General features: G+C 36.6%; 1 protein-coding gene across 1 annotated transcript; it reads left to right on the top strand.

Moving 5' to 3' along the window:
- Positions 1–30,658: 30,658 nt before the first annotated feature.
- Positions 30,659–112,034, top strand: LOC149828421 (protein cornichon homolog 4-like). Its single transcript, XM_090016841.1, has 4 exons — positions 30,659–30,928; positions 82,609–82,790; positions 110,830–110,952; positions 111,034–112,034. The coding sequence occupies exons 1-4, from the start codon at positions 30,854–30,856 to the stop codon at positions 111,086–111,088; spliced, it is 435 nt and encodes a 144-aa protein (XP_089872967.1). The 5' UTR covers positions 30,659–30,853; the 3' UTR covers positions 111,089–112,034.
- Positions 112,035–144,179: the final 32,145 nt, after the last annotated feature.

Here is a 144,179-nt window from a genome sequence, read left to right as displayed (position 1 = left end):
ATCCAATTTTTTGTCGCTTCAGAGTTGAATTTTTTAGTAAAAGCGAGAATTCGTATCCATAAACCTCTTATACGAAGTTTATCTCATCGCTAGTGGCACGGATGCCGAGCGATCTTGTGCAAGCTGTTGGAGGCTGTCTCTCATAGCTCGCATAGCTTCAACTTGTTGTTCTACAAACCCGGCTAGGTTGGTTAGTGTGTCCATGATCCTTTTACGTCTTCTTTGCCACATCATTTATGCAAGAAAGTGCTATATTAAGTAAGTTTGGTTTTTATCTTTGTATCGTATGTTTGATAAAGTTGCATGTATCATAGTCAGCCAGTCACACCAGATATAAGCAAAAGTAAATATATTACTAAGCCAATGTGGAGTAGTTCAAAACAGCACAAAGAAAAAAACACTGAGGTACCCAGCAGTGTTGGCAAACACTATGCCCACAAAATTTAGGAATTGTTAACTCCTACAAAAGGTTGGATGCTCTTACATCCTAAGGACGGCTAGTGTAATGCCTACGATACTCCAGCTTGTTCCCAGTGTGCCTTCTCTTGGGCACAAAAGCATGAGGTGGTGATGTTGGCATATACTACGGAGCAGTGTGACAAATATCACAAGATTTGTGAAAATCGTGCGATAATATTGCAAGAATTGCCTAGAAGTTTAAAACGACAATTTCTCACGAGATTTATAAAAAAACATAAATATCACGATTTAAACAAGATATTTACATTTTAAACCGCTATTTATTGCAAAAAAATCATGTATTTTTTGTTTTTAAATAATTTTTATTAATATTTTCTTATAAAAAATATTTTTTAATTATTTTTTTATTGCCAAGATTTTTCCAAAAAAGCGAGATTTATGATTTTTTTTCAATTTCTTGCGAGTTTTTGAAAAATGAGAAATTGCCGATAAAAAAAGTTTGTCACTATGCTACAGAGACTCAGGGGGTGTGTTGAATGCCCAAGGAGTGTACTCAAAGGATGCCCATGTGTAGATCGACGAATTTGACTCTGGTTCCCATACCATTAGGTTTGGATCTTCCACGATCAGTTGGATTGGTACTGGGCTAGTCTGAGAGAGTACGTCCACTTGCATCTTTACATTCTCTTGCCATTTTCTGTGTTCCTTCTTCAACTGACACTCGTCTATGATGTGCCCCCTCATACCATAGTAAATGTAGCCACACAACTCATGCGAACAAATCTGCCCTGCGTGGTTCATGTTGCACCTCTTACAGGTTTGTGCTTCTTGTAAGAGCATCTATCGCCTTTAGAAAACTGTTGAAATGGTTTGATTCAGGTGATCGGCTCCTTGAGCCAAGTCGTGCAATGCCCCTATCATTATTTGGCATCTATATTCCCACATCTAAACATAAATGAGCCACCGAGTTTGTTATCAATAAAATCACAGTCATTTGACAAATAACAAAGTAATAACTTAGAACTTAGTGATACTTACAGTGCAATTGCCAATGTCGATGAGCCTCGAACCATTTTTTCTAACTTTGCTCTGATACTAATGTTGTAATGCCTCAAAATTTCCAACTTGAAAATGTATAATTTTAACCCCCATTTTTTAAAAAAAAATAGCACAAAAAAAATAGTTTGGGTTTAAGCAATTGGACAATTCTGACGGGTTATAGAAATGAGTTATGTATTTGAAATTGAGATTTATCTCATAAACCAAAGGAAGTAAATATCATTCCATGTGTCTCAGATAGTTTCAAATGTTATACAATCTCAAATGTTTAATAAAATAACTCATTAAAATGAGGCACTTGATAGCTAGTTCCAAGATCGGCAATGTCATTAGGAAAGGTTGGATTAGGGTCTCGCCACATATCGAGCTCTAACACTGCATCATTGTTCGTCACCTTCATCCCATGAAACAGGGTCAAAACTCTTGCGAGCCGGTAAGTGAACTTAAGCATCATGCATTATGATAAGTAATCAAAACATTTATCATATCATTATATAGCTTTGACATCATATCATGGGATATCAAGTAATCAATATGAATAACATGATCATAGTCTCAATTATGTAATATCAATATAATTAACATGATCATAGTCTCAATTATGCAATAACAATATTAATAACATAATCACAATCTCAATTATAAAATAACAACATGAATAGCATGATCATAATCTCAAATAAATCACAAATAAGTATGTTAGTAAGTTAGCAAGGTTGGTATTATTATGTTTCGATAGTCTTACTCCTCTGGGTATGCAAAGGTATTTGTCATCGTGTCAGCAAGAGTATACTGTGGTGTTCATTATGCAAATTATATATTTGTCATAGTACATACTGACCGGATAAACCAACCCAAACCTACGACCTCCAAAGGACCGAGAGATATTTGACGCAAGGAAAAAACCTGCATTGTAATCCCTATTGTTGCAGTAACTAAGGCCTACCGTTTGTCTGGTGACCTAGACCTCCCTGACTTCGAGTGACAGAGGTCTAAGGACACCTTTGCTCCTTAATTTTTCAAGTCGGTATGACATGTAGCTAAAACCTACATATGACATTTGTCACTCGGGGTTGTACCGAACCACCCTCTCTTAGGTGAGATCAAAGTATGAATAGGTGATATGGGCGTCTCCATATTCATTATGGGTAGTTAGTAGTCATACGCTCATTTCATGAGGCAATTAGGCCCAATAGCCTCCATACTCCATGCAGGGCAGTATGACATGACAAGGTCTTTTTCAACCCAAATCATGTGCTCCTCAAATGAGCACTTTGCCTGTGAAGGCGATAACCATGATCTTAAATGTATGGTTTGTATATTTAGTGAGACTTCCTCTCACGGTGTGGGGTTGCAGTCCACCCAAGCTCTCATTAGTGCACTAATGCATTCTGCAATTAGTTCATACTACAGATAAGTCAAGAGATGTTTATCATGCCTTAATGCATCATGTCATAGCATAACAATATAGATGTAAATAAATGTACTTCTTTCAAGTACTATGCATATCATTTTGTAAAGGTACCATAGTCAATTTAAGAGGTAATAATCTCATATGAAGAATATGAACATCATGATCATAGGCTTTTATGCAACATATGCTATTTATGCATATTCATGTCATATGCATTTTTTTTTTGCATGACATTACTTTTTCATAAGCAATTTAACAAACTATAATACAAGTGTTATCATATGGCACTCGGCCCATGCATAGACATTATGACTCAATGTATCGATGCCAAGCATAAGTATATTGTTCTGTGTCAATGTGTATTCGGCGAGCATATATATGATTCCCGTGAGTGTTTGTCATATAGCAAATCTCATAGGCATAGTTAGCGCAATATCACCTAGCTTTTGTCATAAGCATTGTAAGAGTATTGGTCATGCATCTTTCACACGCATAGACCTGCAAGTTCTTTCAAGTTGCATTGTCTCAAGTCTATGTATAGACGTATTTAAACCTTTCTATGTGCAACATCATTATGCATATTTGATTTTTGAACAATGCACCATTGTTTTAATCACACCCAAACATGTATTCAATGAGAGATCCTCTTTTTGTATTGCATCGCCCTTTAACACTTAATTTCAAAATTGTATGGGCATCTAGTGATGCTATTCTTATGTCTTGGAAGATTCAAGCTTTCACAAAGTAATTTGTTGTATAAGACCATTGATATCGATTTGAAAACCGTATTTGTAAACCTTTCCTTTCTTCTTCATTTTCTTTTCTCTTTCTTCTCTATTTTTTTTCCTTTATTCTGGTTTTTCAAAGGATGACTGTTGGTTGCTGGTCTGTCCAGTCAACATTGGGCTGATATGCATAAGACAGCACCAAGGTTGAACCTTGGCTGGACCAAACCACTTGATCCAATCAGTTCAAGCCGGCTCAGTGCAGATCGGCCGAACTCAGTTCGGTTGGGTCTGTGCCAACCAAAATGACCCAGGTCTGAACCCATGGTTGGTTCAGACCTGCATGGTCTATGGTGTATACCTGGTCTGGACTATGATGGAGTCCAGATTAGGTCTGGCCAACTTTTATTCACGCATGTGAGGGTTTTTCAAAACCCGTGTATATCAAAATGCATTTGTTGTTTTGTTTTCAAAAAAAAAATCTCAACAAGGTGAGTAGCATAGTGATGATTATACAATTTACTTTTGAAACAATTTACTACCAATTTAAGCAGCTCATTTTCATTAACAAAGTTAGGAATTCGAATAGCTATCTTTCAAGAAATCACTTTCCACTTTGTGAATTTTATCACATTCACACAAATATTTCAAAATTTATTTCCATTTTGTGAACTCTATCACCTTCATATGGATTTTCAAGAAAGCATTTCTCTTTATGTGAATTACTAGAATTTTCAAGAAATCCATTTCAATTTGTGAATCCTATCACATTCTTATTGATCTTCAAGAATAAACTTTTATTTAGTGAATTCTATCACATTCATATGGGTATTTGAGAAACCAATGCTAATTAGTGAATCCCATCTCATTCACACGAATTTTCAAGAAATCAAATTTCAATTTGTGAATCCTTTCATATTTACATGAGTTTTCAACAAATCATTTTCCCCTTTGTGAATTCTATCACATTCACACAAATTTTGAGAGCCCAATTTCAATTTTCACTTTCACATGATTTTTTTAAGAAAGCATTTTCTATTTGTGAATCTTATCACCTTCACACGGATTTCTGTGAAATCAAGTTCTAATTTTCAAGAATTACTTTTAGTAAGGAATATAATGATTCCTTAAGTATGCTTAGAAAGAAATTAGAATTCATGAGATGCTTGATTTTTCAAGAATGAAGACTTCATAAAAACCTAATTAATTTTTATGATTGATCATGGTTCTTAAAATAAGAAAACACCATTAGAATTGGTGCTCCTTCATTTCAACCATGAACTTTGCCAAAATTGTGTGGGGTTCAAGAAGTATATATATGAGGAAAAAGAGATAATAACATATAAATTCCTTTGCCATATTCATATGTATTATGAAACATATGTTTATATGGCTTGAGGAGAGAAAGCGGACAAGAGAGAGAGTTTGAATAATTATCAACATTTATAAAACATAAAGTCACTTACCTTGACTTGTGATTGCAATTAGGCTTGATCCACTTCACCTTGGAACTTTTAACTCACTATTGGTGTAGGGTAGAATTTCTTAATGACACCCTACACTACACTAAAGTAGAGAAAGATGAGAAAAATGTAAAACTGTGAGAGAGAAAGAAAACAAGAGAGAATAGCTTATGAACTCTTAGATGCCTCTCTTTCACAATTTGGTGGGGTATTTTTAGGCTTAAGGTAATGATTACATCAAAGATGTGTGGCTTAGATCTTTTAGAAAGAATAGAGGGTTGAGATCTATTCAACTTAATTCTCAAAAATTTTCTTTCATGCATAACCCTTGACCTCCATATCACATGTAGAGTTTTTCTAATATGAAAACCTACATCAAACTAAAGATTCTAGCTTCTCTACTTCTTTTGTTCTACCTAGGATATTTTTTATATTCTTCTTGTGATTTAGTGAATCTCACTTACATTTCAAATCCCAATGCCATCATTAGCAAAAATTACCCCCCCTGTTTGTACTTTATTTAGTTTTAATCCAACTATCTTAACTACCTAGTTATCTTTTCTTCTTATTTTATTATTTTATTATTTTATTATTTTATTATTTTATTATTTATTAATATCCATTTAACAACCTCAATTTATGATAATTCCACATTAGATCTTTTTTTTAATTTCATATTGAGCCTTTATTTTTCGGAAATTCTATATTGAGTCTTTATTTTTCTGAAATTCTATTTTACTACTTTCTTTTTACTTTGGATCTTCTAGTTGTCAAAATTCTACTTTAATGTATTTTTTTTAAGTGAAATCATAGCTTATAAGGCATAATTCAAAAATAATTAGCTACTCTAAGATTTAATTAAACCTTGCTTTTAAATCAGTTAAGGCTATTTAGCAAATAATTATTGGTTTAATCTTTTTGGTTAATTAATACAAAAATTCTACATTCTAAAAATATAAACAACATTGATTAGCTAAGTTAAATATAGAAATCAATATTTTTATTTTTTGGTCAGTGGGGACCTCACCAGCAAATCGCCGATAGCCACTCAAGACCGGCGAAGCTTCTGCCCACCGGCCAGTGGTGGGTGGAAACCAAAACCCTAACCCACCACCTTCTCCTTCCTGTAACGTTGGTGAGAGGCCACCTCATGATGGAGGTTGAATTGGGGTTCAGTGCATAGCATCCCTCTCACATTTCCTTTGAGCCACTTTAACAACCTGGTTCTTGTTATCTAAACCTGTTTCAACCTATTTTAAGTCCACCTAACCCTCTTTTAGACCTAAATCCACCCCAAAACCCATTACATTCTATCCAAATCAACCCAAAGCCCCCATCTAACACCCCTAAACCTACCTTGAACACAGTCCAACCTCAAAATCCATCAAAACCCACCCCAAATTGATGTAAACTCTTTCTCAATTCTTAACCCAATTCAAGATCCAATCTGAGACCCTTATCCAGATCCACATGAAGCTTATGCTATCAATTTGGACTTTCCCAAGTTCACAGTTAAAGTAGATGTTGATACCTTCTTTGGTCGGATCCTCAACCATCGCAAAGACATCTTGGCATCAGCTTGACTTCATGAAATGACTAAAGTTTGGTGTATGATGATCACTTGTGAAGGTCATGCATAAGAAAGAATTCTAACATGGAATGAGTTCAATCAAATAATAAAGACCAGGTTTGTTGATGATCCATTGTATGCTCTAATTGTGAAGCTTATCCCGATTTAATTAGATACGACCATGTAGAAACCTAACCTATGTATATCTCATTTGGAACCTTTACCAAATCCCCTTAGGTGCCCAAAACCTGATCCCAACCCCCAATAGAACCTTAAGATGTATCCTACTTTGACCCAAAACCCACTTAAACCTTGTGAATCCTCTGTTATATAACCCAAACCAGTTGAGCCCCTATTTGAACCTGTCTCAGAGCCAATTCTATACCCAACTAAAGAACATCTAGACTCAATCTCACCTAATTGGATCCAGAGACATTCCCAATGGACCTCTCGGTTTTGACCCAAATTTTATATAAAGATCCATTTGCCACTATCTTAAATCAACCACCACAGGATCATATTATCTTACTCTTCAAACTCTGGTGCTACTATGGATCGTATCTCATAATTAGCAAGTCATCTAGACCTATTCTTAGTGGGACTGCATGTGCATGAAGTTGTATCAGATCAATGGTTTGTAGCAGTTGCACAAAACTGAAAGAAACAAAAGCGAGCTACACTCGAGGTGTGTCTTCTTTAACTCGGGGAGAATGATACAGGGCTGAAGGATTAGGTCCAGGATCTATTTGTGGGTCCATTTTATTTTTTGATTTTTTATAATATGTTTGAATTATGGTTAGGGTTTGGATCCATATTAGATTAAGGTTTTTCTGTTCTGGTATAAATATGTTATTACGAAGGGTTTGGATTCAGTTGATGGATTGAAATATTCTTGATTTAGATAAATTTATTCTTATTTTTTTTATTGTTTTTGGAGTTTTCTTCGTAGTTGGTAGCAGTGTTGTGAGAGGCGTACGCCTCAATACCTGAAGTGTATGCCTCAGAGGCGAAGCGCACGCTCAAGGTATTGAGGCGTTGCAGTGAAGCGTTTCAAACTTGAAATGCACGCTTCACTCATGTGAAGCGCACGCCTCAAGTTGAAACGCGCTTCGCTTCTAAGGCGTACGCATCATGTTTGAAGTCGCTCAAATCGGACCTTGACGGGCTGCTTGGACTGAGACAGAGGACGCCGACGGCGGTGGAAGAGGAGCTGGCACCACCGGAGCTGTTGGATCGCTTGGCCGAAGGGTTGCCGACAGTGGAGCACTCGCGCTTGAGGGTGGAGTTCCAGTGGTTCTTGATGGCGTTGTTTGTGCGGCCAGAGAGGATGCGGGCGATGGTGGTCCACTTATTGCCGTAGCGAGAGTGGGCTCGTATGATGGTGGCATCCTCCTCAAAGGGAAAGCAAGAATGAAAGAGAGGAGGAGGGAATGAAAACCTCGCCTATGACGTCGGAGATGCCTCCGACGAGGGCTTTGTGGAGAGGGGAATCCCTGAGGCACTCGTAGGTGACGATCCGGATGGGCATGTAGAGGAGGTGGCGAACCACGGCGGGGGACCACCCCCGGTAGAGGCCGAGGGGACCCTCCAGCCTCTCGGCCGGATCCGATCATCATTCCACAGCCAATTCGAGCCGCTTCTGCACCGGAATTTTCTTCTTGTCGGCGTGGTTGCGAGGAGGAAGGTTCGTTGGTTCTTGCAAGAGAATCAATTTCTACTTTTCTGCGCTTCCTCTTGTTGCTCCTGTGTCTCTGTTCTCTTTTGCTGGTTCCCGTACCAGACTCGGAGCACAACCACTGGCGTGGGCGGAGGCTGCTGATCGTGGACGTTGAAGGATTCCCGATGGACGGTTGTGGTCAGATGGTAGCGCACGGCATAACATGGGAAGCAGATCAGGTCATGCTGAACATGAGGGTTTTTTCTCATGCCGACATCGTGGCCCAAGGGTGTAGCTAGGGGGGGCAGGACTGGGCTGTAGCCCAGTCCTGCCTCCCGAAATAGTTAATTTTTTTTTGTTTTTTTTTTTAAAAGCCCAGTCCTAGCCCAGCCCTGATTCCATATGAAATAAATTTTTATCCATTTTTGTAGCCCAGTCCAGTCCTAGCCCAGCTCTGACTGCAGCAAATAGTTTGATTTGTCCATATGAAATAGATTTTTATTAATAATTGTAGCCATTTTTTTATTTTATCTCAAAAAAAAATTTCCCGGGGGCGTTGCCCCCGAACCCCCGACTATCGCATAAATACATTTTTTTTTGCTACACCCTTGTTTAACCCCTCTCACATGAATCCTAGCTACGCCCCTGTCGTGGCTGTCTGTTTGCATTTTGGATGAATGCCACGTGGTTTTTGTTGACTTTGAAGCTTTTTTAAACGCCACGATGTTGGCATGAGAAAAAACGCTCATGTGACCTGATCTGCAGTCCATAGGGCAATGGTAGCGAGGCCTGACCAGAGGAAGAGGTGGTGGTGATAGGTCGGCGGAAACCAGACCCGTTCAGCATATGACAAGCACGAGAGAGAGAGAGGTTGGTGCCCAACCCATTCACATGCATTGGTTGGACCATGGCATTGCTCCACCAACTTTGGCTCAGCAAGAAGTGGGGTGGTCTGGGATGTGTATGGACCGAGCTGAGCTCCTAACTATGTTGATAATTGATTGAGTTGTGCTCCAGCATCGAGTCTCTTTCCTAATCTTTAGCTAGGTACAAAATGTTTTACAGAATAAAAAGATCATATTTCTGGCTTTCTTCAAGTTATACCCACAAGCGAGCACAACTTTGAGGTGCCCACAAGGGCTTCCCTCATCTGGTTGGAGAGACTTAAAACAGTTGTTACAGAACCAATGCTCTGTTCTGTTCTTTTTGTTCATTTTGTTCAACCTTGGACAAGCCATCAAACATACCCTAATTGATCTTGTGAGGACACAATTTATTTTATACTGTCGTTTATTAGTAGTTTTTATTTAAAATTTTCATTATTTTATTAATATTATATATTTTATTAATATTATATATTTTATTATTTTGATCATGAAGCTTACGCTTCAACGCCTCGAGGCTTACGCCTCGCTTCATAACAGGCTCAACGCCTCGCTTCGCCTCATCGCATTTAACAACCTTGGTTGGTAGTATAGGTGTAGATCATAGCCTGTAGTTTCATAGATGGTAGATTTTCTTGCGAATTGAGCAACCAATTTGCATCATCCCAACCTTGATTACCTGAAGATAACAATGTAGGTGCACTTATATAGCTGATAAATTGGCAACCTTTCTATCAACTAATATTTTGAAAAAGTCATTTGATTTTATCATGACATTTTAAAAAAGATAAAAGGTTAAAAGATTGTAATATCTGAAAAAGCATATCTTATTTTGAAAAGACTTCACATTATAAGTAGCATCGTTACATGCTGGGCATGCAGCGAACCTACCAAACAATCATTCATCTTGGCATTTCTCGAGATGGGTGCGATGTCCATCTTGAAAAATGTCTGAGACGAATGGTTGGCAGCAGTGTAGCTGTTCGATAAGCATGCAAAGACGTTAAAAGATATCACATATGCAATAAAATAGATTTTGTAATCAACGGGGACGTTGCAAGTTCAAAACCCAATGGTACATTGTATAACTGGTGGGATTCTGGCTAGCCCCAGATTGCCTATAAAAAAAAAGAAGATTTTTGTAACATGTTCCAAGCATTTAGTTTCTTTTTACGGGCTAATCATGGGATTTAGAAGAGACAAATAAAGTGGCTGGCTTTTAAAAGCACGAAATTTTACTTTATAGTTGGCTTCTTTTTTAGTGCGTATCACGCCATGGTGAGATTTGAAGGATTGTCGTCGCTCTGACCTGATAGGCATTCTTTTTCCTTATTGAGCACCTTAGGATGAGATGTTTTCCCTGTTATAGTAGATTCTTTGGATCTCTCTATGGGTGGAGTTTAGGGTTGGAAAAGAGTTCATGATGAGGTTTTCGAAAATTTTGGAAGTTTCATATATGATTTGTGCTGATGAGGGTCATGGTAGTCCCTCACATGAATAGGAAGTTTCAATGGGATGCCCAAGAAACTTACATGAAGAGAGGGAAACTCATATCGATTAGGAGTGCAATTTTGTAGTCTCTCATATGAAGAGATGCCCAAGAAGCTTACATGAAGAGGGAGTGCCATATAGTCTCCTATACGAAGAGAGAGCTTCAATGAGACATCCAAGAGGCATAGGTGAAGAGAGAGTCCAGAAGATATGACCAGCTCACCAGCCATCCAAGAGTCCTATAAGTCTATGTTCTTTGAGTCCCAGCATAAGATGTAATTTACGAGAAGTCTCCCCTAAGAAGGAGAGTCCTATTGAGCTTATATGATGTTGATTATATAAGAAACCTCTCTCTTCTTTTGAATATATATATATATATATATATATATATATATATATATATATATATATATATATATATATAGAGAGAGAGAGAGAGAGAGAGAGAGAGAGCAGTTCACCGTGAATGTAGGTTCACCCCAAACCACGTAAAATCATGAGTCGTGTAGTGTGTGTATGCATGTGTTTGAGAGTTTCTGGTTCTTACATGGTATCAGGACCATCGTGCCCTAGGGGGTGAGATCTCGTGAGAAAGTTCATGTTTTGTTCAATACCAATTGGATGTGGTTCTTTTAACGTAGTTGTTGCTATGACATCTTTATCCATTGTGAATCCTTTATGTGTTCCCAGTGTTGCCATCCAGTTGAACACCTTCTTCGGCCTTGTTTATGTCAAGTTGGACAACAACAATTATCTATTATGGAGGACACATCGACTATGTGATGTACAATCAAGACCTAATCAAGTTTGTGGATGGCACGTATGTTGCTCTTCCTCAGTATATTTAGGGCTCAAAGGAATGTGAGCCTCTCACCGTGAATCATGAGTTTCTTGTGTGAAAGAGATCATACTGAACTAGCTTGCATTAAATTGGACCAAAGCCATTGTGACTGAGTTTGTACTTAGCCAGATTATGCACATCGTTGCAGCTAGAGAAGCATGAGTTTCCCTTGAGTGTGCATATGCTTCTTAATCAAGCCTTCAAATAATGAAGTTGCAAAAGAAGATTCAAGATGTCAAGGACGATAAGTCCATGGTTGATTATCTAAACCATGTTAAATTTTTAGCTGATTTCCTACAAGCTGTAAAAAGACCTGGTGTAGTACATGCTTAATGGGCTCTCTCATGAGTATGAGAGCTTTGTCACCAAAGTCACCACCCTGAAGAGTCTTCCATCATTTTATGAAATATTTGATATGCCATTAAACTAGGAGAAACACATCCAACTTATGAATCAGAGGTCAGCAGTTAGTGAAAATGAAACCACAACCTTTTTCACCCATCAAGGTTGTGGTAGAGGTGGTGGCTTCCCTAGAGCGTATTTGAGGTAGTCGTGGTAGAGGTGGTTGGAATGGTGGGTGTTTTTAGGGTAGTGATAATAGTCATTCACCACCTAATAACCAATGCAGTAATCAAAGTTTTATCTACTAGTTTTGTGGGCAAAAGAATCACAATGCCAAGAATTGTTGAGACATACCAAAGGCTTTTATGATAGCACTTAACATGAATTCAAGAGACCCAAATTGGTATCTTGACATAGGAGCTACCCATCATATAGCATCATTTGATGCTAGCATATAAAATAAGGTTGCGAGTAAGTGCTCAATGTTGTGGTCAACAATGGGGCAAGTATGCGAGTGCTCAATACAGGTAATATGGTTTTGACGTCTGATGGTAAGTTGTTTTCTTTAAAGAATGTCTTGCATTTTTCACATATAAAGAAAACTTATGTTTGTTGGTCGATTTACCAAGGATAATCAATGCATGTTTAAGTTTTATCCTTTCGGTTTTTGTGTTAAGGATTTGAAGAAAAGAACAATGCTCTTAAGGAGAAGTAAGAAAGGTAGTCTATATACGTGGCCGGTCATTGACAAGAAAGTGGGAGCTAACATGGCATGGCATGGAGCTTAGGACTCTTCTGAAAAGTGGCACTCTCATTGTAAGATCTGCAAAATTTTAGAATTTTAATATAGAAAATATTGTGAGCAATGAAAAAAAATATTCATTCCCTATGTTATTTACCTATATGATTAATTGTATTGAACTGCTACGTTTTCAGCTTAACTTTGACATAGTGACAATTCAGAGCTAACTGATAAATAAACTAAGGAAGTTGATTAGTTAGCAACTAAACTAAGCTATTAATTTATTTGATTGAATTAATTAACTCAGTGACTAATTTCCTTGATAAATCATAACTAGCTAAGTGAATTGATAAAAACTTAGTCAGAGAGAATTTTACCCAAGCATGGAATAAATAAAAAATATTAATTACTCTTTTGGACGACAAATTAGATTGGTACCTAGCTAACAATATTAACTTAGTAATTGTTTTTGCTAATTAGGATTTATTAGCATATAATTGTTAGACATTAAGCATTTATTCACTAAATTGTGAGTAATTAGTGATGGTTTGCTAATTAACAATTATATAATGTAAATTATGCTAAGGTATTAAGTGAATTTCTAATTTTGATTTATGAACAAAATTATATTAAAAATGTGACCTAAGATGTAGATGATTAACAAAAAATAAAAATAAAAATATTAATATCCTTGTGGATTTGGACCCACATCGCTTTTGGTTTTGGACCAAACCGGGCTGAGATCCAAATGTTTGGGCCATGAAAGTTCAAAGTTTTGGTGGGAAGGAGTGAGGCCCACACGATGGGGACAGCCCCTCTTTCCCCTTCCCAAGCCTTTGGTCCTATTGGAGGGTACATGAGGGGTTTACCTTTTTCCTCTTCTTTCCATTTTTGTGAAAGTAGAAAAAGGTTCTTAGAAGAGAAAAAAGTAGGTTGGTGATAACTCTTGTGAACCCTCTATCTCCCTTGAACCTCTCCCAACCCTCCATCCTCATCTACCCTTCTCTCTCTCTCCAAATATCTATAAGAACATGATTTGAGGAAGAAGCTCAAATCACTATTCACGATTTTCCTTGGGTGTATCTTCTCCATCTTCCTCCTCTTCTCTTTAATATCCATTTTTGTTTTTGAGGAGTTTAACCTAATCAAAATCCAAGTAGAGAGAGATGCATTCAAACTCCTCTCTACACGAGTTAAGGAAAGGATCTACTCGACCAACCCATGCATTTTTGTTTCAAAAGACTAAGGTAAGGAAATCCAATATATCTCTTATACATTCTAGAGTTTGGTTTACCCCTCCTACATCCATGCATTTTAGTAATACATGGAAGTAAGATCATGGATACGTATGGGAAAAAAATCCATGCATATGTTTAATGTTGTCATTTTTGGTAAGATATATGTTTTTCATGGTTAAACTCCATTCATATACATTTCTAACAATGATTTTTGAATTTCTAGTTCATGTTCATGTTTGTTTTAATTTGTATGCATTCTAAGGTGTTCTTCATGTTCTATATTGGGTTTTGGTATAAATGCATTGTTATTTGTAATAAAAATAAATTTTGTGCATGACCAACTATTAGAAAAGAAAATTATAAGCATCTTTTGTTTTGTTAAGTGCGTGTTTCGATGAGTTGTATATTTGTTGGCTTTCAAAACATAGATTCAATGATGAATCTTGCTTAGGTTCTGAATCTGAAACTAAGCAACGATTCTAGAATTAGGTTAATAATGAATTGATTTTTTTATGTTCAGTTGGTCTGTCCAGACCAAGGTTTGAACCCACGTGAGTTCAGACCATAGCCTAGATAGAAGTGGTAATGCATGTGCCAGCCAGTGCCATATACAGGTTGCATCTCATACGCGGACTATATAGGCACTGATATGCCCTATAAAAAAAAATAACTATATCAGTGTGTGTGTGTGTGTGTGTGTGTGTGTGTGTGTGTGTGTGTGTGTGTCAATGTGCAGTGATTTTCATCGCAAATGTGCACTCATAAAAAAAAAGTTTACGGACCCTGGCCTGAACCCAGTTGGGTCAGACCAAGGTCTAGACCTGCGGCCGATCAGACCCATGGTCTGACCCGGGTAATGGCTAGACTAGGTCTGAACGCTAAGCATTCAGACCCTGGTCAATCATGGGCTGGTGAAATTGCAATTTTAGAAAGGTTAACCTCAAAAAATATAAATAAATGATAAATTTTTAACTCTGGTGAGATTTAGACAATCTAATAAGGGTTAACATCAAAAAAAATATATCGGATCAGTCGATTGAGGACTAATATAGTTGTTTATCATTTTTTTAAAAAAAAGAATATATTAGCGTGCATGTGTGCAATAATTTCCATCGCTGGTCTGCACCTATCAAAAAAAATATGTATAGTTAATATGTGCAACTTTTTATTGCAGGTGTGCACCTATTGAAAAATAAATGTATATAGTTCATGTATGCAGCAATTTTCATCGCAGGTCTGCACCTATTGAAAAATATATATATTAGTGTGTGTAGCGATTTTTCATCGCAAGTCTACCCTATATATATATATAATATTGTTTTGGAAAAATTATCTATACATATATTTTGAAATTCAAGCGCATACATTTGAGTATGAGGGTAGTGTGCAAGCCAAGAAAGAGCCTATATCTGTATATATATGTCTCGATATGCACATTACACCTCAAAAAATTTTACACTTGCAGGTAAATGTCTATGAATGTTTGGAATTTCATATGTGAGCATGTGTTTGGATTTTCTTGAGCTTGATAATGATGTTGTGAATGAAAAACACATTTTTTGAAAGTCATATGAATGATATGCATGTTTTCATTATCTTGCTTAAGTTTGTGTGAAGGGTTCAAGGGACCTTCACAGTGTGATGCACACATTTGTGTAGATGTTCTTAATGTTAAACTTGATGTATGATTCATGTGAGCCATTGGTTACACATCGTTAGCTCCTGAGTGAGCTAGGGTCAATTAAGAAAGTGTGAAGCATGTAAGGAAGTGCCATAATACATGAATAAATCTACACTTATACTTTTTGACCGTCTTCACTAATGGTATGCTCTTGTGGGCTAAAAGCGCCTAAGCAAAAGCAAAAATAGGTTGAGTTCACATAATGACATTGATGTGATTGTGCCCTAAGAAGATACTTGAGATTCTGGGCTCTGAATGGCCTTAGAGAATGTGGTGCATGATATAATACTATATATCTAATAAAGATAATAGACCCAGTAACCCATCTACGACAAATCTACTTGGAGAAGGTAGAATGTACAACCTCAAGTGACATTGGGTATGTAGGTTCACCTATGGTGTCACTTTGTTATAGGAGCAAGGCGTCCCATTGGTCTCTAGTCACTCGGAGTTAAAGGAGCTAGGGTTTTCAATGTGTCATAGGTGATTACCCTATCTATTGCAGTAGTGTTGGATGCATCCACTTTTAGTTTATGGTTGTCATTATAAGAATTCTCTCGATCATGAGACGCCCATTTTGGAACCCCTGGTCGGGTTGACTATTCAAGTACATCAAATAATACACCCTCGAAGTAGCATTGTTGATGTGGTGAGGATTCGACTACCACGAATCAAGTAATTAAGATGATACAAAGATTTATTTAGACCATTTGAGAATTGTTATCTTTTGTTGATATTTCATCTCGTGTAAATCATATCACAGATACATAGTTCATGAATTATGAAATTTATGCAAATTGTTGCATTATTATCATATCATTTATATGTCGTTGAATGGATCATGATGCCTATATATTATGAATGCTTATTTGACATGTGAAAATGAACTTTAAGATGTACATGTTTTATTTTGTGCTGCATCTTACCAGTTCAAAAGAGACTGACCCCGTTTTATGGGAAATACAAGTAAGGAACACTAGTTGGAGCAATGGAGCGGTGCAGGACCAAGACTGGTAAACCATGACACCGTTAATAGTTGTTCTTAGGATTATTTTTTGGTTCCAGTTAAACGAAAACCATTTTGACAATATACATTAATGTGATACTCTATTGTTAAATTAATTCTATTTTTATTTTGATGAATGAATATCAAAGTTGAATATATAGAATCACTTGGTTTTGAATTGTGATCCAAGTCCTAAGGGGAATGGATCCAATCCTATGTAGTTCTCTTTTAACTCACACAGAATTGTTTAACTTGTATTCGAACATTTTCACTGCTTGAAAGATTTATATTTACAAAAAAAAATCTCAAAATTTTAAGTTGAAAAGTTTGGGGCTTTACAATCATCTTGGACACATTAATAAATATATTTTGAGATTTATGTATGAGAAACATATTTGTTCGAGTTGTATGATTGGCAAAGCTCATAACTTGCCATTTGAAAATTCTTTTTTCATGCTAATTCTCTATTAGAAGTTATACAAGCAGACTTGTGGTCACCTGTAACATTTGCGACTTTGCTTTAGTTTAACTTTTAAAATCTTGTTAAAATTGGTTTTTAATTCAAGCAAAATTCGAGAGTCTAAGTTGACTAAGCAGTGTTTTGGACTCAAAGCAGGGTCCATGAGAGGCTCAGAAGGGTCACGCCCAACCCAGTGGGGTGCCAGGTATGGTTAAGGTGGCTCACAGGGGTTCAGGGGTGACCCAGGTCTATTTGGATCTTGGATGGGTTAGGTTCAGGTCCAAACCTGAGTTTGGATCCAGTGTCATTTTGGATCTTATGTTTGGATATGAGTCTTTAATTTGGTTTTAGATCTTTTTGTTTGGTTCCTAGATCCAACTCAACTGAGAATTGAATCTTGATTAGGGTTTTGGATCTAGATCAAGTTTTTAGATTTGAATCATTTTTGGATTTGGACTCAAGTGGGATCCACTCCAGGTTCTAGAGACCTCATTAGGAGGCTCTTTAAACCCTAGATAACTCTAGAAAGGATGGGACACCCTTTAGTAGACCCCATAACTAATCAGAATAATTAGTGGTTAATTAAGATTAAAAATAATAGTTAATTAAATTAATTACTTAATTCATTTAATAAGTTAGTTAGAATATCTTTTGAATAGGGCTCTTAGGGATCACCCTAGCTGGGATAATATTTTGATTGGACTCTAAGGAAGGGACGACCCCCCTTGGTGGGTTTCCTAATATATAAGAAAAAAAGAGAAGTCTCTCTTATTCCTATTCTCTTTTCCTGTTTTTTTTCTTCTTCCTCTTCTTTCTTTCTTCCCTTTTGAAGATTTTCCAGTAGACATTGAATCTCCTCTAAGGTTTTAAGATGAAAGATAAAGGTTGATCTACGTTTGAGAACTCGATTACGGTAGGTATATCAATCACATAGGCATAGATTTTTTCAAACGCATGGAATATGCGTGGGATGATTTTCAGATATGAACCAATAATGGATCAAACCTTGAAACACCCCTCTAAGATTGAGTTTCAATATGGAGAATACATTTTTATAGATCTACGTTATCATAGGATAAAAAATAAAATTGGTTTTTGAAACAAGATAATTTCCAGGCTTTTAATGAGAAAAATGATTTAGGGAAAGTTTATTTCTTGTTATTTGCTAGATCTTATTTGTTCTAGCATGTTTAATATGTTAATATTAGGTTATACTAATAAAATATAAGTTTTATAAGTTCTAAAAAATCAATATATGCATGAATCCATGTTCTTGTATGCAAAATTTTGTTTTAAAGAAGGTTTTGGCAAAAAAGTTTTTAAGGTTTGGATGTTTTGTTAAATAAAGATGATCTGAGCATATAGGGTAAAGTATTTCATGTTTAACATGATTAAACAACATGTTATTGCATAAAAAACTCATGTTTTCATGATTGTTTATAGTTTCTTATGAGTCTTGCATATATGTAATCATATTTGAGATATTTTTTGAAGGCTTTATGATTCTTGGATGATGTATGTTATTATTTTAGCAAGATTAGCATGAATCTGAGCAAATATGTGTTATATGATGATGTAACTATGGTTAGAGCATAAAAAATTGTGATTGTATGCATTTTTACCTTGAATCTTGTTCTTGCTCAATGGATCTTGTATAAGTTTGAATCTTAGTTATTCTGTCCTCATTTTTTATCCCTATTAATTTCAAAAGAAAATCAATATCTCAATGAAAACAAAGCCAATAAAAAAATAAAAATATTAAAGTATTCTACACATTCAACACTTGAATTTAGAATCTTGTTTTTCTTTGTTTGAATCAGTTTTGAGGCCAAAACGTCTGTTGCAACAGTGCATAGGTTTTCTGCCATGTTTGCAGGATTATTCCAACCAACAATTTTGATGGTTCTAAAGACCTAACCAAGAGTGATCAAAATAAAATTGAAAAAATATGGGTAAAAGGTAACATGTACAAGATGATTCAGTAAAAAGGGTTTTGTTAGAAGATTTATCTGTAAGTCTGGAGAAATTCTCCAAACCGGGATGAATTTTTGCAGTTGCCAGAATTTGTCTTATATTTTTCCTAAATAGGGTTTAGTTCAAGTTTTTTTTATTTTATTACATCAAAATTTTCAGTTCTGTTTCTTGGATTGCGTTCCTAAGATATGAGGGTTGTTCTAGTAAAATTGGAAAAGTATAATTCAGTTTCTGTGATTTTTTGTGGGTTTTCCAAAAATAGGTTAATAGGAATTCAAATTTACATATTATGACATGTATGGATGCTTAATTGTACTTTACATTATGCAACATGGTGTGAATATTTATCTTAAAATTTGAGCTGATATACAAGCAAACTGAATGTATTTCATGTTATTCTTGATTCATAACCATTTATAAGACATGCATATTAATGAACATTAAATATCATAAGGCATGATCATTGTAAGATAAATTGTTACACTTGTTGTTTGTTTAAGCATGATCATAAATTACATGTAGTTGTAGCCTTTATTCATGCATATGAGCATATGACACAGTAATAATGATGTGTGTGGCTTGGTGTAAGCTTGGGTTCGGTGAAACCTATGAGTGTATGTGGTGCATTAGGGACAAAAAAGATATCCATACACATAATTACATAATTGCCTCGTGGAGGCCGGGCTCACAGTGTGAACTATGGGTATCTAAATGGGTCAAAATAGACTTGCTTATAGAATCTTTAGTGGGGACATAGGGTGAGCCCGGGTGCGTGTGCTGTGAGCACATGTAATTTAAATTTTGAGTTTAACAATTAAATAACACTCATGACCCATTCGGAACAAGTCCTTTGGTCTGGGTTTCACTTTGGAAAGATTTGGGGTACACACAACTGATTGACTATTATTTTGTTGTGGAGGGTAGCGGTGTCTCCTAGTCTCCTGTCTCTAGTTGTAGAGGGCCCGAACTACTAGGTGTCCTAGTTAGTATGTCCAAAAATCTTTGTAGAGTGAGAATCAATTTTGTGCAGGATAATTGGGAGTTTCTTTTAGTTACGAACCACTCCAGTGGAACCTCGGTGTGAGGTTGCAAATTCTTCAGTTCAATGAGGTTAATAAAATACATGGCATAATATACTCCTCATTGGATTGGTTGAATCAAAATTTGGAACCTGTGAGTATACCTTCGGGAGGGAGGAAAAGTAGAACATAAGAAATCAGAATGAAATCATTGTAATATTTTAGTTTATACATAAATTGTTATGTTATCGACATGATGCATTGTAGCATGTTTATCTTGTAATATGAAATGCAAACGTGATTAGTTATGTAGATGTGATTTATACTTAATTCTGATATTGTGATGTTGCATGATTTAGATATTATCTGAAAATAATCCAATGTTTATTTTTGTGATTGAAATATTTATATTCACATATTTTGGTGATTATCTACTGAGGTTGTGGACTTATGTTTGTACTTATAATATTTCAGGTAATGAGTAGGCTGAAGGGTGATGAGAGTTGGCTCGGTGTGGCACCAAGAGGATCAGAGTTCTTTAAAGCTTTGAGAAGACTTAATATTTTTATTATTTGGTTATTTAATAAAGTCCTATAAATTATAATAATATTGATGCTAGTATTTGATTTATTTTTAATGCAAGCTATGGTTTGATTTAATTATTCTAATTTTACTTGTGTATGTGTTGTATCTGTAACACACTAAGGGCTTGAACCATATTTAAAAATGAGTTTATGTTGTGTTCTTGAAAATTGTGTAAAGGGGTTTTAAAAAAAACTCTAAATTTTTTGTTTCAAAAATTGAGGTGTTACATCACCAACCTAACTTTGTCCCATGAGGGATATTGTTATTATTTGCTTCTTTTTATGAATACTCCTGATTTTCTTGGCTTTTTCCTTTGGTGTAAAAGTGTGCCACTTCAAATGTTTTAAAATTGTCAAAAATATTATTGAGAATGACACGTGAGGATTTTTTGTTGCACTTATTACCCCTAACTTGTTGCTTATGATAAACCAAACTTAAACATAAGTCCAAACCTTGTATATTTATTGGTTATGGGGTGAATCATAAAGGATACATGTGATGTTTGCATATCTAGACATATCAAGTTTGATTAATCAAGTTTGATTAATCAAGTTTTATTAATCAAGTTTGATTAATCAAGTTTCCTCTTCATTGGTATTGATACGCCCAACTACGAGAGTCTCAAATTCCTAAACCTCCTCACCTACCAATGGTTTTACCACACTACAAGAAAAACATTAATTAGCGACAAAAATTTATGACAGATTAGCTAGAAAAAACTATCTGTCGCTAACATTCGAATTATTTACAGAATTAGCGACGAAAAAAAATTTGTTGGGAATCTGTCGTGAATTAGCAATGGATTCACAACGGAACAATTCCATCTCAAACTCTGACGCAACTTCACGACAGCTCAGCAGCAAAAAAATTTTGTCTCTACTCCATCGCACATTTGCGATGAAATTTTGCCATCGCAAATCCGTCGCTAAATTTTTTGTAAATCCCTAATGTGTGCTCCTTTTCCCTTTTGTTTCATCAGTCTCCCGCCCGCCGCCCATTGCCCGCCGGCCTCCCGTTGACTTCTCGTCGCCCACCCACCGCCTGGTGGCCGCCCGCCCGACCGCCACCCGTCGACCTCCCATCACCCGCCTGCCACCCATCGACCTCCTGGTGACCTCCTCTCTCTTTCCCCTCCCGTTCTCTCTCTCGTTGCTCCCCCTCTGTGTTTTCCATGAGCCCCGTTTGGTGAGCCCCGTCTCCAGGTAACCCTCCCCCTTTCCCTTATGTTGTAGCCTCCCCCTTTCCCCTATGGTTGTCGGAGGGCCAATAGAGGCCTGGCAGCCTCTGTCGGGCCCTCCCCACTCCTCTGTAGTCGGCAGGGGCTGGCAGAGGCCCTGATCGCCTCTGCTAGGCCCTCCCTTGGCCCTGATCTCCGGCATGACAGGGGGCTTCACACCTGTCCTTTCGAATGCCGACACCCCCCTTGTCCTCTTGACTTCTCTTGCAGTGGGGCTCTGCCCCGCTGTTAGAGAATGATCAGTAGGGAAGAAGCCCCCTACCCTTTTGTTTTCCCTGGCAGGGGGTGGCTTCTCCCCCCTGTTCTCGATAATTTTGATAGGGGGCGGAGCTCTCATGCCCCTTGTCTTTTTTGCTCGATAGGAGGTGGATCCCCCTGTCGAGAAATTTTGCCTTGGCAGAGGGTGAGACCCCCCTGCCTCATGATTGATTCCCGGCAAGGGGCTCAGCCCCTGCCTTTTGATGCTTCCTTTCGAGGGGTCCCACCCTCTGCCTTCTATGAATGTTTTGACAGGGGGTTTCGCTCTCTACCTTGACCTTACTGCCGACAGAGGCAATGCCACTGCCTGTCTCGCTTTCAGCAGAGGGTTGTGTCTCTCTGTTCGGGCTCATTTTCGACAGGGGGCATCACCCTCCTTATCACCGGGTAATAAACTTCATTTTAACACAGTGTTTTTTACAGATTTCTCAATGGATCCTGCTTGTACCCCGCGACCCATGGTAAGTAAGTGACAAAAGTAATGCAAATCAAGTAAATAGCCATGATGATTAAGTGACGCATGTGCATCACAAGTTATTTAATTTCTTAGATGCAACACTTTTCTGTTCACACACTTACTTAGTTGTGGATATCTAGGACTGCTTTGATGGTGTTCGGAGATCAAGCTGAGCACGATTTTAATATATGAAAATAGAAGTGTTCTTATTTTTGGGGTTTGGATTCCATGCTAGTCATTATAGAAGTTACCGGGATATTGGAATGTATTTGCTGTAGGTACATGTTTGACATTGTTTTGATATGAATAATTTGAATGTATTGCAATGTTTGATGTGATTGTATACATGCTTGCATGAAGTTTCTTTCAATTTGATTATGACTTTCATGTAAAATTGTATCATAAAAACATGCTTCAAATGAATGTATCGTGTTATGAATAAGTTTGCACAGGAAAATGAATGATAAGTTATCAATGCTTCAAACATGCTTCAAATGAATGGTTTTTCACATAAAAATATTAAGTTATCAATGTATGCATCATAGTTCTTGTGATTATATGACATTATATATATATATATATATATATATATATATATATATATGTGTGTGTGTGTGTGTGTGTGTGTGTGTGTGAATGAGAGAGAGATATCAAATCATTACATCTACCACGAATGCATAATAGATTTGATATTTTCTTCATCATAGCATTCTGATGATTCTCTTTTAACTGGTTAGGATAATATCCGTAACATCATAGGACAAAATGACTGCAAACCGTGAATGGATGTACCATAAGATAGTTGACAATGAGGTATTGATTGAATATATGGATGGTGTTGACAGTTTTATTGAATTTGCAACGACAAGTGTTAGTATAGTGGATTCCACAGGTTGGATCAGGTGCCCCTGCACCATGTGTAAGAATAATCGATTTGTACAACCTCATGGCGTTAGACATCACCTATACAAGAAGGGTTTTGTGAGTGATTATCATAATTGGATATTTCATGGTGAAGAATTTAGGAACAATTTTGATGTACGGGTGGATGTGGTGCATAATAATCCATATATGGATTTGATATTTGATGCCGCAGGACCAGAATTGGGTTCTGCTGTGGCTTCTAGTAATGTACAAACTGGGGTAGAGGAAGAAGCAACAAACGATACAACTAGTAGATTTTATGATTTACTTAGAGATGCTGACAAGCTACTTTGGAATGGTTGCGAGAGTCACACTATCTTGTTTGCAGTTCTTCAACTACTAAATCTGAAGTCTGAGTTTAATTTGAGTCAATCATGTTTTGACCGTCTGTGCTCTATTGTGAAGAGCATGTTGCCCAAAGATGAAAAATTGTCACAAAATTTATATCGTGCGAAGGTTATGGTCAACGCTCTAGGTATGAGGTCTCAAAAGATAGATGCTATGAATGATTTGAATGTATTGCAATATTTAAATGTATTTCATGAAGTTATTTTTTATTTGATTATGTATCTTCGATAGGTATAGAGTTATGATTTGAATATATTGCAATGATTTAAATGTATTGCAATATTTGAATGTCTTGCATGAAGTTATTTTCGATTTGATTTAAATATCTTATGTTTTAATGTATTACAATATTTAATGTGAATGATTTGAATTATTTGAAAGTATTGAAATGGTTTGAATGATTTGAAGGTATTGCAATGTTTGAATGTATTGCATGATATTTTTTATTCTTTGATTATGTATCTTTGATACATATAGAGTTATGATTTGAATGTATTGTAACGTGTTTGAATGATTTGAATGTATTGCAATATTTGATGTGAATGATTCAAATTATTTGAATGTATTGAAATGTATTGCAATGATTTAAATGATTTGAAGGTATTGCAATGTTTGAATGTATTGTATGACATTTTTTATTTGTTAGAATATGGTTCATGGAGGTTACAGTAGTCGAACACCCAATGGTAACCAGTCTTAACCTTCATCTTCATGGGCTGCTTCGATAGGTATATCATTTAACTAATTGTATACTTGATTAGTTTAAATGCGCATTGTGTAAATTTCTAACTCATTTTTCTATAGATGATGTTTCACCTACACATGACCCACCTACACCAGTTGTTCATACAAGTCACGAGACAATGCTGGATGCAGGGTCTTCTCAGTCTGACACACGATGACTCATTTAAATAGTGTATATCGATAATCGACCGTAAGTATTTCATTTTCACTTATCCTATACTTATCTTATAAATATTGTATATTGATAGTTAATGTATATCAATTCATGTACAACGTGAGGTTCGATCCACAAGAAGTAATACGAGAGATTAGGCATTCACTAGTTCAATATCTACCAGGACCGGTCGCTCAATGAAAAGAGTACCCGAAGGAGGTGTTGGACAGATTATGGTCCTCATTCATGGTATATAATCATTTCTCATAGTTAATGTGTTTCATATTTAATTTTTTTTATAGTCATGTCTACTAACTTTCTGAAATTATTTGCAGGCTTTGAATCGCTTTGCGACTACGATGGAGAAGCAAGATGTGAGGAAGGTGTGGCAGAAGCTGGTTGCCAGTTGATTTGCAGACATGTTGCACAATATGAAGACTGCAGTAAGAAAAACATCTGGCGGGATAGATGACCCACTGCAATGGAAGGGCCATGGCCCTCCTACTATCAAGTCAGATGTTGTGATGTAATGTGCGACAAATGGGCGGGGCATAAATTTTGAGCCCTCCTACTATCAAGTCAGATGTTGTGATGTAATGTGCGACAAATGGGCGGGGCATAAATTTTGAAACCGCTGAGCGAAGGCTGCACAAAATCGAGTGAAGATGCCCGATGTCCATCTATACATAGGTGGATCTAGGACTTTGGGGAGCCACCTGAAGAAAATGACAACTCATTAATATATATATTGTCAATTTTATAAGTATTGTTGCATACCTGTTAAATAATATTTTTATCATTTAACTTCGCAGGAAGCAGAAAAATGAGACATTGTGTCATATAATGATATGTTTATTGAAACACATAAACGTAAGACCACGAGAGAGTTCGTATCAGAGAAGGCGAGAATGACAATGGTATGTACTTATTGTATTAATAAACATTATAATATACAAGTTATCATAAACATTGCAATTCTTAATTATTAATCTACATAGTAATCAATACTTTGTAGGAGTCATACGAGCAACAGATAGTAGAGAGATATGGCAATGACTCCACTCAACATCCGTCTTTTGATCCTGCAGCGTGGGTGACTGCAACAGGTGAACCAAAAAAGGGTTGTGTGTTCAGGTTTGGGAGTAATATGAACACCTCACCAGTCGTTGCCTCCTCCAGTCACAACTCTCAGAGTTCTCCCGCCAGCATCAGCTCCAAGCATCCGACTGACCCGCCTAATTCTTGGGATGGTGTCCACCATCTTGTTAAGGACACAATGCGTGACTATTTACATGAAACAATTTCCGACGTTGTTCGTAATGAGTTGTGCAGCTTTTTTTTGGGACAGGGGAACTTTGTCTGCAGGTGCCTCTCAGGTATGAAATGTTTTATGTCATTTGTTTCATGTCGTTATATTTCAAGCTAGTATATTCATGATTTCATCACATATGAGCTTGATTTTATCATAATGAAAGTTTGACTACCTTATAACACATATATGCATGATTTTATCACTATTAAAGTTTTTTTACTATATTAGAATACATATAAGCATGATTTCATCACTACAAAAGTTTTTTCACTACCTTAGAACACATATATACATGATTGAATCACTATGAGAGTTTTTTGACAACCTTAGAACAATATTTGCATTATTGAATCATTATGAATTTTTTCTGTCAGCCTTAGAACACATCCAAATTCTGTTAATATCCTTCACTTTATTGCTAGCTAGACTATGTGTAATTCACCCATGTTACTTTGATTGCCTTAGCTTAGGTGCATTGCATATAATTTATTTTATTATATTTTGTTTATCAATACTAACCTTTCTTTTCACTTGTAGGATGTTGGAGATAATCAGCGTAGAAGAGTTGATGGAGGCATGGATGAAAGGGCAGATCGTGACAATGAAGAAGATGACACAGAATCTTGGTGATGATTAGATTCATGTGTTAAATTTGTTGTACTTTCTTGTTGTTTCAAAAGAAACTCTTTGTAATTGTTTACTTGTAAATAATTAGAACTTGGTGAGGATTATAGTGGATCGATAAATTGTTTGTAGTTGCTTTGTATATGTAATTTTTATGTGTACTTTATTTTTTATTCACAGGATATATAAATTGTATCACGAGAACTTTTTTCTCGATATTTATATTTTAAATTTTTTTTTGTGACAGATATTATCTGTCGCTAATTAGTATCGGCCTCCAATTTAGCGACAGATATTTATCCATCGCAAAACTAAATTGGCTGATGTTTTTCGCGATGAATTGTAATCCATTATAATTATGTCGCTACAATAGCGACGGAATTAGCGACAGATTCATATCTATTGCAAACTCAAATCTCTACAGATTAACAACGACCTTGCGACGAATCATAGCATTCGCTAATTCATCGCAATTTAGCGACGGAAGTAGCGACAAATACGTTCTGTAGCTAATTAGCAACTAGAAATTTATGATAAAGTTACCCGTCGCTAAACTCTATAGTGATGGATTTGTGATGGATTAGCGACGGAATGTAGCCGTCGCTAATCCACAAGTTTCTTCTAGTGTTTACTATTAGAAGCCTATCTATGAAGTCCATTTATATATCTTCCCATACTTATGTGGAACTAGGCAAGGGTTAGGGTAACTAGTAGGGGATGAGGTCTCATACTTGGTCCCTTGGCACAGTTGGCATTCTTTAACATACTCTTTGTATCTCGCTTTATTCCTTCCCATATGAAGTCCCTTCTATGTTTGAAATTCCTTTGGTTGTGGTTATTTAATCTATTGTCTTTTAAATTGGTTTTTGAAGAGTACTTGATTATTGCTCTCAATGATTTCAATGTTTTCCTTTAAATAATTATTTGAAATTTGTTTGTTGTATATTCTATATATTTTATTTTTGTCTTTTTTTGTGTGCTAGACCACCTCTCTCTCTATATATATGTATAATATTGTAGTAATTACTTATTTTTAATTGGTATTTGTAAAACTTGATTTTTTTTACCTTAAATTGGTTCTATTTAAAACTTAGTTGGGATATCCTTTTCTTATTGTAGTTGTTATTTTTTGCTCTCCCACCGCAAGAGCTATAAAGATGCTGTAAATTGGGCCAAGACATTCTTGAGAATTTGAAGATTAGTGTACTGGGAGACCTAGGTTGAAGTGGAGCTTTTGCAAGCAGCTTGGGGATGGAAGATATTGCAGATCTTTTATACTCCTTTTTTTGCAAACTTTTGGTTCACCATAAGTTTGAGGGGCGTATTAGGAAATATGTAGTATTGATGCACTTGATGTGTTTGTATTAAGTATAGAAGTATACTTATAGGATTTGTTCATTGGATTTATTTCTCTCTCATTTGTCTTGTATTGTAGGTATACTAGTGTATTGTGTATTTAGGTTTGGTATACTCATGGTATATACCTTAGGTTTGGTATACTCATGGTATATACCTTAGTCACAAATATTTGGTATACTCATGTTATATACCATAGTCACAAATATTGGTATCAACTTTTTTTGTGGTCCACAATCCATCTTTATCAGGTCCAAGCTCAATTTGATTGACCGAGAGTTGAGCTTGACGAAGAGTGTTGATGATGACTAGGGCATGGTAGTCTCCCACGTGAAGAGGAAGTGTCAATGAGATGCCTAAGAACTCTACGTGAAGAGGGAGATTCGTATCAATTACGAGTGTAACATGATAGTCTTTCGTTTGAAGATGAAGACTCAATGGGATGCCCAAGAAACCTATATAAAGAGGGAGACCCATATCAATTAAGGGTATAACCTGATAGTCTCCCACATGAAGATAGAGGGACATTCAAGAGGCCTACTTGAAGCAAGACTTAAACATTATGAATTTTAATCAAGCCAAAAAAGATAACAAGTGGGTTAGTGTCATGCAAGAATATAATACTTTAATAAGGAATGACACTCAAGACTCTTATGTCAGCTAATGAAGCTTAAAACCTAGTTGGGTGTAAATGAATATATAAGATAAAGACACATATAGATGGGTCTATTGCACATTATAAAGCTCAACTGATAGCCAAAGACTATAATCAACAAGAAGGGATATATTACTTTGAAACTTACAATCCTATTATCAAGCCTACTACAACTAGAATTGAACTTTCAATTGCAATAAGTCAGGTGTGGATCTTGCATAAATTAGATGCCAATAATGCTTTTCTAAAAAAAGAGCTTTTCATAGTTCAACCTCCTGGATTTGAAAGTAAACAATTTCTTAGCTATGTATGCAAGTCGAAGTGGGCCCTGTATGGACTAAAGCAAGTTCATTGAGATTGTTTGAACATCTAAATGTCTATCTTGTTTGGTTGAGCTTTGTTGAATCTTGAGTAGATAGTTATTTGTTCATTAAACACTAAAAAATATGGTTTTTGTGCTTATTTACGTTGATATTATAATAACAGAGAGCTTTACCGATGAAGTTCATAAGTTAATCGATGATTCTGGAAAAGAATTTTTCATTAGAGACCTTGGGCCACTACGATATTTTCTAGGTGTAGAAGCTATTCATACTCGTAATGGCATAATTCTATCTCAAAGTAAATATATTGTTGACATTTTGAATAAGACAAATATGATAGTAGCTAAACTTATGGTGACACCGTCAGTTGTAAAATTGTCGCTCTAAAAATACATGAGAGAACATTTTAAAGATGCCACTCATTATTACAATATTGTTAGTGTTTTGCAATGCATTACGTTTACACGACCAAACATAAAATATTTAGTAAACAAAGTTTGTTAGTTCATGCATAAGCCACTTCATGATCATTAGTCATGTCAAATGAATTTTACGGTATCTCAAGGGAACAATTATGCATAGGTTACATGTATAAAGGTTAAACTCGGTTAAGCTTGCTGGGTATGCAGATGCGGATTGGGTTGGATGCCCAGATGACAAAAGGCCAACTAGTGATTATCTCATATTTCTTGGGTCAAACTTATTGTCCTGAAATTATTTCAAAAAACATACAATAGTCAAATCCAGTACAAAAGCAGAATATAAAGCACTGACCAATGTTGCTTTGGAACTCATTTGGCTAAGCTCTTTGTTGAAAGAACTTAAGGTCTCAATGCATAATACACCTATCATTTGGTGCGATAATTTGGGTGCAACCTATGTGGCCGTCAACCCCGTATTTCATGCTCGTACAAAGCATATAGAGATTAACTTTTATTTTGTTCGAGAAAAAGTCAGATGAATTAAAAGTTTAATTTATATCTTTTAAGGAGCATATGACATACATTGACAAAAACTCTTTGAGGTCCACAATCCATCTTTATCAGGTCCAAGCTCAATTTAATTGACCGAGAGTTGAGCTTGACAGAGAATGTTGATGAGGACTAGGGCATGGTAGTCTCCCACGTGAAGAGCAAGTCTTAATGGGAAGCCCAAGAACTCTACGTGAAGAGAGAGATCCATATTAATTAAGAGTGTAACATGATAGTCATCGAAGATGAAGACTCAATGGGAAGCCCAAGGAGCCTATATAAAGGGGGAGACACATATCAATTAAGGGTATAACCGGATAGTCTCCCACATGAAGATAGAGGGACATTCAAGAGGCCCACTTGAAGCAAGAGTTAAAGAGAACATGTGTCTAACTCACCAGCCGTTTAAAAGTCCTATAAGCTTAAGTTCTTTGAGTTAAAAAAAAAATGTAATTTAAGAAAAGTCTCTCCTACCAACGAGAGTCGTGTTGAGCGTGTAACGTGTTGAGTATATCATAAACTTCTTTCTCCGTAAAAGAGAGAGAGAGAGAGAGAGAGAGAGAGAGTAGTTTACCATGAATGTGTTCGAACCAAGTACAATCATGAGCTGTGTGGTGTGTGCATGTGTTCGAGGGTTGTTGGTTCTTACAAATTGATCCGACTTTCCACTTTCCAATGTATTTTTCCATCCGAAATCCGAACCGTTTGCAGAGTTGGAGATTTTTTGAGTTGAGAAACGACTGCGGTACGGCAGGCAAAAGAAAACCAGAGAGAGAGAGGCCTTCCTCCTTTCTTCTTTCCTATCTTTGTCCAAAGACCAGGGGGAGAAATAAGGAGGAGAGGAGGAGGGTGTGCTGAAACGGATAATCTTCCGTAATGGGAATCATCGAGATCATCCAGTAGTTAGTCGTGGGACGCCATGGAGGCCGACTTGTACGTTTGGCTGCTGGCTTTCTTCGTCCTCATTGCTGTGCTGGTGTTGGTCATCTATCAGGTTCTCTCTCTCTCTCTCTCTCTCTCTCTCTCTCTCTCTCTCTGCGCGCTGCTCCACTCTTATGTGATCGATTCGTTGTTCCTGTCACGTTTGTTACCATGAAATCGCGTTACTATTGATAACAGCTCTGATTTTGATGATGATGATGATCTTTCCATTTATAAAACAGCAGAGATAAATGTTTACACTCGAAATGAACGGGACCCTTCATGGCTTCATCCGTCCTTTATTTTTTCCAAGGGATCTTCACCCTAGAAGCAAATGTTATGGGATGCTGCTATATACCACTAGCTAAGGTTGTTTTTGATAAAACGGACATGCCTACAGTTGAGGAGAGAATCATTTCGCACAGGTAAAAAAAAACACTAGTCCTAAGGTGGAGGTGGAACCGCTTTAAGAGCTAAACAGATTATCGACGACAGTTACATTGACCAAGATGATGAAAATGATCATTAGACACTCACATTGGCAGAGTGCCTCAAGAATGGGAAGGCTAATTACTCATCTTGACCAAACAGAAGCTTGTCCTTGGACATTAACAACAGAGGCATGAAAGTTCTATCATATAATGCGAAGTTGTCTTCAATAAGTTGGAATAAAACATGATAAGTTTCACCCTTGTAATGGAGGATCAGGAACCCACAGCTACACAAGAAGTAAACACTCTGAAACGCTGTTACATGTAGGTGATAATGATGCTTGAGTACATGGAGACCTTGGAAGCGATAGATAATGAAAAAGGATAATCGGTAGAGATGGACCCTGCAATAAGACAAACATAATGTGCAATTTTAGCTTAAAAAAAAATGTGAGGCAATTTGTTGCATAAGAATATTCAAATAAGTGCATCAATCACTGCTATACTTTCTTATCTGTTGCAAAGAATCTAAGCTCTAGTTTGGTGTGATGCACCAGGACTCAGAATTACAACATGCGGACACATTAAACAGCTGTTCTCAACACACACACACACACACAAAGAAATCTATCTGCTGAAAATTAGATGTCTTGGAGGTAAATTCATAAAGGATGTCATATGCATATTGATAAATAGGCCTAAATCAGACTCCTCAATCATGATTCATTATGTCAGGTCCATTCATCATAAATAATTGGTTGCTTTGTGGCAAATATGAGATCTACAGAAAACAACCTCGGGTCATTCATCATTGATATGGTAATGGCACTGAAAACATATATAGCACTAATTATATTTGATAGGAAACTTCAAATTCTAGGGTGTGAAATGGAGATGTGAGGATGAGGCAAATGAAGTTTTTTCCAGAAAAAATTGAGATGTATTAACGAGATCCCAAATGACTTTCACATCGATATGGCAGGACTGACATCAACAACCATATGTTGTCATTTCATTGATCATTGTTATCTTGTTGGAAGTTTCATGTAGATGATATCTATATGCATGGAAACCGTATAGCGTATGCATATAGTTGAATAACTTTTTAAATTGGCACTTGATTGTTTGAGACTTTGAATTTTTGGCTATAGTTGCTATGTCACGCAAAGTTATTCCTTTTGCCTTTCTATGTTATATTGATAACCAAAAAGGATCTTAGGTGTTATGATGCAGTTCATGTAAATTATATGTTTCACACAATGTTTCTTTGAAAAAATTGCTATTTTAAAGCTGAAAAAGCAATTGAAAAATCCATTCATGATTATTCTTTTTATATCTAATAGTAATTCCAATCAATCTATTGATCTTGATGTTGATTTAAATGGCAAAGAGTGTTCTCCTGAGAATAATTTTCTTGAACATGAGACTATTAACAATGACACCATGCGGTCTCAAATCCATCGTTCTAGCCAGGTGGTTATTCCTCCAACATGGGGTGTATCCTATGATTCTTTTGCACCTAAATATAAGGCCTACTTAGTCGTTGATTTCTTTTATGAAACAATTTCATATCAAGAAGCTGTTCTTCACCCTGAATGGAAAAAAACCATTTTTGAGGGATTTCAAGGAACCAAAGCCTAGGATATATAGACTCTACTTCAAGGAAAGTAAATTATTGGATGTAGATGGGTTTCTAAAGTCAAGACCATAAGTGATGGAAATCTTGTGTTACAAAACTAGATTGGCATTTGGCAGCAAAAGGGTATTTTTAAAAGAATGGAATTTTCTATAAAGAAACTTTTGCTCTAGTTGCTGAAATTACTACCGTAAGGACATTTATTATCATTGCATCTACTCAAAAGTAAACTGTATATTAGGTGAATGTTAAAATGCATTCTTTAATAGAGTTTTGCAAGAAAAAGTTTATATGGATGCCTTACCAGTTCTAAGGATTCCTGAAGGTTTTGTTCTTCGTCGGCATAAAGCCCTTTATTGTCTTTAGTAGGCACCTCATGCTTTGTTTGAAATATTCAGTAGTATTATGTTAAAAGTTGGATATAAATCTTGCTATACTAAAACTGCATTGTCAAATCATCTTCTACAAGTATCATTATTTTGTTTCTTTATATTGATGGTATGATCATCACTAGAAGTGGCCGAAAAGACATTGAGTATATCAGCAAGTCCAAACTCAATGTGAGATGAATGATTTGGATTACCTTCAATATTTCATTGGAATCAAAGTTGCATATTCGTTCTGAGCATACTTTCTTTCACAAATGAAATTTTGTTGTAGAGATAGTTTCAAGATCTAGCATCATTGATAATAAAGTAGTTAACACTCTTGAGGTCTTGAATTTGAAATTACGAGATACTGATGGAGTAGGACTGGATAATTCTACTACCTACCAAAGGCTAGTGGGGTGGAAGCACCCACATAACCATCACTCCATTTGACATTTCTCATGTTCATGTCTTCAACGAATTTCAGCATGAGCCCAACATAGTTTAAATGAGTGCAACCATTCCTATTGTGTGCTATATCAAGCATACCATTTCCAAGGGACTTCTCTTATCTTCCTCCTTGCCTTTGGATCTTTATGGTTGGGGATATCACAAATAGACATTCCACTATTGGATATTGTGTTTTTTTAGGCGATCATCATCTCATGGAGGTATAAGAAGCAACAAAAAGTTGTTATTTCATCAACTAAAGCTGAATATATAGCAATAACAACTACTACAAAGAAATTGGTATGGTTGAGATGTATATTAATGGATTCGGGAATTATTTTGGCTCAACCTTCACAAATTTTCATGACAATAAGAGTGCCATTTATATTGCTTTGTGAACATACCTTTCACGAGTGGACCTTAACAACTTTTTCACAGCAATAAGAGTGCCATTTGCATTGTTAATAATCACGTCTTTCGTGAACGAACTAAACACATCGAGATGGATTGTCACTATATTCAAGATGAATACTTTGAGGATTGTTAAGGTCTATTACTCTGTGAAAGGAATGTATAACATGTTGTATTATATAGGTGGATGTAATACTATAGTCACATTGACCATTTGAGGGTGGTTCTTATCCAATTTTAGAAAGTAATCATGTAGTCAATGTTGTAAGTCTATTATTATCCAATTTTTTATTCTTTATTAGGACAAAAGGGATCAGCCCTATATGTATTGTATTCTCTTCTCTTTAGTGAAGGAAATCATCCTTTATGCCTCTTTTTTTCTTCTCTCTTCTCTCTTGTGCATAGTTTTGCTCCACATGGTATTAGAGTCATGTTGGTGCATTAAGAGAGGATTGTAGTAGATTTGGAAGGAGGAAGGATCAGCTAGTTGGAACCAGAGTTGGAGGACATGAATCCTTGCTGACATCATCCTTGGAGTTCATGCCCAATTTGGCTTGGTCTGATTTGAGTTGGGTGAGTTGGGACTTCACTAGAGGAAGGTTTTACAAGGCCAACAAATTAAATATCATGTCATTTGGTGAGGTATTGGATTTTATATAGAATTTTTAATATTTTGTGTTGAGGCTGCAACTTGGTTTAGATTTGAGTATATTTGTTTTTTGAGCACTCGATCGAGTCTCATTGCTTATAATTGGTTCCATCTGGGTCAGTTTTTATATTGGAAACTATTCGAAGTGATTTTGACTCATTTGGTGGAGAATTTTGGAGTTTATGAAGTGTTTTTCATAGTGGATTGTGAGGTGGTAATGATAGTTATGAGTTTTGTATCGATGACTTGATTGCCTGGATATTGGCTGGTGTATAAAAGTTTACAAGTGGTTGAATTTGTGTGAAAAGGATTTGTGAACTGCATTTTATGGAGTTGGGTGTTTTAGAAGATATGAAGCTTGGATAAGAGGGAGAGCATTCAATTCATACTGATTAAACTGATAAAACAAATTATATGTACTAGGTTGAGTTTTTGAGAACTGTAAGGGATTTGGGTATGGTGGATATCTTGATGGGTCAAACCGTAAACCCGAGGAGGTTAATAAAAATTTTGAGACTGTTATAGAAGAATGTAAGAGGGAGAATTCCTAGGTAAAAGCATGGCTCTTAGGGTCTGTAGACTCTGTACAACAAAATATAGCAATTAATATTAGTTAAGTGTGAGGAAGCTAAGGAGGCTTGGAATTACTTGAAGCAAATTTATGGGTAATTCGATTGGGCTAAGAGGTATTAATTAGCTCAAGAGCTCAAAGCATTGAGGCAAGAGAGCGAATTAGTAGACATTTTCTCTAGGTTTTAGCAGATATGCGATGCTCTAACTCGTATGCTTCCCAATGTGATGTGTGCCAAGTGCAAAGGGTGCACTAAGTACAGGAATCTTGAGAATAAAGGCAAAGATCAGTTATAGATGGATTGTTTTGCTTGTAGCGTAGTGTGTGGAGTTCGATAGTATGCATAATGGGATACTGCATAGTCCATCTTTACTCACTTTGGTTCAGACTTTGGTAGAGTTGATTGATAAAGAAACTGAGAACACATCTCTCAGCATTTATCTTGCTGAGGACTGGTTTAGCAGCCACATGGCAGTTTGAGAGTAGGATGGGGAGTAGGATAGGAGGGCTTAGGGGTGACATGAGTTCAATTTACTGCCATTATTGCAAAGAACTTGTGCACATGAAGAATACTTGCTCGATTCTTAAGAAATTTAGAGCACTCATGGCATCTTCTAGCTTTGAGGCTGCCAAGCCTAAAGATGGTTCTTCTTGGAGTAGTAGTGTGTAGTATCCTCTATCTCTAGCAATGACCTCTTCTGATTAAACTCCTATAGTTCATTCTCCTATCCTGGAACAGATTCAACAACTTTAGCAACTTTTGGCTCAGCCAACTGTGTCATCCTCCCCTTTATCTGGTATTACTTTTGCTGGTATCTTTGATATGTCAAATGAAAGTTTGCTAGATTCATGTGCATCATGTCATATGACAACACATGAATCTAAACCAAGTGTCCTTCATGCAATGACACCTTTCACATTGCAAATGGTTCCTCTAAGTTTGTTTCAAAGGTCCTATATTGTATCTTGGGAGTAAATTGAAAATTTGTCAAGTGTATCATTTACCTTCTCTTGCTATGAATCTTATTTCTGTTGGTCAAATAACAAAACTTAACTGTAATGAGACTTTCTTTCCTCTAGATTTTGTTGTGTAGGGTCAACTATCAGGGAGAAGAATTAGGATTGCCATAGGTTAGGAGACTTGTATTATCTCAACTGGTTGGACTTCAGCTTGCTGAGAAGAGATGAAGTTGGTCTGGGAGCTATGATTCTTGATGAGTTTGTTTTATGGCACCAGAGACTGAGTCATGTTATCAACTCTAGGTTGCAATATCTTGTGTCTTCTGGTTGGTTATATGAGTATAGAGTGTCTGTGTTAGAGCATGTAAAGTAGTGTGAGAGTTGTGGGCTTGCCAAAAGTCATGTTCTTCTTTTTGGAAATAGAGTGGTTGAGTCTGAGTCTGCATTTTATCTTGTATATTTAGATGTTTAGGGTTCATTTCCTGTTTTGTCTAAGGGGGTGCTACCTATTTTGTCACTTTTTGTACAACATATACTTGGATTTATTTTATGAAAAATAGAAGTGAAATTTATGAAATCTTCAAAAAGTTTTGTGTTTTGATTGTGACTCAATTTGGTGCCAAAATTAATATATTATGTATGGATTCAAGAGTAGAATATATTGGACATACATGTCAAGAATTTTTTGCAAGGAAAAGGGATTGTGCATCAAAAGTTTTTGTCCTTATACTGTTGAGCAGAATGGAGTTGGTGAGAGAAAGAACAAGCATATTTTAGAGACTACTAAAGCCCTATTATTCGCTAGTCATGTGCCAAATATATATTGGGCTGAGGCTGTAAATATGACAATTTATTTGATAAATCATATGCCTTCAGGAGTTCTTGCAGGTATATCTCCATTTCAAAAAGTGTATAATGAAATTCCTAATTATGTCTTTGAGAATATTTAGGTGCACACATTATGTTTTGTTACCTGAGAGCTATGTCACATGGGTGCGGCAAAAATATAAAAAACTATATATATATATATATATATATATATATATATATATATATATATATATATATATATATATATATGAAGTCCAAAAGTTGGACATAAATAACCCTAGGTGCGTTGACTGCACCCAGGGTCAGGTTGACTGCATCGGGTGCGGGTGCGACGCGGGTGCGGCACCTAGTTGAAGAGTCCCTGTGACATAGCCTGAGAGGTATTAGGATAAACTGTCTTCTACATTAGTAGAGTGTTGCTTTTTGGGATTTTTTGATGGACAAGGATTATAAATGTTTGGTCCTATGGATTAAAAGATTTGGATATCTAGACAGTGTTTCTCAAGCATGTGTCTTATTTGATCAACTTGGGGATAAGGAAGAACATTAAGTGGATTTTTCCTTCTTGGTAACTTCTCCTATTGAAGAGCAGAAACCTAAGAATACCAATGCATAGGATGAAGTGCAAGCACATAGCAGTGATCCTATTTTAACCTATTCTAAAAGGCAAGAAAGCACCCAATACCCTTTTCAGATTAGATAGACGCCAGAGAGACTGAAGGTATGGAATATCCCAATTGTGTCCCTGCTAATCCTTAACAAGAATCTTAAGAGTCATCTCCTCCTCAAGTAGGTCGTAGTTCTTGTATTTCTATTCCACCTACTCATTTTGTTTTTTGTGAATCCTTCTCACCTAAACATTGTGCTTTTGGTAGCCAATCTCGGAGTAGATGAGGGAATTGAGATGAAATGAGACAGAAGGGAGGATGACTATGGAGGATAAGAAGGTTTCCGGGTTCACATAAACAGAGTTAGGACACCCTGTGATGCCCCAGTGTGGCTGAGGTGATGGGTGTTGTGGCAACTGTAGTTGCAGCAATTGTTGTTGCAGGTATTGGGATGCAGCTTTAGCTGCTGTTGCAATGGCTAGCAAGGTATATACCTTGGATGCTATGGCTGCTGTAGTACTGTCATCTGGTGTAGGGGTTGTAGCTGTTGCAACTGTCATAGTTGTGGCACAAGTTTAATCCAAGATTTGGCCACAGCCGATGAGTAACCTACTATTTGAATCATGGTCAGTGAGCTCAAGAACACAGAGGCTGCTGTATACCTGAATCCTGTATTCACATTTTGCCACTATAATGTCAATCACCAGATCTGAGATCAATTTTGTTAGGTACTGTTCAGCAGCCACTAAAACAGCAACTTCAACTGTGATGTTTCTTGCTGATTTTGAGCTTCCAGCAGTAGTGACTGGATATCGGTTTGGTCAGGTTCGAAATGAGACTAGTCGTGGTGGCTACTGCACCTTGCCAAGGAATCAGCTGAAGCTCGATCCTTCATAAACTCAATGTCTTGAGCTTGGCCAATTTTCACTGCTTGTTGTTGATTAGAATTCTGCATCAACCTTTGCAAACACCCAACTCTTTTGAGCAAGTCAGAATTCTTCACTTGATGAACTACCTGTGCATTCTCAAGTGCTTGGATTTCAACCAAGAGCATGGAATCTGGAAGCATAGGGGTAGCAGTCACTTGTTCAGCTCTTATAACCCTTCTTGTAGTTACAGTACCCTGCCCACCACCTATGTGAATTGCCTCAGTATGAATACCCTTGTTGCAATGGTATATAGCATACTTTTGATATAAGAAATCCAATTGTATCAACCTCACCCTTCTACATAAGCATGATTCGGCAATTGGTGTCCGCCATCTGCAGTTCCATCACTGCACATCATCAAGTGTTTATAGAAAATTTCTTCAAACGTTGATGAGCCTACTTCAGTACCCAAACTCTTGCAGTGCAGATCAGCAGTAACAGATTCAATTTCAGCTCTTGCCAAGATGTGCATTAAGAGCTTGACATTGTGACAGTAATTTTGTCTACCAAACTCAATATCAAGCAATTCAGAATAGGAAACTGCCACAGCCATCTTTGTTGTGGAATTAGTTTCAGTAGCCAACATCCACCAATTAGAGAATGGAATTGCTGCCGGCCTTACACTCTTGCTTTGCAGCACTTCCTCTGCATAGGCTGCCAAATTATTATTACTTTGCACCATTTCATCAAATATGTTGACTGTGTGTTTCTTGGGATCTGAATTCTGATTGATTCCTTTCTTTGAACACTGTTTGCGTGTCTCCTGTGAGTTCAGCAACTGTGTAGCAATCAAGGAGTTTTAGGCCCTCTGTTTCATTCCTGTGTGCCCATTCTGTTCTCACGTCCACATTTAGAATACACAGGCCTGTTAATGCTACTGAAGTATTCAACCTGCACTTAACATGCTCACGTCTCCCACCTCCAGGATAGAACATGACAACCACTCTCCATCTTTGTGCCTTTGACCTCACAACACTAGCTTAGTGCTGTTTGTTAAAATCTATATATCAATGTACACACACACACAGACTATGTCACATGGGTGCGGGTGCGGGGATTCGGCACTTCCGAAAAACCCGGGTGCGGGGGTGTGGCAGGGGCAAAAATGTAATATATATATATATATATATATATATATATATATATATATATATATATATATATATATATATATATATATATACAAGGGGGTCCGGGGGTTCCCCCGACGCTGGTTGGGGGTCCAATTTTTTTTGCTGGTGTGTTTGTTTGAAGACTCGTTACCCACGTTCTGCTTGTGTACTTTGAGGCAACAAGACAAAATTGATGAAACGAAAGGATTGGCAATCTGATCGACCCAGCCTGCTGCGTTCTGCTGACTGTCATGATTCAATCATGTCTGAAACTCCCTGGTCTTCACGATAAAAAATATAAGCGCAAGGTTTGATGTGGTTTGTTGGAGAGAGAGTCTTCATGAGGCCTACGACTCCACTGCCACGCCATAGGATTCTTCAAATTTCATTTTATATACACCTGCACGACAACTAAAAGAAATCTATTGGATTGGACATGTGGAAAAGAGAGGTCTACACAAGGCTACAGCTAGAGCACCCATCTCGTCAGGAGAACAGTGAATACTAATAGCCAGCAAGGCTACCACCATCATTATCATTTATTATGGAGAGAGAAAATCCTTTACGAAAAAGAAGGACCAGCAAGGCTACCACCATCATTATCATTTATTATGGAGAGAGAAAATCCTTTACGAAAAAGAAGGATCAGCAAGGCTACCACCATCATTATCATTTATTATAGAGAGAGAAAATCCTTTACGAAAAAGAAGGATTTGGATTGAAAAGGCTCTTCAATTTTAGATGATTTTAAAAGTGCCCCTTTATAAAACAAGAGCATCAGCAGCAAGCAACTGTCAGCAGATTTTTTTTTTTAAATTCCGCAGCCCATTTTATAGGGCAATTTTTTTTTTTTAAAAAATCCAAAAAAAATGGACCTAAATGATCCTGGGTGTGGTCAACGCACCCAGGATCGGGTTGACCGCACCCGCACCCGCGTCGAGTCGCGTCGACGCGGGTGCGGCACCCTGCTAGCCGAATCCCTGTGACATAGCACACACACACACACACACACATATATATATATATATATATATATATATATATTTGTATTCTCTTTATGTAAACTGAAATACCCATCAGGGGTATTTCAGTCATTTCACCTACGTAATAGGTGTCAGTCCACTAGGACTGACTCATCTTTTTCATTTTTATTTTTTCTGTTTCATTTTTGTAAAATATAGCTGTTGGAGCTGGTCCAACTAGCTGTTGGACCAGCCCCCTTGTGTCTTGGAGTGCCTATTTAAAGACACTCTCTCTCTTGTATTCTCTAATGCTTTCTAAGCACTTTGTGTTAAAATATGTATATATATATACATATACTTATATATATATATACATCCGTATATATATACATATATGTATATATATACTGTTTCTCTTTTAGTGAAATACCCAATAGGGGTATTCTTGTAAAACTGCAAATGTATTTTTTGTTTTTTACTTTTTTTCTTTTTCCTTTTTCCTTTTTTATTTTTGTCTTTTTGTAAGACCACAAGGGGCCCCACTCTTGTAGTCGTTGGGGCCCCAACGGTCAGATTTCTGACCGTTGGGGCTCCCAACGACTACAAGGGAGCCCCCTTGTGGTCCCTTCTTTGAGCCTCCCTCCTCTATAAATAGAGAAGGTGTTCTCCTCTTGTAAGAATGGGTTTTTCACCCTTCTCTTCCTTTCTTCAGTAATATCCAACTTATGACTTTAAGTCATTTTCTATATTTGAGAGTTTTGTGTGTGCACATTTGGTGTTTGTGTTCGTGGCTCTAGTGGTCACTCTTAAAGAGTGACTTTTGCTCTATTCGTGCTTCCGCCTTTTTTCATTACATGGTATCAGAGCTCGGTTGGTGATTGGGCTTTTCTTTGGAACGTGTGCCTCTCAATTTTTGAAGAAAGGAAGGACTTTTTGGTGCCGATGGAACGTGACTCTAAAGTGGAGCTTTCTTTTAAGCTAAATGGGTCCAACTATCTCATGTGGACCTCCGCTATGGAAAATCATCTTAGAGGTAAGAAACTTTGGGGTTTTGTTATGGGAACTACTCCCGAACCCTCTCTTGTTCTCACCAAAATCGAAAATGAAGTTGAAAAAGCTTTAGATGGCGATGAGCGCATCAAAGCTATTGATGATCATCAATCCAAAATTGAGGATTGGGAAAGTAACCATGTCAAAATTTTGGCATGGTTTATGAATAATGTAGACCTTAAAAATTGTGCTAATATTGCCAAATTTAGAAGGGCCAATGAGACTTGGTTTTTCCTTAAGGGTATGTATGCCCAAAAGGATCTTGCTCGACAATTTTTTTGTCAAGAAAAAATCCGTTCCACCAAACAAATGGATATGAGTGTCCGGGACTATTTTAGCTCTCTAACTCCTCTTTGGGATGAACTTGCTCTTCTTGAGCCTAAGTGGGTGGCTCCGGAAGATATTGAATTAAGAAGGGAACAAATTGAAAAGGAACATTTTTTCCAATTTCTTCATGGTCTTCGCCCGGAATTTGAACAAGTAAGGGCATCTCTTCTCCATAGAAGCAAAGCCCTACCTATTGAAGATGCCCTTGCCGAGAAATGTCAAGAAGAAACTCGACTTGGCTTGAGCATTAAGAGTGATGAAGTTTTGGCCGTTACTAGGCCCGGATCGAATGTTAAAGCATATAGACCTCCTCATTTTAACAAAAAATAGTAATGGGCTTAGAAAGGGAATAATATGCCATTATTGTAATGAACCGGGACACATTAAACCGGTTTGTCCAAAACTCAAAGGAAAGGTAGCCGCGGTTGGGGAAAACTCTCCAAAGAAGGAAGAAAGTACCAAAGAAGGAGATATCAAAGAAACTCTAAATCACATCTCTGAAGTTCTCCAACATCTGCTCAAGACTTCTCCTTCAACATCCGGAGCCGCCATCGCCTACTCTTCATCACCTCCAGGTGTGTGGATACTAGACTCCGGTGCTTCTTTTCATATGACATCTCATAAAAACTCTCTTTCAAATATTTTTTCCGAACCCATATCCTCTTGTGTTTGAACGGCCGATGGTACATCATTGAAAATTGAAAGTATTGGAACACTTGATTTTAAAGACTTTTTCGTTCCTAAAGTGAGAATCGTTCCTAAAATTAATTTAAACCTTTTTTCCCTTTCTCAAATCACCGATCATGGATGCCAAGTCTCTTTCTCACCTAAAGATTACACCGTGCAGGATCTCCAGTCAGGGAAGCTGATTGGGCAAGGCCATAGAAGGGGTGACCTCTACTTTATGGATTTTTTGACTCTTCCATCTAAGTCATCTTGCAATCTTGTAAAAGACAAAAGTATTGGAATATGGCATGAGAGACTTGGCCATCCAAATTTTGTAAAAATGTCTTTTTTTTCGTTTTTGAACAATACTTGTAAAGACAATTACATGACTTGTAAAGATTGCATTTTTGGGAAATCTAAAGCTACTCCATTTCCTCAAAAAAGTTACTTTACCACTCGGCCATTTGAACTTATTAATTCCGATGTGTGGGGTCCTTCCCCTATTTTGTCTAAAGGAGGTTTTTCGTATTACGTGGTCTTTATAGATGACTTCACTCGATTTACATGGATTTACTTCCTAAATCGCAAATCCGAAGTTTTCTCCTTCTTTAAAGAATTTCATGTAATGGTCAAAAATCAATTTTTGGGAAATCTATCTATTCTTAGGTCCGATTCGGGAGGCGAATATTTGTCCAATGATTTTCAAAGCTATTTAAAAGAAAATGAAATTTGTCACCAACGTTCTTGCCCCAACACTCTGCAACAAAATGGTCTTGCAGAAAGAAAGCATAGACACATAATAGAAACTACAAGAACATTATTAATTTCAAGAAATATTCCAAAATCCTTTTGGGCCGAAGCAGTTTTAACCTCTATATATCTTATCAATAGAACTCCTTCATCCTCTTTGAAAAATCTTTCTCCATTTGAAAAACTTTACAATATGTCTCCCGATTATAAAAGACTAAGAATTTTTGGATGTAAATGTTTTGTTCTGACTCACAAAAATGATAAACTTTCTCCTAGGGCTATTGAATGTATCTTTTTGGGATATGGCGAAAAACAAAAAAGGTTATCGATGTTTTGACATACTTAAGAACAAACTTTATATCTCTAAAGATGTCACATTCCTTAAAGAGGAAAATGGTTTTTCGCACCAACCAAATGAAAATATTGATTATTCCTTTCTATTTGACTTGTTGCCTCAAGAAAACATCATAGATGATCATATTGATCCTAGTGAATCCCTTAGCGAAGATCATTTTGAACATCCAAGAGATGATCAAAACTTAGAAGAAAATGTTTCAAGACAAATTCAAGTCTACTCTAGAAGGAATGAAAGAAATACCCCTTGTGCCCTTGAAAAATTCTCTCAAAGTGAGTCGATCGAAGAGACCTCTCAAAGAAGATCAAATCGTATTCCCAAGATACCAAATAGATTTGTTTCGTATGACTCTTTTTCTCCTAACTTTCGAGCATGCCTACTTGCTCTTTCACTCCTTTCATGAACCATCTCATTACAATGATGCTAAACAATATGCTCATTGGAATGAAGCTATGGAACTTGAACTTAATGCCCTTAAAAAGGCGCAAACTTGGGAAATCATTGATCCTCCCAATGGCAAGAAACCCATTGGATGTAGATGGGTTTTTAAGGTAAAAACTAAGAGTGATGGTTCATTAGAAAGATATAAGGCTAGGTTGGTAGCCAAAGGATATGCCCAAGAGTATGGGGTAGATTATGATGAAACTTTTGCCCCAGTTGCTCGAATGACTAGTGTTCGAGCCCTTATTGCTATAGCCTCTGTTAAAAAATGGCCAATCTTTCAACTTGATGTTAAAAATGCCTTTTTGATTGGTAATTTAAATGAAGAAGTTTATATGGAACCGCCTCCAGGTATGAACTTAAATGGAAAAATTTTGAAACTAAAAAAGGCTTTATATGGACTTAAGCAAGATCCTAAAGCTTGGTATGATAGGTTTAGTAACGTATTAATCAATTTAGGATTTTTTTCTTGCTATACTGACACTGCTCTTTTTGTTAAAAGGACAGGTGACTCCATTATTATGCTTCTACTGTATGTTGATGATATGATCATTACTGGGAATGACAAAAAGGGAGTAAATGATGTAAAGTCTATGTTAAAAGAAACTTTTGATATGTCTGACCTTGGTTATTTGAGATATTTTTTAGGGATTGAAGTGGCTTATTCACCGCGAGGATACATCCTATCTCAAATGAAATTAGCTGCAGAAATTTGTACCAAATCAGGAATATCTGATGAAAAGAAAGTTGAGACTCCTGAAGTTATTAATGCAAAACTGAGACTTGGAGATGGTGTTCTTCTTGAGGATCCAACCCCCTACCATCAATTAATTGGATCTCTCACCTATCTATCCATCACACGTCCAAACATAGCTCATGCGGTTCATGCAACAAGCCAGTTTCAGCATGCACCTACTTCGGTTCATATGGCAGCCCTAATGAGGATTGTGCGATATATCAAAAATACTATATCCAAAGGACTCTTCTTATCCTCTTCCTCATCTCTTGACTTAACTGCTTTTACTGATGCTGACTGGGGAGGAAATCCCAATGATCGTATCTCAATAACAGGTCTTTGTATTTTTTTAGGTGAATCCCTCATTTCGTGGAGATGCAAAAAGCAGCAGAAGGTTTCACTGTCATCCACTGAAGCTGAATATCGGGATATGACAATGACAACTATGGAAATCGTATGGCTCAGAAGTCTCCTTGCTGACATGGGCATCCCCATTTCCACTCCCACCAAGCTCTGTTGTGATAACAAAAGTGCGATATACATTGCCAGCAATCACACCTTTCATGAGCAGACCAAGCATATCGAAATAGATTGCCATTATGTTCGAGACGAATACCTCAGAGGGACTATCTCATTACCATATGTTACTTCAGAGTATCAACTAGCTGACTTCTTCACCAATGCACTCCCAACTCCACGATTTATGTTTCTTCTTAGCAAACGTTCGGTCTTCTCCCCGTAAAGTTTGAGGGGGCGTGTTAAAATATGTATATATATATATACATATACTTATATATATATACATCCGTATATATATACATATATGTATATATATACTGTTTCTCTTTTAGTGAAATACCCAATAGGGGTATTCTTGTAAAACTGCAAATGTATTTTTTGTTTTTTACTTTTTTTCTTTTTTCTTTTTCGTTTTTTACTTTTTCCTTTTTTATTTTTTTCTTTTTGTAAGACCACAAGGGGCCCCACTCTTATAGTCGTTGGGGCCCCAACGGTCAGAAATCTGACCGTTGGGGCCCCAACGGTCAGAAATCTGACCGTTGGGGCTCCCAACGACTACAAGGGAGCCCCCTTGTGGTCCCTTCTTTGAGCCTCCCTCCTCTATAAACAGAGAAGGTGTTCTCCTCTTGTAAGAATGGGTTTTTCACCCTTCTCTTCCTTTCTTCAATAATATCCAACTTATGACTTTAAGTCATTTTCTATATTTGAGAGTTTTGTGTGTGCACATTTGGTGTTTGTGTTCGTGGCTCTAGTGGTCACTCTTAAAGAGTGACTTTTGCTCTATTGGTGCTTTCGCCTCTTTTCATTACATTTTGTTAGTGAAAATACATATTTTTTATGTGTTATGTGTGCCCATAGTGGCTCTTGTGTGCACATGTTGTGCCTTTGTGATTGTTCTCACTTGGTTATTGTATTGTCCCTTGGTGGACTAGTACTTGTGCACTCTTTATTGTTCCTTGTTTATCTTTAGTGGGTTTTCTATTGTATTTTCGTTTGTTTCATTACATGGTATCAGAGCCAACGTCTCTTGGGATTGTGGTAGGGTTCTTTAAAGATCATGATTGCAAAGAAAGAGACTCCTCTCTATCAAGATGGCTGAAAAAGAATCCATGACGGTGGTTGCATTCGAGCTAAACAACTCCAACTATTTGATGTGGGCTGCTGCTTTGGAGCACCATATCAAGGAAAAGAAGTTATTGGGACCGATACCACCTCTCTTGATGATGCTCTTGGAGCAGTGTACCAAGCCGAGACCCGACTTGGCATGACTAAGGGAAGTGAGGAGGTTCAACCTGAAATTTGACATCCCAAAAAAACAACAGTTCTGGAACAAATATGACAAAAATTCTAGAAGTACAAAATTCTCACATATCTAGACAAACTCAGGAATTTAGAAATGATTTTTGCAGAATTTTAGCGATCAGAAAATCCCTTAAAACATAATTTCTCAGTTGGAGTGGAGAAAAAATTGTAGAACTGGAGCATAGATCCAGTCTGAAATTTCACCGACTTTGTGAGAGTCTATAGAGCTCACCATGGATTCAATTGAGATGAAACAAAATTCTAAACTGAAATTTTGGGATGTGAAGAAGTTATATCCAAAATTTCTGCTCCAAAGGATGCACGAGCGAATACCGGAAGTCAAAATAATCCGATGTGTTTTCTGTAGAACAAAATTTTTCCGGTGGGATTCTCGTTGGATTTCAGTGTCCAATGGCCGGAATTTCGGCCATAGCGACTCTTCATCTCTATTACAGTGGGATCAACACCACAAAGGCTTGATCCGACCCTCAAAAAGGGCAAGAGAGCATCCCAAATTATGTTGATCTACCAATAAATTCCAAAAATCACTGAAATTCACTCCAAATTCGAATTCAACCTAATTTAGGTAAAATCAATCATATGTACACCCAATAGATGATCCATGCATGAATTCATCACATCTAAAGTTCGATCAATAGAACTAAGCAATCAAATAAGCAATAAACCATTGATTTCCACGTTAAGAATGATTTTCGCACCAATTCCACAAAACTTCATGCAAATCGAATTCATCCAATCTCCAATCCATTTGAATTCAGTGCACAAACTATCAGATCCCTAAAATATCACAATCAGAAGCAAGATTAATACGAATTCAATAACCCAAACACGAATCCATCATAAAAATGAATTCGGCCTCACCGATTTCATGCGATTTTCACGTTGAGCCATCAATCTTCACGATTGGGTGTGAAATTCGATCTTCAATCCACGATCTGATGCCAATTTCTTTAGATCTACGAACTTCCTCACAATATGAACTGATCTACATGAAACCACCATCGAATTCGCTGATCTACACGATCCAAGGCTGATCTACTCGAATTTCACGTGAAAACATAAAATATTCCAATCGGCTAGCACGTTCTCTTGAAAATTTTTTGTCTATAAACTATTTTTTTTTTGGATTTTTGATTGTGATAGGAATATAATCATGTTTTGATACAAGAAATGGTAGCCGATCATGGAGTAGATTAGGGAATTGAGATTTAATGGGAGAGAAGAGAGGTCGGCTATGGAGGGTAGGGGGTCAGCTATGGTAGAGATGGGGAATTTGGAAGAGATGAAGGAGAATTCTAACTAGAGGGGATATGTAATGAGCTTAATTTCAAGCCAAGAAGGCAAGAGCCAAATCCACTTTACAAGAAAGGGCAAAGAGAAATAATTCTCATTAATGATGAGAAAAGGATATGAAAAAACACAAGCAAGGGGGTATATATTGTAATGAAGTGTGTGGGAGCCTCCAATGAAAATTATTTAATCATGAACACATGATTACCAAGAAAGAATATAATGCACAATGGCCCAACACAAGCACAAAAGTGCTAAATAGTCTCAAAAGAGACAATGACACATAAAAAAATATTGTTTATTGAATAGCTTTTAGAAAAAACACAAAAATACAAAGGCCTTTGAGCCTTATTTATGCACAAATGACAGATAGACCAAGGGGGCTGCCATTATAGATGTTGGGGAGCTCCCAACCGTCATATTTATGACCGTTGGGAGATGCCCCAACGTCTATAATGGATGCAATGACAACAATACCCATGTATGAAATGACTAAAGTGCCCCTGGTGGATAGACTAAATTACCAAAATACCCTTGGTAGGTAGACTAAATTACTAAAATACTCATGTATGAAATGACAAAAATGCCCTTGGTGGGCAGGCTGAATTACATCCAGATATTATAGTTATCTATATAACTTTATATTTTAACATATATAGATCCCATGTACTCCCGTACACCCTCTATGGGTCTTTGGACCCAAATTACATATATGTGGATCCAAATACAAAAGAAACTTGACCCAAATACACCCATGGTCCAACTTCCCCTTATTCGGGTCTTGGGTCAAAAACTTGACATGAGGGAACCCACTGTTAAAATATTATCCTTAAATGTACATATATTTATATTTATATTTATATATATAAAGATATGTATATATATATATATATATATATGTGTGTATGTATACGTATCTCTCTCTCTCTCTCTTTATATATAAATATATATATTTTTCTCTTCCTAAAATACCTTAAAGGGTATTCTTGTAATTTGTCATTTTACGCATATTCCAATTGGAATATGCATTGTAATTTTCTTTTTCTTTTTTTTTTCTTTTTTGTTTTTTTATTCTTGAATTTTGTACCATATTGGGGGCCTCCCAATAGAGACGTTGGGAGCCCCCAACGGTCACAAATGTGACCATTGGGGGCTCTCCAACGTCTCCTTTGGGAGCCCTCAATATGGTCCCTTTGTGAGTGTATAAATAGGGGTATTCCCCCCTTGTATTTCCTAAGCTTGAGAGACTCAAGCATTTGTTCTTTTCTATAAAATACATGCCTTAGTGCATGTTTGCTACTTTTACGCTTTTGTACTATTTTGTTCTAAGTGTTGTGTGAGTGCATTCGTGCACATCTTTTATAAAGTATTTGTGCTTGTATGCGTATTGTCTCTTCGTAGACAATTTTACATGGTATCAGAGCAAAGTTGGTGATAGAGGATCGTGAGATTCCTTGTTTTTCGGGTACCTCGAAAAGCATGTCATTGGTGTTTTGAAGATTGAAGCGGTGGTTCTTGCTTCTCCAATATTTTAGAAGAATCTTGTGCAAGTAAAGCCTAAAGATTTTCTCTTGGTACGATTTTCTTCCTCCATCTTTACTCTCTAATGGGCGAAAAAGAGTCCTTTGCTCTCGGCTTTAAACTAAATGGTTCCAACTATCATATTTGGGCCAGAAACATGGAGGCCCACATAAAAGGGAAGGGTTTGTGGGGATATGTGCAAGGCACAATCCCGGCACCCGAACCAAAGATTACTATTGTTAAAGATGGAGAAATCAACATTCTTGAGGGAGATGAAAGAACCAAAGCGCTTGAAGATTACTCTAAGAAACATGACGAATGGGAAATGAAGAATTTTAAGATTCTTTCTTGGTTTTTCTTGTCGGTTGAAACCAAGATTAATGCCAATATTATCAAGTTCAAGAAAGCTTCAGAAGCTTGGCATTATCTTGAAAAAATGTATACCTCAAGAGACCTATCACACAAATACTACCTCCAAAAGAACGCTCTTATTCTTCAACAAGGCGACATGACTATTAGAGAATATTTCGCCGACCTTTCTTCTATTTCGGATGGGCTTGCTATGCTCGAGCCTAAATGGAGTTAAGAAGCAATTGAACTTTGTCACAAGCAACTTGAAGAAGATCGGTTCTTCAACTTCTTGAATGAGCTAAGGTCCAAATTTGAGCAAATAAGGTAATCTCTTTTATCATCTTTTACTCCTCCCTCTCTTGAAGATGTTCTCACCAAGTTAAGTGGTGAAGAGACCCGTATGGGTTTAAGTAAACAAGGATCAAATGTTCTTGCCGTTCCTTCTAATTATGAAGAAAAGGATGGGGTCAATGCCGTATCAAGACCCGGCAACAATGTAAAAACCTATCGTCCTCCTCATTTTAAACCACAAAATCAAGGTGAAAATATTGGGCAAAGAGGAAAAAAGGACTATAGCAAAATTATGTCATTTCTGTAAAGAACCCGGGCATATCAAGCCCATATGTCTCAAATGGAAGAAGCTTCTTGCCTGTTAAAATGTAAAACAGTACATATATATATATATAATGATATTATATTATTATTATATATATATAAATTCATTTTTCATTTCTTTCTTTTCTGTAATTTTTTTCCTTTATTTTTATTTTTTGTCTTTATGTCATCTAGTTCAGTTTGAACTAGAATGACTGTTGCTAGTCAAGTCCTGTCCAGACTTGACTAGCAATAGAGCTGTTGGACTGACACATTCCAACAACTCTAAATAGAGCTGTTGGACTCCAACAGCTCTATTGAGTCCTCTTTCAGCTGAGTATATAAAGGGGTGCAACCCCTCTTGTATTTCATTCCAATGCTTCTTAAGCAATTGGTTTTTCATATCAATAAAGAATACATTTTTATTTTTATTTTGTTTCCGGTTATACCCTTTTTAAGGGTTATGCTTTAGTGTCATTCTTGACACTTGCCCTTGTGAATCTAAGCTCGTGTTTCGAAGATCCCCATTTCATTTCATGGTATCAGAGTCGCGGAAATACTAAATCTTGAGGAAAAGCTGCCTCGATTTTCGTGCCCGTTTGCAAAAGTATTCGCCACTTGAAGAGAAGTGTTTTATCACTTCATTGGGGAAGATTTCACATCTTATTGTATTGTTTTTTTCTTCTTTCCTTTTTATTTTCCTTCTTGTTTCTCTTCTATCCCTATTCTTTCTCTCCTTGTAATCGATGGATGACAATGATAAAGTCACCATTATGCCTATGAAACTAAGTGATACGAACTATGTAACATGGGCTTCAATCATGAAGCACCATATATGGGGAAAAATCCTATGGGGGATTGTGGATGGTTCCGATTCGGAACCTAAGCTATCTCTTACTAAAAAGGAGAGAGATAAAGAGGTCCCTCTATCAGAAGAAGAGAAAATCAAGGCTATTGCCTCATACGAGAAGAAATGGAAAAAATGGAGAATATCTCATCCGAAGATAATGTCATGGCTTATCAATAGCGTTGACATTAAAAAATGCTCAAGTCTTGCCAAATTTGATCATGCCGATAAGGCATGGGAATACCTTAAGAATATGTATTCCCTTAAAGATATTGCACACGTGTGCAACCTCCAAGAAAAAGTTCGAATGATGACACAAGGAGACAAAACTATTCGTGAATATTACAATGGGTTGTCCGAACTTTGGGAAGAACTTTTCCTTTTAGAACCAAAGTGGCATTGTGCCGAAGACATCGAGCTTCGTCAGAAACAACTCGATGCAGAACATTTTTACCAGTTTATCACTGGATGAAGGCCAGAATTTGAAACCACTAAATCGGCACTACTTCACCGGGGAAAAATTCCTTCTATTGTTAAAACTATTGAAGAGTTAACAATGGAAGAAAATCGTCTCCGAAAAGGTTCTTTAAAAATTGAAGATGATTCCGTTTTAGCCGTGTCTAGACCAGGGAATCATGTTCGATCATATAGGCCTCTTCACTTTAACCGACAAAATGGTGACTATGATAAGAAGAAAGTTATTTGTCATCACTATCATAAACCGGGACGCTACAGGCCACAATGTCCCAAACTTAAGGAGCTGAGAAAAAAAAAGAGTTGCAATTACTGGATCGGAGCCTAAAGATCAGGATGCACCAGTTTCCCTAGCCCAACTAATGGAGAATCTTCAGCCTCTCATCAAGGGTGCCTCTTCCTCATCTGAAGCTTCAACCGGCGCAACAACCTCATCTTTTTGTGATCTAGGTAAAATTTCTTGGCTCCTTGACTCTGGTGCATTTTTTCATATGACCTCAAATAATCAAAGTCTATCCAAATGTGTTAAAAATAAAACAAGTGTGTCAAAGGTCTTTACTCTGATGGGACTTCTCTTGAAATAGAAGGAATACGAAATTTTGAAAAAATTTATAAAACAAAGAAATTTTCTATTCCAGAAATTAGACATGTTCTCAAATTAAATTTAAATCTTTTATCTGTATCTCAAATTTCTGATTATGGGTGTAATATTTCTTTTTCTTCTCATAGTTATTGGGTACAAGGTCGCCAGTCAGGCAAGCTGATTGGGGAAGGCCATAGAGAAGGAAAACTCTATTACATAGATTTTTTGGAAATGCCGAAGAAAGTTTTTTGTTATAATATTCAAAAAATAGAGTTGGAACTGTGGCATAAGAGACTTGGTCACCCACATATAGCCAAAATCCAACATTTTCCAAATCTAGGGAAATTTTGTAACTCTGAATCATTTGATTGTAAAGATTGTATTCTCGGCAAAATGAAAAGATTACCATTTCAGAACAGAACCTTTTTCTCTTCAAGACTGTAGTGAAAAGAGGCGGAAGCACCAATAGAGCAAAAGGCACTCTTAAAGAGTGACCACAAGAGTCAAGAACACAAGCACTAAAAGTGCACACACAAAGCTCTCAAAAGTGAAAATGACTTAAAGTCATAAGTTGGATATTATTGAAGAAAGAAAGAGAAGGGTGAAAAACCCATACATTTACAAGGGGGAGCCTCCTCTTTATATAGAGGAGGAAAGCATAAAGGAGGACCATAAAGGGGGCTCCCTTCTAGTCGTTGGGAGTCCCAACAGTCATAAATATGACTGTTGGGGCCCCAACGACTAGATAGGTGGGGCCCCTTATGGTCCAAAAAGTAAAAAACTGAAAAAGAAAAAAGTAAAAAGAAAAAGGGGAAAAAGAAAGAAAAAAGAAAAAAGGTAAAAAAGAAAAGGTACATGTGAAATTACCAAAACACCCCTATCGGGTTTTTGGTTTATACAAAACAGAAAAAAGCTATATTATGTATATATATATATACACACGTATATATACTTATATATATACGGATGTATATATATATAAGTATATGTGTATATATATATATATACATATTTTAACACGCCCCCTCAAACTTTACGGGGAGAAGACCGAACGTTTGCTAAGAAGAAACATAAATCGTGGAGTTGGGAGTGCATTGGTGAAGAAGTCAGCTAGTTGATACTCTGAAGTAACATATGGTAATGAGATAGTCCCTCTGAGGTATTCGTCTCGAACATAATGGCAATCTATTTCGATATGCTTGGTCTGCTCATGAAAGGTGTGATTGCTGGCAATGTATATCGCACTTTTGTTATCACAACAGAGCTTGGTGGGAGTGGAAATGGGGATGCCCATGTCAGCAAGGAGACTTCTGAGCCATACGATTTCCATAGTTGTCATTGCCATATCCCGATATTCAGCTTCAGTGGATGACAGTGAAACCTTCTGCTGCTTTTTGCATCTCCACGAAATGAGGGATTCACCTAAAAAAATACAAAGACCTGTTATTGAGATACGATCATTGGGATTTCCTCCCCAGTCAGCATCAGTAAAAGCAGTTAAGTCAAGAGATGAGGAAGAGGATAAGAAGAGTCCTTTGGATATAGTATTTTTGATATATCGCACAATCCTCATTAGGGCTGCCATATGAACCGAAGTAGGTGCATGCTGAAACTGGCTTGCTGCATGAACCGCATGAGCTATGTTTGGACGTGTGATGGATAGATAGGTGAGAGATCCAATTAATTGATGGTAGGGGGTTGGATCCTCAAGAAGAACACCATCTCCAAGTCTCAATTTTGCATTAATAACTTCAGGAGTCTCAACTTTCTTTTCATCAGATATTCCTGATTTGGTACAAATTTCTGCAGCTAATTTCATTTGAGATAGGATGTATCCTCGCGGTGAATAAGCCACTTCAATCCCTAAAAAATATCTCAAATAACCAAGGTCAGACATATCAAAAGTTTCTTTTAACATAGACTTTACATCATTTACTCCCTTTTTGTCATTCCCAGTAATGATCATATCATCAACATACAGTAGAAGCATAATAATGGAGTCACCTGTCCTTTTAACAAAAAGAGCAGTGTCAGTATAGCAAGAAAAAAATCCTAAATTGATTAATACGTTACTAAACCTATCATACCAAGCTTTAGGAGCTTGCTTAAGTCCATATAAAGCCTTTTTTAGTTTCAAAATTTTTCCATTTAAGTTCATATCTGGAGGCGGTTCTTCTTCATTTAAATTACCAATCAAAAAGGCATTTTTAACATCAAGTTGAAAGATTGGCCATTTTTTAACAGAGGCTATAGCAATAAGGGCTCGAACACTAGTCATTTGAGCAACTGGGGCAAAAGTTTCATCATAATCTACCCCATACTCTTGGGCATATCCTTTGGCTACCAACCTAGCCTTATATCTTTCTAATGAACCATCACTCTTAGTTTTTACCTTAAAAACCCATCTACATCCAATGGGTTTCTTGCCATTGGGAGGATCAATGATTTCCCAAGTTTGCGCCTTTTTAAGGGCATTAAGTTCAAGTTCCATAGCTTCATTCCAATGAGCATATTGTTTAGCATCATTGTAATGAGATGGTTCATGAAAGGAGTGAAAGAGCAAGTAGGCATGCTCGAAAGTTAGGAGAAAAAGAGTCATACGAAACAAATCTATTTGGTATCTTGGGAATACGATTTGATCTTCTTTGAGAGGTCTCTTCGATCGACTCACTTTGAGAGAATTTTTCAAGGGCACAAGGGGTATTTCTTTCATTCCTTCTAGAGTAGACTTGTATTTGTCTTGAAACATTTTCTTCTAAGTTTTGATCATTATTTGGATGTTCAAAATGATCTTCGCTAAGGGAATCACTAGGATCAATATGATCATCTATAATGTTTTCTTGAGGCAACAAGTCAAATAGAAAGGAATAATCAATATTTTCATTTGGTTGGTGCGAAAAACCATTTTCCTCTTTAAGGAATGTGACATCTTTAGAGATATAAAGTTTGTTCTTAAGTATGTCAAAACATCGATAACCTTTTTTGTTTTTCGCCATATCCCAAAAAGATACATTCAATAGCCCTAGGAGAAAGTTTACCATTTTTGTGAGTTAGAACAAAACATTTACATCCAAAAATTCTTAGTCTTTTATAATCGGGAGACATATTGTAAAGTTTTTCAAATGGAGAAAGATTTTTCAAAGAGGATGAAGGAGTTCTATTGATAAGATATGTAGAGGTTAAAACTGCTTCGGCCCAAAAGGATTTTGAATATTTCTTGAAATTAATAATGTTCTTGTAGTTTCTATTATGTGTCTATGCTTTCTTTCCGCAAGACCATTTTGTTGCAGAGTGTTGGGGCAAGAACGTTGGTGACAAATTTCATTTTCTTTTAAATAGCTTTGAAAATCATTGGACAAATATTCGCCTCCCGAATCGGACCTAAGAATAGATAGATTTCCCAAAAATTGATTTTTGACCATTGCATGAAATTCTTTAAAGAAGGAGAAAACTTCGGATTTGCGATTTAGGAAGTAAATCCATGTAAATCGAGTGAAGTCATCTATAAAGACCACGTAATACGAAAAACCTCCTTTAGACAAAATAGAGGAAGGACCCCACACATCGGAATGAATAAGTTCAAATGGCCGAGTGGTAAAGTAACTTTTTTGAGGAAATGGAGTAGCTTTAGATTTCCCCAAAATGCAATCTTTACAAGTCATGTAATTATCTTTACAAGTATTGTTCAAAAACGAAAAAAAGACATTTTTACAAAATTTGGATGGCCAAGTCTCTCATGCCATATTCCAATACTTTTGTCTTTTACAAGATTGCAAGATGACTTAGATGGAAGAGTCAAAAAATCCATAAAGTAGAGGTCACCCCTTCTATGGCCTTGCCCAATCAGCTTCCCTGACTGGAGATCCTGCACGGTGCAATCTTTAGGTGAGAAAGAGACTTGGCATCCATGATCAGTGATTTGGGAAACGGAAAAAAAATTTAAATTAATTTTTGGAACGATTCTTACTTTAGGAACGAAAAAGTTTTGAGAATTTTTGAAGTCAAGTGTTCGAATACTTTCAATTTTCAATAATGTTCCATCGGCCGTTGAAACATAGGAGGACATGGGTTCGGAAAAAACATTTGAAAGAGAGTTTTTATGAGATGTCATATGAAAAGAACCACCGGAGTCTAGTATCCACATACCTGGAGGTGATGAAGAGTAGGCGATGGCAGCTACGGATGTTGAAGGAGAAGTCTTGAGCAGATGTTGGAGAACTTCAGAGATGTGATTTAGAGTTTCTTTGATATCTCCTTCTTTGGTACTTTCTTCCTTCTTTAGAGAGTTTTCCCCAACCGCGGCTACCTTTCCTTTGAGTTTTGGACAAACCGGTCTAATGTGTCCCGGTTCATTACAATGATGGCATATTATTCCCTTTCTAGGCCCATTACTATTTTTTGTTAAAATGAGGAGGTCTATATGCTTTAACATTCGATCCGGGCCTAGTAACGGCCAAAACTTCATCACTCTTAATGCTCAAGCCAAGTCGAGTTTCTTCTTGACATTTCTCGGCAAGGTCATCTTCAATAGGTAGGGCTTTGTTTCTATGGAGAAGAGATGCCCTTGTTCAAATTCCGGGCGAAGACCATGAAGAAATTGGAAAAAATGTTCCTTTTCAATTTGTTCCCTTCTTAATTCAATATCTTCCGGAGCCACCCAATTAGGCTCAAGAAGAGCAAGTTCATCCCAAAGAGGAGTTAGAGAGCTAAAATAGTCCCGGACACTCATATCCATTTGTTTGGTGGAACAGATTTTTTTTTGACAAAAAAATTGTCGAGCAAGATCCTTTTGGGTATACATACCCTTAAGGAAAAACCAAGCGTCATTGGCCCTTCTAAATTTGGCAATATTAGCATAATTTTTAAGGTCAACATTGTTTATAAACCATGCCAAAATTTTGGCATGGTTACTTTCCCAATCCTCAACTTTGGATTGATGGTCATTGATAGCTTTGATGCGTTAATCACCATCTAAAGCTTTTTCAATCTCATTTTCGATTTTAGTGAGAACAAGAGAGGGTTCGGGAGTAGTTCCCATAACAAAACCCCAAAGTTTCTTACCTCTTAGATGATTTTCCAAGCTCCACTTTAGAGTCACGTTCCATCGACACCAAATATACTTTATTTCTTCAAAACTTTGAGAGGCACGCGATCCAAGATAGCAAAAGAGAAGCCCAATCACCAACCGAGCTTTGATACCATGTAATGAAAAGAGGCGGAAGCACCAATAGAGCGAAAGACACTCTTAAAGAGTGACCACAAGAGTCAAGAACACAAGCACTAAAAGTGCACACACAAAGCTCTCAAAAGTGAAAATGACTTAAAGTCATAAGTTGGATATTATTGAAGAAAGAAAGAGAAGGGTGAAAAACCCATACATTTACAAGGGGGGGCCTCCTCTTTATATAGAGGAGGAAAGCATAAAGGAGGACCATAAAGGGGGCTCCCTTCTAGTCGTTGGGAGCCCCAACGGTCATAAATATGACTGTTGGGGCCCCAACGACTAGATAGGTGGGGCCCCTTATGGTCCTAAAAGTAAAAAACTGAAAAAGAAAAAGTAAAAAGAAAAAGGTGAAAAAGAAAGAAAAAAGAAAAAAGGTAAAAAAGAAAAGGTACATGTGAAATTACCAAAACACCCCTATCGGGTTTTTGGTTTATACAAAACAGAAAAAAGCTATATTATGTATATATATATACATATATATACTTATATATATACGAATGTATATATATAAGTATATGTATACGAATGTATATATATAAGTATATGTATATATATATATTTATATATACATAATTTAACAAAGACCACTTGAATTAATACACTCGGATGTTTGGGGTCCTGCACCAGTAATTTCTAAAGGATGATTTGTTTACTATTTATTTTGTCGATTATTTCTCCCGACATACGTGGATGTACTTTCTCAAACATAAGTCTGAAGTATTTTCATACTTTCAAACTTTTCATAATATGGTTAAAAACAAGTTTCAAAATGATATTGCTAATTTTCGCACAGATTCAGGGAGAGTTTTTATCCACAGATTTTTAAAATTATCTTAAATTGCATGGCATCACACATCAAAGATCTTGTCCTTATACACCTCAACAAAATGGACTGGCAGAACGAAAACATCGCCATATTATAAAAACCACTAGGACTTTATTAATAGCAAATCAAGTCCCGAAAGACTTTTGGGCAGAAGCTGCCTTAACTGCCACCTATCTCATTAATAGGATGCCATCTTCTTCATTACAAAATATCACTCCCATTGAAAAACTTATGAACATTTCTCCATACTACTAGACTAAGAATATTTGTGTGCAAATGTTTCATATTTACCGACAAAAATGATAAACTTTCCCCTTGTGCGATTCCCTGTGCATTTTTAGGATATGCTGAAAACCAGAAAGGTTATAAATGTTTTGACTTCAAAAATAATAAACTATATGTGTCTAGAAATGTTTCCTTTCTTAAAAAAGGAGAGCTTCTTTGATTTTAGAAAATTAAAAGACGTCAATGAGTACTCCTTTTTGCTAGATCTAACATCAACATCTGATGAATATGACCTTGACTATAACTTTGATGATGATCAACGAATTATTGATCTTAATGTTGAAAATGAAGAAGTTCATAGAGATACTAGTATTCAATATTCCAGGCGACAAGAGTCTAATCCTCCATGTGCACTTGAAAAATATTCTAACATTCCAACTAGACAATCATCCTGAGTCTCGAGGCCTCGAGAAAAGTTTGTATCATACGAGTCTTTCTCACCCACATATAGGGCAGTTATTGCATTGATTCACTCATATGAAGAACCATCAACATATTTTCAAGCAAAAAATAATATCAAATGGATAAAAGCCATGAAAGCTGAATTAGATGCACTTGAAAAGGCTTCTGTATGGAATATTCAAGATCTTCCTCCAGGGAAGAAAACTATAGGATATCGATGAGTTTATAAAATTAAAACCAAGAGTGATGGTACTCTTGAAATATATAAAGCCCGTTTAGTAGACAAAGGTTTTGCCCAAGAATATGAGATTGATTATGAAGAAAACTTTGCTCTGGTGGCTCGTATGACAACTGTCCAAACCTTAATTGCCTTAGCTTCAAAAAAAAGTCTATTTTTCAAATGGATGTCAAAAATACTTTTTTAAATGAAAAGCTAGTTGAAGAAGTATACATGGAACCCCCTCCTGGTCTAAGTATTCCTAAGGGTAAAGTCCTTTGCTTAGAAAAAACTCTTTATGGACTTAAACAAGCACCAAAAGCTTGGTATGATAGGTTTAGTCGTGTTATGATTGATATTGGTTTTCAATTCTGTTTAACTGACACTGCTTTGTTTATTAAGAATTCTGATTCAGGGATCATTGTGCTTCTTCTCTATGTGGATGATATGATCATCACCGAAAGCGATAAACAGGGAGTTGAAACAATCAAAACACTTCTTAAATCTCATTTTGAAATGACTGATTTGGGCTTTTTGAGATATTTTTTAGGCATTGAAGTTGCTTATTCTCCTAGAGGATATTTATTATCTCAGACTAAATTTGCTTTTGATATTGTTTTCAGGTCTGGTATTACTGATGATAAGAAAGTTGACACTCTATAAGTTATTAATGTTAAAATGAAGATTAATGATGGAGAACTTCTTGCAGACCCTACTCCTTACAGACAGCTTGTCGGGGCACTTTCCTATCTATCCATTACCAGACCAGATATAACACATGTTGTTCACACAACAAGTCAATTTCAACATGCTCCTACTTCTGTTCATATGGGAGCAGTCATGTGTATTATCAGATACATCAAATCTTCTCTTTCACGAGGACTTTTCTTATCTTCCTCCTCTTCTCTTGATTTAATTGCATATACTGATGCTGATTGGGGAGGTGATTCCAATAACAGACACTCAACCACTGGCTTTTATGTCTTTTTAGGGGAATCATTGATCTCGTGGAGGTGTAAAAAGCAGCAGAAGGTATCTCTCTCATCCACCGAAGCTGAATACAGAGCCATGACAACTACGACCATGAAAGTAGTTTGGCTTCGACGACTGCTTGCTGACATGAGAGCAGAAGCAACAAAGGCTTCACAAATGTGTTGTGACAACGAAAGTGCGATCTACATTGTCAGTAACAGAACATTCCACGAACGCACCAAACATATCAAAATGGATTGTCACTACGTCAGAGATGAATATCTACACGGGATAATTGATCTGCCATATGTCACTTCAGAATATCACTTAACAGACTTCTTTACAAAGCGTCTCGCTGCTCTCCGATTTCACTTTCTCTTAGACAAACTTTCGCTCATTGTACCGTAAGTTTGAGGGGGTGTTAAAATGTAAAACTGTACATATATATAATAATATTATATTATATATATATATATAAATACATTTTTCATTTCTTTCATTTCTGTAATTTTTTCCTTTATTTTTATTTTTTGTCTTTATGTCATCTAGTTCAGTTTGAACTAGAATGACTGTTGCTAGTCAAGTCCTGTCCAGACTTGACTAGCAATAGAGCTGTTGGACTGACACAGTCCAACAACTCTTAATAGAGCTGTTGGACTGACACATTCCAACAACTCTAAATAGAGCTGTTGGACTGTGTCCAACAACTCTATTGAGTCCTCTTTCAGTTGTGTATATAAAGGGGTGCAACCCCTCTTGTATTTCATTCCAATGCTTCTTATGCAATTGGTTTTTCATATCAATAAAGAATACATTTTTATTTTTATTTTGTTTCCAGTTATACCCTTTTTAAGGGTTATGCTTTAGTGTCATTCTTGACACTTGCCCTTGTGAATCTAAGCTCGTGTTTCGAAGATCCCCATTTCATTTCACTTGCCATGGCCACCACCAGTACACCGCCGAAGGAGGACGCATCTTCAAGTGGACCTCTCTCTCTAAGTCAAATAGTAAAAGCTCTTCAACCTCTCCTCAAGGGAGCTACATCAGGTGCTGCCGTGTCTACCCCTTCTCCCTCAGTAAAGTCTCTTGGCTTTTGGACTCCGGTGCATCCTTTCATATGTCCCCAAACATATATTCTCTCTCCGATTATTCAAAAAATATTTCTCTATCTTTTGTTTCCACTGCGGATGGAACCTCATTTGAAATTAAAGGCATAGGTAATTTTGAAACTCAAGATTTTTTTATTCAAAAAATTAGATTTACACCTATGCTAAACTTAAATCTTCTCTCTGTTTCTCAACTCTTGGACCATGGTTGCGATATTAAATTCGCTTTTGATAAATATTTAATACAGGATCGCCAGTCTGGGAAATTGATTGGGGAAGGCTTTAGAAAATGACACTTATACTATATGGACTCTCTTCAAGTTCCAAATATTTTTTGTAATGTTGCCCGACACAAAGATGTAAATGTGTGGCACAAAAGACTTGGTCATCCTAATATCACAAGTTGTCTTACTTACATTTTGCAAAAAGATCTCTGTAAAAGTTCATTTTCTTGTAAAGAGTGCATTCTCGAAAAAATACGAAGTTTGCCTTTTGAGCAAAGAACTATGTTCTCTTCTAAACCTTTCAAAATTGTTTATTCAGATGTTTGGGGACCTGCACCAGTTGTTTCAAAAAGAAGCTTTTCTTATTATGTAATTTTTGTAGATGATTTCTCCAGATATTCATGGATTTATTTTCTTAAGTATAAGCATGAAGTTTTTTCGTGTTTTAAAACTTTTCATATAATGATCAAGAATCAATTCAACTCTAACATAAAAATATTTAGAAGTGATTTTGGAGGAGAATATCTCTCTAATCAGTTTAAGGAATATCTTGAGAATAGTGGTATTGTTCACCAAAGGTCCTGTCCTAAAACTCCTCAACAAAATGGGTTGACCGAAAAGAAACATAGGCACATCAACGAGACCACTAGGACCCTTCTTATATCTCAAAATATTCCTAAAAGCTTTTGGGCTGAAGCAGCTCTTGCTTCTGTGTATCTTATAAATCGCTTACCATCTAGGAATTTGGAAAAGATATCTCCCTTTAAAGGGGGAGTATTAAAATGTAAAACTGTACATATATATAATAATATTATATTATTATTATATATATATAAATACATTTTTCATTTCTTTCTTTTTTGTAAATTTTTTCCTTTATTTTTATTTTTTGTGTTTATGTCATCTAGTTCAGTTTGAACTAGAATGACCGTTGCTAGTCAAGTCCTATCCAGACTTGACTCTTAATAGAGCTGTTGGACTGACACAGTCCAACAACTCTAAATAGAGCTGTTGGACTGTGTCCAACAACTCTATTGAGTCCTCTTTCAGCTGTGTATATAAAGGGGTGCAGCCCCTCTTGTATTTCTTTCCAATGCTTCTTAAGCAATTGGTTTTTCATATCAATAAAGAATACATTTTTATTTTTATTTTGTTTCCAGTTATACCCTTTTTAAGGGTTATGCTTTAGTGTCATTCTGGATACTTGCCCTTGTGAATCTAAGCTCGTGTTTCGAAGATCCCCATTTCATTTCACTTGCCATGGACACCACCAGTACATCGCCGAAGGAGGAGGCATCTTCAAGTGGACCTCTCTCTCTAAGTCAAATAGTAGAAGCTCTTCAACCTCTCCTCAAGGGAGCTACATCAGGTGCTGCCGTGTCTACCTCTTCTCCCTCAGTAAAGTCTCTTGGCTTTTGGACTCCGGTGCATCCTTTCATATGTCCCCAAACATATATTCTCTCTCTGATTATTCAAAAAATATTTCTCTATCTTTTGTTTCCACTGCGGATGGAACTTCACTTGAAATTAAAGGCATAGGTAATTTTGAAACTCAAGATTTTTTTATTCAAAAAATTAGATTTACACCTATGCTAAACTTAAATCTTCTCTCTGTTTCTCAACTCTTGGACTATGGTTGCGATATTAAATTCTCTTTTGATAAATATTTAATACAGGATCGCCGGTCTGAGAAATTGATTGGGGAAGGCTTTAGAAAAGGACACTTATACTATATGGACTCTCTTCAAGTTCCAAATATTTTTTGTAATGTTGCCCGGCACAAAAATGTAAATGTGTGGCACAAAAGACTTGGTCATCCTAATATCACCAAGTCGTCTTACTTACATTTTGCAAAAGATCTCTATAAAAGTTCATTTTCTTGTAAAGAGTGCATTCTCGAAAAAATGCGAAGTTTGCCTTTTGAGCAAAGAACTATGTTCTCTTCTAAACCTTTCGAAATTGTTTATTCAGATGTTTGGGGACCTGCACCAGTTGTTTCAAAAAGAGGCTTGTCTTTTTATGTAATTTTTGTGGATGATTTCTCCAGATATTCATGGATTTATTTTCTTAAGTATAAGCATGGAGTTTTTTCGTGTTTTAAAACTTTTCATGTAATGATCAAGAATCAATTCAACTCTAACATAAAAATATTTAGAAGTGATTTTGGAGGAGAATATCTCTCCTGTAACGACCCCAACTCATCTCCTTTGAAAATGCGGATTTTTTTTTTTAACAGTGCGGAAAACTTCCGAGAGACCCGGGGTCCTCACAGTTCCAATTCCAACTGGATAGCCATAAACCACAAAAGAACTTGCAATTAACATCTATAAAACTAACCAATACCTTTATTCATGAGTTAAGAACTAATCTCAAAAACAGTGTTTCACTCAACAGAAAGTAACATAACCACTGATGAAAAATAAGTAAATGACAAAAACACTAGACTAAAAAACCAAAATAAAGAGCCACTCTGTCCACAAGGAAACTGTCAAAACTCATTGTGACTCCCGCGCCCTCCCAGTAGCTGTCGACTTCACTGATCACCTGTTCCTGCGAAAAACCAATGAAGTAGGGTGTTAGAATCGAAATCCTGAGCACAACTACTTATTAATAAAACAAGTGAGATAAAGAGTTAAGATGAGATATCATGCAACAATTGAGGGAAATACATACAAGACAGTTTATAGCATTTGAGAATCTATTCATACAACAATCATAAATACTAAACATGCAAAGACAGTAAAGCAGTAGCATGTACTAAAACTTCAGCAAACAACAAGAAATAAACATTCAACACTTACCTTCATGTATTGATTAAGGGAATCATTAAAGTATGCATGACCTAATGCATAACAGGAAAATGCATGACTTTTGTGCAATGCATGAATCATTTTATTATCTTTCATTTAAGTCTTTTGTTTCCTTATGCATGCTCTATTAAATGCATACAACTTTAAGTTTCTCTTTTTAATTACCGTTGCCCGCGGATACACCAAACGGGTACAAACCCCGAGGTCAAGTTAGGTTCCCAGGGTAGCTTAACACACAATTTGTATTTTATTACTGGTTTCCAACTTAGCCCTCGACCGAATCACCTTCGGAACATTAGACCTCCACATCTAATGTCGGGGACACCAGGGACACCCCACGCCCACAAGTGCCACTTCCTTGGTACCAAAAACAACAGCTGTGTCAAAACACACCACCCCCAGGTAAAGTGGCGGACTCTTCCTAAAACCGTGGCCAGCAGAAGGAACCTCAATATCGGGTTCAGGGGACCAAATTAAGCACACAGAGTTTTGTATCCTCACAGTCTCCTCAAGACCGGATTTCCAAGATCCCCATTATCCAGATGGGTGATCCCAGAAGGTATAGTACACTGTGCTTTATTATCACTTTTTATTAAAATTTAATTTCTTAAGTTTTGCAACATCATATGCAAAAAGAAAGATAAAAGCTCGCATCTATCTCGCGAGAGCCATCACAAGACTCCGACCTGTGGAAACATATAGAACAGTGCAATAAAGCTGAAATATTAATAAAACATGATCTTTGCGATGCATTGAAATGAGTAAGGGAAAACATTTTCACAACTCGGGTTTACCAAACCCTCGATGATTCATTTTGATCACCGAAGCACTAATGCAAGAATCATAATCATATGTAATGTATGCAGTGGTATTAACATGCCTGCAAGGTATAGTCATATATGTACCAAATTAATCCATTGATAATGAACATGAAATATGACATTCCCATATGCAAATTGAACTGCCCACGTTATACCCATTTTCCTGTACATATGCATGGTATGCGCATGCATGCATCTTTATGCGATCACTACCACATATGCTTCTAACCATGAATCGTATTGAGATGGACAAATGAGCGTTCATGTATTTATGTATATGCAACAACACACGTCAAGTCCATCAATGTGTAAGCATGTTCCAACAAACATATAAACCACTTCAACTCCTAACATATATGAAAATCAAAATTTCAGGTACATAACTCATTCATAAAATTTATCATGCATCAAGAGATTAAAATTCCAAACTTTATTAATCACACAACCAGGCCCTGTTTTCATATGCCAACACACTTCTGTTACTAACATGATACAATTTCCAACATGAGAGAATTTTGTATTTAACAGCCCAGCCCAGCCGACCCTGTCGGCTGGGCCTGACAGTATATACACAGGCCCAAAACAGGGACTGTGTATGCTGTCCGGAAACATACCACGAAAGGGGAGCCATGTGTTCTTCTTATATAATTTTTTTTTTGTAAAACATCCCCTACCACGCATGTCGGTACCCAGCCGATTGGATCAGCTGGGCTTGCCACGACCCTGCCATTAGCACGCCTAACTCCCAGCCAACTAGGTGTTGGGCCTGGCGTATGCTGTCAAAACGTCAGCATACAGGTTACGCAAAAACTGTTTATTAGATCTATCATATACTTCTTTTTGTTTTTGTTTTTTTTTTGAAACAATAAAAATACAACATATATGAATGGGTAACAGTGGAAAAATCGAGGGTCCACTGTTCTTCTATGGATTTCCATCAAAAGATGCATGGAAAATCCAATCTTTACCCGATTTCTCATTCGTTTCAAGGAGTACCCGTACCTTGACCACGATCGTGATAATGGAGGCTGCCAAAAGCTTGGGCTGAAGATCAATGGCCTCCTCTCCTTCTCTCCCTTTCTTTCCTTCTCTCCCTTTCTTTCTCCTCTCCTTCTCTGTTTCTCTCTTCCCCTTTTTTTTCCTGTTTCTTCTCTTTTTTTTTTCTACAGCCAAATGAGGGAGAAGGGCTGCCCCCCCCCCCCCCCCTTCTCTTATTAATAGTTGAGAATTAGGTCTCTCACTTTAGGGAGTTTCCAGATTTTTGGACTCCTTTACTTATCATTATATTATTGACTTTTTGACCTTCCTTTCCTAAAAATATGGAAACCTCTACCCTTTTTAATTAGGGAAGAGGGTTAACCCTAAACCCTCTTAACCCAAATCCCGAAATTAATAAAAATAATTAAATAAATAAATTTATTTTTTTGAATTTACTTATTCTTAAATATTCAAAGGTTCCCAAAATTGGTCATGTTGACCATGGAGACTTTTTATATGCTAATAACCTCAATTTAAAGCTCCCAGCTGAATTTAAAGTCATAAAAATGTTGAGCTTGGATTTGGATCAGATTCAGATCCAAGATCCAAACCCATACTCATACACAAATTTAGATTAAGACTTGTATCAACTCCAGATTTTTATTGGACCTAACTAGGACCCAAATCCATAAAAATTTGGATCTTACACCTTAGATGCAATCCGATCCAATTTTGGATCCGTTTCAACAAACTGCTAAAATTTTAGAAAAACGTGATTTCTGGGCCAACCGGAACTCGGATTTGAAAAAGTAAAATACCATTGCGCTCAGAATTTTGAGGCACATCCAATGATATATTACATGAATATCAAATTCCGAATTTCGCTCGAAAATAACCCGAATGTTGCTTGAATTTCGCTCGAATTTAAAAGTTGAAATTAAAACTCTTTGCCACACTCCGATTGGCTTGTCTAGACCTTGTTAATGAGATTTGGGTCAAACCCAAGCTCTAAGACCTCGGTCTAAAACTCGAGCCGCAAACGATTTTCTTACCAGACTTAGCCAAATTTCAAATTTTTCATGAATTGACTAAGATCCGAAAACACGAGATCTTACATCTCCAATCAGTTTAAGGAGTACTTTGAGAATAGTGATATTGTTCACCAAAGGTCCTGTCCTAAAACTCCTCAATAAAATGGGTTGACCGACAGGAAACATAGGCACATCAACGAGACCACTAGGACCTTTCTTATATCTCAAAATATTCCTAAAAGCTTTTTGAGCTGAAGCAGGTCTTGCTTCTGTGTATCTTATAAATCGCTTACCATCTAGGAATTTGGGAAAGATATCTCCCTTTGAAGTATTACATAAGATAGAACCTGATTATAATAGGTTACGTGTCTTTGGTTGTAAGTGTTTTATTCCTTGCGCCTTTCTTGGATATTCCGAAACTCAAAAAGGGTTTCGTTGTTATGACCTTAGAAATGATAAGTTATATGTCTTAAGAAATGTGACATTCTTAGAAAACGAAAGCAGTTTTGAAAAGGATGTTTCTCAACAAGAAAATGTTGATTATTCTTTCTTATTTGACTTATTGTCTAGCAATGATGATATATCTAGTGATGATGACGTATCATCAAAACATAATGAGGAAAATGGGGTTGATGATGGTGAATATAACCCACCTAATATCCAAGAAGGTAGAATTTCAAGTGGCCCTATAACCTATTCTCGTAGAAATCAAGATACCTTCAGAAGTGCTATTGATCAATATAGTGAGTCTGTCTGTTCCCACTATTGACCACAGAAGATCCGAAAGGAATAGGAGACCTCCAACTCGTTTCGTTTCTTTTGATTCGTTTTCACCTAGATATAGGGCTTGCCTTAGCGCTATTCATTCTTAATTTGAACCAAGGAATTTTGAAGAAGCTAAAAAATGTATAGAATGACAATAAGCTATGCAAAATGAACTCAATGCTCTTAGGAAAGCTGAGACATGGGAATTCCAATCTTTACCTATAGGAAAGAAAACTATGGGTTGTCGTTGGGTTTTTAAGGTTAAAACTAAGAACGATGGATCTCTGGAGAGATACAAAGCTCGCTTAGTCGCAAAAGGGTATGCATAAGAATATGGTATTGATTATGAAGAAACTTTTGCTTCTGTAGCCCGAATGGTTACAATTAGATGTCTTATCACTATTGCGTCTATTAAAAATTAGGACATCTTTCAAATAGATGTGAAAAATGCCTTTTTGAATTGTGATCTTAATGAAGAAGTTTATATAGATGCCCCACCAGGCATGAAGATTCCTAAAGATAAAGTTCTTCGCCTTCGAAAAGCTCTCTATGATTTGAAACAGGCTCTCAAGGCCTGATATGATAGATTTACTAATGTAATGCTAGAAAATGGATTTTCTTCTTGTTATAGTGATACTGCTTTGTTTACTAGAAAATCTGATGCATGGATTGTGATATTATTACTCTATGTTGATGATATGTTAATTATATGTGATGATGCTCAAGGAGTCAAGGGTATTAAGTCTGTCTTGACTTCGAAATTTGAGATGTCAGATTTAGGATTTCTAACATACTTTCTGGGAATTGAAGTTGCTTATTCTCGACGTGGTTATTTCTTATCTCAGTCTAAACTTGCTTGTGAGATTATTGACAGGTCAGGAATTTCTGATAACAAAAGTCTGCGACACTCCTGAAGTCGTGGGATCAAAAATGAAAATTGATGATGAAATTCATCTGACCGACCCTACTCCTTACAGGCAATTGGTAGGCTCGTTGATGTATCTTAGCATCACTCGGCCTGATCCGTCTTATGCTATTCACATAGCCGGTCAGTTCTAGCATGCTCCCATAAGTGTTCATATGAGTGTTGTTTTTCGTATCATCAGATATCTAAAATGAATAGTAAATAAGAGAGAATTTTTATCCTCTTCTTCTGAATTAAAGTTAATTGCTTATATTGACTCAGATTGAGGAGGTGATCCTAATAACCATCACTCCACCACTGACTTTTGTGTCTTTCTAAGTGAGTCACTGATTTCTTGGCGATGTAAAAAGCAATAGAAAGTTTCTCTATCATCCACTGAAGCTGAATATAGAGCCATGGTATCCACTACTATGGAAATTGTATGGATTCGTCGTCTTCTGGAAGATATGAGAGTGTTGATCAGAGAACCAACAAAGCTATGTTGCGACAACAAAAGTGCAACTTATATTGCCAAGAATCATACCTTTCATGAGCGAACAAAGCATATAGAGATGGACTGCCATTATGTCAGGGAAGAATACTTGAAGAAGGTCATTGATCTCCCGTACGTGACGTCTGAGTATCAACTAGTGGACTTCTTCACTAAGGCTCTTTGCTCGCCCATATTTAATTTCCTCCTTGACAAACTTGTGGTTATCGCACCGTAAGTTTGAGGGAGGTGTTAAAATATTATCCTTAAATGTACATATATATATATATATATAAATAGAGATACGTATACATATATATATATGTGTATCTCTATTTTTATATATATATATATCTATATCTCTCTCTCTCTATATATATATATTCTCTTCCTAAAATACCCTAAAGGGTATTCTTGTAATTTGTCATTTTACGCATATTCCAATTGGAATATGCATTGTAATTTTCTTTTTCTTTTTTCTTGTTTTTTGTTTTTTTTATTCTTGAATTTCGTACCATATTGGGGGCCTCCCAATAGAGACGTTGGGAGTCCCCAACAGTCACAAATGTGACCGTTGGGGGCTCTCCAACGTCTCCTTTGGGAGCCCCCAATGTGGTCCCTTTGTGAGTGTATAAATAGGGGTGTTCCCCCCTAGTATTTCCTAAGCTTGAGAGACTCAAGCATTTGCTCTTTTCTATAAAATACATGCCTTAGTGCATGTTTGCTACTTTTACGCTTTTATGCGTATTTTATTCAAGTGTTGTGTGAGTGCATTCATGCACATCTTTTATGCTTGTATGCATATTGTCTCTTCGTAGACAATTTTACACCCACAACACCACTCAATTTGTAACATTCACAACTCATACCCTTGAAAAAGTGACATTTTTTTTTCAAACATAGAAACATTCAAAAAAATTCAGGGCTTTTATAATTTAAATACAACCACCACCACAAGGGATCTTATACCCATCATTTAAACAAAACACAAACTTTATTTATTAAACTGCATAGAGTTTGAGACATAAGCAAACAAAATATAAATAAAGCAAAAAGAAGAGATACACTGTCCAAAGGAATATGCTAAGTAGTCGCATAGCCCTCGTAACTCATCGCAAAACAAATCCCTTCAGTAGGCTTCAGAGACTGTAAAAACACAAAAGTAGGTGTATCAAAATCCAAAGAATTCTGTATACGAATCCCTCTAATGAAACAAATAAGTAAAAAGAATACAAATAAGATTCATGCAATATTTTAGAGGGATGCAATTTTCACAATTCAATTAACCATTCATGCAATAGAAAACAATTATTAGGCATGAGAGAACCATTAATAAACAACAAAGACCATAAGTTAAGCAATAAAGACAGTTAACATGCAATGAGAAACCAATATCATACATTCACCAATCTCACAACTAAGGGAACAAGTAAATATGCATGATCTAATGCATAACAAGTAAATATGCATGTTCTAATGCATAACAGGAATATGCATGATTTTAATGCATATGCATTAATAAATTATCTTTCATCAGAGTTTTCTTTTTATATGCATGTCTCTATTAAATGCACATAATTTAAGTTCATTTTTTTATTACAGTTGCCCATAGATACTCCAAACGGGTAAAAATTCTCGAGGTCAAGTTAGGTTCTCAGTTGTAGCTTAACACACAAATTGTATTTTATTACTGGGTTCCACGCTCAACCCTCAACTAATATCAAGAATCCATACCATCCATCGAAACATTGAAAATCCACATCCAATGTCGGGACACCAGAGAAATTCACATTCACTGATGCCATTTTCTTGGTATACTAAAACAACAACTGTGTCTACACACCACTCCCAGGCAAAGTGGTAGACTCTCTAAAACCGTTGCCAGGAGAAGAACCTCAATATCGGGTTCAGAGGCACAACAACGTACACAGAGTTTTAGTATTCTCACTGTTCCCCAAAACTGCAATGTTCAAGATTCTCATACTATAGAAGGGACGTCAAGAAAACGTAGATTACACTGTTCTTTTAATTTTTTTTATCTTGTTATTAATTTATCTTCTTTAATTTGCAATTTCATATGCAGAATTAATAACATAAGTTTGCAAATCCACATGCAAAGTTTTTCATGGAATCATAGCCTGTGGCAACATAGAACAATGCAACTAGAACAATAATATCACATTTGATTTTTGCAATTCATAGAACTAAAACAAAGAGCAACATATGCTCAAGGCTTACACGGCCTACGATGATCCATTTTGATCATCGATGCATTCTTATGCAAAAATCATAAAGAGCATGTCGCTATGAATTCATTTCACATGCTTTTCAATACACATTCATATATGCCAATTTAGAGATGTGCATGAAACAACAATATTCATATGCATATGCATGTGTTCAATATTCATATGTATGAGCTCACATATTCATGCCAAATGCATGCTTTCATTCATGAATCATTTCAATTAAACATGTGAACATTCATGCGAAAACATATCAATTCAAGTATGCATATGTACATGAAAGCAATTATGCAATAAAACTTTGATTAAGCATAGTCTGTCGCGTATGTGCAAAATTTCATTCTTTTGCAGGCATGAAGCCAAACTAATACATTAGGCAACAAAATCTGGGATTTGCATATCAACCTATAACGTTGATCAAGTATAAATCTGAATATTTCTTAAACAAAAATCTGGACATATAATAACATCCGATGTGTGAATATCATACCAAAAATCTGGGCATTTTAATAGGTAAGAACAACTTATATAAGAAATATATATATTTTTTAAAGTAAACAACTACTTCCAACAGACCCAGTCTGTTGGGGCTCGGCTCTAGCCCAACCGAACTCAGTTGGCTGGTCTGGCAGCCCCTACACATGCCCTGACCGGGCCTGTGTACACTGCTGCCAGGGCCTGGCAGGCCAACCAAATCTGATTCGGTTGGGTTGCCCGTCAGCCCAACATAATTCGAAAGAAAACTTTCGTTCCATTTATTTTTGTTTAACTCTTTTTTTTTTTTATGTAAGCGACAAGATTTGGCGGACAAATAAGATGCCTAATGAGTGGAGGAAGAGTACTTTGGTGCCTTTATATAAGAATAAGGGTGATATACAAGATTGCACAAACTATCGTGGTATAAAACTCATGAGTCATACTATGAAACTTTGGGAAAGGGTGATTGAGTATAGGTTGAGGAAGATTGTCATTATATTGAAGAATCAATTTGGTTTTATGCCTGGAAGATCAACTATGAAAGCTATACATTTTCTTAGACAATTTATTGAGATATATAGAGAGAGGAACAAAGATTTGCATATGGTTTTTATTGATTTGGAGAAGGCATACGATAGAGTACCTAGGGATGTTCTCTGGTGGGCAATGATGAAGAAAGGTGTTTCTCTTAAGTACATTAGTATAATTAAAGATATGTACGAAGGAGTAGTAACCAATGTCCGCATGTGTGGAGGGGTGACAACCAATTTTCCTATAACGGTTAGGTTACATCAAGGATCTGCATTAAGCCCTTTCCTATATGTTATAGTGATGATGAGTTTACAAGATCAATTCAAGAAAATATGCCTGGTGTATGTTGTTTACTGATGATATTGTTTTGATTGATGAGTCTAGAACTGGGGTTAATGCTAAGTTAGAATTATGGAGACAGACATTTGAAGCAAGAGGTTTTAAGTTGAGTAAGAGTAAGACAAAATATATGGAATGTCGGTTTAGTAAGCAACGAAGTCGTGATGAGAGTGTAGTGAAGCTTGGTGAGCAAGAAATACCGGTGGATGATTGTTTCAAATATTTGGGATCTATCATTCAAAAGTATGGAGAAATTGATGGAGATGTAAATCATAGGATAAAGGTTGGGTGGATGAAATGGAAAAGTGCAACTGGAGTGTTGTGTGATCGTAGAATGCCATTGTGGTTGAAGAAAAAGTTTTATAGGACGACAATTAGGCTCGCTTTACTATATGGTACGGAATGTTGGGCTGCCAAGAGACATCATATTAAAAAAATGAGTGTAGCTGAGATGCATATGCTTAGATGGATGTGTGGAAATACAATAAAAGATAAGATTCAGAACGAGGAGATACGTAAGAAGGTAGGCGTTGCATCCATTGAAAATAAGATGAGAGAGAATCATTTACGGTGGTCTGGACATATTCGGCGAAGGCCTAATGATGCTCCAGTTAGAAGGATGAAGAAATGAAAAAATATATTAGTTAAAAGAGGTCGGGATAGGCCTAAGAAGACTTGGATGGAGATAATAGGAAAGGATATGAATGCTTTGAACCTCATCGTGGACATGGCATTGGATAGAAATGATTGAAGGAGAAGGATTCATGTGGAAGACCCAAAATGATTTTCTTTTTTGGTTCATATCGCCGACCCCAATTGTTTTGGGATGAAGGCGTAGTTGTTGTTGATGATGATCTGCCCAGCAGGCTTGGCAGACTTGGCCAGCCAGGCTGTTGGACTTGGCAGAACTCGGTTCTGCTGGGCTGCCTGCCATCCTAGCCAATGATAATTTTTTTTATTATTCTACTTTATTTTTCTCTGACAGCATGTCGGCCCAGCCAAGTGGCAGGGCCCGACAGGGACTGTCAAGCCAGCAGCAGCCCAGCCAAGTGGCTGGGCCTGGCAGGGCCTAGTCCTGCCTTTACCGAGTCAGTCAAACTTTCAATCATAAAAAAAACTATAAATATGTATGCATATGAAAGTCTAGAATCAGGTATGAATGCATTTACAACTTTATATCTCAAACATGCATGTATAGGCAACCTGCATTCAGGTATGCATAGGTTGATTTAAGCCTGCTTACACAGGTCTTTACATTCAGATTTTTACATGGATGTTAAAATAGAATGAACATGCAACTTAATACACTGTTTTAAAGTGACCCAAAATCAAAAACCCAATTTCTGTTTTAACATTGAAGTAAGCATACACAGAAATTGTTCTAACAGCATGCAGATCACAATATGTGATTTTTTTTTGTTTTGACAGTATTCTAGACCCAGCTGACCAGTCAGCTGGGACTGGACTGTTCCAGATTCAGTCCAGTCGATTCGCCCATTGAATCGGTTGGAGTCATATATATATATATATATATATATATATATATATATATATATATATATATATATATATGCGTGTGTGTGCGTTATAATGTTTTCTACATCAACAGCGGTCTAGCGCAAATCTAGACAGTGGTCTGGGACTGGACAGCAAACTATCCTGTCCCAGCCGACTGTCCAGGTTGGGACTGGACAACTATCCATCCTGTCCCGGACCCAAAAATCCAAATTTATCGTTTTAACTGAGTATGCACATATTTTATTTCCATAGATCTGGTTCAGTTTTAAGAACCACGGCCCCGTGTCCACCTGTCCATATATATACACTTGTCCAGGGGACAGAACAAACAACGTAGACAGGGGCTTAGATCTGGCCAGATCTGCCCATCATCAATGTGGCTAGACCTGGCCATATCTACTCGCTAAAGGCATGAAACAAAACTGTCTAGACCTGTCCAAAGTGTCCATACAAGGCAAAAACATATGTATTCATATGTATACATGCTTCTATATATATATTGGGAAAAACATAAAAACATGCAGGAAATCATAGAAAAACAAATACCACATGATCTAAGCCTTTCTACATCGATTTTCATGGATTAAACAATGAAAAATCAAGATAGAATCCATGGTTCCTTATAAAAACATTGCCTAAAGCTTATTTAGGCTCTTTTTCTCATCCGAGACAAAAGAAAGACCCGTACTTTATTTATAGGTAGATCGAAAAGAAGCTAAGAATCAATGGATGGATTGGATAAGAACCTTCTTCCTCTTTTCCTCTTTTTTTCCCTCTTTCTTTCTCTCTCTTTTTTTGAACTATAAATAGGTGAAAAGGGGGGGTGACACCCCCTCTTATCCATCCATCCCTTCTAGAGAGGGTTGGAGGTTAATATCCTATATGGACTTTCTCTTTTCAAGATTTTTAAAACTCTAAAGTTGACTTTTCAAAGCTTCTTTCCTAATTCAATTAAAATTTCTCAAACCTTCTTTAGCCTTCTTAGACATGAATAAGGACTCTATCAAGGAGTCCTAAGCAACTCTCAAAATTAAATTTCAGAATTAATTAATTAATTAATTAATTATTAATAATTAAATACCTAAAAACTTCTAGAGGGTACCTTATCCCTCTGGGAGTCTTTTTAACTCTAAATTAACTTTAATTTAAATATAAAAGTGAATTTAAAGTTGTATTTTCATTGGGTATGGGTTTTGGATTTGGATCTGAATCCAAGATCCAAATCCATATCCAAACCCCAATTGAATCTTGGGTTGGATCAATACCAGGTTAATATGGGTATTGGAAAAAGTCCTCATCCATATTAATTTGGGCCATAAACATTGGATCTAGTCCGATCCAAATCCGGACCCGGCTCGTAGAGTCGGTCCTTTTTTGGAAAAAATGCTATTTTTGACCAACCGTAGCCCAAATTCAGAAAATGAAAATATCATTACACTCAAAAAATCCAACGATATATAACTCGAATTTCGCTTTTGAATTTTGCCTGAAAATAACCTGAATTTTGCTTGAATTTAAAGGTTGAAAATAAAACTTTTTTTAACGTTTCGATTGTCTCATCTCGACCTTGTCGATGAGACCTGGGCCAATCCCAGACTCAAAAGACGTCAGCCTATATCAAGGTTTTACCAATTTTTCCTCTATACTTGGCCAAATTTTCAAAAAACTCAAAATGACTAAGTATGAAAATACACGATATTACACAATTTTCCGGCTATTAGTAGTGGAACCGGTTCAATAAAATGGTATGGTATGAGCTTTCTTAGCTTTAATCTATTTTTATAATATGCCTAGCTCGTATTTTTAAGACCTTCCAAGGAAGAATGACAAGTTATGGCAAAAAAGCTAAATGTGTTAGAGAGAATGCAAGCATGAGACTTGGTGAAGCTTCGTGAAGGTGAGAGAGATGTTGGCTGCAAGTGGATGTATAAAGTCAAGACTAAAGCAAATGGCTTTAATAAAAAATATAAAACTCGACTTGTAGTAAAGGGATATATTCAACAGTTTAGAATTGACTATGTAGACTTTTTGTAATGAAAACAGAGTGCACAATTACAATGCCAACGAAGGGCTCCACAAGTGAACACAGATAATATGGTCTCTAATGGACTGATGACAATCTCATAAAAGAGATATAAAAGTATGAAATCCACCATAGCACAAAGGCACAAAGCTCACAAGAGCATAAAGGAAAAAAGAAAATTGTATTAATTTCACAAATGCTTTAGAAAAGCATGTTAAAACATACCGAGGCCCTTAAGTGCGACTATTGGGGGCAGTCCAACGACTAGTTGGATTGACACCCCAACAACCATAATGATATTACATTTTAAAAAACAAAAAATAAATAAACAAAAAAAGGTATTTCAGTCCCTAATGGATTGTACTAAAAATACATACTATGAAATGATCAAAATACCCCTGATATACATATATTGTATAAATATACGTATATCTGTCAAGTATAACTATATATACACAATATTTTAACATTCTCCCTCAAACTTACGGTGAAATCACCGAAAGTTTGCTAAGAATATACAAAAATCTTGGTAGAGGAAGAGCTTTGATGATGAAGTCTGTAATCTGAAACTCAGACTCAACATATGGTAGAGTAATCATTCCCTTCAAGTGTTCTTCTCGAACATAGTGACAATCCATCTCAATATGTTTTCTTCGCTCATAAAATATGTGATTGCTGGCTATATATATGTCACTTTTGTTATTACAGCATAATTTTAAAGGTTCTGAAACATTAACACCTATATCTGAAAGTAATGATCTCATCCATACGACCTCGGTGGTTGTTGTAGCCATTGCCCTATACTCAGTTTTTGTGGAAGATAATGACACTTTCAGTTGTTTTTTGCATCTCCAAGAAATGAGGGAATCACCTACAAACACACACAAACATATAGTTGAGTGACAATTATTGGGATCTTCTCTTCAATCAGAATCAGTATAAGCAATAAGATTTAAAGATGATGAAGAGGATAAGAATAACCTTTTAGATATAGTTTTCTTGATGTATTAAACTATTTTTAATACAACACATGTGAACGGATGTTGGCGCATGTTGAAACTGACTTGCAGTGTGCACGTCTTGCGCAATGTCTGGCTTGGTAATAGATAGGTACATTAATGATCTGATAAGTTGCCTATAAGGAGTTGGATCATCTAATAACTCTCTATCTTAAGCTCTCATTTTTGCATTTATCACTTCAGGAGTATCTACAAATTTTGTGTCAGTGATTCTCGAACGCACAACAATAACTGCAAACTTGATTTGAGTCAAAATGTATTCTGTTAGCGAGTATGCTACTTCAATTCCTAAAAAGTATCTAAAAAACCAAGGTCAGTCATATCAAATGATTTTTTAAGCAGAATTTTAAATTTTTTTAATTTTCTTCTAATCATTTCCAGTGATGATCATATCATCAACATACAAAAAGAGAATGATAAGTGAGGTACTTGTAGATCTTACAAAAAGAGTAATGTTAGTGTAACAAGATTTAAATCCGTGGTTTAGCACAATTCCACTAAAATGGTTATACCACGCTTTAGGAGCTTGTTTAAGCCCATATAAGACTTTTTAAAGATGAAGAACCATACCATTTTCAATAGTCAGACTAGGGGGAAAATCCATGTACACTTATTCATTTAAATTTTCATTTAAGAATGCATTCTTAACATCTAACTGATATATAAGCCATTTTCTAATGGATGCTACTGCAACTAGACTCTTAACTGTGGTCATACGAGCTACTGGGGCAAATATTTCCTCATAATCTATTCTATATTCTTGGGAATATCCTTTTGCAATTAATCTTGCTTTATATCTTTCTAGGGACCCGTCACTCTTTGTTTTAATTTTAAAGACCTATCTACGTCCTATTGTCTTCTTTTCCTTGGGTAGAGGTTGAATTGCCCAAGTATGGGCCTTGTGTAATGCATCTAGTTCTATTTTCATGGCTTCTACGTGTTCTTTTATGTGTTTAGCTTCTTTGCAGTTAGATGGTTCATGATAGAATGAATTGCTAGAAAGCAAGCCTTATAATTTGGAGAAAAAGATTCATAAGAGACAAACCTATTTGGGGGCCTATGTATACGTTCGGATCTTCTAACACTAGTTTCTTCAATATTTGTTGATTGATTATACCTTTCAAAAACACATGGATTCTCCCCATTATCACGTCTAGAGTATTGTAAGAGATTATTACTCTTTCTTCACTTGAGTCATTAATAGACTCAAAATTATCCATATCATTATTGTCAATAATTTTATTATTTGATTTAGGTAACAAATCAAATAAAAAGGTATACTTGGATTCTTAGGTTTTTAAAAAACAAATCCATTTTCATCTTCAAGAAAAGTAACATTTCTAGGGACATAAAGTTTATCATTTGTTTGATCATAACATCGATAGCCTTTTTGATTTTCGGCATATCCAAGAAAAACACATTTTATAGCTTTAGGAGAGAATTTGTTATATTTTTCAATAAGCACAAAACATTTACATCCAAATACACTTAGCCTTTTCAAATCGGGAGAAATTTTAAAAGGTTTTTCAATAGGAGATTTGTTTTCCAACGTTTGAGAAGGCATTCTATTTATTAGATATACTGCGGTGAGACCGGCTTCGGCCCAAATTTTTTTTGGAATTTCTTTTGAAATAAGTAGGGTCCTAGTAGTTTAAATAATGTGATGATGCTTTCTTTTGAAAATACCATTTTGTTGGGGTGTCCTAGCACAAGACCTTTGATATAAAATACCATGAGTTTTTAGATATAATTGAAATTCATTTGAAAGAAAATTTCCCCTCTGAGTTAGAGCAGAAGACTTTAATATTTGTTTTAAATTGATTTTTAACTAGATTGTGAAAATTTTTAAAGCACGAAAAACTTTGGATTTGAATTTAAGAAAGTATATCCAAGCGTGTCTACCAAAATCATTTATGAATGTAACATAATATGAATAACCACCTTTTGACGTAACGAGAGCGGGATCCCATACATCTGAATGCATTAATTCAAAGATTTCATTAGTCAAGGAAGTTCTAGGTCCAAAAGGTATCATTCACATTTTTCCAAGTATATAATCTTCATTTACAAAATCTTTATCCTTACAAATTTTTTTCAAAAATGAAAAATGAGATAATTTGGATATACTTGGGTGTCCTAATCTTTTATGTCAAAGATCTAACTTCCTTCGCTGGAGATCCTGAACCCAACAAGCCTTAGATGAGAAGAATGCTTTACACCCATAATAAAAAATTTGAGATACTGAAAAAATGTTTAAATCTAATTTTGGAATAACCCTTACATTTAGAACAAATTTTTTTTTGAGATATTATTGAGGTTTCTTATACTTTTAACTTTTAAAGAAGTACCATCGATGATTGATACACATGAAAAATATGAACTAGTGCAATCGGATAATAGAGACTCATTATGAGTTATGTAAAAAGAGCCTCTCGAATCCAAAATCCAAGAAGATTTACCTGTAAGAGAAGATGAGGAGATGGCGGCACCAGATGTAAAAGGAGTGACTTTAAGAATTTGTGAGATAGCCTATGCTATTTGGGCAATTGTCAAATAATTGAAGTTGTCCTCCTTCTTTGATTCTTGAGGTTTTTCACTTATGCCGGCCACTTTCTTGAACTTGGGGGAATCTGGTCTTATATGCCCCGGTTTCTTATAATGATGACAAATAATTTTACCTTTGTATCCTCCTTTATTATTTTCTTCTCTATCGAATTTTCTTTCAAAGTAAGGTGGTTTATAAGTTTTTACAAAATTGTCGGGTCTTGATACAACAAAAACCTCATCATTAGACTTGTGCATTCCAAGTCTTGTTTTTTCTTGGCAAATTTGAACGAGAGCATCACTTATGGAAGGACTCGAAGTCCTATGAAGCAAGGAGGACCTAACTTGCTCAAATTTCAATTGGAGACCATAAAGAAAGGAGAAAAGGTTTTCCCTTTCAACTTGCAATTTCCTCATTTCAATAGCCGAACCTTCTCATTTAGGTTCTAACATAGATAATTCATCCCAAATAGGAGATAAAATACCATAAAAGTCTTTTACACTTTTATCTCCTTGTTTGGTATTACGTACCTTGTCTTGAAGGTAATATAGCTTAGCCATATTCTTTTGAATGAAGGTGATCTTTAGAAAAATCCATGCATCACTTGCTTTTTTAAATTTGATGACGTTGGTCGCGATTTTGAACTCCATGGTATTCATGAACCATTTGAGAATTTGAGTGTTGCTAGCTTCCCAATCCTCTAATTTGTTTTGATATTCTTGCAAATCTTTCTTCTTTTCTTCTTTGGATAGAGCTTTGACTTGATCTCCTTCTCTTCTTGTCAATTTGAGTTGAGGTTTATTAGTGGTTCTACTTACAAAACCCCAAAGCTTTTTACCTTTGATGTGATTCTCCATAGCGGTCGCCCACATCGAATAATTATTTTCGTTGAGCTTGTAGGAAATGACGGAGGCAGAATCTCTTTTCCACGTAATGAAGAATTCTTGTGTAGAAGGAATGGATGAAAACTAAAGATTGAAGAGCACCACTACAAGGAGAGTAATCCAAGATAGCCCTCCACTACTCTAAGAGCCAAGCTCTAATACCATGTAATGAAACAAGAGTGCACAATTACAATTCCAGCAAAAGGCTACACAAGTGCACAAATATAATATGGTCTCTAATGGACCGATGGCAATCTCATAAAAGAGATACAAAAGTATGAAATCCACAATAGCACAAAGACACAAAGCTCACAAGAGCATAAAAGAAAAAAGAGAATTGTATTAACTTCACAAATGCTTTGGAAAAGCATTCCAAAGCAGTCCAATGGACTGACATCCCAACAGCCATAATGATATTACATTTTAAAAAACAAAAAATAAATCAACAAAAAGGTATTTCAGTCCCTAATGGACTGTACTAAAAATACATACTATGAAATGACCAAAATATATACACAATATTTTAACACTTTTGTGCTAGTTGCTCATATGACTTACCATTAGAACAAGCTCCATGAGCTTGGTTTGATATCATAGGATCTGTATTCAGTTTCAGTTGATGAAATAAAAAGTTATTGTTGCCTATTACACCTTTACTAGGCAAGAGAACCACCTAAACCACTTGGTACAAACAAAATCTTATTGTTGCAATAAAATGCTCATAAGCGAATTAGGCCAGTGGAATCCTGTTCATGATAAGATATAACAATTAAAAAAGGACCCTTTGATTAGACTCCCTGAGAAAATCTGTCACACACACATGCACTTCATCCTGATCAGATGAAAAAAATTGTACCACTTCTGGATTTTGTCGAGAATGATTCCGATCTTGTTCATAGTCTATTAGAAAGTGCTCTGGTGGTGTGTGCATGCCAAAGCTCTACTTCCACAAAGATTTGTGCAGGCACGAAGCAGGTCATACAAGTTGCTTAATATCAATTACTAGTGTATTGTGACCATAGTTTGGGTTCTTATTTAAGGTCTGACTAGTATGATGGATGCTGGAATTTGCAGCTTTTGATGTCACTTCTTTTCTAATTCTTTCTGTTTATCCCTTGGGCAACTGGACTTCTGTTGATTTATGTGTGTCTGATTTTTGTTGATTCTTTCTTCCTAACTTTGCTCTCTTGTTGCACAAGCACTTGTTTGTAATTTTATTGGTCAGACAAAGATTTCTTTGAATTTCAGGAAGTTGTTAACTTGGTCCACTCTTTTCTATGTAATATCTTTTATTAGAGCGATACATAAATATTTATAGCAGGCATATACAAGGAGTTATCTAAACCCTCATCTAATTGCTATCTTTTGCAGCTTATCTGCTTGTCAGATTTAGAGCTTGACTACATCAACCCTTATGATTCAGCACCAAGGATAAACAGCACCGTCTTTCCAGAGTTTGCAGTTCATGGGGCGCTGTGCTTATTCTTCCTTTTCACAGGGCACTGGTTTATGTTTCTTCTTTGCACACCCTACCTATGCTACAACATGAAATTGTGAGTCTTCTGTCATTATGATTTTCTTCATTTTTAATATGATGTTTATATAAAAATTCCTTGTTCAAGTCCTATGTTGTTGCCACATCTTCAGGGATCATTTCATTACAGGAGTATGACATTTGTTGTCACATTTTTCTGGAATCATATATCTTTTGTTTTTGAATTAGTAATGATAATCTTATTTATGTGTTGAACTTGAATGCTAATGCTGGTCGGTGACAGAAATCTACTAAACCATTGTCATCAGCAATTTTGGTGATTTATTTCAAAGAATCAGAAGCATTTAAATTCAAAATAAAAAACAATAAGTTATAACATGCGTATGCAAATGTGATCTGTTTCTGGGTGCTGTTTTGTTTTGTGTAACATAACTATATTAGTTCCTTAGAGGGCCAGTACTCTTGGTTCATAGCCTAACAGGGTTTGATATAGAGATTTGTATATAAAACCGTGTTTTATGGAGAAGACTGTACCCATGTGTGTCATCATATTCAGTGCATTTGTTCAACAATGCTGTATATATTAGATGAATGTCAAATGCACCCTTTAGATGACTAGGTGTAAAACGTTTTATTAGAACCCTCCTTACAACATATATATATATATATATACCCTTTAGAGAGAGAGAGAGAGAGAGAGAGAGAGAGAGAGAGAGAGAGAGAGAGAGAGAGAGAGATGCTAGCCAATTTTCTAGCTAACCGGGCTTTCGAAGGGGTTTTCCATGTTTTCTTTAATTCTGACCGTACAGATGCATTCTACATGCTTGATTTTATAGGAATCGACTTTTGGATCATCCGATTCCGATGCGCAGGTAATTTTTTATAAGGTTTAAAAAATCGGTGGTCTAAGATTTTCCTACGTATTCAAGTCTTAAAAAATCATGTTTTTTTATTGAAAAAACATGATTCAAGTGTCGTTTCCTAGTAAATCGACTACACCGAACACATCTGTACGGTCAGATTTGAGTAGAACATGGAAAAAACCCTTCGAAAACCTGGTCAGCTAAAAGGTGGTTTGCAACTACCACCTCTCTCTCTCTCTCTCTCTCTATATATATATATATATATATATATATATATATATATATATAGAGAGAGAGAGAGAGAGAGAGAGAGAGAGAGAGAGAGAGAGAGAGAGAGAGAGAGAGAGAGAGAACTTGTTATCCTTGTGGATTACAACCCCCCTAACAAAAAACTCATTTTTTCTATTTGCTTGCACATCTGATCCTCCAAATGTGATCTAGATGATTGATTTAGTAGAAACTGGTCCTTGGATCACGTTTCTCCAACTTGTATGCCAGGTTTTCTAGAGGTGAACAATGGTTTATAATATACCAAAATTTCCACCCTCAAAATCATATTTTTACGTCAAAAAATACAATCGAAGGGTCGATTCTTACTATTTTGACCATGCTGAATACATCCATGAGTTCAGATTTGGTCAAAACAACCACCCCCTATGAGTTCCAACTAGGAGGTTTGTAACCCATGAGGGTAGCCAATGTTGCGCGCGTGTGTAAAATGCATTCAGATCAAACAAAATTACATGGGATGACCTAGTACCTGATCAAATGGCACATGTTTTACCCATGTCAATTTGATTCAAAACAATAAAAAGGTCAAGCCTGATCAGACCCAACATGCTGCCAACAATATAGTTGAGTCATTGAGGCAATCAATAATCCACATATCATAAAAAAATTTCACCAATAATCTCTTCCTGTATCAATATCCTATTCAGCTAATTATGTTTCGTTGAGACTCAATGCAGGGGATAATCTGATCTAAAAATTAGAGATGCCACTGTATCTACTGAACCACTTACATCCTGAAGATCACATGAAGCACAAAATAAATTCCTTCTGCAGCCATGTTCTTGAGTTTCAAACTATTTTGTATTTGAAAACAATTAGATTCTAAAGTGTCAGCCAGCTAGTAGCTTTATCATTTTATAACATAGGTAATGGGAATTAAAAGAAAACTTCATCTAGAATGCATCTCGAGTAGGATAGAAAGATTCAAAGAAAATATAAATGTCAGCAAAGACCAGTCATCTCAATTGTTCGATAGTCCAGATGGCCTGCATACCATCTTCTATTTTTTTACATGGTTAGTACGTATGAAGATAATAACCTTCCTCCTGTTAATGTTATAACACTGATAAAAATGACTCGGTGACATGGCTGTCATGCAATACATGCAACAAAAGCTATTTGGATTGCCATCCATGATCTTTTAAAGATGGTTATCCGAGCTGTCTCTCTCTCTCTCTCTCTATATATATATATATATATATAGATAGATAGAGAGAGAGAGAGAGAGAGAGAGAGAGAGAGGGTTTATCCAGCATTGAAATCTTTTATATTAGGGTTAGTGTTTGCTATTAAGATTGGACTGCATGCATATACGGGTCCAGATCTGGACCCATATCTCTATTTTTATAATATCAGGTCTGGACTGAAGAGTCTCGGACCCGACCCGATCTGGTGGTTATAAGTTCACGTAAAGAAATAGGGCAAGGGTATTGGAGGCTGATCGATCTGCTGCTGTGGTTCTCCCTCCTATCGATGTGCTGCTGTTGTTCTCCCTCCTCTCCCTTCCAGCAACCAGCAGAAGAGCTGGATACCAAAAAGGTGTGTTTTCTTTCATGGTATCAGAGCAGGTTGAAGTCTAACGACCAGGTCCAGTTTCACCAACCTCTCTGCTTCTTCTTTGATCGTCCCTTGCTCCTGTGAGAGTTAACAAAAAAAAATCCCATTTTCTTCTCTGATTTGATTCTCCTCTGATTTTTCTGATCGTACCCAATCATTTTCTTCTCCGATTCGATTCTCCTCTGATTTTTCTGATCGTACCCAATCGTGCCCCCCTTTCCCTTGATCCTGTGAGAGTTAACACAAAAAAAAGGACGTGCCCGGCCTTATTTCCCCTCTTTTCTTCCTTTTCCCTAAACGTGACCTTATTTCCCCTCTTTTCTTTTCTTTTCCCTAAACGTGGCTGACCTTATTTCCCCTCTTTTCTTCTTATTTCCCTAAACAAGTTTCTTTCTATCGTTACCAGCCACGTTAATTTCATTACCTAATCTGTTCAGATCTGATCATTCAGATTTGATAATTTCCAACAGGCCACGCTAACGTCTGATCTGATCATTCAGATCAGATCTTAACGTCTGAACCCCATATTGATTTTGATTGCATGAAATCAGAAGGCTGTTCCTTTCTTGCATATTCCCCCCCTGCTCTCGCTCTATATTTGATTTTTGTTCCAAATCAGAGGTGCATATATCGTTCATTCACGATATTTTTTTTAGTCAAAGCATATATTCCAAACCACGAGTTGTTTTTTGGACCATATTTGTAATTGTTCCTGATCTCGATTTCTGCAAATCATTTCTGAAGAAATATATCAAGACTGTCCAAAAAAAAATGGACAAGTCTTGGTCATTGCTTTGCTAAGCAATTTTTCTTACATTTCTTTTATTCAACTTGTGTTCTTCTCCTTAGACAACTCATCTTGTCTTCATGGATTCCCCATCACTTCCGTCCAGTTTTTTTGGCCAACTCATATATGAGAAATTGAATAATTCCAACTACTTGATCTGGAAAAGGCAAATTTTGCATTTCATTCGTAGTTTGGACCTCTCTGGCCACCTTGATGGAACAATCCATGCACCATCTGAGTTCATTCTGTAGGAAGAGCGAGATGATAAAGGGGAGGTTTCTAACAAACTAGTTCGCAATCCAGAGTTTACCACATGGAAAAGAAAAGATCTGGCTGTCGTGGCTTACATTACCTCTACTCTTTCTCAAGAGGTATTAGTGGCCATTCCAGATGAATGTTCAGCTAGAGAACTGTGGCAGATACTAGCACAGACCTATTCACAGATTTTAGAGGCTAGGATTCTTCATTTAAAAAGAGAGTTTCAGCTCCTAAAGAAAGACAATTTATCAGTTACAGAATACATGAACAAAGTCAAGAGCATCACAAATCAATTAGCGATGGTGGATTGTGTAATTCCTGACAAAGAAAAAGTTCAACAAGCGCTGAATGGTCTTGGACCTGACTATCACATGTTGGTCACCTCTCTTCTATGCCTTCCTTCATTGCCTAACTTTAATGGTATGCGGGCAAAACTACTACAGTATGAAGTTACTATTAGAGGTGAGGAGCTGATTCAAAATAGCAATCATGAGGTTCTCGTCACAAGTATGGTGGCAGGATGAGGATGTGGAGGTTTTCACGATGGACGGGGACAAAGAAGAGGTAATCAAGGAGGTCATGGATTACTTCCCACGCCTAACATGTCATCCAACTCACTTCCAGTGAACCAGTCCTCTAGACATATACCAACGTGTTTTCAGTGTAATAAAAGAGGGCACATTAAGGCAAATTGTTGGCATAATCCGCAAAACAAAGGCAGATTTAATGGTACTGGGGCTTCCACTAGAGGACAAGCAAGGGATGAAAATGAGAATGTGAAGAATCTCTTGATTTCTGCCCTTTCTGAGTTAAGTTTTAAGCAGATTGAGCAGGGAACTTGGTACATTGACTCTGGGGCTGTTGCACATGTGACAGGTGATGCCAGTAAGATTTCTCAACTCATTCCTTGTCATGATAAATTCAGTATTAAAACTGGAGATGGTGCCCTCCATCCTATTTCTCATGTTGAAAACGTTTCTCTTCCACTCCCAAACTCATCACTTCTTTTATCAAATGTTTATCACTCACCCAGTATTGTTAAAAATATTGTTTCTGTTTTTAAATTTGTTGATGATACTAATTCTTCTGTCGAATTTACTCTTTCTGTTTGTGTCAAGGATCTTCTCACGAAGATGACGCTCGTTGAAGGAGAACCACAGGGAAATATGTATGGCCTCAAGGAGTCTCATACTGCTCGTGCCGTTCCAATAAAGTCACAGAAAGTTCAGCCAGTATCATTCAAAGATTGTTTTAGTTTGTCTCAGTGTAATAAGCCAGACATTGGGCATCGTCGTTTGGGTCATTGTAATCGTTCATTCATTGAAAGACTTGTGTCTAGTGGACTTGTTCCACAATCTAGTTTAAATAATGAGTCTGATATTTCTCTTTATCCCAGTTGTCATTTATGTAAGAGTCATGTTCTTCCATTTCACTCAATAAATCAAAGAGCTTCTGTGCCTTTTAAAATTATCTATTCTGATGTTTGGGGACCTGCCCCACAATCTTCTTTGTCGGGTAGCCGCTATTATGTCACCTTTATTGATTGTTATTCCAGGTATACTTGGATCTATTTTATGAAACACAAATCTGAAGTGTTCAAGTTTTTCCGTGCATTTTGTGCCTTAGTTAGTAATCAATTTGCATATCAAATCCAACATTTTCAATATGATGGTGGGGGAGAGTATCTATCAAAGGAATTTACTGAATTTCTCCAGGATAATGGAATAAGTCGCCGAATATCTTGTCCACACCATGGTTGCCAGTTGAGGAAGCGGGAGCGGGAAGCGATACGGGAAGCGAGGCACTTTCAAAATTTTAGGAAGCGGGGAAGCGTGGGACCACTTAGGACCGATTCGGGAAGTGTCTCGGAAGCGACCTAGGAAGCGTCTCGGAAGCGAGGGGGAAGCGAAAAAAATAAAAATAAAAAATAAAACATACAAAAAATTGGAAAAAACAGGGGAAGCGTGGGGGAAGCGAGGGGGAAGCGTGGGGGAAGCGAGGGGGAAGCGTGGTGGGAAGCGAGGGGGAAGCGTGATGGGAAGCGGGCTTCCCATTAAAGGGAAGCGCGTCCCCCATTAAACAGAAACGCGTCCCCCATTAAAGGGAAGTGCGCTTCCCAAAAAGGGGGGATGCTTCCCCCCACGCTTCGGAAGCGCGACGTTTCGCGCTTCCGAAGCGCGCTTCGGGGAAGCGCGCTTCCCCTTTTAGCTAGGCGCTTCCGGTAACCCTGGTCCACACACACCCCAACAAAATGGTGTGGCGGAAAGAAAACACTGACATATTGTAGAAAGTGCCTTGAGCATGATACATGGTACTAATGTCCTTTTAAGCTTGTGGACTGAAGCTTTTCATTCTGCTGTGTACGTCATAAATCGACTACCCATGAAATTGCTTGCAAACCAATCTCCTTATTTTACACTCTTTGGGACTTACCCTGATTATAATGAATTACGAGTGTTTGGCTGTGTATGTTACGTTCATATTGACAGTTCCCAACATGACAAGTTTCAGAACAAGGCAAACAAATATAAGTTCGTTGGTTATGCTGATCAGTACAGAGGTTATCGTTGCTACGATCCTACTGCCCATCGAATCAGAGTCTCACGGAATGTTGTGTTTGATGAGACCCATATCGAGAGCTCAGGAAGGATAGAAGAACATAACGTAGTTGGTGACAGTTATCAACCGTGGCTTGCTGCTGAGGTATTCGATCAAATGGCCACCCTCGATACTTCCTCATGCCATTCTATATCGTCTGAACAAAGTAAAACCGATGTGTGTTTACAAAGGGAAGAATCACCAAATACCCAGGACACTATGCCTGCCGTTTCAGATGTTGCCAAGTTCCAAGGAGCTGTATATGTACGACGGAATAAAGATAATGCTCTGCGAACTGATGTGCAGCCTAGAAGACCTGAAAGGATTCATTATCCTATTGAAAGATGGGTTAGTTATAACAACTTCTCTACGGAGTTACAATTGTTCCTCTCTCAGATTGAAAATCAGGATGAACCTATTAGCTTTGCACAAGCGTCTATGTCACTTAAATGGGTTGAAGCCATGAATGACGAAATGAGAGCCTTACATGAGTGTGGAACTTAGGAGATTGTTCCTAGACCGTCACACAAAAACGCTGTAGGGCCTATAAAATAAAGTACAAACCTGATGGATCCATCGAGCGCTACAAGGCATGGTTGGTGGCAAAAGGTTTCACCCAAGAATATGGGCAAGATTACGATGAGACTTTTAGTCCTGTGGTCAAGATGGGAACTATTCGACTAATTTTGTGTTTGTCGGTTCAGTATGGATGGACTCTCAGTCAGCTTGATGTCAAAAATGCATTCTTACATGGTAGCCTAAAAGAAGAGGTGTACATGGAACAACCCTCTGGCCATGCAGAACACAGCCCCAACACATGTTTGCAAACTACGAAGAGCCATTTATGGGTTAAAGCAGGCTTCTCGTTTTTGGTTTGACAATTTTTCTCTCGAAGTTCAACGATATGGTTTCATTCGTTCCCACCTCGATCATTCATTGTTTATCTTCTGTGACTGTAAGGTACGTACCTTGATTCTTATATATGTGGATGACATTATTATTACTGGAAATTCAGATGAACACATAGAAGCCACCAAGGACTTACTGAGTCGGCAGTTTAAAATGAAAGATTTGGGAGTCTTGCGTTATTTCTTGAGAGTTGAAGTGGATAGACAAAATGAATCTCTTTCATTAACTCAACACAAATACACCTTGGATCTATTGGAAAAAGCAAGCATGACAGATTGTAAACCACTATCCACTCCTAGTGTATTAAATCACAAGCTCAGTTCTCAAGATGGGGAACCATATAAAGACTCCAGGCTGTATCGTAGTCTCGTTGGTATGCTTCAATACCTCACCTTCACCAGACCAGACATTGTGTATGCCGTGAACCAAGTGTCACAATTCATGCATGACCCACGAACAGAGCATATGAATGCTGTTAAGAGAATTCTTCGATATTTAAAAGGAACTCTTGGAGATGCCCTAGTCTATAATCAGTCCAAGTTCAAAGGAGAGCGACATCGAGTGAATGTTTACACAGATGCCGATTGGGCTGGAGATCCAGATGACAGACGATCAATTTCTGGGTATTGTGTTTTTCTTGATGGAAACTTGATAGCATGGAGTAGCAGGAAACAACGTGCGGTTGCACGATCCAGTACAAAAGCTGAGTATCGGTCTATGGCGGCGGCTACTGCAGAAGCTACATGGCTGAGACATCTTTTGACTGAGATCGGAGAATTTATTATGCCTACTAATCTCTTTTGTGATAATCAGAGTGCCATACGAATTGCCCTCAACCCCATTCATCACAGTCGTACCAAACATATAGAAATTGATCAACACTTTGTTCGACAAAAGGTCGAAAATAGAGAAGTTGAACCAGCCTATGTTCCCACGGCTGATCAAGTGGCAGATTTGTTTACTAAGGGACTTACTACGTCCATTTTTTGTTTTTAAAAGGCAAGTTGTCCATGATACAAAACCATGCACAACTTGAGGGAGACTATTAAGATTGGACTGCATGCATATATGGGTCCAGATCTGGACCCGTATCTCTATCTTTATAATATCGGGTCTGAACTGAAGAGTCTCAGACCCGACCCGATCTGGTGGTTATAAGTTCACGTAAAGAAATAGGGCAAGGGTATTGGAGGCTGATCGATCTGCTGCTGTGGTTCTCCCTCCTCTCCCTTCCAGCAACCAGCAGAAGAGCCGGATACCAAAAAGGTGCGTTTTCTTTCATTTGCTACAGTTGATTGTATTTATAATCAATTTAGCAAACATCAATTTTTTTTCTCACATATAACATCATAGATATGATCATGTATTTATTAGTGGGAACCAACTTTTGTATTGCTGGAATCCATGTATACAGGTTCTGGTGATCCAAAAATCAAAGGCTATGAACACATCAATTTTTTTTGGCTGATAAAAACATGTTTTTTTGTAGAAAAAACATGATTCAAAGGTTGATTCCTACTAAATTTAGTATGTCGAACACATCTATGAGGTTTGAGTCAAAACAATTTGCATCATAAGATCTCAACCTGATTGTAGGTATAATCAATTATAGCAAATATATATCCTTTATATTAATGTTAGCAACATTCTGTAATGAAATGGACTAAATCCAAAAATGTCACTTATGGACAAAAAAGAATACACTTCAATCAAGTAAAACACTTGATTGAATAAACCACATCACCCTCACAAAGGTCAAAATATATTTTGTTATTGCATAGGAGAACTCTCTTAAAGAGTGAAGAATATAAAGGCCATGAAGGCCTATTTATAATACAAGAGTACACAAAAGGGGGCAGCTCCAAGTGGCTGTTGGTGTAACGCCCGTTCAAAAAAAAAATCATGTCAGACATGTACCCTGCACGTGTTAGACACGTGTCGGTGTTTGGTCTGCTGTGTCGGGCTCGGATCCGGGTCCGAACCAGACCCGTGCCTAACTCGGACTCGGGTTCTCGAAGCCTCGAGCACCTGCGTCTTTTAAAAGACGCAGGCATATTGGGCGAGGGCCCAAAACCCTCGCCCCTTCTCTCTCCTTGCCCGTTCTCCTCTCGCTCCTCCCTGCGGCCACCGAGCGTCGGCGACTCGCCGCCGGCCACCTGTTCGTCTCCTCTCTCAGTCCGACATACCCTCCGACAACACAAGCACGCTGACGACTCTTTTGACCTTCGAAGCCGACATCGGCGACATTCGAGCAGTCGACGACCAACGCTGACGGCAACCTCCAAGCTTCGGTGAGCCTCCGATCTCCTTTTTCTGCTCCCATCGGCGATCGAAGCCGACAACGGCCTCCGAGCATCGTTGACTCTCCTGTGAGTGACCATCGCCACCTCCCGACTGGCGGTCGGCTGCGCCAGAACCCTGACGCCAGGAAAGTCAACGCCCCTTCCACTCAGCCGCTCTCCCTGTTACATCGGCGGTCTCGTTTCTTCCGACCACCTGACGTCTACAGCTGCCAGCGACAGTACCGTCGCTGTTCCCTCTCTGCTTTGGTTGTCGTGGTACCCGATGATCGCCATCTCCTCTCTTCTCTGGCCTCCTGACGCCGGCGAACCCGAGAGCCCTTCCCGTCTAGTCGTTGGTTGCACCAGAGCCCCTTCTGACTGCCGACCACCGTCGCCAACCATCTCACCTTCCGAGCTGACGTCGGCGACTCGCCGTCAGCCACCATCTGCTCCTGCCGGTGGCCAACAACCACCTCTGTCTGGCAGTGCCTCTGCCAGACCGCTTCTTTGGTCAGCACTCCGGTGAGCCCCCTTTGTCACTGCCTTTCTCTTGTGTTGGGCTGGCACCACCCAACATCGGAGCAGCCCCATGCGAGCAACCCCGACGACTCCCTCTTCACCGCGGTTTTCTGAGGTAAACCCTTCCCTCGTCTTTACTCCTTTTCTTCTCCTTTGTGAGGAGCTGGTCGACAGGGGGCTGAGCCCCTGTCGTCACCTCTTGTCGGCAGGGGGTTACCCCCCTGTCTTTTTGCAGTGGGTTGACAGGGGGGCTGAGCCCCCTATCGTCGCCTCTTGTTGGCAGGGGGCTCCACCCCCTGTCGCTTTATTGTTTTTTGGCAGGGGTTTCGCCCCCTACCTCTTGGGGTCCTCTGTCAGGGGGCTTTGCCTCCCTACCCCATCTTGTGTTCGGTGGGGGACAAGCCCCCTACCTTCTTTTGTTTCCCGACAGGGGGCGAACCCCCCCTGTCGTTTCTCTTGTTTTTCGGTAGGGGGCTTCGCCCCCCTGCCTTATGTTGTTGTCCCGGCAGGGGGCGGAGCCCCCCTGCTCTCCTGTTGTTTCTCGGTAGGGGCTGAGGTCCCCCTGCCTTTGTGTTGCTTCTCGACAGGGGGCTTCGCCCCCTGCCTTCAGTCGTTTTTCCTGCAGGGGGCGGAGCCCCCCTGCACCCTCTGTTGCTCCTCGGCAGGGGGTTCTGTCCCCCTGCCTCCTGCGTTTTGCCGGCAGGGGGCGAAGCCCCCCTGCTTTCCTGTTTTGGAGCAGGGGCTTGCCCCCTGCATTTCATTTGTTCTTCGGCAAGGGGCTTTGCCCCCTTGCCTTGTTCTTGCTGCCGGCAGCCCCTGTCTGTTTCGTTCCCAGCAGGGCGGTGCCCCTGTCCAAGATCCTGTTCTGACAGGGGGTGTTTCCCCCTGTCTTGTTGTTGCATGTCTCATTGTGGCAGGGAGCTTCTGCTCCCTCCCCTGCCTTTCTCTGTGCTGGCAGACAGGGAGCTCCTGCTCCCTGCCTTTGCTGTTGCTGCCAAGCAGGGTTGAGGCCCCTGCCTCTGGCACCCTTGTCTGCAGGATGCAGGTTCCTACCTCTGCCTCATGCAGGCAGGAGACCTTGCTGCCTTTGTTGCTTCTCGTTTATACTACGACGGATACTAACGTTCTAAGTTTTCCAGGTTGAATGATGGATCTCGCTCGCCCTCTGTGGCTCGAGCTCTTGTTTGCTTACGCCGCAGGCGTACGAGGACCTGCAACCCCTTAGGGTAGGGGATTCTTGCGTGAAAGGACAATGAACGGATAAATGCTAAAATAAGGAAAGATAACTAAAAGAGGACGATATATGTATATGTATAATATATATACGTATGTCTTTACCTTCAAGGACGCGGTTTCGCGATCCTTGTCCTCTTTACTTTCTCGCATTTTCCTTTCTGTTGCCGCCGCGTTATATGTGCCCAATCTTTTCATTTCTGTCTTTATATTTCATGTCTTTTAACACAAGGACGCGGTTTCGCGATCCTTATCCTCTCTACTTTTCCGTACTTTACTTTGTTGCTGCCCCGTGCTTTGCATCATGGCATTTACTTGTATATGTCTGCCTTTTTACTCCAGGACATCCTGGTCATCTTTTACATTCCCGCACTTTGCTTTCTGCATTTACTTTTATTTCCCCACGCCTTATGCGCCTTGGCTTTGCTACTTGCTTTACTCTTCGTACTTTACGTTCCTGTGTTGTGATGTTGGCTGTGCACTTACTTTCGTATGTGTTCGTCTTTACCTTGTTGCCGCACTTCGTGCATATGCTTTGCTCGTGCATGTATTTTTATCTCTGTCGTATGCTCCCTTACTTGCTTACGCTTATCGTTTAATCGAGGTGCAACCCCATGCCTTGTGAGTCGTCCTTTACACTTGTTAGTCAGTATATGATCTTATATCTCGTGAGTTGCTTACGTAGTTGTCTGCTTGTGTGTTTCGATGGTCGATGTATGATTCCATACCTCGTATGTAGCTCTAGCGTTCTATCCTCGCGGTGTAGCTTCGCCCATGGAGTCTTGCCCCTCGATTTACCATTGCATTAATATGTGCACGGGTTTGCCCTTTGTCAACTTGCACTTCTTGAGTGCAGTTTCGAGCGTATAGTGTATATCGTTTTACTTGTCTTAAAAGCCACGACACACACTTATGCACTTCGGTTCTCCAAAGATGATGGTCTTATGTGCAAACCTATTTTCAAAGATGTATGGTTTTGTAAAGCAGAGATAGCAGTTGGATCTCCTAAATCGATGTATTTGGGAGAGGTGTGTTACAACCTCAGTTCGCCTATCCGATACGACTCAGATAACCTTGTTTAGGAGCCTGTGCACGAGGAGGGCGGGGATCCTAGCGAGGTACTTGCGCCATCGCTAGATCGGCGTTACATCACTTCTGATGCGAGACCTAGTTTCTAGGCTTTCTGGTTCAACCAAGATAGTAGCGCCTTCCTTCGTGAAGGTATTGTTGGATTTCTTACGAGGAATCCATGTACCTCCTTTTGTAGTTGCACTCTTAGTCATGTAGGATATGTTTGGGCTACGAAGAGCAAGACGAAAGGTCTGTAGTAACCTCTAAGCGTGTATTGACACATTAAGCTAATCCTGCTATGTGGATATTCGCTTAATAGGCAGATTGCTTGCGATTGTCTAAAGGACCCGAGCACGATAAGTTGGAACTTGAATGAGTTCATTGTAGACTTCTGTAAAGCAGATGTGTTGGAAGAATTTCCTGCGAGATATCCTTACCCCTCTCATCGTGGTTGTACTTTTGAACAGGTACGTTGCGTACTATGATGAGTAGGATAAGATGTCTATGTCTACCTCGAACGTGCAATGACACGTGTTTGAGATCACAAAAAATGTTTCTACACTCGCTATGGGTTGACTCCTCTCATCGTGGTTGTACTTTTGAACAGGTTCGTTGCATACTGCAGTGAGTAGGATGAGAGGTGTATGGTTGTCTCGAATGTGTAATGGCGTGTATAATTCACATAAATGATAATCATGCGCCTTCACAGGCAAGATGCTCGATTAGGTTGAAAGACCAGAGCATGTAGAATGGGACGACGGTTAAGAAACCCCCCGTCGTGCTCATTCGGGACGGTTCTTCAAGAGAGAGGATGGATGGTACAAAACTCCGATGGACAGTCATTAATGACAATCTCGGGCAAGGATCCGACTTCCTCAGTCATCGGAGGTTAGAAAAAATCCTTCAGGCCACTTCTGTAGAAGTTCGGATGCGCATCCATTGGGCTTTGTTTGCCTTTATGGATTTACTCTCTTGGTCACTGGTCGTCCCCTTAGGAGCGGACTCAGTCAGTCATTCGGGGTATAATAAAATACATAGCATAATGAACTCCCGAATCGATTCCGACTGTTTCTACGTTTGCCTTGTGCGTACCCACAACGGTGGATAAGACAAGATATAACTTACACACCTGATTATGAGATATGCGTGTTGTGACGTGCATTGCTTGCTTGCTGGTTAGCTTGGTAGTTCGGTACGTTACTCGTTAAGCTATGAACGCCTGTCGAGGCGTTACTCTAGTTGGTTAAACTGCTTACGCAGTTCTTTGTTAAGTAATCACTAGCTTCTCATACTAGTCAATTACCTATAATACTAGTATTATGCTAGTTGTTACATATTGTGATATAACTGCTATCGTATGATTTCTTATCATGAGTAGCTTATGAATTGCTTGTGATGTAATAGCTTGTGCTTTACAATTTAATGTAGCTACTTGCCGATGGACTGAGCCATCTAATGGTAATTGTATGTATGACGAGCATTGTTATGAATGCTTGTCGTATTCAGTTGCCTTGTTTGACTAGTGGATAGAGAGTTAGTCACTCTTCACCTATAGTTTCTGTTGGATTGCTATAGTTGCTTGTAATGAAAGTTGCATACGATGATGATAGCGGAACATTTTTGATATATATATATATATATATATATATATATATATATATATATATATATACGTTATATATATACACACATGCTTTTAACTCAAGGATATAGTTTTCCGTATTCTTGTCTCATTTTAATTACGTTATTTACTTTGCCATTACGTTGTTATGTGCATAAGCTCATTTTTTAAGCAATTTACTTAGCACGATGTACATTTTCATACACCATGCCTTGCTTTATGCAATTTACTAAGCTTGATGTATGATTTCATACACCGGGCCTTGCATAATTTATTTAGCCCGATGCGTGGTTTCACACATAGGGCCTTGCTCTATGCTATTTACTTTGCCGTCGCACTGTTATGTGCACCGACTTTCGCTTTAATAAATATGTATTCTATATACATATATATAATTATTCAGAGTATGCAGTTTTGCGTACTCTTGCTCTATTTTAATTACGCGTGCATTTATTTAGAGTACGTAGTTTTGCGTACTCCTGTCTAATTTAAATTATGCCAGTATTTATTTAAAGATGCAGATTTGCACATCTTTGCTTTAACTCACTTTCAAAAGTCTTTATGCGATCTTTCAAGTTTGCATGCCCCGATGTCTCGTAAAATAAAATAAGTATTTTATGTTTGCTTGTTTGTGATATTCAGCGTACATATGCGCCGCTTGTCTTACGAACAAAATAAGGCTCCCATGCATCAGGGTTGTGTTCGTTCTTATCAGACAACTCCCAACCGTAGGAGTGTTCGAAAACACCTTTCCAACCTGGTTCGAACTTTAATATAAGTTGAGATTGGCATGACTCAAGCATTCACAATTGAGCCTTCTCTTCGAACTAATATAACGCAAAGACTTCGACTATGTTGACTTTAGTCGTACGTACGTCAGGTCCTTCCTTTCTGCTTCCGGAATGACCCGGATATGCCCCCCAGCCTGAGGTGCTGGAAATCGTGATTTTCAGTGTTGACATTGGTCTTTCTTCTGAGAAACAAATATCATTTTCATCATTGTAGTACTATCAGACATGCATGATATGCTCGTACATCGATGAACGATTTTGAGGTTTATGATAAAACCTTATTGTGCGATAATGTACCATTTTATTTGAAAATCACGTAAACAAAGATAATCACCTTTATAGGCAAAATGCTCGTTTTGGTTTAAAAGACTAGAGCATATTGAATGGGTTGTCAGATAAAATAAGACCTGACACACCCATTCATCCTTTGTTTCTGTCAAGAGAGAGGATAGGAGGTACAAACTTCGATGGACAAGTTTTTAACAACTATACTCCTCGAGTGGTAATGGCTCGACGTCCCTGGTCATCAGAGTTAGGGGACTACCAATTATTATTCTAGGTGGTAGATCCCACAACTTCTGCAGAAGTTTGGATGCATTCCCTATTTACAAGTGGCATCTGTGACATTCTCTCTCGGTCATTATATCATCTCCTTTGGAGCAGATTCAACTAGTCATCCGGGGTATCAAAATATATGGAATAATAAACCCCCAAATGGTCTCAGTTGTTTCTACGTTTTGTCTTGTGAGTACCTACAAATCCTTAATTATCGAAATAAGATTATGATGTTCACTCTGTTTCTCTTGAAACCGAATGTTGTGAAATATGCTAATGCATATATTAGTCTTATTCTGACATCTGATATCGATCCACCTAGCATGATTTCATGAGTTTGACCCGTTTTATGGTATACAGATGACGATTAGATTGATGCTGCAGGCGATGGTGCGATGAAATGATGATATCAAGAATTCACTTTCTTTATTATTCGCTCCTGAGCACTTTTTTGTAATTTTGTATAAGGTTTTTTGTAATAATTTTCTATCTAAAGCCTTGTTTTGAATCTTCATGGTTTTGAATGAATGTATGGAAATATGGACCCTAATCCAAGACATTTGGAGACCCAATTCATTCGATGAAAATTTTGCCTGTAATCCGCCGACTTGTTCTTTTCAAACATTGTCTTCCGTTGAACTATCATTTTCAAATCTAAAAAAAGATTGTTAAAATTTCAAAATTTTCATAAAATTTACAAGTTCGGGACTTTGGGGCGTTACAGATTGGATATGGTAATTGGAATCCTAGGGTGGGATGCCTCGAACAACGTTATTACTGACTTGGTGGAAATTTCAGCTGATCGGTGGCTCACTGATTAAATCGGAGTCAACTTTGACATTCCTTATCTTGATGGCATCAAGATTGATTATCTATACGCCCGAATTGGTGGTGATTTGAGTGTTCTATTGTTGGCTGAAGTTCATGACTAATTACAAGCCGAAAATCAGTGTCTTTCAGCGTCGACTATTTTTTTTGGGTCAATCTGTGCATGTAAGATTAAATCAAAGACCATCACGATGATCTACTTTTTGAGGGCTATCGAATCGACTATTTAAATGTCGAATTCGGTTGAGTCTTCGTGTAACGACCCCAATCCATACCCTTTAAAAATGCGGAATATTTTTTTTTTCTAAGAGTTGCGGAAACCTTCCCAGAGATCTGGGGTCCTCACAGTTCCACTTTCCATTGGATAGCCCAACCACTACAAACGAAGTTGCAATCATCATCCACATCAACCAACTAAAACTCTTTTATTAATGAGTAAGAAAATTTCAAAGACAAGATTTTATTCAACTGAAAATAAAGCGACAACTGTATAGAAGCAAGAAGAATTTAAGAAAGAGCCATTCTGTCCTCTGGTGAAGCCGTCAGGCTCAAGTATGACTCTCATCCATCCCCAGATGAATGTCCAACTTCACTGTTCACCATATCCTGTGAAAAACCAACAAAGTAGGGTGTCAGAACCGAAATTCTGAGCACAACTACTTCTAAAGAAACCAAGTGAGAGAAAGAACATGGATAAGATTTCATGCAGTGATTTGAGTGAGTGCAGATATAAAATTTGTAACATTAAAATATCCATAACTACCAACAATTGCATATACTCACTAGTCAAGAACAGTAAAGCAGTGTCATATATCAATAACTAAATAATCAAACCTTGCAACATGACTTCACAAAGTAAATCATATGCTACTACCAAATTATGTCATGATATCAAGAATGATTCAAACATGCATGATCTAATGCATAACAGAAAAATGCATGATTATGTGCAATGCATGATTTCTTCTGTTATCTTTCATTTAAGTTTCATCTTTCTATATGCATGCCCTATTAGATTCTCACAACCTTAAGTTCCTATTTTTAATTACCGTTGCCCGCGGATACTCCAAACGGGTACAAACCCCGAGGTCAAGTAGGTTCCTAGGATAACTTAACACACAATTTGTATTTTATTACTGGGTTCCAACTTAGCCCTCGACCGATATCAGGAAACAACACTATCCATCGGAACATTAGACCTCTACATCTAATGTCGGGGACACAAGGGACACCCCACGCCCACAAGTGCCACTTCCTTGGTACCATAACAACAGCTGTGTCAAACACACCACTCCCGGGTAAAGTGGCGGACTCTCCTTAAAACCGTGGCCAGGAGAAAGAACCTCAATATCGGGTTCTAGGGACCAAATTCACGCACACGGAGTTTTTGTATCCTCACAGTCTCCCCCAGACCGGATATCCAAGATTCTCATACTCCAGATGAGATATCCCAGAATGTATATTACACTGTTCTTATTCATTATATTTTTAATTAAGTCCATTTCTTTAAGTTTGCAATACATATGCAAAAGTAAAGTGAAAACCCCGCATCCTCCCTTGCAGGGACCCATTCGGGACTCCAGCCCGTATAAACCACTAGAACAGTGTAGTAATGTGCAAAACTATCTTATGTGGTTTAAGTGATGCATTTAAAAACATAAATAAAAGAAAACCAAACCAAACCCACGGTTCTCCAGGCCGATGATGTCCATTTAGGCCATCGATGCATCGCATGAAAAAAAATCATAACAACTTGCAATATATGCAATCATACCAACATAATTCCACATGCACATTCATTCATACCATTTTAACAATGTGCATGAGCTTTCGCAGTCATATGCATGTGTAACCATTCATGTGTAAGTGCTTTCATGTAATCACTTAACACACATGCATTCATCCATAGTTTCATAAGTATATGAGAATATTTATGCATGATTATACAGGCCAATAGACTTCGATCCCATATATGCACATGCATTTACAATTTGCTATTTCATGAGCAACACATGCTTCCTATGAGTGGTCCACACACACAATCACTATACAATTTAATAAGATATTGCAAAATTTCAGTGACATAAGGCACACATAGATATTCAAGTTTTGTGTTCACCATGCCACATTTCATAGCAAATAACGGAATGCACATTGAACTAAGCATATAAATTTTACCATGACAACTGTAAACACAAAACTTTTATAATCATTCAAATTCAACATCTACTATCCTTAGATTTAGTTGACTGTCCAAGACAGATCGGTTTTTACCACTTTCTAAAAAAGTTAGAGACAATAAAAATTCAGATTCCAATTGGGTTTCCAAACAGATTTCTTGTACATGCCAGAAATTTAATTTCCTTTTTGAATCAGATTGAATTAAATATCTACAACAAAACAAATTGCAACAATCATTCAGTTTAGTGTTAGTTGATTATTCAAGACTGGTAAATTTTGTGGTTCCAAAAGAAGTTAACATTTGGGACATCATAAATAAATTTCAATATGCTCAAACCTCCTTCGAAATCTGATCCAGTGTTTATACTCATATGTTTATATACTGATATATATATATATATATATATATATATATATATATATATATATATATATATATATATATATATATATATATTGGCTGATTCAAGAATCTATCTCGAATCTGTCAGCCCCAAAATCGGTCAGTATTACTGTTAAAACTTATCAAACTCTAGGTCAAGGAATCAAAACCATATTTTTTTAACTAATCACATGCATCTGAACTTGTGCATCTACATATTCCTCACAACAACACGCTCTAAACCTAATTTTCTTTTGGCACTCTCGCGCACAGAAAAAAAATACAGATTTATGTGTGGTTCCTGTTCACACAGAAGAAGATGACAGATTTGAGTGTGGTATATGTCGACACACACACAGGAAAACATATGCGTGTTCCAGCTCTCGACAACACATTTAATCAATACTTAAGCAAATCAGCAATTTAAAAATCAAGTTTATGCTAACAAAAATATTTCGCCTTTGTTACATATCAGATTCTCATTGACTATTTGATTCACCTAAACATTAGATTCATGTAAGTCTTGAATAAGTGGAGCCCCAACATATCAGATTTAAGTAGAAACCCAAAAATTACCCAGGTTTGATACATAACAGAACTCGTGTGAATATTATTTATTTTTTTTCTTTTCAGATCGAACAAGACTGATTTGATTTAGAAAAGAAAAACGCAAGTTGTACTGTAAGTCTGACAAAAATTTTAGAGAAGGAATCGTAGGTTTAGATATTGACATCCACCCAAATAAAATAACTATATTAAATTTGAACTAAGTTTAGGAGATAACATATATACAATCCAGCCAAAAACAAAGGAAAACACCCCTCACCTGGAAAGATCCGAAACCCCCAAATCACCGATTTGGGGTTTTAGGTTTAGAGTTGATGTAAACCCCAAATCCTACCTTCAAACCCCCACATGGAATCGAACCTATGTTCGATCCCTCACCCGAAATCCAAGAAGCACCGTACCTGTTTCTCGACGACTTTTTCGGCGATCTCTCCGGCGATCGAAGGCTGAAATCACGTGGTAAGGCCGGCTGGGGTTGCTCCTTGCTGCTGCCGTGACAGGGAGCTCGCTGGAGGTGCGGTGGCTGTGGGTTGCCGCAATTTTTTTTCCGGCGTGCCCTATTCCTCCGATGCGCACGCAGACAGAGAGAGAGACGAGGGAGAGAGATGGGGGGACGAGAGAGACAAGTGAAGAGGGCCCCCCCCCCTCTCCACTCCCTTTTATCGACCGAGACCCCCCCCCCCCCCCCCCCCTTCCATGCCGAGATGGGGGGGAGATCGGTTACGCCTTCCTGCCTCCCTTTCTTTTCCTGTTTTAAACTTATCGGGTTGCCCTTTTCTTTAAAAGGACTGTTACATGGGGTGGGGATCGGGTCCGAACCCAAGACCCGTAACCCGACCCCAATCTATATGGATCCACAAGTTGGACTGTGGATCCTCGGATTAAATTTAAAAACTTAAAATTTTATTTGTTTATTGTTATTATTATTATTAAATCGGGATTTAAATCAATTAATCCTAATTGCCTCCTTTATGGGTCCTAGATCCGAAATATGGATCTAGGCCCAATTTGAATTATTTTATAATAAAAATTTCGGGTTTTACACTTCGTATCTTTAGGCCTCCCAAAAGGTCACCGTATCATCGAATCTCAAGACTAAGTGGGACGGCCCACCTTCTTTTCCTCTTATTTAGTCTAATTTAATTAGGAGTTATAATTTAAAAATAAATTATATGTGATATTTTTAAATTAATTAGGGTGATTAATAGATATTAAACTCTTATTAGAGGTGAGACTCTTTCATCTATAAATAAGGGCATAGGGGAGCCTCTTATAGACTCTTTCGTCTATAAACACATTGAGATGAATTTTTGCTATCTTCGTGATGAATTCTTGAGAGGAACTATTTAATTGCCGTATGTCACCTCAGAATATCAACTTTCATATTTTTTGTCATAACTCAACTTCTTTATTTTAACTCTCTAAGTTGGACATGAACAAAGGACTAGAACTGGATGAAGACGGATTGGAACTGAATGAAGATGACAATGATTGAGCTCCACTAACCATATAAAGATCTCCATATCTTCCTTCGATGGACATCTGCCTCGTGTGAAGATCCTTAAAAAAAAACAGAATACAGAGAAAAGGAGATACAAGAGTTAATTTGGACACAGTTGAGAAATAGAAATAAGGTTACGCTGAATGCTAGGAACAAAAAAAATATTAGACAAAAACATGTTTCCAGACTTAGTAGGCATAACACCAGTTCCCACGAGTGATAAGGTGATGTTTTCCACCACCAGTGACAGCCTCGAAATCACCTGTTATATCATGTGCAGCCTCAAAATCAAAATGCCAAGTGTTGTGTTGTCCTCCCATATTACTTTGCACATTATTGCTGCCAGCAAGCGACCTAGAGTGTGCATTAGTTGGAATTGCTCAAGGATTCCCCATAGGATTGTGTCATATGCATATGGCTGAAATTAGTGGTAAGAGTATCTATTATCATGTGAATTGGCCTGAGATAGGGCATTTGATGATGAGGGCACATATGAAGCATCAAAAGCTGCTTGGGTAGGTGGTGCCAAAATTGGCCTCATGGATGATCCTGGCCTTGGAAGACATGGACCATAAGACGGTAAGCCAACAAGAGCTTGAAATAGTGCAACAATAGGCATCGTTGAGGGACGATATGTGGGAACATACTGCCAGTAACAGTTAGAACTAATTTCGCCATGCTTCCCACACATCTGACAAGTAACATTACCAGGCCTAGATCCTGACGTTGTGGGAAGTAAGCCCATCCCATGATCATGCCTATGAATAAGATCTCATGTTGAGGAGCTGCAATCTCCTTCTTGGGGTTGCCAAAAATATTGTATATGGCCTTATGTTCCAACAACATGCTTCTGAGTTCATCAAAGGTAGGCCACTTTTCACGTCTTGCATACACTGTGGCAAACATATCATACTCGAAGTCCAATATGCGGTTTGTTTTCATGCATATATCTTTGTCTGATATTGATGCCCCAATTGCTACAAGTTGATCAGTGATAGACTTGATTTAATTCAAGTACTTCAACACATTGGAGTTGCCCTGCTTTGACTCAAAAAACTCTCCCTTAAGATGATAGATCTTAGGGATGGAAATCTATTCAAACCAGCGATGTGGAGTCAGCTAAAGATCTTTGGCTGAAACACCAGAAAGAACCTACAGAAGAACTTCACGCAAAAGAGTAGCTATAATAAAGGCTACCATTGTCTGATCATTTTTCCTCCATAATGAATATAGAGGATTTAGAACAATAGTGTGTAATGAAATAGCGAAATTGATAAAAACAATGCCACTAAGGGCTTACACGATGGCAATCACAAAAAGTGCACAAGCACAAGCCAATGCCACTAAGGGCTTAAACAAGGTCACTCACAATGTACACAAGCACAAGTCCACTAAGGGACAACATTATCACTATTATTACTCAAGAAATTATCTTTTGAAGAAACATCACAAGAGGTTAATTCTTCTTGTGGCAAGAAATCAAATAAAAAATTATAATCTACTTCCTCTTTTTCTTTGATTATCTCAAATCCTTTTTCATTTTCTAAAAGGGTTACATCCTTAGAAACATAAAACTTGTTATTCTTGAAGTCAAAGCATCTAAAATCTTTTTTATTTTCTCCGTAACCCATGAAGACACATTCAATGGCTTTTGGGGATAATTTATCTCTTGTGCAAAGGGACAAAACATTTACAACAAAAAATTCTAAAACGTTTATAATTGAGAGTTCTTTCAAAAAGTTTTACATATGGAGAAATATTTTGAAGGGATGATGATGGCATTTTATTTATCAAGTAAGTTGATGTTAGAAGAGTCTCGACCCAAAAACTGTTTGAAACATTTTTTAGAGATAAGTAAGGTCTTAGCGGTTTCCATAATATGTTTATGTTTTCTTTCGGCTAGTCCGTTTTGTTTAGGAGTTCTTGGACAAATTTTTTTATGACAAATATCGTTTTGTTTTAAATAATTTTGAAATTCATTAGATAGGTATTCTCCACCCGAGTCAGATCTAAGGATGAAAATATTGCTTTGAAATTGATTTTTAATAATCATGTGAAATTTTTTAAAACAAGAAAAAACATTGGATTTGAGATTAAGGAAGTAAATCACACATATCTAGTGAAATCATCAATAAATGTAACATAATATAAATAACCTCCTTTTGATATGACCGGGGAAGGTCCCCAAACATCGAATCCACTAATTCAAAAGGTTTTTTAGAGACATGTTCTATTTGAAAATGAAATAACTTTCATTTTTTCAAAAATACAATCCTTGCAAATTAATTCTCTCATTACAATTTTGTTTTCCAAAAGGGAAAATATACATCTTTAAATATTCCATGTAGTAGAGATCTTCTCTCCTATCACCTTGCCCAATCCGCTTTCCAGATCGGAGCTCCTGCATGAAGCAACCCTTAGATGAGGAGGATATTTCACATCCATGATCGGATATTTGAGAAATCGAAAAAAGTTTTAAATTTAATTTTGGAACAACTCTAATTTTTGGGATACAAAAATTTTGACAATACTTTAAGGTTCCAATACTTTTAATTTGCAAGGATGTTCCATCGGCAGTGGAAACATAAAAACTTTTTGAATTAGTACAAACATTAGATAAACTATTTTCGTGTGGAGTCATATCAAAATAAGATCCTGAGTCAAGTATCCAAGAACACATACTTGGAGGAAAGGAAGATGCTATCGCAGTCCTCGAAGTTATGGAGATTTAAGTAGTTGTTAGAGCGCCTCTGATAGTTGGGTAAGCGAAAAAATGTTTCTTCTTCTTCTAATGAATTTTTCTTTCTTTGGTGTAGTTTCATCAATGAAAGTTACTTTGTTTTTAAAGGTATCATGAAGTTTGAAACAATTTGGCCTTATGTGCCTCTGTTCATGACAATAGTGACAAATGACTTTCCTATACCTACCATTATAGTCATTTTTCCTCTCAAAGTGTGGAGTCTTGTAAGATTTAACATGATTGTCGGGTTTAGAGACAACCAATACTTCATCTCTCTCTTTAATTATACTAAGACGAGTTTCTTCTTGGCAAACTTCGGCAACCACATCTTCCAACAGAAGAACTTTAGTTCTATGGAGGAGAGAAGATCTTATTTGCTCAAACTCTGGCCTAAGCCCATGTAAAAATTGAAAAAAATGTTCTTTTTCTATTTGTTCTCTCCTTTAACTCCACATTTTCATTATCAACCTACATGGGTTCAATAAGAGATAATTCGTTCCAAAGTAGGCCAAGAAATCTAAAATAATCACGAATGCTCATATCACCTTGTTTGATTGTTCGTATCTTGTCTTGCAAGATCTTTTTGGGTATACATACTCTTTAAAAAGAACCAAGCCTACAAAATTTGGCTGTGTTTTGCATATATTTTGAGCTCAACATTGTTCATAAACCATGCAAGAATCTTGATATGGTTACTTTTCCAATCCTTTACCTTAGTTTGATGGTCTTAAATGACTTTCATACGTGCATCACCTTCTAAGGCTTTCTCTTGATCTCCTTTTTTTGTGAGCTTGAGTTGTGATTCTGGGATGATGCCCTTGACATACCTTCAAAGTTTCTTTTCTTTGAGATTGTTCTCCATAGCAGATGCCTACATCGTGTTATTTGTGCCATTTAGCTTGAAGGAAAGATCGATTTTTTGTTCGTACTCCATTCTTGAAGAGAGGGATAATAAGAGAAAGAGGAAGAGAAAATAATGTGCAAAAGCACGTTTGAAAAAACTTTTTCTTACTTTGAACTACCAAGAACACACGATTACTTTGAAGATACACTCGATGGCTCTGATACCATGTAATAAAATAGTGAAAGTGATAAAAACAATGCCACTAAGGGCTTACAAGATGACATTCACAAAAAGTGTACAAGCACAAGCCAATGCTACTAATGCTTAAACAAGGTCACACTCACAATGTGCACGAGCACAAGTCCACTAAGGGATAACACAAATAGCCAATAGAAGGCCAACATAAGAGTAAAAAAATATAAGATCTTATTAAGTATTTGAGTAAAAGCATGAAAGAATAAGGGAGATCACACCCCTATTTATACAAGAGAAAAAGTAGAGAAGAGAGAGACCATTGGGGGCTCCCAAGAGAGTCGTTGGGAGCTCCCAACGGTCAGATTTCTAACCGTTGGGAACCCCAACGACTCTATAGTAAAAAAGACTATAGTGCCCCTAATGGCTCCTCTAATTTACAAAAACAGAAAAATAAAAATAAATGAAAAGAAAAACTGTTTTAATAAACAGTTTTATTATAAAGGGAAAATGACTAAAATGCCCTTATAGGGCCTTTAACTATTAGAAGATTAATAACTATATATATGTATATATGTATGTATATACATACATGTATACATATATTTTAACATAGTGGTCTCAGCAGGTTGCCTTTTCTTTGCAACTTGTGACATAATAAACTCCGCAGGCAACGACAGAGTCCCATCAAGATGCCCCATTAAATCTAAGCTGCTCATGAATGAAACAATTTGTTTTATCCAAGTTATGAAGTTGGAGGAATCTAACTTGTCTGCGACAAGTTGATTCAGCAAGGAAAAATTCAAACTAGGATTGGATGATGCCATAGCATCATGGAAGGACACACAACAATAAAGAATGGAGAGAAAAAACTCTATTGAACACAAATAGAGGACAAAACAGTAGGAGGAACAAGAAAAGAAAAGAATATATATATATATATATATATATATATATATATATATATATATATATATATATATATATATATATATATATATATATATATATTGGCTACTAATGAAGGTACAAAACTTATGAGCTAGAAATCATAGGTGCAAGTTGTACCGACTCAATCTAACCACATAGATTTGTTCAGCATAGTTTGTTTGCTAAGGTTCAAGCCTTGGATCGTGCTTTTCTGATGTAAAAATGTGTTTTTTTGAGTTATAAAATTTTGGCACATTGTGGGCTGTTGATTTTTGGACCCCTTTAAAAACTTAATTACTTGTCATAATCACATGATTCAAAACAAGTTTCCTACTAAACTAACCATGTAGATCAAATCCGTAACATTTGATCTACAAAAAATTATTTTTTTTTAAAAAAAAAGAGTGATTTCCTGTCATTAGTTCCCGTACCTTCATTAGTAGCCAATATTATCGGAACTAAAAATCAATCAAGTGCAAAGAAACAAAGTATGCTAAGCAGAGAGAGAGAGAGAGAGAGAGAGAGAGAGAGAGAGAGAGAGAGAGAGAGAGTATGCTAAGAAAAGAGACAACGGAACTAAAAATCACAAAAAGAAACGATAAGGAGAACAGGTAATCAGAATCGATACTCAGTTGACATCAGTGATGACATCAGCAATAATCAGGTCTTTTTTTTTTTGAGGCAAGATTGTCAATCAATCAAGTTCTGTCTAAAAGAAAGACAGATCTGAACCATAACCATTCCTTTTTTTGGGCTTTTACCTCCTTTTTTTTAAATTTTATAGGCCTCTTTTTTTTTTGCTGATCTCAAGACAGCCAGAACTGACAGAAAACACTATGGGAGTTTTTTTTTTTAAGGGAGAATGAGAAGAAGATAAATAATTGGGAGGAGGAAAGTAGGCAAGATTATAATGGGTTGAAAGAACTTGGGGTTTGTAAGAGGAAAATAAGAGAGAAGGCTTAGAGAAAGAAAGGAACAAGAACAAGGAACTTATCTGAAAAGGAGCAGCGAGCAGTCTTCGATTTGACAGGGTCTTATGTCTCTCCCTGCTCTGATACCATAATATAATTTTTGATATAATGTGACTTGGGATTCATGCAGCAAGCAATGAGGAGAAGAATGAAGAAACACAATGTGGCAGCTGCAAGAGAGAACTCCACCAGAAAAGAATATGGTGGACTCCTTTAGGTTTTCATATATATATATATATATATATATATATATATATATATATAATGTATTCCATGTACAAAAATACTCTGACCAATATACAATATTTCTATACTTGACGTTTTGACTTGCATGACAGATATACCCTTGTACACTAATATAAACACAAGTATGTACAATGGATCCCGAATCTTGGATACTCTTAGCAATGGTTAGTAGGGTCTTGTGTCAAGCTGAAGGCCCAGGATCGAATCTTGCTGGCGCAAGGAGGCTGCGTTGCTTTAGCATGGTTGAGGAACGTAAGGCTGGGTGGTCATGTCCTCAACCCGGAGTTTTATCTTGCTGGGAGGCAGGCCCATTAGGTGACCCGATTCTTGGTGAGGGTTCCTTTGTCATAAAATAAACATTAATATAAAAGTTTTAATTTTGGATAAGCCCTATATATATATATGGGTGGCTTCTATGGATGTACCGCCAGAACTTATGGTGGTACACACTTGATTTACATAGATCTAAGCGCCGAAGGCAAAATCTAACCTTTGGATGATGTTTAAGAGGTCCTATTTACTATTTTCATGTATTAAAGTTGACTCAAATATAATGTTTTATACCATTTCTATACTGCCCCTGTTTTCATGAATTACGTGCCATTGATTTTCACCATCTCAAAAATGAATAAACATGATAAAACCTTCTAGCATATTAAATAAACCATACTAAATACATCTGTAAGGTTAGATTTACCATTTGGCAGCTAGATCCATACAAACAAGAGTGTGTACCACCATAAGGTATCATGGTACAGAACCACCATATATATATATATATATATATATATATATATATATATATATATATATATATAGTATCATCAAACACTCACAGCGTCTGATGAAAATCAGACGTTTTTCCGCCGCTGATTGCGCAAGATCAGAGGCAGAAACGTCTTCTGTTTTTGTAAAAAGGGGCATTTAGCAATGGTTGTGACTGCCACTAGGTGCCATATTTTCGCTCAGACCTTTAGCGGTGGTCAAAATATACAAAAAAGAAATGAAATGGACGCGCGATGTTACCTCTCTCTCTCTTTATATATATGGAGAGAGAGAGAGAGAGGTTATGTATTTTAAAACTCTACTATCTGAACTTTACCTTAGGTTCTATTGAGGTTGAGTCAGGTTATCAAGTTGAAAACAGAAATCAGCTAGTATGCTAGCCCTCTGAACAAGCATGCAATAAATTCACTTGGAAAGAACCCCTTTGGCATCTTAATTAGCTTGTTGGTACAAGTTGCCTTGCCTAATAAACATCATGACTTTAGGCTATATTTTCCAGCTCTCTTTTCATCTTTCTCCTGTTGACAAGGGTGAATTTTGCATTTCCATGGATATGTATGTTATTCTTACTTATGCTTTCCTTTGGATTCTTAGGTATATGCAGAAGAAGCACTTAGTGGATGTTACTGAGATATTCAATCTGTTGCATGGTGAAAAGAAGCGACGGTTTTTTAAACTTGTCTATCTGTTTGTGCTTCTCTGCATATCATTGTTCTGGTAACCCGACATTTGCACTCAATGAGAAAAAATTGAACTCATGGGAAAGTATTTTAACTGACACTTTGTGCAAAAATGCAGGATGATATGGAGCATATTGGAAGATGATAATGTCCCAGCATCGGTTACCTCATAGAGATTTATGTGGACTGGGCTTTGACGCAAGAAAGTGGGATAGTAGTCTATTAGCGATCACCTACTATTCCTTTTTGCAACACATGCTGGCTTTTTGAATATGAGTTTATGATATTTGATTCAGGCTTATAATTTATATAGTCTGGGTGTGGTTTATGGCCGTGTACTAAGACGAGGAATGTGCTTCCAGGTTTTGGTTGCCTCAACCTTGGTTTATATTTATACCCTTTTCCATTCTATATTTGATGTATGATAGAGATCTGATATAGAGCATCAAGTTTCTTTATAGCTTGCTAAAGAAGCCACATACAAACCATGTGGCCATGGATACTGTTCAAGAACATAGGAAAATCCACAGGGTTGAAACTTTGGTCATCTCATGTCCAAACATGCACCAGGCTCCATTGAAACGACACTCTCAGAGGAAGACCAGCCACGGTTGTGAACAGAGTGCTTGGTATACTCCACTAAGCTCAGCATCAACAGGACGTTTTCCTCTCATGATCCTCTTGCAGAGTAGTCAAATATTGCTGCAGAAATGACTTAATTGTGACTCGGCAGCAGGATTCCGGTGCTGGTGGAAACAATAGCTTCATTCTAATTGGTAATAAATGGTCACATTATCAGCGCAACATGACAACCTGTCCTTGATATCCTTAACTGTTAAAATGATGTAAAATTGTATCATTTTATGCGGCATTGGTGATCAGATGTTTGGATCAGATGTTTGTTTGAACTTTTGGGCCAAAAATCTATCCTGAACTTTCAGGTTAAACTCTATTGCAATAATCAATATCTTAAGGATGCAGAGAAAGATCTGGGTGTTGTGATGAGAAAGAGATCAACACATTTTTCTTGTGATAATGTTGTGTAACTATGACATCCCAACCCAATGACATGTTCATGATAAATACAAACATTTATTCCTGCAAAACCACAATAATACAAACTCTTATGCCTTTCATCCCCATGCCCATCTATCCTTTGACGCCAACATTATTCTGGCAAATAGAGATGCAAATGGATTGGATCCTGAACAGCTAAATACATGGGAGAGTCGAATCTGGATCAGGTCGAACAACCAAAAATCACAAAACCCTTATTCTGGATCCGACTGATTTGTATCCCTACTGCCAGCATTCCCTTCTGTGTTTTCATCAGCTATTATGATTCCCGTATGAATGGTGGGCAAAGTTTGAGCTGTTGAATGGTCACCCGGCTGCTTGTGTCTACTACCACTACCAGCCTTTGGTTATTTCTCCGTCATTTTGGTTAAACTGAAAGACAAAACAACTTGTTTGCATCGTTTGTATCAAAGTAGACATGAATCACCTGAATCATGCCTTGGCTTGTCGACTCATTTTCAGCCATTTGTACCCACAAAAAAAATGGTGTGCCTGACCCTGATGAACTTTGATTAGGTGATATGCTGAATCACTGATCTCTGTGCTTAGGAACTGTCACCATTCATCGCTTTCATTGTCACAGTACATCAGCGGGATGCCACCCCATGGCAGGCATCACAGTCATGCTGGTTGCTATCATTGATGGTTATCCGCTGGATGGTTGTGTCCTCACAGTGTTGTTTTACCTTGCTGGGAGGAGGGCCCATTGACCCTGTTCTCGGTGACGGTTTTCTTTGTCATAAAACAAACAGAACCCTGCTCTTTTTCCCCATCCTTTGTCATCAATGGCCTCCGAACCTGGATCTTGGTCTATTTAGCACTTGATAAGTCTGGGTCAAGTTTAGAGTGCACAAACTTCGTTTTCTATGGAGACATGATCCAATGATAAGGTGGAGTACCTAGCAAGGTACTTAAGTCTCCAAGATGCAACACGTGTCCCCCATCCAGACACCCTGTGTGTGACCCCAGGAACCAGTTTAATCCAACAGCTCGTATCTCAGCAAGGATTGAAAACAAACAGGGGAAGGGCCCCACCTTCTCTCGCGAGTAGTAGATACAACAGCAAGTGTGGTAGTGAGAGAGGAATGCACAAGTTATGAATAGCTCTCTCTCTCAGTGAATGGTGACCTTGATAAAGATGGGATCCGATTTGGCTTAGAGAGGCATGCTTTCTTAAAAGTGATAGTGGCCCCTCCCCAAGTAAAGACCTGGGTGTAGTATGGTATTATGCAACTTTGTTTCTAGATAGGCCCACACCTGCTCATGCTATGTCGACCGTCTTTTACGCTAAAATAATTGGCCACACATACCTTAAGCTGCTTAAAACAAAAGAAAAACAAAGGAGCTGCAAATGAAAAAGAGGAAAGCCAGAGACCAACCAAAGTATATATGGACTCTGGTCAAATGGTTAGTCAATAAGATTACAATGATCCATTGACCATACCATTTACATGCACCTATAAAGGTTTGAATGGGCAACATGCACCCACTAACATCTCAACATGGCTAAAAAACGTTAAGTCTAGCCATTTGGCTAGGTGGGCCACTCAAAATGTTTGTCAAACTCCCAAAAACATTTTGGCTATCAAGACTCTCTTTAAGAAGGATAAAATGATAAAAAGATAGTCAATCATCAAAGTCAAATCAAACTAAAATTGAGCTGCACCAAGCTCATATATAAGTCTAAAGTCAAAGACAAGGTTAAATTCAAATCCAAAATTCAAAGTTCAATTGACATGCCACTAAAGAGCCTTGCTCTTAAAATCATTTCTTCTCTATGATGAATATGGGATTAAACAATTTTTATAAAGGGTTAGTTTGCTTTCAAAAAATATAATCTGTTTTCATAAATGCCTTGCAATTTTTGCTATTCTTTCGATATCCAAAATCACAAATACCCAACCTCACTATGACCTTGTTAATCATCACATGTGCATAATTGGCGAACTCCCAGTGATATATCGCGCCACTCCTCAGGTAATGCAATCAACTACTTAAAAAGAGTTCCACACATTTTTTTCTTGCGAACATTATGAAAGTCACATAAAATTTATGTGAGAGCTTCCTATTAATCTCGAACTTCGAAATATTGCACATATGTCATGAAATTGATAAATAATTTTATACGAACCTTGTTTTACTCTTGAACTTCAAAATATCGCACATATGTCATGAAGCTCACAAATAATTTTATGCGAACCTCATTTTACTCCTAATCTTCAAAACATTATAAAAAACTCACGAAGTTCACACATATTTCATGAAGTTCGCAAATAATTTATGTGTAAACTTTAGAATATCACACATATTTCACGAAGTTTTCACATAATTTATGTGCGAACATTGTGAGTATAAAAACTAAAACACCGCAACCTAGATTTTTTTCGCAGAATTTTTTAAGGTTATTTACGGTCTCCAACTAGTGGTCCCCAACCTGCTTCCCGGCGGCAAATTTTTTGGCAACTATTCCTGCAGGATTTCATCCTCAGGTATTTCAAAATCTTTGACAATATTTTTTTCGGTAAGTACATCTTTAATTGTTGAACCATTTTTTTTTTAAACATACTTTTTCTCCATTTGTTTCAACATTTCGTATGCTTCTATTTCATACTCTAGTTTTATTGTTTATAATTTGCGGATCTTGTACAATAAACATGGTATGTTGGCACAATGGTTAGTTTTTTGTTGTTGTTTCCTTAACGATTTGGGTTTTTTGCCTACATGTACCTGTTACACGTCTATTTACCTATATTCTATGTCTTGGTATTGTAAAAAATTCTTAATTTGTTTAATACAATATGCAAACCGAGAGGACCATGTTGGAGGGGTCTACACTCGGACGATCATCTACTGTTAGTGCACAACAAAAAAAATACGAACTGGCGCATGAATGGTATTATGAAACAAGGAGCTTGGTTGACTCATAGATAGAGAAGGAGCCGCATCCAATGTCAAGAGTTTGGGTGTTTGATATTTTTCATGAAAAGGCACCCTTTGTAAACTTAGAAAATTAAGCTCAAACACTCAGCAGAAAGTGGAAAGCAAGTTAGCCAAATACCAGCTAGCTGTTTCACAATGGCCTATATCTAAGAAAGAATGTGTAGAAAAACTTGAAGAGTTTGCGGTCACAATCTTGTCTCCTATCTAGGAAGTATCTAAAGAGTTGGAGGGTCACTCAATGGTAAAGAAGAGTGGCTTATTGACTTGCTTTGATGTTGTTGCAGACCTAAGTACCTGGATATATAAGGTTATAGATGCGGCTAGCTGTTGTAGCAGTGGCGAGATGAAGATGAAGGTACCTCACCAAATGAATGATAAGAAACCCAAGGTTAAGTTTTAGGGAGTAGATGTATCCCAGGGTCTTGTGGCTATTTTAGATGCTGAGGGCGATGATCAGGCATAGATGGAAAGAGCATTGAATGATTATAAAGAAAATCAACCTCACGAGTCAGAGCATTCGATCTTAGAGGAGAAAGTGTAAGCTTCAAAGAAGATGTTGCAGCGGAGAACAAGGTCTGGTGCTCTTGGATAGATATCAATTGCATATTTATCTCTAGTTTGATTGAATATTTAAAATGCGATATTATATATGTGTGTGTGTATTTGTATGAGTGTAAATGATGAATTATTATTTTTTCGTTGATTTATATATGTGTGAAACATGTTAGGATAACTAATTTGATTCTTGCAATACAATGTATAAACTGCTATATATATTTTGTAAAATAAATCATTTGACTGATTCTAACAAAAATAACTGTGATTGCAGGATCCACAACCAAAAGATTCATCATCCTACTTTCACTAGTTCTACTGGTTCAAAGCACACTAGTAGTATGTAAGACTAACGAAAAAAGAAAATGAGTTGCTACATGGGATATGGTGTAAGTTTTATGAAATAGATTTTTAAAAAGATATTTTTGATAAAAACGGTTTTGTGAAGGCTAGACACTAAATAATAAAAACCGACTCACACTAGTGGTAAAGTCTGGGTCCACTACAACAAAGCAGTGGATTAGCAACAACCTCATTCTGTCGCTATTCCGTCGCTAATTCGTCGCTAACCGGCTTAACGATAGATTAGCGACAAATAACTTACATCGCAATTTTTTCGACGCTAACTGGCGACAGAATAAATCCGTCGCCAGTTCCGTCGCTAATTGCGACAGAATAACGAACTAGGGATTCCATCGCAAATCCTCCGGTACTAAACGCCGATCTCAGCTTAGCGACGGATTTACAGCCGTCGCTAAATTATATGTATAGCGACGGATATATCCATCGCTAATCCATCGCAAACAAGAAAAAAAAAATTATTTGAAAATTAAATATCGAGAACGCTATAATTTATATTTCTTGTAAATAAAAAACAAAGTACACATAAAATTTCATATAAAAGGAAACTAAAACAATTAATTGTTCCAGTTTAATTATTTACAATTCAACAATTACATTTTCGAAAAAAAAAATAGAACAAATTTAATACATTAATTTAATCATCGCCAAGATTTTGTGCGTCTTCTTATTCATTGCCTTGATCTGTCTCTTCAGCTCTGTTGCGCTGATTATCGCTAGCAACCTACGCAAGAAAAGAACAGTCAATATTGATAAACAAAATATATTGAAATAAATTATACACTATATGTGATTCTATCATGTGCTCATATGTGCCCTAAGGCAGTAAAAAAACTCTATATGTGATTCTATCATGAATGATATGTGTTCTAAGGCAGTAAAAAAACTCTATATGTGATTATATCATGCTTATATGTGTTCTAAGGCAGCCAGAAAAACTCTATATGTGATTCTACCATGCTCATATGTGCTCTAAGGCAGACAAAAAGCTATATATGTGATTCGATCATGCTCATATGTGTTCTAAGGCAGTCAAAAAATTGAATATGTGATCTAAGGCAGTCAGAAAAACTCTATATGTGATTCTATCATGCTCATATGTGCTCTAAGGCAGGCAAAGCAAAAAACTTTATATGTGATTCTATCATGAATGATATGTGTTCTAAGGCAGTAAAAAAACTCTATATGTGATTCTAGCATGCTCATATGTGTTTTAAGGCAGTCAAAAAACTAAATATGTGATTATAGCATGATCATATGTGTTCTAAGGCAGTTAAAAAACTGAATATGTGATTATAGCATGCTCATATGTGTTCTAAGGCAGTCCAAAAAACTTTATATGTGATTCTATCATGCTCATATGTACTATAAGGCAGGCAAAAAACTTTATATGTGATTATAGCATGCTCATATGTGCTGTAAGGCAGGCAAAAAACTCTATATGTGATTCTACTATGCTCATATGTGCTCTAAGGCAGGCAAAAAGTTATATATGTGATTCGATCATGCTCATATGTGTTCTAAGGCAGTTAAAAAACTAAATATGTGATTATAGCATGCTCATATATGTTCTAAGGCAGTCAGAAAAACTCTATATGTGATTCTACCATGCTTATATGTGCTCTAAGGCAGTTAAAAAGTTGTATATGTGATTTTAGCATGCTCATATGTGTTCTACGGCAGTCAAAAAACTGAATATGTGATTATAGCATGCTCATATGTGTTCTAAGGCATTCAAAAAAATTGAATATGTTAAGGCAATCGAAGTTACATGAAATCTAACGACATGCAATATATTGCATGAAACTTTCATACCTGAGAGGGACCTGCAATCGAAGTTTCCCTGTTCAGCAAAAAACTGTTGAACTCAGCTAGGAGAACGTCGATGACAGTTTCATGGAAGCAGTCATGCATTGTGTCCTTAACGATCTAGCGTACATCATCACCGAAAAGAATAGGCTGCTGCTTGGAGCTTATGTCGACAGAAGAAGTCTGTGAGCCGTAACTGGAAGAAGCAATAACAGGTGAAGTGTTCATATTACTCTCAAACCCGAACACACGACCCTTTTTGGGTTCACCTGCTGCAGTCACCCATGCTGCAGGATCAAATGATGGATGCTGAGTAGCGTCATCGCCATATCGCTCTACCATCTGTTGCTTATATGCCTCCTACAAAATAATGTTTAAAGTATGCATTAATAATTAATGATAACATTATGATAACTTGCATATTGCAATGATTATTAATAGAATAAATACATACCGTTGTTGTTCTCGCCTTCTCTGATATGAAGTCTCCTGTGGTCTTCCGTTTATGTGTTTCAACAAACACATCCTTATATGGTACAATGCCTCCTTTTTCTGCTTCCTGCGAAGTTAAATGATAAAAAATTTAGTTAACAAGTTTGCAACAATACTTATAAAATTAATATTATATATTGATGAGTTACCATTTTCTTCAAGTGACTCCCAAATGTCTTAGATCCACCTGTGTGTAGATGGGCTTCGGGCATTTTCGCTCGATTTTGTGCAGCCTTCGCAGAACGATTTCAAAATGCATCCCCCGCCCACTTATCACATATTCCATCCCAATAATCTCTCCTGATAGTAATAGGTCCATGGCCCTTCCAGTATACTGGATCATCTATTCCGTCAGATGTTTTTTTTGCTGCAGTCTTCATATTATGCAGCATGTCTGCAAATCGATTGACAACCACCTTCTGCCATACCTTCCTTGCATCATTTTCCTCTACCGTAGTTGTGAAGCGATTCAAAGTCTATAAATATTTTCAGAAAGTTAGTAGACATGACTAAAAAAAAATTAAATATGAAATACATTAACTATGAGAAACAACTGTATACCGTGAATGATGACCACAATCTATCTATCACCTCTTTTGGATACTCTTTCCATTGAGCGACTGGTCTTGGTAGATGTTGAAGAAGTGAATTCTTAATCTCGCGTACTACTTCTTGTGGCTCAAATCTCGTGTTGTGTATGAATTGGTACACGGTAAATATCAATATAAAATATTTATAAGATATGCAATAATTGAAAACCAAATACTTACGGTCGATTATTGATATACACTATTCGAATGAGTCTTCTTATGCCAGACTGAGAAGACCCTGCATTCTGTGTTGGCTCCTAACTTGTGTGATCAACTGGTGTAGGTGGGTCGTGTACAAACGAAACATCATCTGTAAAAAAATACGTTAGAAATTCTGAGAATACGCATTTCAACTAATCAAGCATTCAAGTCATTCACATCAAATATTGCAATGCATTCAAATCATTCACATCAGGTACTGCAATGCATTCAAATCATTCACATCAGGTACTGCAATGCATTCAAATCATTCACATCAGGTATTGTAATGCATTCAAATCATTTACATTAGGTATTGCAATGCATTCAAATCATTCACATCAAGTATTGCAATACAACCCATTCATTCGCATCAAGTATTACAATACATTCAAGTCATTCACATCAAGTATTACAATGCATTCAAGTTATTCACATCAAGTATTACAATGCATTAAAGTCATTCACATCAAGTATTGCAATGCATTCAAATCATTCACATCAAGTATTGCAATGCATTCAAATCATTCGCATCAAGTATTACAATACATTTAAATAATTCAAATCATTCACATCAAGTATTACAATACATTCAAATAATTCAAATCATTCACATCAAGTATTGCAATGCATTCAAATCATTCGTATCAAGTATTACAATACATTCAAATAATTCAAATCATTCACATCAAGTATTGCAATACAACTCATTCATTCACATCAAGTATTACAATACATTCAAATAATTCAAATCATTCACATCAAGTATTGCAATGCATTCAAATAGAGGTTTGTAATACAAGATTTTGCTCACTAGCTTGAGAATTCTTCCTCGTCACTTGTTTGACTTTCATATTCTTCTTCTTCATTGTTTACCCATCCACTTGGTATATCATTTGGATCACATTCTTTTATGAATGTTTCATCGGCCAATGGAGATATGACATGCATATCATGCGCAACATCGTGACCATAAGCGAAGTCATAGATATCATCTGATTGACAGTAATCACTGTCTTCAGCTAACTTGTCTTCTTGTAACTGATCATACTCAGGGTATAGTTTAGACTTCACCTTGCAAACTGCCCACCATTCATTTCTATCTGACTTTTTTATACTCGGATATGAAGTATAATAAACCTGTTGAGCTTGCGAGGCTAATATGAATGGTTCATATGTTCCAAACCTTGATTTATGATTCACCTCCACAATGCCTGAAGCTTTGTCGAGTCTTGTTGCAGTTGGATCAAACCAATGACACTTGAATAAAGTTACCCTATTATTTATGCCTAAGTAAGTCAACTCCATTATTTCCTCTATAACACCGTAGTAATCATGTTCATTTTCACCGTAGCAGCTACCCTTGACACACACGCCACTATTCATCGTTGATTTGTTTATACCGTAATCTTTTGTAAGGAATCAATAACCATTTACAATATACCCGTTGTAGCATTGCACAACTTTGGTCGGACCATTTTCTAAATCACATATTCCTTGATCTTTAACATCACCATGGCAGACCTACGCACAGACATAAACAATGATTGTGATCACGATCAATTAAGTAACTTAGTGTTGTTTACAAGTACAAAATTTATGTTAGCGTCCTTACCAACTGTTTCAACCACTCCACAAACTTAGTTTCACGTTTTTTTTGTACTTCTGCATCAGTGAGATGTGAAACTTCTCTTTGCAACTCCAGATCAAATCGCCTACAAACCACAAATACTTATATTACCGAACCATGTATGCACGTATAGAACATAAAATGATTTATAATTGTGTTGCGTCTACATATACTTACTCGATGTATGGGTCGATTGCTGAGCAATTAAAAAGAATATAGATGTGTGCTGCATCTTGCTCTCGATCTGTCAAGAGCCTTGATCGGCAATTACCAAATGCATGCCCAAGTGGTTGAAATATCGACAGCTTGTCAACTACAATTACTTGTTCTCCATCATCGTTACAGGGCGAGCATGTGTAACGTGTTGGAATGTGAGGTTCAAAGTACATAGATGAGAAATTTGAAATCTCTTCTAAAGTGTACGCCTCACAAATAGAGCCTTCTACTCTTGCTTTATTACGAACCTTTTTTTTTGAGGTCAAACATGCATCTGGCAAAAATATACATTTCAAATTTGAAATATCTGTCATTAAAGAGACAAATATAAAAAAAAACATATACCTTTCAAATGGGTACATCCATCGATATTGCACAGGGCCACCAACCCTTCGTTCATATGGCAAATGTATGATAAAATGTTCCATAACATCGAAAAATGCTGACAGAAATATATTTTCTAGCAGACAAATAGTGGTGATGACAGAGTCCTCGAGATTCTTTACATCAGATACTACGATTTCCAATGCGCACAATGTTCTAAAAAATCCACTCAACTCAGACAATACCCCCCATATAGGTTTGTCTAATATATCATAGAATGCTAGGGGTATCAGTCGTTGCATAAAGATATGACAATCATGGCTCTTCAACCCATATAACTGTCCATCGTCAATCTTCACAGCCCGAGCAATGTTAGAGACATATCCATCTGAAAATCTCAATTGTCTCAACCATTGACATACATGCTTTATTTGATCAGATCGAAGCACGTACTTTGCCTTTGGTTTCAGTACTTTGCCATTATACTCTTTGAGTTCCAATTCTGGTCTTTTACATATTACTTTTAAATCCATACGGGCCTTAAGATTATCCTTCGTTTTCCCTTTAACATTCATTACTGTATTGAACACATTTTTCTCCACATACATCACATCCAAATTATGTTGTATCAATAGGGTCGGCCAATATGGTAGTTTCCAAAAAATAGATTTCTTTGTCCAATTGTGATCCTTCCCAAATCCACAGAAGGGTGTAGGACTGCGGGCATCTGTTAATACATCTGGAAAGTATCACAATCTTCTTAGAATCTCTATGCCAGACAATCTTGTGGATGGACCTTCCATTTCAGTTGTGCTTGCTTTAAACACATTCTTTTGTCATCGGAACGGATGGTCGCTGGGTAGAAATCGACGATGACACTCAAACCAGCAAGGCTTTCTTTCATGCGTCAATGTAAAAGCTTTGGAATCCTTCATGCAGTACGGACATGCCAACCTCCCATGTGTGCTCTAACCAGATAGCATACCATATGCAGGGAAGTCACTGATTGTCCATAGAACAGCGACCTTCATATTGAAATTTTGTTTTTTGTGGGCATCATACGTCGTAACACCGTCACCCCACAGTACTTTTAGTTCATCAATCAATGACCTTAAATATACATCAAGATTTTGGCCAGGTGAGGTCGGAACAGGGATCAACATAGACAAGAAAAGATTTAGACGTTTCATACACAAGCTTAGTGGAAGGTTGTATGGAGTTACAAATACTGGCCAGCATGAGTATGTAGTTGATCTACCCCCAAATGGATTAAATCCATCTGTACATAGACCGAGTCTAACATTTCACACTTCCATTGTGAAGTTCTAATGAGTACGATCAAAGTGCTTCCAAGCTTCAGCATCAATAGGATGCGTGATCTTGTTTTCATCGTGTCGAACTTTATTTGCATGTCATCTCATGTGTTTAGCTGTCCTTGAAGACATATATAATCATTGCAATCTAGGAGTGATAGGAAAGTAGCAGAGTGACTTGTATGAAACTTCCTTTGATCTCGTGCTACCATTGTCTCTTGTCTTTGGCTTGAACCGAGGATGCCCACATGATGGGCATGATATGTTGTTTTTCTGATCCTTGAAATACAACATGCAGTGATTTGGACAAGCATCAATCTTTTTGTAGCCCATACCTAGAGCGTTGACCATAACTTTCGCACGATAGAAATTTTGTGGTAATTTCTCATCTTTGGGCAACATACTCTTCACAATCATGCACAAACAATCAAAACATGATTGACTCAAATTATACTCGGACCTCAAATTCATTAGTTGAAGAACTGCAGACAAGATAGTGTGACTCTCAAAACCGTTCCAAAGTGGCTTATCAGCATCTTTAAGTAAATCATAAAATCTACTAGCTGCATTGTTTGGTGTTTCTTCATCTACGGCAGTTCTTACATTACTAGAACTCATAGCAGAACCCACTGCTGTTCCTGCGGCATCAAATATCAAATCCATATATACATCATCGTGCACCACATTCACCCGTGCATCAAAATTGTTTCTAAATTCTTCTCCATGAAACATCCAATTTTGATAATCACTCACAAAACCCTTCCTGTATAGGTGATGTCTAACGCCATGAGGTTCTATAAATCGATTATTCTTACAAATCTTGCAGGGACACCTAATCCGACCTGTGGGATCCACTGTACTGACACTTGCCGTTGCAAATTCAATAAAACTTTCAACACCATCCATATATTCATGCGATAACTCATTGTTCACTATCCTACGATACATCCATTCATGGTTTGCAGTCATTTTCTTATGATGTTACGAATAATAACCTAACCAGTTAAAAGTGAACCATCAGAATGCTATGATGAAGAAAATATCAAATTTATTATGGAATATATGATGTCATACAATAACAAAAATTATGATGCATGCATTGATAACTTAATATTTTCATGTGCAAACTATTAATGACACAATACAATCATTTGAAACATGCTTTCATTATACAATTTCACATGAAAGCCATAATCAAATTGAAAGTAACTACATGCAAGCATGAATACAATTACATCAAACATTGCAATACATCGTAATCATTCATATCAAACAAATGGCAAATATGTACCTGCAACAAACACATTTCAATATTTCACTAACTACTACCATGCCTAGCATGGAATCCGTACTCCAAAAATAAGAACACTTCTATATTCATACATTAAAATCATGCTCAGCATGATCTCCGAACTCCAACAAAGTAACCCTAGATATCAACAACTAAGTGAGTATGTGAACAATAAAGTATTACATCTAATAAATTAAATAACATGTGATACGCTTGCATCACTTACTCACCACGAGTATTTACCCGATTTGCATTATTTTTGTCACTTACTTACCATGGGCGACTGAGCACAAGCGGGTTTCGTTGAGAAATCTACAAAAAACACTATTTTAAAATGAAGTCACAAAAAAAAAAACTGAGGCAAATGAAAACATCTTGCGTAGGCCTTGAGAAGCCCAGTACCCAATGACCTACCGAAACTGCAGGGGGTCGACTCCCTGCTGTTCCGGCAGGGGGTCGACCCCCTGCCGGAACATAGGGGGTTAACACCCTGCCTTTCCGGCAGGGGGTCGACCCCCTGCCGGAAAACGCGGGGGGGGGGGGGGGGGAGGGGGGGACCCCCTTAAGGTATTTTAGAATACCTGTCTCCGGGCGGCGACGAACGGCGAACGGTGGGGCCGGTGAATGGCGAACGACGGAAGGCTGGCAGGAGCGGGAGCAGCGAAAGAAGAAAAGAAAAAAAGGGTTGGGATTAGGGTTATGCGACAATTAGCGACAGATTAATTCTGTCGCTAAGCCGCCGTAAATCAAAACACGTAAATGGCGACGAAATATATTTCGTCGCCAAGTCCGTCGCTAATTAGCGACGGAAGATTTTTCGTCGCTAAATGCTGCGTCCGTGACGAAAAAATATTTCCTCGCAAAATACGTCGCTAATTAGCGACGACTTTTGCGACGAGATATATTCCGTCACTATTTTCATAAATTTCATTGATTATAGCGACAGATGTGTTTTGCTCGTTAATCCGTCGCTAACTAGCGACAAAATTATTCTGTCGCTAATAACCTATTTTCTTGTAGTGGTCGAACTCAGGAAACATGTTTAATCGCTTTTGTACCCCCACACAAAACAAAGTTTGTTGCCTTTCAATAAAATAAAAGAATCATTAACTACTTAACTAATTACAAGAGTTACCCTATGCAAAGGGCTTAAAAGAATAAAATGGCCTTATTACAATCCAATTACTAAAATGACCCGATCTGGCCCTAAAAAAATAAAAATAAAGAAAAACAAAAATTTGCAGGGCTTCTTTTCCAAGCACTCTAGCATTCTTTTCATAATGCGTGCACTGCTACCGCACCTTTATCTTCAATGTGCCTTCCTGCAAAACTCACAAAACAAAACAGACTGCAAGATACAAGTTCTAAAAACAAAGTTTAGTAATCAATAAATAAGGACAAGAATTAAAATTAACTAACTTGAAACTAACTAACCAACTGGATTTAACCGACTAACTATAATGCAATTAACCCAAGAAATCCTAACTATTCATACGTCAGCACCCACTCAAACAATCTAATTTCAACTAACAAAAAAAACAAAAAATAATAACACCCTACGACACTCTAGCAAAACCTATCTGATTGTAAACAAATTTAATATGAACTCCAACTGTTTGGCTATTTAAGCCTAACTTAACAGCTAACACAGCAAACAGAAATCAAGTTGTCGAATTAAATAGCATGAAACCAAATAAAAATCTGATCTAATATACCATCTGAACAGAATCAAAAGCAAACGAATTAACTCACTAACGATGCATTGTTTAATCAGCTAATTAACTACCTCAGACTCCAGCTATTCTAACTAACGAATAAAAAAAAAACACTGCAGCCTAACTTGAATGATTAGTATGATAACAAAAAAATTAGCATGTGCTAACTAACTAACGCAGGATGTATTGGTCTGTGCAGGCTTGAACGTTGATCAACTTGATCTGGCTAAAGCGATGGGTTCACACATGCGTGCGTGGCCTAAAAGAGGATCTGTTCAAAACATTGATCATGCATGTTATAACGCAGTCGGCGCTGATCTGGGTAGTTCACGCTTGCTATCCTTAATGTGACCAACTGATCACGTTGACCAGAATTCTCGTTGGGGTCTGATCTGGTCAAGGTTGACGACAGATCAGATCACTGCATTGTTTGATAAAGAAGAATCACGCAGATCACGACCAAAAAATCCAGATCAGGTCAGCCTGTTGGCTGGGCCTGCTAATGTATGCAGAACGCTGACCAGATCTGTTAACGTTACTGCATGCTGATCTGCAGCCTGCGCCCCTTCTACAAAAAAAACTAGAATAAAATTAACGACATGACAAAAAAAAAAACAATGAAAAGATCGACAACTAACTATATGCAGACTGACTCTCGATTTATTCTAAACTAAATGCAGCCTATCAATATGCTATACTATATAAAAAGAAGAAACTTTATTTTTTGGTATTCTAAGAAATAAGCAAAAGCAAATCTAACCATACAACAGTAGAGAGACGGGGGAGAAGAGACTTACCATACGGCTTGCCTCCGACGGACAGGTTGAGAAGAGGAGCGGTCTTCCGTAGCGATCACACATGGCCACCCTCTCCGATGATGGGGATACGAGAAACCATCGATGACGAGGGCAAGAAGAAAAGAAGAGAAAGAAGAAGAGGAGAGAAGAAAAGGGAAAGGGGCCGGTTAGAGAAGAAAGAGAGAAGAGAGAGAAGTGGGGGGCGTGAATCTCAAGAGGGGAAAGACGCCCCTCTTTCTCAAGCCTATTATTTATAACCCATAATTAGGGTTAATCAAATTTTTAAGAAAAATTTCAAAAAGAGTCCACAAGGTTTTCTAAAATTTTAAAAGACTCCATTTTCAAAAATTATTTTCTAAAAACTTATTTAATTTTGCTAAAAGACTCAAAGAGGACTCAATTTGCTCAATTTATAATTTTAATTGAAATCAATGAAACTACTAACAAACAAGTATTTTTAATCAATTTTCACACGTAATAATGCATGTAAACTTGTAAAAATTATGCATAAAATTATGCATGATCAGGATGCATTTCTGACAATTCTTCGAGATCATACTATAGAACATCGGTCATATCCTCTTAATTAGAGGCTATTATGAAGTTTTGAAATCTGACAATCGATATATTTTATTTCAAAGATTTTGAGATGACCATCACGTTGGAAGATATGACACAAATCACCAGATTGAAGTGCCATGTAGAGCCAGTGAGTGGACATTGGTGGAGAGAATTCAAGAATTTGTGTTATATTCATTTCAGAGTGAAGGAGGATGTGTTCGATGAAGAAAGGATTAAGTTGTCATGGCTGAGAGACCTTTTTATCCTTAGAAGGAGAAGGGGCCAAGATGGAGAAGCTACCATGTGTAGGAGGGAAGGCCGGTAGTAAAGTGGAGAATGAAGTGAGAGTATTCTTGTTGTACTTCTTTGTGACATGATTATTTATCAACATTGGTAAAAAATCGATCCATGCATCATACATGCAATTTTTGCAAGACCTGGATTGCATTGATCAATATGCATGGGAAGCAACCTCACTTGCATACCTGTATACAAATTTGAGTAGATTGATGAGTGGAAGAAAACATATGGTGGTAGAGAAGGAGCCAGGAATCTAAACTAGGGCAGGCACAAATGCACATTAAAAAAAAAAAATCAAAACCATGAATTCTAATAACACGATTCATAAATATGTTAATTGAAAAAGAAACATAAAACCCCTATATATTAAAAAAATCATGTTTAATGTTGATTAAAATAAAAAGACAAAAATGCTTAATTAAATATTAATGACATTTAAGAAACTAAATAAAAACTTAAATTCTAAAAAAAATCAAAGATTTAGGAGTTTAATAAGTAATAACCAAAATCAAGCATTCATTAATAGAATCTTGCTTAATGATATATAAAAAAGAAAAAATAACATAAAAAACCAAAAATTATAAATAAACATTTGCATCATTTGGAAAAATGCTAACCAATACACTAATCTCTAAAAAGTTCATGGATTTATGTTCATTGAGAAAAAAACAAAATCCCTAATATTCTAACTAAAATCAAGCATTCATGACATGCCTGATTACTAATTAAAAAATATACAAAAAACCTTAAAACCTTAATTAAACATTTGTGCTATTAAAAACAAAAACAAAAACAAAAACACTAACAAGCATCATACATCATGCTAAAAAGAAGCAAATAAAACCATTAAAATCAAAACATTCATGTTATTATAAGATAATTCCTAAAAAAAAGAATACAAACAAATTTAAACCCCTAATTAAACAATTATATCATTTAGAAAAGTTCAAATCAATACCTTAATTCCTAAAAAAATCATAAATGTATTCTAACTGAAAATAAAAAAACCTAATTGTCTAACCAAAGGAATAGAGAGAGAGAGAACTAGTCACACTTGGCTCGGGGTCACCCTGACCCATAGTTGGCCCATCGGGTGACTCAGTCAAAAATAGTTTGGGGTCTGACTTGTGACTCAACAACACTCAAATGACTCAATTTTTTGTGTATATTTTATAAATAAATTAAATAGTAAATAATACATATAAAATACTAAAAAAAAGAAAACATGCAAAATTCAAACGATTATTCAAAAACTCACCACTCATACAAGTTTCACTAGTTTATGCTGAGCTTTCACTACTTTTTGACAACTTTCAATTTTACTTCAAATCAGAAATTGCTAGGGTGTCTACATAGATCGAGTCAATGGTTTGAATCAAACAAGTTTGCCAATTATGCCTTGACCCATTTGGGTCGAGCATGAGTGGTGACCACCCTAACTTGGGGCAATGCCCACTTGTAGTCTGGGTCATGGTGGGCACTACCCACCTACGCTCTAGGTCAGGGTGGGCACCCATTATCGATTGAGCATTTTTTTTTGGCTCAGGGTAGGCACGTGCCCACTCTATCCACCACATGGCTCCACTCCTGCATGGTGGGGATGTTGGTGTTGTTGGAGGTATTTATTTTCATGTATTAATCAAGTATTATTTTAAATTATTGATTACTATACTGTGTATTAAATCCTTGTAGGTTTGAATATGGAAGCACATAACTATTACAAAGACTCCAATGCATGATTATGCATGTGGATTTTCATGTGCTGCAATATTTTATCAATCACATAGCGAAGAGATGATTGGTGAAAGATTGATGGGTTATTGCATGTCACGTGACCAATTTACAAAATTATTGTGCAAGCCGAGCAGAGCAAAAGTAAGTTTTGTTGATGATTTTTCTTACTTTCTAAAACATAACGTGATACATGACTAACCATGAATTATTTGAGCTTCTATAGGTAAAGTGGTGCCCCCATGAAGACACTATGATGGAGAAGGAGAATGCCGACGTGGTTGAGCGGATGAAGGATATCATAAGGACGAACATTTAGTTGTACAACATGAATGAAGTTAAGCGCCAAATGGCCAGTCAAGTCATTTGATAGTTTGGGTTTGTTCAGCAACACTGTCGCTTTTGCATCATATTCAAATCAGTTTTGCTGCAAATAAAAGATCAAACAAAAGATTACCCTACTTTATTTCTATCTGAAATTGAAGAGTGGCATGACAGGGGCAAAGGCATTACCTTATCATCTATGGTACATGCCATTGATGACGAGGATGTACCTACTATATCCCTGCAGGTTCTGGCTAGTTATTCCACAAAGAGGGCTACTGAAGAGGAGGAAGAGAATGTCACGAAGCATAGAAAGTCTGATTCTATAGTAAAATCTCAGTTAGCTCTTGCACTAGATGAAATTTACATGATGAAGGAAATGTTTAATCAAGTATTATTTTAAATTATTGATTACTATACTGTGTATTAAATCCTTGTAGTTTTGAATATGGGAGCACATAACTATTACAAAGCCTTCAATGCATGATTATGCATGCGGATTTTCATGTGCTGCAATATTTTATCGACCACATAGTGAAGAGATGATTGGTGAAAGATTTATGGGTTATTACATGTCACATGACCAATTTATAAAATTATTATGCAAGCCGAGCAGGGCAGAAGTAAGTTTTGTTGATGTTTTTTCTTACTTTTTAAAACATAACATGATACATGACTAACCATGAATTATTTGAGCTTCTATAGGTAAAGTGGTGCCCCCATGAAGACACGATGATGGAGAAGGAGAATGCCGACGTGGTTGAGCGGACAAAGTATATCATGAGGATGAACATTTAGTTGCACAACATGAATGAAGTTAAGCGCCAGATGGCAAGTCAAGTCATTTGATAGTTTGGGTTTGTTCAGCAACACTATCGCTTTTGCATCATATTCAAATCAGTTTTGCTGCAAATAAAAGATCAAACGAAAGATTACCCTACTTTATTTCTATCTGAAATTGAAGAGTGGCATGATAGGGGCAAAGGCATTGGCTTATCATCTATGGTACATGCCATTGATGATGAGGATGTACCTGCTGTATCCCAGCAAATTCCAGCCAGTTCTTCTATAAAGAGGGCTACTGAAGAGAAGGAAAAGAATGTCACGAAGCATAGAAAGTCTAATTCTATAGTAGAATCTCAGTTAGTTCTTGCACTAGACGAAATTCACATGATGAAGGAGATGTTACAGACTCAAGTTGGCTATCTCAAAAATGCAAATAAGGTCAACAAGGAACTGCGAGCGCATATAAGGCACCTACAATAAATTTGTTGTGGATTTTTTATTGTTTTGTATTTTTTGAGTGTAAATTGTATGTTTTTATACAAACAACATTGACATTCATGTATTATTTATATATATTCACAGTTTGATATGATCTGTAAATTGCATGATATGTTAAATGTTATGTAAATTTTGATATATTCTTCCGAGTAAGTTTTTGATTTTGTGTGAATTTTAATTATGAAAGTAAATTTAAAGTTGATTCTATTATATATTTATAGTTTTGATTATATATTATGTAAATATGTTGAATGTTTTGTAAATTTTGAGTAGTTTTGTTTTTGTATTATGAGTTTTGATTATGAGTAAGAAGTCCACAAAAAATATATATGAAAATAGAAAGTTTGCAACAAAATATATGCGAAAACAGAAAGTTTGCAAACAAATATATGCAAAATTAGAAATTTCACAAACAAATAGATACAAATAGAACAAGTCTGCAAACAAAATATATGTTGTTATAGACTTCGTTCTATTAATATATATTTTATTTGCATTCCTAATTTTGTATTGCAGACTTTCTGTTTTCGCATATATTTTGGTGCAGACTTTGTTTTATTCGCAACAAATTTGTTGCAGACTTTTAATTTTTGCAACAAATTTGTTGTGGACTTTTTGTTTTTGAATATATTATTGCGGACTTCCTGATTTTACATAAATTTTTTGTGAACTTTATTTTTTCAGAATCAAAACTCAGAATACAAAAAACTGCTTAGAATTTATAGAATATTCAACATATTTACAAAATATATTTACAGAACATATCATCAAAACTATGAGTAGATATTAAAAACTGTGAATTATGAAATGATAAAATCAACTGTAAATTCATATAGAATATTTAACATATTTAAATTACTAAGCATATTAAATTCAAATTCATGCAAAATCAACTATGAAATTTACAAAATGTGTTCCAAAATTATATTCATACAAATTACAGTTCTTCATTGTCAATTCAATATAACAATGATGTAAGTGTCCACAGTTCAACTTCCACGACCTTGCTAGCCGGTACCTCACTGACCGTATCATCTTCGTTCTACTGCGGTACCTCACTAACTGTACCATGTTCGTTTTGTTGCGGTACCTCAACCTTCTTCTTTAGGTGTTGATAGAATTTTATCATACGTCGGCGAGACCCTGTCACAGTTTTCTAAGAAAAAGTTTATTAGCAAACATCAAACTTTAGATTACATCCCAAAGAAGTGAATACAACATAACATATAAATACATACATGCATGAAGTTCAATGCTCAAATTTTAGATATATACTTCATATACATGAGGACGAATATACCATAATCAATACGGCAATAGTCATATACTAAATCATGAACAACACATGACAAAAATATACAAACATGAAATGAAATTACCAATTTTTCTATGGAGAAATACTTTCCATGACCTGAGTTGTCCATTCACTATAATAGTTTATGCCAAACTGTGAAGCAAAAAATGTAACCTACAAAAAGTGCATAACATACAAGTGAGTTAACAAACTTATGCAACATAGAGCAAGAACAAATAACATACAATAAAAATATACCAGTTGTATGACATTAATATCTACACAGTTTGGGGACCCCATAGAATTGTATAACTTGAACACCTTCTCATGCATGTCCATTTCCCATAGAACCTAGTGGTAGATGCCCCAGTTGACATGAATTAATACATGTAATATAAATCTAGTTTAAAGTCGTTACGTATTATGAAATTATGCAAAGTTGTCTAAAAAATACCTTGTCAGCTTTAAAGAATTGATACAAAAAGTCATTTCTCTCCAAGCACGTAGTTGCTCAATCTTACTGCCCTTCATTTGTGATTATTTGTTGTGAAACAAATACTGTTTAACATTTAGTTTGAATTAGTCAACATAAAAAAAACAAAAAGCTCACTTTTCTGACTCACAAAGAAATACAGGATAAAGAAAAGGGTCTTCGGCAGTGTCATTCATTTTTTCATGTCCTCATTATGGGTCAATTGGAGTCTTTCTACAAATCTTGCTAGATGCTACATAGTAAAAATGTGTTACATTCATGTTATATTCAAATAAGTCGAAATACAAATGTAAGAATAACTATGAAAACGAGCAAACCTAACACTTACATCACTTGCCGACATAGTTTCTTTGCCAAAATCATACTCTTTCACGAAAGTAGTTACTTCTTCCTCATTACCTTATTCTTATCACCAATTAGAATTATATATAAACACATTTCCTCACAGTAGGATAAATATGATTGTACCGGAGGCACCACAATTGGTTCCTCACTCCAAGACATAGATTTGGTTTCTCGCTTCCTCGACGGAGATTTGGTTCCTCGCTTTCTTGATGGAGATTTGGTTTTTTGTTTGCCATGTTTCATATGTTGATACATTTTTGCTCTAACCTGCTACAAATAAATAGAAGACATAAGACATTGAAGCAATTCATTAAAAAACATTAGATAAATACAAATAAGTATTTCGTTAAAAAACTCTTAACAAATTCATGTGAGAAAAGGATATTCATTTATTAACATATATCATTTCCATGAACCATGGCCTCTAGATGATATTTTTAGATCGAGAAAATGCAGGATATTCATGAGACAAAAGAAAGTAAGTCCTACCTGCAAGTTAGTTGTTATGCCTCTTTGCATGACCCGATTCTCACATTGTTCATTGCAGCCACATTTACTCCAGCGCACTTTAATAAACCTCTTGACTAAATGTCCCTTACAAAGCTCATCTGACTTAGACCTCTCATGTGAGCAGTCTTTATAATATAATTGTTGATATTTTTGTGGCTCACTCTTTCTTAACAAGATCATCCAGTGTATAAGCATATTCACCACCTGTTTTGTTAAACAACCCTTAACAAATCTTACATTGTTATTCGTGTTTTCTCCTATTATAGCCAACCTCACCACAAACACTGCACTTGTATGACACAACATTCTTGTGTTCTGATCTTCGTCTATTCATGACACAACAATACACTTATTTTCTTCAATAACATATCATTAATGTAAAAACATAAAACAATTCTTATGCCAACAAATGCTCATATAACTTCTACAACATACTAAGGCTTCAACTTCTCAAATGCCATTCATACATCACTTTCACCCGTCTTTATTTGTCCTATGTCATCATTGTCTTCATCTTCTACCATCAACATGGTATAATCATCATCATTGATACCATCAAATTCTCCACTACTACCACTAATTGACTGGTCGGTTATACAAACTAATTCAAGATTCATCATATCTATCGCTTCCAACACATTCATGCATTCAACACTCAAGCATTTTCAACATTCATGATTAAGCATATATGTATAAATACTATAATTTCACATGTATCTCAAGCATAAATTAAAACTTATACCTAGCTTTATCACTAGCACTAGCTTGCTGACATGGTTCTTCAAACTTTGCAGCAATCCTTTAAACGTGCACAACATCAATTGTTCGTTCTTCATTGCATGCATGCCATTCAACAACAACAACAACCAAACACAAATAAATAAATAAATATATAAATATTGGATTTGGATTTAATGAGACTCAAATGAGTCTCACCAAATCCAAATTCCACCTACTCACCCTCTACCTCCGTGGGTTGGATCCAATTAGGATCCAACCCAAGACTCAAACCGAATCCAAACTTGGTTTTGGATCTAAAAATGGATCCAAGAACCAAGTGATGGGTTGGGATCCATTTGGATCCCATCACTCATCACTCATCCCCTCTCAACCCTCTTTTTTTCCTCTTCCTTTTTCTTCAATTTCTCTCCTTTTTTCACCCTATATCCACACCCTACACCTCTTTTCCTCTTTTTCTTCATCTACCATGCACCCCCACTCTCTCCTCATACCTATAAGAGACTCTCCTTCATTCCCTCACTCTCCACACTCCCAACTCTCTCAAGTTCCTTCTCCTCCCTTGGTGCCATTTTTTTTGGAGTAAAAGAGCTCATTCTTTTCATGATTTTGAAAGTGGCCTCTAATTAGGATCTCTCTAAATCTATGAAATTGGGGTAACTCTCAAATATAGAAGATCACTATTGAAGAAGTTTGTTATTTTTGAGGTTTTTATAATCTTCAAACAAGGTAGGGTAAATCTACACTAACTTTGGCATTTATGCAATTCTAATGCATGCATAGTTTTTATGAACTTTTACTAGTTCTTAGGTAGGTTTATGATATCTTATGTACATACATAGTTTTAAGTTATTTGAAATATGAAAAATTTATATTTACGTAGTTATATATTTATAGTTTAAAAAATTATTCGTGTTGCACATTTTACGAAGAAAATATATAGTTACGAAATCATTGTATTTTATGAACAAAAATATGTATGTGTGCAAAACATTTGAAATTATCCATACGTAATGAAATTTTTTCATATTGCATACTTTACGAGAAAATATATATTTTCACAACCATTAGATTTTTATGAGCAAAAATTTTGCATGTGTTCAAAAAGTTTTAAAATTATCCATATGTGATAGAAATTGTTCATATTGTATGCTTTATGAGAAAAATGTATATTTTTGCAACCATTGGATTTTTACGAGCGAAAATGTGCATGTGGTAAAAAAATTCCATATGTGAGTATTTCGAACATTGTTCAAATAAAGACACATATATGTTGAAGTTTTTATGAATGTATTCCAACATATGTTTTTCAGATTTTATGAACTTATAAATACAAGTGTATTTCAGAATCTTATGAATAAATGTGTGCTTGTGACTTAGGTTTTCTGAATATGTTTATTTTTGAATGGTTACGTAATTATAAATATTTTAAGCATGTGCATAAATGAAAAACTAGTTTTTTAATGTATGAGTACAATCAGGATTTACGAAGTATGTTAGCATGATGTTTATGCTTATATGAATGATATGCAGATGCATCATGTTAAAATCATGCATATGAATGTTGTTTTCTTAAGATGTAAGGCATATTGAATGATGCATGTATGTGATATATAATGAAATATGTAATGCATATTGAATGATGCATGTATGCATTGAATAGTGAATGATGTAATGCATGTTGAATAGTATATGTACATGATGCATAATGAAATAATGTAATTCATATTGAATGATGTGTGCATTGCATAAGGTCGATAATGAAAATCATGTTATGAAATTGTTATGGTTCGAGCCTTGACAAGTGGCTCCCGATCTTGTGCATGATCAACTGGACCGATATTTGATAGTGCCCCAAATAGGTGACTGAGAACCTTATAATAAGGTTAATTGAAAATCATATGTGTTTGTGCCCCATAGAGGCTATTGAATCAGTAAAACATTAATTATTGTTTACAACATGTATGTCAAGAGAGTTAATCAAATGATAAAGAATATGTTAATTCGCTTGTAGCTTACAATAAGAGGGTAAGCGAGGTAGTAGTGAATAAGGCTTCAACTGAAAGTAAATTATAATATATCAGGTTGCAGGTGTTGAAGTCTATCTCTCTTTTGACTGGATCATCCATCACCCTGAGACTGGCGAAAATATGCAAGGTCAGAGTAATAAGCCACAAATTGATTGAATGTACACATCAGTCCTGACCCTAATTTGTATGTCTGTATTGTACCCACAGATACGTTATGAAAGATGAACAAAAGTATACTATGCATATAGAATAAGAAAGAAAATGTAAATGAAAAGAATTGTAAAGTTACTCATGCTTAAGACGAATGCTTTAAATGCATTGGTAAGTCATGCATGAATTGAATGATCATGCATAAGTAAGATTATTGCATAAGATATGAACAAATAATTATTTATTTATATAAAAAAATTGTTATTTAACTGGAAATAATTTTGTTTAATGTATACATGTTTTCTATGCATGTATGTTTGTGAGTACACGTGCGGATTTTGATAGGATGCATAAATGAAATACTACATATGTCAACGAAGTTTCATATCCTTATCAAATATAGACCTTGACACGAGATTATGATTGAACAAGTTTCACATCTGATTGCATGATACAACTCGCCTACTTAGTTACTTTGCAAATGAATGCATGTGAAACATGATTCATGTATATCATTGATATGAATAAATAGATTATATTATCATTAATGTGCTATATGTATTAGCTTTATACACTCACTATATGTTGTAGTATAGACCTACCAAGCTTTCACGAGTCTAACCCATTTTATATGCATACATGTGATTATAGGTTTAGCTGCGGATGCGAGATGCTATAACGGTGTCAACGAATCAATCATTTTCTTTTTTTGGTCATTGAATTCGGATACATGTTAATTTTGTTGGTTTTGTAATACTTTGTTCTTTTAAAATTAAAGTGTTTTAAATGAGTCATGTTATTTGCATTTAAATTCAGTATAATCATTTTTTTGAGAAATGTAACCCGCTTGAGGTTTTAAACCAAGTTTAAAAAGGTTTCTGTTGATGATTTTAATAAGAAACAAAGTTTTAAATTTTTATGCAAGTTCGGGTTAAAAATTTAAAAGCGTTACACTCTCCCCCATATCTATCACATGGAGGTCACTCCCATGCCGTAGAGCATCGGTGTATGCAATGTTGTTTTCAGAAAATGTCTGAAAGCATTATGGTTGGTTGTCTACAGAATGGGTTGCGCCCCTTCATAATGTTTTTTCGTTTCATGAAGAACAAGGAATTCACTCTTCCAATCAGAGACTTAGTCATCCTGGCTAAGTCTTTATACTTACGATCGTTGTCTCGGCAGTATAAACCCATGAAACACCCCTTGTTGTCTCGACAATATAAACCTATGACACACCCCTTGCCACTGAGGAGTGTTATCATCGCAAAATTTTACTTTTGCAAGTCAAACTGACATTTGAAAAAGTTTTTGAAAATAACTCACCTCCGTTTTAAAATACGGGAAAATTCTGAAGAATGGGACTTGCCTGTCGGTACGAGGTTCAACCGTTTCTGGCGTCTTTACCAGGGGTAATCAAACCAAGGATCAAAAGTGTGCTTAGCTTCGCTCAACTTGTCTAAATCGTGTTCTATTGCCTAAATGCACAAAGAATGAGGCATGCACTATGAATTTTCTGAAAATGCATATTAAAAACATGATGTTTGCTTCAAAGTTTGGAAAATACTTGGAAAAGAAGCCCTTTGATAATCATGAATCTTGATTGAGAGCATGTTTCTGAGAAAATGAAAATCGATTTCTCTTGAAGTTTTGAAAAAAAACGATTCTGGGAAAACTGGTATAATTCTGAGAAAAGTTTGAATTTTGAACTTTGGAATTGAAGATGTTAGGATTTGGAAAATCATGAGTTTGACTTTGAGAAATACTTGAAATATCCTTTGAAAACTTAGAATTTTGAGAAAATCTATTTCTAGATAAGACTTAGAAAATTTTGAGAAAATTGATTTCTCTAAATTGGAATTGGGATTTGTAAATTGAATGAAATGACTGAATATGAATTTGAAAGTCATGGTTTTGAGGAATTGAGAAAATCCTTTTGTATTTTTGAGAAATGCAATGCATTTTGAAGTTAGCCTAAGAGTGTAGGCTGAATGTGGCTAATACGAAGATCACAAATCTGGGTCTCATTCGTATTCTGACTATGGCCATGAATACGAATTCCACCAAGTTTGTCAACTCCCTAAGAGCTTATGCACGTGTTATTCGTGTAAACCATGGTGAATTTGTAAAAATATGCATGAATGATACATTCATCAGATATTAAAATTTGCAGAAATAAACTATATGCAATGCTCCCTATTCTAAGCAAAAAATGTAAATCTTATTCCAAAGTTTATATTTAATTTACATCACTAATTGAATTTAAATAAAGAAAATTAAAGGAAAGTAAAGTCTTCAATATCTCTGCAAAACTAGAAAACTTGTTAGTGAAGATATGTTGGGTTTTCTAGATTTATCCAGTAATATCTAGAAATTACTGAATTTATCTAGATATAAGCCTTTTTCCATGATTCTCTGAGATAAACATAGCGAAATATGATATAAAATTGAAGAAATATGAAAATAAAATTTGAAAAATCGAAATTGAGGTCAAAATGACCAAAATACCCCCGATAGCAAGACTATGGCCTTGAAATCAGGGTTTTCAGAAAGATATTTTGTAAAATACAGCTTTTGAAATTTAAATGAGGATAAATTGAGCCAAAGATGATTAAACATGAGAAAACCAAAGTTTGAAATTTTGAAATTGAGGCCAAATGACCAAAATGCCCCCGATAGCAAGACTATGGCCTTCAAATCAGGGTTTTCAAAAAATATTTTGGTAAAAACTTTGAGTTTAGGGTTTAAAAAGATTCAAATAAATATAAAATTGAACATGAAGCATCATAATATGATTCTAAACATGAAAAAACCCTAAAAACATGAACTTATACACGAAAATTCAGAAATATCATGAAAATCACGATTTTGGGAGTGTTTCAGGATCCTCCAAGCACCCTGTTTTGCAATTTAACCCATTCAAGCATCAAATGAGATCCAAAATTCATAAAAATCGATACCTACACTTATTATCACCCTAAAATTAGATTGAAATCATAAAAATATATTTTTGACATAATTTCAATTCAAAAATTACATTAAAACCCTAAAATATGCTATTTTTACCCATGGTCACGTACCAGTTTCAGTGTCAGACCCGAATCAGGGGTCAATCCACCATAGAAATTCCAGAAACTTTACAGAGAAATAGTAGACAGAAAAACAAAGAATCTCCTATTTACAGATTAGAAAAATCGTCTTTGGTTAGGGAGATAATATTCTGGCAATCTGGACTTAAATTTAACGAATATAAAATTAACCAAAACAGGGACTTTTAGTTGAAAATATAAGAAAAATAGCAGACTTCATAAAAAATTTCTGAGATTTTATAAGTGAATAAAATACAGATAAATAATGAATTTATCTTTTTATAGATCATGAATCAGATCTACGGTTAAGGATCTATGATCAACACAAGTTGAATTAGGAATTTCACAAATCATAACGAGTTTTAAAATGTTGATATGACTTTATGACAGAGGAAAAATATTGAACTGTGACAAAAAATTATGAAAATTTTAAAATAAATAGATGACATCAACACAAAGCTACTACATTTTACGGATCTCAAATCAGATATCGGATGAGAGAAATATCACATCTACAAGTTGTACTTGAATTTAAACAACGATTTTAATCAACAAAAATTCTGATTCGTCTTTGTATTTTTTTAGCAAAGTTCTCGAATTTTAAAATCTCTGATTTTTTTACAAAAGCTTGCTGATACATCCATGAATCACATATAAAAAAATCAGAAATTTTTAAAAAAGATTTGAATATGAACTAACATGCTTTCTATGGATCTAAGATTAAAATATACAGAAATCTAAGAAACACTAAAACAAATATGAATAACCATGAAAAACCATAAAAATTATCTAAACAGAAAAACGAAATTGATTTTAATGATGAAAAACAGATAATAAACATTTATATGCTAAAAAATAAAAAATAAAATAGGGAATCCATGGCTGGAATTGCTCTCACCTTTGAAATCATGGATTTAACCCATTTAACGGGTAAATCTCATGTTTCTTTGGTTAAGAACGTAGAAAACATACCTTTTATCGATTATAATGGATTAGAATCCTGAAAATCACCCTCAAGCTGAGTTAGATCATCTTCTTGGGTTGATTTTAGGGTTCTTGATAAAAAATCATGGTTGAATCCATGAACACAATGGTTTCCATGGTGAAATCTCATGTAAAATCATAAAAAAAATAGTAAAACATGAAAAATATGATAGAAATTACCTTGAATGATTGCAACAATGGGGGAAGCAGCTGGGAGGAGAGAGAAGCTCCAAGAAACAGAAAAAAAAAAGAATATGGTTTGACCTCCCCTCTAGCCTCTTTAAATAGAAAAAAATAGGTTAAAAAAAAGATGGCTAATTAATTCTAATTTTGTCCCTTTTAAAAGTCTATCTCAAACAATTAGTGGGGGGCGATTTTTCCTAATTGAATTTGACTCTTGACCTTTCTAATTAAGCCTCTAACTAACCTAGGACTCCTAATTAGACCTCTAATTGACCTAAAGACCCCAAATGTGGCGCCATTTGGGTTTTATAGAAAAACCTGATTTTTAAAACTTTAAAATCAAAGTTAAAAACTAGAGTGAAAATAGAGGTTTTTAAAATTAAATTTTGACTCACCTAGATATCTAACCTAGGTAGGACACTGACTAATCCTAGTCTAACCCTGACTTTTACAAATGTGGCTCCACCCAGAGTGGGCCCCACTTGAATTTTCAAAAAATGATTTTAGAACTTGAAATTAAGAGGTTTTTCAAAAGATATTCAAAAGTAGACTTTGAAATTGAAAGTTTTGAAAGGAAACAGAGTCCCGAATGGGTCAAAACTTCTTTGGATATAGCGCCAACTGAGTGGACCCCACATCAGTTTTTGAAAAAACTTGAAACAAAGACTAAAAATGACTTTGAAAATGGGTTAAAATCAATAATTGAAATTCAAATTTTTTGAAAATAGAGTTCTAAAAGAACTAAAACTCCGGACCAGAGTCCTGAACCAATTAGGACTCTGAGATTTTGGATTTTAAAAGCCAAATAAAGGGGTTTTTGAAAGATTTTATCAAAACTGGTAAAAACAAGTTAAAAAATGCAGTCACGGTTAGAGTCCTAACTCAACCGAAACTCTGAAATAAAGTCCTGAATCAAACACGACTTTGCAAAATGACCTAATTTTTAAAAAACAAATGGAAGTGAATGAAATTAGAAGTAAAAATAGACTTTAGAATAGACTCCTGACTGGATTAGGACTCTGGGACAAAGACCTAATCGGACTAAAACTCTAGATTTTTTGGTATTTTCTTTAAACAGATGAAAGAACTTGTGAAAATAACAAGTATTGAAATCAAACAGAGTTCTGATCCAATTGAGACTCTGAGGACAGAGTCCTGATTGAACTAGGACTGTCAAAATTTTAGATTTTCTGAGTGAATTTTGAAAAACAAGTGAAAACAAGATAGAATTGAAGTTCGGTTCAGAGTCCTGATCTGATTAGGACTCTAAAGAAGAGTCCTAATTTGACTAGAACTCTAAAATTTTTTGTTTTTCTGAGAAATAAATGATGAGATTTAAACAAAGCTTTTGAAAACCAGTGAAAATGAATTGAGAAAACAAACTTTGGATAGAGTCCTGATTTGATCAGGACTCTGGGATAAAATCCCAAAATTCTGAAACTCAGTGATAAAAGTGCAACAATTTTAAAATTTGGAAAGATAAATGAAGAGATTTTGGAAAGATTCTCGCAAAATTGAAATCAGGGTCAGAGTCCTGATCAATCTGGGACTCTCTGAATAGAGTCCTGGTTCAACTAAAACTCTGGGTTTTTTACTTCTTTTTGAAAGATTTGATTAAAAACAGGTAAGAATAACGATGAAAGATAGAGTCCTGATCAGACTGCAACTCTGAGGAAGAGTCCTAATCCAACTAAAACTCTAAAGTTTTGGCTAAAATGGAAGATTTTAAAAATCAGATGAAAAGATTTTAAAAACAAGTGAAGAACAGGAGTAACAGACGAAATCAGGATAGACTCCTGATTCGATTAAGACTCTGAGAAAGAGTCCTAATCCGACCGGGACTCTAGGATTTTGGCCAAAAACAAAGGATTTTGATAAGCTTTCTCAAAAATAGGTAAAAAAGGTAGTAAAAAATAGAGTTATGATCCGACTAGGACTCTGAAAAAAGAGTCCTGATCCAACTAGGATTCTGGAAAAAGAGTCCTGATTGGACTGAGATTCTAAAATTTTGGCCAAAATAACAAGAATGGGCAAGGGATATGACTACAACTATTTTAAAATCAGAATGGAGTTTTGAAAAGGTTCAAAAAGATGAAAATACAGAGTCCTGATCCGACTAGGACTAAAGTTTTTGAGATTTTTGATAAATAAAGGGATCCAAAAGCGACACCACTTACATGGGTCTCATCTGAGAATTGAAATCAATTAAAATTGAGTTTAAAATGAATCCAAATTGTTTTATGAGAAAAACACTTTAAAATATAAGATCCTCGGGGTTAGCAAATGGCAAAAATGTTGATTTAAAACCCAGGTTTTGAAATTGATTTCGAAAGAAAAGTTTTTAAAACTCAATTCTGGATTAATATTTTGAAAACAAGAGTTCTGAATCTCGATAATGAGATGCAATGATATGCAATGCAATGAAATGACATGTCAAATGCATGCAATGATATGCAGTGACATATGAAATATAAGCACTGGATGAGGATGAAAATTTGGGGTGTTTATAGATGCCCATCTTTGCTATTAAGTCGGTTGAAGGCCAAGCTTAGTGGCAAAGAAAAACACACCAAATTTGGACTACAAAAATGCCTCAGTTAGGAGAATCTAACCGGGTATGACAAAATTGGTCACAGCGGTAATGACAGATATAGAATGAAGAATAAAGAAGAAGATTCACTTCATCGAAATGAGGCTCAGGCTTGGCCCTTAACCTAGATGGGACGAAAGATACCTCGTGGAAGAACGAGATTCAGGCTTAACCCTTAACCTGAAAGGGGATGATACCTCATGGAAAAACGAGGATCAGGCTTAACCCTTAATCTGAAAGGGGACGATACCTCATGGAAAAATGAGGCTCAGGCTTAACCCTTAACTTGAAAGGGAATGATACCTCATGGAAAAACGAGGTTCAGGTTTAACCCTTAACCTGAAAGGGGACGATACCTCGTGGAAAAACGAAGCTCAGGCTTAACCCTTAACCTGAAAGGGGACGATAAACAAAATGCTCAAATGAAGAAACCATGATGGGACCTTCGAATTTTGCACAATAAATCCGAGAGAGGTTTGCAAAAGGAAGAAAGGGGGTTCCCTAAAGCTTAAAAATGGATTGATCTTGAGCGTCTCATTGCTAAGAGATGACTTTTAAAACATATGACCTTTTGCAGAAAATTTAGGTTTAACCCTTAACCTGAACAGGAACTGTCTATGGTGGGACAATGGGGAACACAAGAAAGTGTGCAAATCTGAGAGCCCAGGTGCTCAGATCAAAACAAAAAGTGAAGGATCTTAGACAACTCCCGTCATCCGATCCTAAGAGGGATAAAAACAACGCCTAGATACATCAAAATAGACATCAAGATCTTACTTCATGTCAAGATAACTTGAAAAGATTGCCAATAAGATAAAAATTGTAGTTAATTCAAGGATGATTGAAAATAAACACACATGTATGAAAAATATTCCCTCTATCTGCCTAGAGTATTATCTCCAACTGGACTTAACTTCATAGAATCAAGATTTGAATTCAATTTACTTGCAATTGACTTTCTTTCAAGGAGGCTATCAATTTCCTTGATATGAACAGAAAAGAAAGAATTCTTATTGTGAAAGCAATTGGTGAAAAGATATTGATAGAAGAATTTCACAAAATTAAAGAAGATTCTTAGTATATTTGGCAATTTGATATCCTGGGATTCTTGTCTCATGATGGTCTTTCTATATTCTCTTTTTGATAGAAATGGAGCTCTCTTGGGTTTTTGGGGAATTCACTACATCATCCTTCATTTTGGAGATGTTCTGGCTTCTATCTCTCTCTCTCTCCTTTTTGGAAGGGTACGTCACAAACTCCTTCATCTTGGAGATATTTTGATCCTTCTTTGCCTCAGGGATTATATTGACGATATTGGCTCATTGGCTGGTGGTCTTTTGATGATAGCTGAAAT

Source organism: Nuphar pumila, chromosome 9 (genome assembly GCF_984573655.1).
Source record: "Nuphar pumila chromosome 9, dmNupPumi1.hap1.1, whole genome shotgun sequence".
NCBI classification, from domain to species: Eukaryota; Viridiplantae; Streptophyta; class Magnoliopsida; order Nymphaeales; family Nymphaeaceae; genus Nuphar; species Nuphar pumila.
Note: the sequence above shows the minus strand (reverse complement) of the source record. Positions and strands in the feature narration are given on the sequence as shown.

Excerpts from the sequence above, each read along its gene's own strand:
- LOC149828421 (XM_090016841.1), top strand. The coding sequence starts at position 30,854 with ATGGAGGCCGACTTGTACGTTTGGCTGCTGGCTTTCTTCGTCCTCATT. Across the intron at positions 30,929-82,608 it reads TGGTGTTGGTCATCTATCAG|CTTATCTGCTTGTCAGATTT; the intron begins GTTCTCTCTCTC and ends TATCTTTTGCAG. Across the intron at positions 110,953-111,033 it reads CTCTGCATATCATTGTTCTG|GATGATATGGAGCATATTGG; the intron begins GTAACCCGACAT and ends GCAAAAATGCAG.